The 103791-nt window shown below is 40.5% G+C and overlaps 4 protein-coding genes and 1 long non-coding RNA gene across 8 annotated transcripts; 3 read left to right on the forward strand and 2 right to left on the reverse strand.

Annotated features, from left to right (window-relative positions):
• Positions 1–567: 567 nt before the first annotated feature.
• mlec.L (malectin L homeolog) lies at positions 568–9252 on the forward strand. Of its 4 annotated transcripts, NM_001087063.1 has the most exon segments (7): positions 736–1062; positions 3768–3946; positions 4052–4228; positions 5612–5669; positions 6296–6326; positions 6329–6349; positions 6352–9252. In NM_001087063.1, coding segments are annotated over 7 exon segments (987 nt in total). In that variant the 5' UTR covers positions 736–872; the 3' UTR covers positions 6683–9252.
• A 7195-nt stretch (positions 9253–16447) lies between these two features.
• Positions 16448–17346, reverse strand: LOC121394725. The gene is made up of 2 exons (XR_005961974.1): positions 17159–17346; positions 16448–16910 (listed from the first exon to the last, which is right to left on the reverse strand). It is a non-coding gene; the product is annotated as an uncharacterized LOC121394725 (long non-coding RNA).
• Positions 17347–19749: 2403 nt separating this feature from the next.
• unc119b.L (unc-119 lipid binding chaperone B L homeolog) lies at positions 19750–31660 on the forward strand (the record flags this gene model as incomplete). Its single annotated transcript, NM_001094139.1, is given in 5 exon segments — positions 19750–20119; positions 22974–23084; positions 26395–26503; positions 29722–29894; positions 30290–31660. Coding segments are annotated over 5 exon segments (729 nt in total). The 3' UTR covers positions 30403–31660.
• Positions 31661–38791: 7131 nt separating this feature from the next.
• acads.L (acyl-CoA dehydrogenase short chain L homeolog) lies at positions 38792–56475 on the forward strand (the record flags this gene model as incomplete). Its single annotated transcript, NM_001087400.1, is given in 10 exon segments — positions 38792–38926; positions 39012–39160; positions 41114–41263; positions 43547–43658; positions 43782–43933; positions 44640–44810; positions 44885–45022; positions 52849–52944; positions 53048–53104; positions 55945–56475. Coding segments are annotated over 10 exon segments (1230 nt in total). The 3' UTR covers positions 56098–56475.
• Positions 56476–62029: 5554 nt separating this feature from the next.
• Positions 62030–92639, reverse strand: sppl3.L (signal peptide peptidase like 3 L homeolog; the record flags this gene model as incomplete). The annotated part of the gene is given in 11 exon segments (NM_001086148.1): positions 62030–63182; positions 65026–65135; positions 65227–65414; positions 65982–66145; positions 66622–66728; positions 68000–68112; positions 68394–68472; positions 68550–68669; positions 70493–70578; positions 74186–74263; positions 92378–92639. Coding segments are annotated over 11 exon segments (1140 nt in total). The 3' UTR covers positions 62030–63110.
• Between the last annotated feature and the right edge of the window lie 11152 nt (positions 92640–103791).

Below are 103791 nucleotides of genomic sequence, written 5' to 3' on the forward strand. Positions count from 1 at the left end.
TCCACCACCAGGAGCTGCTCCTCTGCTTGTTTAACACTGATGGACAACATGAAATGGCCCGAGATGAAGAGATTACAGGATTCATTGTCCGTAATTAATAGAAATAATGTATACCGTGTGTACACTATAGGACACGCATTCTCTCATTAGTAACAATAACTGTTGTTTATAGAAACTAAGAAGAATCATCACTGCCGCTAATAAGTATCGCCAGAGTCTCTACAACTTATCACTAAGGAGCTTTTACTGCAGCGCATTCATTTTCTTTTTCATTATAAATTCTCCCCTGCCGCTGTCCATAATATCCAGTGGAAGCCGATGCGCAGAAACATCCCTCGCGTTGCCATGGCCACACCCCCAATGCCCAGAGGAAGGCCGACCTGGAGCTCGCTGATTGGCTGCCATCATTAAACAGGCCATGCACAGGATTCAAGTTATTCCTACTGCCAAACTTATTCTCGGTATTGTCACCCGGAAGCCCTGAGCACTTCCGCCTCCTGCCAACCGGCCCAACCGGTTCCTTCTGCTCAACCTAGCACTGCATTCGTCCCACCCTCTGCCTAGTGTCCTTCTGGGGTTGGATAGTTTCTCTATTTGTCATTCAATAGCGCGTCCCATTTAGCCGTGATTCCGGCCAATCAGTGACCTTAATCGGCCACGATGGGGCGGGCGACAGACAGATTGGTTGTAACCCGAGCGCTTGCAGGTTTGGCTGAGGCCTCAGGGAGAGTGAATGAAATGTGCGGGCTGAGGGCTGTGGATTGCGGGGAATCCGCCCGGGGTCGGTGAAAGCAATTGACCGGAGTAAGTTGGCGGCTAGTCGCAGCTTTTAAGGCTTGTGCGTTGCCCCGATCAGGCTGTTTCTGGAGGAGATGCTCAGCATACGGACAGTACTAGGGCCATTGGCCGCTATCCTACTTACAGTGATCGGCCCGTTCGGAGCGCATGGATCTGGTCTAGCGGACAAAGTGATGTGGGCAGTGAATGCAGGAGGCGAGTCGCATGTGGATGTTCACGGTATCCATTACCGGAAGGACCCGCTGGAGGGCAGAGTGGGCAGAGGTAATGGGACAGTCCAGCTCCTCTAGAAGTCACGTCAGGAGATTGGAAGCGCTTGGGAGAAGCGGGACTCTGAAGGGAAGACCAATACAATGGGGGACAGCATGAGAGGGACAGGAGCCTGGATGGGGTGAGCAAGACAGAGGACAGCAAGTTCCTTTAGTTTCCTGGCTCTTATGTCCCCTCCTTTAGTTTTTGCCTACTGCAGCGCTTGCAGTTGCGCCCTCGGCAGGTTGTATATAGGATATACGCAGACAGGGCACGAGTTGTAACCGTAAGCCTCCCCCCACCAGCTTTTTGCACCGCAATTAAAAGATTCAACAGACAGGGGATGCTGGGAGATGTAGTTCAAGGACAGTTGGAGGGCAGCCTTACTGTAAGTGCTTTGTTAAGAGCATCCACTCCTTATGGAACAGTGTAGCCAGTCTTCACATCAGCTATGGTTAGTACAAGTACAGGCTTACTTCAAACTTGTCACATAGAACATATGTTCCCTGGAGAAGACAACAGCTGGAGCGGTTCTTACCTGAGGTGGGTTTTTAGCAGTTTGATTAAAGGGATATTTATCAAGAAAAAAATGGACCTGCCCGCCCTCATGAATGAACCAGCCGCTATGTATAGGAGTTGAGCTCATATGCATACATGGACATTGTATGTCTTTACCCAGTTATCTAAGGAGAGGGGGAAATCATGTCTTTGTACAGTGGAGGGGTTATAAGGGGCACTTTGGTCCTTTCTTTAGCTGCCACATTACAGTGATATCTGTAATCTCTTCAATGCTCTGCACAATACCCCAACACTGTGTAAATGTAGTGTAATGTGCTCTTAGGGTGTAACTACTAGTCTCCTGCAAATTTCATAGACTGATTACCCATCATTCTGCAAACATGGTGAGACAGACTAATATATCAACTGTTGTTTTCTTGAAAATTTATAGACAAGCATAAATGAGGTTTCTTCTGTCACTAGTGTTGCTTAGGCATAATCACTATCTTAGATTAAGTGTATATCCTGCACATTTTGAAACTCTCAGGAGTGCAGTATTGTTTCCCTAGACATCGCCATTTGGTCATGTGCAGAGTCACATGTTTAGCCTATAAACAATACAAAGTAAATGTGAGCACATGTGTGTTCTTGTTTTAACTGCTTAGTACATCACTGATTGTTTTCTGTAAGGTACTTCCTTTAATGTCACATTAGTTGCAGTTCGTCATTAAAGATCAGCAAGTTAAATTGTGTTTGTCCCTGTAGCCCCTTTTTTAGTATGTCTGAGAAAGCTTCTCTGACTAGACTGTAGCCAGATGTTGTATTTGGAAAATTTTCTGTAGGTAAATGATGTTTATATTTTCAGGGTTTTCCACTAGTGCATGTTATGTGTGGTGTCCAGGCAAAAGGACAGATTTGTCAATGCTACTGCAGGATTCATGTGTGTGGATTGTGGAATCTAAATAGCTAGGGCAAGTCTGAGCACCTGAATCTGATTAAGCTGATCCTTTTTTGATATTCTTTTGGTTCCTTTTGACAATGAATATTCTACTAAGGCCACAGTTCTTTAGGGCTCTTACACATGAGCGTTCTGACCTGCGCTCCCCTGCGTTCCGTTTTTTGGCGTTCAGCCGCAGGGGAGCGCAGGAATAGACGCAAGTCATTATTTGAAATGGGGCTGTACTCACTCAGGCGCGTGTAGGCGCCGAACGCAGGAAAAATGCAGCATGTTGCGTCTGAACCTGCGTTCGGCGCCTACACGCGCCTGAGTGAGTACAGCCCCATTTCAAATAATGACTTGCGTCTATTCCTGCGCTCCCCTGCGGCTGAGCGCCAAAACACGGAACGCAGGGGAGCGCAGGTCAGAACGCTCATGTGTAAGAGCCCTAAAAGGGAACTAAAATGTGGAATAAAATGTATTCAAGCCTTTAGTTCAGTTCCTCTTTAAAACCCTAATTTACTAGTGTCTTTTTGTTTTGTTTTTTTGAACTGTCGTGAACCAGCATTGCAGCAACCACAGCTACATATAAGCCTGTACCTATGAAATTAATATCTTATTACATATAAACAGATCTTTCAGTTTTTGTAACCCAACTGAGCTACACAACCATATTCCTGTTAACATATTGCATTCATTTTAACACAAATATTGTCATGTATGAGCTCAGTTGGTATAGAAAAACCAAAGGGCTATTTATATGTAACTAGATATTATTTCTAATATCAATCTTGATATTGAATATACTAAAGGAAATGCTACGTCATTGCAAAAGCCAGCGATACACAGTGTTGTGCAAGGTCAGCTTTGGTGGTTAGCCAGAAAGTTGTGGGTCTGATTTTGTTTTTGCTATTTAGTATTTAGGTGCCTTTTTTTTTTTTTGTATACTGTACTGGGTGTTGCAAAAAATAAGGTACAGCATAAACACAATAATAAAAAGAAATGTAAAGTACAACAACAAGTTATCATTTGGGGAATTAGAGGAAGCAGACCTTTTGACTGATAGGGGGCCAAGCAGATATAGGGGTTCAGTTGGAGGAGTACTGATAAGTAGTTGCAATATATGTTCAGGGAAAATCTATCGTTTTCCTTGAATGATTTTGATGTGGGGACAAGTAACTTCTAGTTATGTCTCTGATTAATGCTATGGAATGCTGTGCCAAGGTATGTATAATGGAGTCAGCATTATATAAAGAAGTGTCATGTGTTTGTCCTGTTTATACAGCATCCGATTATGGTATGAAGCTGCCTATTCTGCGTTCCAACCCAGAAGACCAAGTCTTGTACCAGACTGAACGTTACAATGAGGACAGCTTTGGGTATGATATTCCCATCAAGGAGGAAGGAGAATATGTGATAGTGCTGAAGTTTGCTGAGGTGTACTTTGCCCAGTCTCAGCAGAAGGTAAGCTTCTCACCTCTTCTACTGGCTGTGTTTGTGTTTTATGGGAACCTGGCAGATGCTATGCTGAAAGCTGTAGAGAAATAATGTCCTCCCCTTTATCATCAGGTATTTGACATCCGTGTAAATGGCCACACTGTTGTGAAGGACTTGGACATTTTTGATCGTGTGGGACACAGCACAGCCCACGATGAGATCATCCCCATCAGCATCAAGAAGGGGAAGCTAAGTGTGCAAGGGGAGGTGTCAACATTTACAGGGAAACTCAGTGTGGAATTTGTAAAGGTAATACCTAGTGTAATGTACCACAGTAAATGTTACATTTTACACAGCAAATGTGATGCAGTTTCATTTGTGCTCAAAAGGAGTAATGCATCGCCTGTTACTTGTGTGACTGTAGCTACTTCCTGCCACTCAAAACCAGAAAGCCAATAATGCTTTGTGGCGAAGGTTCAGTGATTATAACTGATCCTATCTGTAAAGAACAACTAATGACAGTAGATTTAAATGCCATTTCATTAATATTGAATGCTACAAGTATAGGAAAAACTGTAGAAAATGAATTTATTGTGCATAAAAAGGCATTTACAATGTTTAAAGGGTTTTTTCACCTTTGAGTGAACTTTTAGTAGGATATGGAGAGTGATATTCTGAGACAATTAGTAATTGGTTTTCAGTTTTTATCATTTTGTTGTTTTTGATTTATTTATCTTTTTATTCAGCAGCTCTCCTGTGTGCAATTTCAGCAATCTAGTTGCTAGGGTTCAAATTACCCTAGCAACTGATATGAACAAGAGACTAGAATATGAATAGACAAGGAACTTTATAGAAAGATGAGTAATAAAAAGTAGTAATTACAATAAATGTGTTGCTTTACAGACCATTTGTTTTTTTAGATGGGTCAGTGACCCCCATTTGAAAGCTGAAATGAGTCAGAAGATGAAGGCAAATAACTAAAAAAAAACTATAAAAATAAATAAATAAATAAATAATGGAGACCAATTGAAAAGTTGCTTAGAATTGGACATTCTATAACATACTAAAAACCACCCCTTTAAAAGAAGATCATTTTATAAACAACATCTGGCCCTCCCCATCTTGTTGGACTACACTTGCATTACTATACCAAGTATCACTGTTGGGGTAAGCACAAATGGAAACGTGTGACTGGGCCAGTAAATGAAGAGTAGAGTTTATTGCTGAAACGTATTACAATAAGCCTTACACGTCTAATGCTGTACAGCACTTAATCACGATGAGCCCATGATTATGTGTCTTACATTTACTTGCATGCTCATGGGTTTCTATGTGTGCTACCCCCTATATGGATTCCTGGTGTACTACTCCCTGTGCTGGTCTGGGGGATGGACTCCTGGACCCAGGTAAATTAATGCAAAGCAGTACTGTAATTGCAACTCGGAAACACCATCATATTTTATTATTACAAGAGACCCAGAAGCACCACCTCTTGCACTGACATTTTTATAAATATGGTAATAAAAAAGCAAGATAATAGTTACAGCTTTATATTCTGCTCTCCTAACCTTTTTTTTTTTTGTGTATGGACTTTTATTTTAACCAGTTATTTTAATAATACTAAACTAATATGTCCTATTGTAGGAAATGCTTGAATTATCCTTTCCTAAGCACCTTTTTTTCCTTCTCCAGGGATACTACGACAACCCCAAAGTATGTGCTCTGTATATTATGAAGGGAACAGCTGATGGTGAGTCCTGGTTAACATCTTGTAGAAATCATTTTACAGGAAGACAACCATGTACGATTAAATGAATGGATTTAATATATACTGTAACAAATTCATATTCACAAACTATTTTGTCTGTATTGAAAGAAATAATCGTTGTTCAGGTGGAAAAAAAGCCCATGGGCAGTACAAGCTTTCTTTCCAAATCCCTTCATTGCACTCGTGAATTGGGGGTCCACTTCCCCTTTAAGTAACAGAAATGGGGATATGAGTTGGATTATGTTACAAAGTGACAGATAATTGTCAAACAGCATATCAAAGGAAATAATATGTTGTATATTTATCAAAGAGTGAGGTTAAAGATCGTCAGTCTGCTAGAGTGAAATTCTGCCACTTTCCATTTATTTCTATGTGATTATGAAAAGGCATATTTATCAAAGGATGAACTTTCATTTTCACCAATTGATAAATACGCTTTTAAAAATCCCATTGAAATGAAGGGAGCGTGGCAAAATTTCACTGTAGAGGACTGTGGCGATCTCTAACTTCACGCTTTGATAAATATACCCCTATGTGTATTGTAATGAGCAGAATTTGTCAGATATGTATGTTATACAGCTGTTTATCCATTCATATTTCTTCATCAGATGTCCCACAGCTGCAGCCTCACCCAGGTCTGGAAAAGAAAGAAGAGGAGGAAGAAGAGGAAGAGGAAGAAGGTTCACCTAGCAAGAAGCAGAGCAACAAAAATCGTGTCCAGTCAGGTCCACGAACCCCTAACCCATATGCCTCTGACAACAGCAGCCTCATGTTTCCAATCCTGGTGGCCTTCGGAGTGTTTATCCCCACACTCTTCTGTCTGTGTCGGCTATAAGCAGCCTGCTGCCAGTTTATTTTTCATCCTAAATTTTTTTTTTTTTGGTTCTCCCAAGAATTTTTGTTTTGTAATTTATCAAAAAGGGTCCTGTACGTGGAGCAAGTCACTCCCTGAACTTGTCATGGAGTACATATGGACTTGGAGCTGCAGTGCTTGACAAACTCAGTAGCAGAACTGCACAGCCTTGAAAAGAATGTGGATCTAAAGAAGTTAACATATAGCATCCATAACCCATTCATCTGATGATTAACATGTAAAAAGAAAATAATAAACTAAAAGCTGCTGGTACGAGGCGTCCATATCACAAAGCAGGATTGGTATCCTGTGCAACTGTCACTGCCTAATATCCAGGGTATTGTTTCAGTATGTGCTGTATTTCTATTCATTTGTCCTTCAGATCTGTGGGCTTGACGTTTTTGAAACCTCCAGGGCTAGAAGTAATTGATCTCCAATCTGATGTGTTCAAAAGCGTTTTTCTATAGAGAGGGGCATATCTAGTACCAACTGGATTTTGTGCTTTCCCAGTGAAGTTAATGGTGATTAGACAGGGACAGTAATAAATGCCTTCTTGCGATGCTCATAGCAGGGTATCCCCTGCGCTGTATTAGGGATCTTATTCTGGTAGCTGCATATTTTCTTTTAGTATGTTGAATGAACACAGAGCACAGTGACCAGCTGAGTTGCCTTGTGCCACGCTTCTCAGGCTGCAGTAAGAGCACACAGCCTCATTGTTCCCATATAGCATCCAGTTGTGCTTTAGTGCAGCCAGTACAGGGAATACATTTCTAATGCTAAGCATCATACAGCCATTAAGTAAATTGTACCTTTATTTTTTGCTGTTGCAATAGCTTGAAATAGATTTGAATTTCTTTTTTAAAATATATATTTCAACAGCTTTGAAATAAACATCAGTTCAGTGCTCTGTTGTGTGGTAGGGATTGTTTCTGGAGCCGTGCCCCGCAGCTCTCAGTCCATATGACCTTTATTTTCTTATAGATTGGAAAAAGATTCAGCTGCTTTGGAGATGGTAATTTTGTTTCATGCCCACCAACATATGCTATATGCTGCTGGCTTTCTCAAGGCTAGAACTTGTATGGAGAGTGCACTTATTGTTTTTGCTTTTTTTTTTTATTTTGAATCAGTGCCTTTTTTTAGTTTGCCTTTTTTTGGGTGTATGGAGGCGGTACTGGTGTTTTTCTTTATTGAGAGCGAGCATCTGCTTAATTAAGATTATTGATGTGTTAAAGTCAGAAGTAGACATTTTATAACTTGGATATCCCTTGTGTGTGTGAAACCGTATGGAGCAATACAGATTCAACAAGCCATCTAAGCCGAGCAATAGGAAAATTAATATGGAGTGAAATAACGCTCAACAATATGGACTTAGTTTCTAGTTCTGATGCGGCTAGATCCACTTGCCAGGTTTAACCCTACATAGTGTTGGTTTGCCTGCAGTCATTTAACAGTATGATGTCTCTAGGTTTCAGTCTTCTTGACAAAACCACTGTTTTTAAGAAGATATACATAATATTGAAAGTCTAGACTTTGTCATGACAGCTTGTTTTCAAGCTGTCATGTGATTGAATGCCTCTTTTTTTCTGACTACCTTTCCTACTGAAATGTTTCATGACTTCAGCCATACATCCATGCTTGATCACAATTCCCTGCTCATAATCTTAAACCCTTTCCACCCATAGTGGGTAGGTAATATTTTAGAATGAATAGGTTGTGTATTTACTTGGTACTCCGGCACGCTTGAAATGCAGTGCTATGAATTCTGGTAATTCCAGTTTTTTTGTTTTTTTTCTTTTGCAGTATAACTTGAATGTTATGGTACCTTGTCTATTGTCTCAGCTGCAAATACTGATCCTTGCCTGACAGCCCCAAGAAACTCTGCATTTCTTTTGTAATTGCAGTGTGTGGTTTCGATCAGCATTTAGGTACCAGCTGAACCAACTGTACTGTATATATTGGCTTCAAATGATTTGTTATTTTAGCTTAGTTGTTTTTTGAAGAAGAAGGCCCCAGGCTCCGTTCTGGGCCTTTTCAATGCACTCTCCAAAAATTGTTTTGTTGCCTTTTTAAATTTCCTAGATGTATGTCAGTTGACAAAAGTACAGTTTACACTGGTCATTCACTGTATGCCTGTATCTGTGAGTGTACATTTCAGGAAGGAATGCGTGAAGAAAGTAGGGAAAAAAACTGTCTAGTTTATAAATGAAAATTGGGAAATGTAGCTCAGACATTCACCAGTATACATTTAAGTGGCTGCTACGCTACTACTATATTCCACCTCTGTACAGGCTCACTGGTGCATGCAAAAATATTTTTTGGGACATAGTCTCTCATCAGCATTTGCCTTACTCACCTTCAGTCATATCCTTTGTGTGAGGTATATTTGGGTTTGTACTGCAATCTTAATTTCATTATTTCTCTTTCTTCTGTTTGGTGTAAACTGTACATATTTGATAAGTGTCTTGAGTGTGTCTTGCTGTTTGTACTGCATACGCTCTTTTGCAAAGAGAAGGTGTAACAGGTGGCTCTAGCTTTTTTTTTTTCTTCTCCCCCTTGGTCAATAAAAGCACCAAAAGCCAAAAGATTTCTCAACCTCCACTTTGTACCTTTTTCTTTTACTTGTTTTGTGGCTTGATTTACTCATGTAATAATTGACCTGGAAATAAAATATTTCTGCCAGTTTATAAACAAAAATAAAGAGTTTATATTATACATTTCTGATGTGAGTAATTAAGTTTATATATTTTTTTTTCTTCACAGAAGTCTTTTAAGCCCCCCCCCAGCACTTTTTTTTTCTGCAGTTCTGATTATTTAAGCTGTGTATCCAAATGAACAGAAGAATGGAAGGTAATGATGCACATGTATAGCCACATGTACAATATCCATCTGTTTGGCTCATGGGACAATGCTATCAGGTTGCCATTGTCCACAGCAACAAAAACATTGACTATGAGGCTTTTATTTTTTCTTGATACTCTGTTCAGACCATTTCTTATTACCTTGCTGCTGCCTGGTTTCTAGGATAATTGAACCATGGTAACCAGATAGCTTATTCCAAGCAAGAGAGCTGCAGAAATAATAAATTCAAAAACGAATTGCACTTTTTCTAAAGGGGATGTCGTCTAAATTGATACATTTAGTTGATACATTTCTAATCTTTGTTAAAGGTGGCTGTTCGAAATGATACAATAGTTGCTAATACTCCAGAGATACTTCTGAAAAAATGTATCAATGTTGCAAAATTGTAACAGTTCAGAATCTGCACCTGAATTACTAAACCGCCAGACTCAAACACCAGAGACAGGGACGTTGAGCTTTAAACTTAGATTTTGGAAAAACTGTAGAAAATGGAAAGTAATTGAAAAAGTACATTTCTGGTGGACAATCTGAAAACAATTGAACTGAAAAAGTGTTTAGAAGCTGAACAACCCCTTTAATATGCAAATATAAAAAAACTGACCCTGTCTGATTTCCTGTTAAATTCATGTGGCATTAAGGGTTTGGTTGGATTCAGTTAATCTGAACACTGAAAATTACTTGTAGAATATGGGCTGGTGTATCAGCTGCTATTTGCTTCCTGCTGTTCCGATCATTTGGGCTATCGGCCATATGATCATTGCCAAAATCCGGCTTGTGTGCCTGCATCCAGGCCAATGCAGTGGTTGTGGGTGCAGGCATGGAAGAAGGCTGATGCCAGCATAGGGGCTGATTCTCAACCTGGTTACTAGTGAAAATAAAATCTCCATACTCTTCTTCAAAAGTTCAACTACCACCATGGCATTAAAGTGATTGCACTAGTCCTGGATTTTTTAAATAGCTAATTTCTTATTTCTTTAAATGGTAACTTGAACCTAGGCTGTGGGCACACAGTGCACTGGCTTTTATTCCCTCAGCTGGGGTTAGCCTAAAAACACAAATGCAAGCATTTTCTGGCCAACTTCCACTCCGCTTCATGTGCCTGCACACAACAGGAAGCTGTACTTTTAAATGTGGAAAACATGATTTGCTGAGAAAAATTCAGGCAGAGAGCAGTGGAGCCAACCGTGTGCTCTCAATCTAAAGCTGGCCATAGATGTAAAGATCTTTAAAATATCTTTTTGTTATCGTGAGACCAAGATTATCTCGAAACTATTGTTTAAATGTATGATTTGTCCATCAACTAAAAAGACCATTTCAGGCGATATTGCCAGGAAAACTGAGTGTAGCTGCCTGCTTGGCTCTGCAAACATAGATAGATAGATTGCACTGGGACCGATAAAACATTTTTAACCTGGCTGATCAATTTTATGACAGATGTCGGACAAAAAATCATAAGATGTATGATTGTTCGATTCCCACTAACTTCACGATAATTTGACGGATTCGTTCGGCAAAGAAAAATCTTTGCGTCTATGGGGACTTTAAGGCTAGTGCCCTACAATGCAGATCTTTACCTGCAAAGAAACACTGGCTAAGAATCCACTTCTCCACTCCTGCTCTCCCACTGCCATGTTCCAGTACAGGAAATGAAAATCTCGGTAAGTATTTATTGATTTTCTGTTTTTCTGTTACTTACACATGGCAGTGGGCACCATAAGGATGTACAAAAGCAGCCAAGACATGGGTGGGATATGCAAAAAGTTTACTTATTTAATGCACAGTTAAGAACCGCAGAACCAAAATTGGAAAGGTTTTTTGAGTAAACATCAAATTTGTAGTGTTTGATAAAGGTGTCCCACGAACGCCATACTGCTGCCTTGCAGATATCTTCTAAAGTTACCTGGGCCCGGATTGCCCAGGAATCCACTGTACCTCTGGTTAATGTGTCTTAACCTGAGAGGGTACTGTGTGGGACTGGTGTGAATATGCCATTCTGATGCATTATTTTAGCCAATTAGCCACTGTGTTTTTGGTAGGTCGATTTCCCATTCTGGTACCTTGTGTGATGATCAGTAAAGAGTTGGATTTTCTGATCTCCTCGGTTCTGTCAAGGTAGATTTTGAGACATCTGACTACGTCTAGAGAATGCCATCTATCTTCCTCTATGGAACTAGGGTTGTCGAAAAATGTAGGTAGTATGATGTCTTGAGACATGTGGAACTTGGATACCACCTTCGGGGTGAACTCATCCAGTGTCCTTAGGATCACTTTGTCATGACCAAAGGTAATTTTGTTTGTTTCAGCCGATAGAGCGTGAATTTTGCTTACTCTTCTCGCCGAAGTGATAGCAAGAAGAAACGTCAGCTTGATATTGACCATTTTGAGAGGGGTTAAAAGGAGTATCTGTTAGGGCTTTCAAAACGAGGCTTAAATCCCATGGGGGAACCTTGACTTTGGATAAGGGTCTTGTTCTTCTAAGAGCTTGAACAAATCTTTTGATTAGTGGTTTGGAGCTCCAGTTGATGCCTGAGAAGTGAGAAATGGCCGTAACCTGGCCTGTGAGGGTAGAGTTGCACAACCTCAATTCCACTCCACTTTGTAAGAATACCACTATTTGTATTTCTGAGTTCTGCATGGGAGACATATTTCTGTTAGAAAATTTTTCCCAGGATTTGTAATATTTTTCCATTGTGGAGTGTTTTTTGGCCGCTAATAGGGTAGTAATTGAACCCTCTGAAAGGCCGAAAGATTTCGATTTCTCACCTTCAAATGCCAAGCCATTATTCCGGTATTTTCTTGATAACTTTCGGGACCAGTACTAGTGGAGGAAATATGTACAACGGTCCCCAGCTCCAAGTTCCTGAAAAGGCATCCACCAAGTTTGCCCCTGGGTCTTTCTTCCAGGAGCAAAAGGCTTGCATTTTGGTGTTGAGCCTGACGCCATCAGATCCCTCTTGAAAGGACCCCATTTTCTCCAGATTGTTTTGAATACTTGATTGTTTAGTCCCCATTCTCCTTCAATTGGGGGAGACCTGCTTAGTTTGTCTGCAATCTTGTTGTTCTTCCCTGGAATATGAATTGCTTTCAGGGTCAGTAGATTCTTCTCTGCCCAAGTAAATATAATTATGGTCAATGATAAGAGATTCCAACATCTTGTACCTCCTTGTTTCATGAGGTATGTGACCGCTGTTGTATTGTCCGATTTGATTATAACTGCTTTCATTGATATGAGAGGGATGAACGCTAAAAGACTCGGGTGGATCGCTTTTAGCTCCCTCCAATTGGATGACTTCTGGCTCTCTTCTTTGAGCCACCAACCTTGGACTTTGTGTTCCCCCAGGTGACCTCCCCATCCTGTACTGCTTGCATCTGTGGTAATTGTGATCCAAGAGTCTATCATCAAGGGCACTGGAACAGACAGGTTCTCTGCTTGAGTCTACCAAGTTAGGCTCTTCAGTGTTTCTTTCCCCAAGTAGATGAGTTTGTCCTGAGACCCTTGATTCCTGTTCCATTGGGACAGGAAATCGAACTGGAGAATTCTGGAGTGTAGTTGTGACCATCTGATGCAGTCTATAGTGGAGATCATTTTCCCCAGTATGTTCTGGCAAATCTTTGCTGTTGTGATGGGGTGAAGTATGAGTTGATATGTTTGAGAAATTATATCCATCATCCTTACGTCTGGAAGACTCAATAGCATCCCTTTGGTGTCCAGAAATGTGCCTAGATATTCTGGCTGGGAATAAGCATGGATTTCTCCTTGTTTATCTTGCAACCTAATTGCTCCAAGTAATTCCTTACTACCGTCAGATGATTCATCAAAATTCCCATCAACTGGGCTTTGAGGAGAATGTCGTCTAAGTAGGCATAGACTTGAATTCCCATGAGTCTTAGATTCAGTAAGACTGGGGCTAGGACTTTCGTGAAAATCCTTGGAGCTGTTGCTAGCCCGAAAGGCATGGCTGCATATTGGTAGTGTTCTCCCAGGATTTTGAATCTCTGGAATCATCTGTGAGCCTTCCATATCGGTATGTGTAAATAGGCGTCTTTTAAATCCAGGTTTATCATCCAGTCTCCTATGGATAGAGCTGAAGAAATGGATCTTAGAGTTTCCATTCTGAATGTATGTATGTTCAGATTCTTGTTGAGATGTTTTAAGTTTAGAATAAACTGTTTAGAATAACTGTATTCTCAATTTATCTTTCTTCGCAGGAAGAGGTGGGAGTAGATTCCTGTATATCTTTGGCCTGGATGAACTTTTGAGATCACTCTGCTTTGTAGTAAATCTTTTATTATAAGCTTAAGATGTTTTGAAGCTTCTTTTGTCCTTGGCTTGTCTGAAGAGGTGAGAATTTTCGGGGTTTCTTTGAGAATTCCAGTCAATATCCTTTTCATACGGTATCCACAGCCCATTGGTCTCGTATATTTTGAGCCCAGACTGCCTTGAAGTTCTTCAATCTTCCTACTAGATAAGACAGCTGGACTCTTGCACATTCATGCTTTATTGTCAGTTTTGGGCTCTCTTTTGAATCCCTGTAGGGCTTGGAAATTCTGGCTTCTGGTTTTCCATTGCCTAGGGTTGTATTTCCCTGGTTTATATTGCCTTGTATCTCGAAAGGAGCTACGCTGGTTCTTGTAGTTAAATCTTTTGTCTCTCCTTTCCTGAGGTAGAAAAGCGATTTTCCTGCAGAGGCTTTGGAGATGATTTGATCCAGCTTGGCTCCAAACAATAAATCCCTTTTGAAGGGTATAGAGCATAAGTTATTCTTGGATTGTGAGTCTGCATTCCAGTGTCTTAGCCAAAGGGACCTCCTAGCTGCTACTGCCAGTCCCATTGCTCTGGCTGACACTTTGACGTTACTTAGTGAATCTTCAGCCGAATAGTCATTGGCTATCTTGATGTCGTGGAGCATCTCCAGAAGTTTGGATCTTTCTGTCCCTGATTTGATGGCGTTTTCCAGCTCATTAATCCAAATTTTGTTTTCTCTAGCTGTTGTGGTATTAGCTACCTCTGCCTTGCAAATGGCCCCATTAAGGAGATATGATTTCTTTAAATTTGCATCTTGGCTTCTTTCTATTGTGTCTTTGAGAGACACCCCCTCGTCTACAGGTAGCGTGGTTCTTCTGGCAACCCTGGTGATGGATGCATCTACTTTGGGTATGTTATCCCAAGTTTTTGCGTCTTCATCTGAAAAGGGGAACATTTTCTTAAATTTCCTGGAAAGAGCAACTTTCTTATCTGGCGTTTCCCACTCAGTTTCCATGGTTTTCTTAATTACCTCATGTTTTTCTTGGCTAACGATTTGAACATTTTGTCGCCTTTGTTAGCTGGTGTAGATTCATCTCTTAAATCTAGTGTCTTTCTTATAGCTTTAATGAGTGGTTCCAATAAATCTAGAGATATGTCTGATTCTGTCTCTTCTGAATCAGATTCCGAAATTTCACCTTCTGATACTGAGGAGACACTATCTCTTTGTCTGAAATTAGTGCTGTCATTAGCGCTGGTATGTTCTGAGTTCAGGTTGCTTAGGACTTTCAGCTTATTGGACTTACTTGCAGTCCGCAGGGTAATTTGCATATTGGATTTGCCTGCAGTATGCTAGATAATTAGCATCATTCCTGATTACCTTCAGTTTATTGGATTTACCTGCACGGTGCAGGGTAATTTACATCTTGTTAGAAAAGCACCTAACTAAAGAGTCGGTCTCTATTGCTTCAATTTTATTGGATTTGCCGGCAGTGTGCAAGATAATTTGCATCAAGTTGAGAAAACACCTAACCGAGGAATATGTCTATATTACCTGATTACCTTCCAGCTTTTCGGATTTGCCTGCAGTGTGTAAGGTAATTTGCATCTTGTTACAAGAGCACCTAACTGATGAATAGGTCCATACTGCCTGATTAACTTCCATCTAATTCCGCTTAATAGATTTACCTGTAATGTGCAAGATCTGTGCATCTCGTTAAGAAAGCGCCTAACTGAAGAATAGGTATATATTGCCTGATTACCTTTTAGCTCATGCAGCTTAATAGATTGACTACAGTATGCACGATAATTCACATCTCCTTAACAGAGGAGACCTTAACTGAAACACAGGTCTATATTGCCTGATCCTCTTCCAGTTGGATTTGCCTGCAGTTTGCAAGTTGTGTATAACCATAACATATGTTGTATGCAGAATATGGGTATGAATCCTTTTCTTCCAGGGCTAGCAATACCATTATCTATTCTGATATGATCACCTTTGTCTTTGGTGGGCTAACACTTGCAGGTTGTAATCCTACAGTATACCAAGGCTAAGCACCTGTGCTAAGGCAAAGGTTGGTGAGTTGGAGGCCTGTTTGCATCTCCATATTTATATTACCATATGTAAATTTCAATATGCTAATACTGTTTATATCAACAGTTAATCTGTGTGGACAGGTTAAGTCAACTCAACACAGTAACGCCTCTTGCTTACTCACTGTTGCAATCAGTGTGTTATATATTGCCTCTCTGAAGTTATTGTGCTACCAGGTTGTCACCAGTAATTTATACTGTCGGTATCTCTGTATACATGTGATAAATGTTCATTTGGCAGAAGATGAGATGGCCAGGCTCATTTATCTAAATGGAGCTGTTTAAGTAGACAAGAGTGCCCACCATGGCAACATGTAGCAACTAGTTATACTGGACTTTTCAGGTACAATCCTCAATATTTTATTGCTGCACATTTGCAGTCATCATATTACAGTGTTGCAACCTACTCAGCATATTAATACTGTGTATGCTGTAGTTCATTATACTTAATGGATGCAAGCAACTATTCAGTAAATACCATGTTATTGCTTCTTAGCAAGTTTATTCTATGCTATCTGTAGTCTGCAACGACTTAGTATATTATCTATGCAGCTACTTGGTATATGTATGCATCCAGTGATCATTATTATTTGATTCCCATTGCTACTAGATGGAGATACTCAGTGTACTAATGGACCTAAGCATGCCATGTTGACTTTCCCCATTAATTATGGTGTTCTGTAGTTCTTCATTAATACTAGGTACAATCACTCGGTGTGTATAGATATTTATATACATATGCACTGTACTTATGCAGTCATCATTTTACATATGGCAGTTACTCAACGTAATACATAACGGTGTATGTACTGCATGAGGCAAATCATGAATTATATATTATGCATATGCAGTTCTACAACATTTCTAAAGCTAATGAGTGGCACTTTTTCTAATTAGAAAAGGAGCAAACCTGATACGAAAATTATTGCCTCTGATGAAGTGACTAAGTTACAAAATGCGTTAGGCTGATTATCCTGAATTTTAATGTAAGTGTATACTATATTTGTAATAAGTGAAAATTTCCATCCTTTGAACTTTTCCTTGTTGCTCGACTGATTTCCCAGCTTGTAGCGCTAAAACACCGCATCACCAACCTCCAGCGTGACCCGGAATGAGAAGGAGGAAGCCTTTGTGAAGCGAAGAGACAGCACACGAGTGGTGGAACACGAGGAAGCTGACGGAGTTACACAAATCATGGCAGATGTAACTAATTTCAGTCATGCACTTTACTATCCATATTATTATATGTTACTACTAAACACCCAATACTTGTGCAAATCATGGCATATTAGTTCCATGCATTCATAGTTCTTGTACCATCTCATTATTATCAGGATTTATCTATCGTCCTTAATACTCTAGTTCACTATTGATGGTTTCTACAGTTCTTAAATGCATTTTCTTTGTATTAGTACTACATACTGACGTGGAAATTTCTCATATTTCGCCATATGGCCGCCACCGATGCGGGATAAGTGTCTTAACGACCGACATTTGCACAGTCGCCCGATCATTCCGATTCCCATCCGATTTGTGTTCATCAGGCATGACTGCAGCATGCCGGGTGTGGCGCCGGTTGGGATTGAGGAATACGGACCACTGAACAAGGGGGTACTTTTACAAGATCAGTACAAGCCATGCTAAGATCACTGTGTCTGTGTATATGTATATTACCGGGGGAAGTGCCTTTTGTCCTGGTGTCTTTTGTTTGCCTAGTGCTGTCTACCTTTCCCCCCCTCTTCTATGGACATGTGTCTGTGTGCTGGTTCCACCAATTGATTCATAGCATAACATGCGCATTGATTGGATATATTGTAAGACCACCTTTTGTCTTGGTGTATAATAAACCACTGGCCATTGTAGAGGGAGGCAGAATACTGGACCCCAGCTAAGAACGACTGCTGTGACGTTAATTCCGGGGGATTGCGCAACATCACCACACGATACATCAAGGTTTCCGGATCGATTGTCCATTAAGGCAAAAGATCATTTAATTCTACTACAACAATACTTCTTGCAGTCCAGCATTATCATAGGTAACTAACCTAACAGAATTATTCATGTTGCTCCTTGGTTCAGCATCTCTGCAAAGCTTCCAACGTGGTGCAGTTAACTTTTGTGCATAACAATGCCAATTATGAGCTATGGTCCTGTAAGTAACCATGCAAGGAGTTAATACTTTGGTATCTGCAATTCTTGCTCTTTGATGGTAAATACTATCCATTATAATTCAATGTATATGCTACAACTGAGTAAACCAAGACATGGTAAATTCAGCATATTATTATGCGTTCTATACAGAGCTGGGCCAACCCGGCCAGGCGCCCTAGGCAGCCTGGCGGGCCAAGGTGCCGGCTCCGTGCGCGCTCGACTGCGCATGCGCAAAAGTGCGCTCCAGTGCGCATGCGTAAAATGTGTGCGCGCATGCGCAGAAGCGCATTTTCGCGGAAGCTGCCAGTGCCAGCCGAGGAGAGACGGGACCGGACACGGGGTAGGCGACAGAGCAGGTACGTGCCTGGCGCCCCCTCAGCTTTGCGCCCTAGGCACGTGCCTACTCTGCCTACCCCTAGTTCCGGCCCTGGTTCTATATCTGCAAGTAATCTCTTTCATACAGATTGTTATACCATATAACAATTCATCAGAGATTCTGCTTGTAAGTTTAGCAGCTCGTTTCAGTAGCATATTCCAGTTTCAGCTGTTAGTGTATCAATCTTGTAGTAAGAAGGTACAAAAGTTGTAATATACAAGTTTATTGTCATACAGGGTTCCCTGCATGGATTGATGCTGCAGGTTACTACATTATTAAGGGTCATCGTAAAACTTTGTTAAAATAGCTCAGATATGCTTAGGCATTGTGACAGTTAATTTACACTAACACAGTATCAATATTGTGTATTGCTCTTCTACATTATATTAGATCTATGTTTTTTTTTTTTACAGTACCTTACTTAATATAGGGGGTTGACATTACCTTACTGATTCTGCACGTGAGCTACAACCCCGATGCTGCCCCCTCTCCTGCTCCGTGCTTAAAAGTTTAGCGGAGTTCCGGAGCGGGTCAAAGGGGGCTGCATCGCTAGCGCAGCGAACGCGTACTGCACTTTCTGCGGAAATCCGGCTCTTAAAGTTACGAGGCGGCTTTTTGCCGCCCCTTGTAACTGGCCGTTGACTGCCGTCTGAGGCAGGTACTCCCCTTGCCTCATGGCAGGAACGGCCCTGGTGGGGAGAGCTCTTTTATTACAGCAAAATAAGGATGGATTGGTGGGGCTGGGATTCAAATGTATTCTATTTCCTGCGTGTCAAGTGACCAGGGGTTAACCCATTAGTACCCACTGCCATGCTTCAGTACAGGAAATTTAAATATCGGTAAGTATGATTTGATTTTCCTTTTTCTCCCAGCACAATGTCAAATTCAACTGACATTTGCAAAAAAACAAATTCACCACCAGACTGACAATGTATTAAAACCAATATTGACAACTGTCTAACATTTCCGTCAGGTGTAATACACCAAGGAGGGGGGGTATGTAATAAAAGACACTAAGTTTGCCCAGGCGCAGTAACCCATAGCAAGTAGGTAGAATTTACTGGTCACCTGTTAAAAAAAGCAAACATCTTACTGGTTACTATGGATTACTGCTCCTGGGCCTTTGATTACATATGGGGGCATGAGTGGCATATTGGCAATACATATCTTTGCCAGGTCCAGGTTAGCAAACTACCATTATAAAGATCCAGAAGACACTTTAGCATCTCATGATCTACGTCACATCATCCATGCTAATATCCCACATGCATCATTGATTTTACCTCTTGTATACATTGGTTTTCGTAGAATGGGAAATATGTTGGAATAAACCCCGCCCCTTGCGAGCTTAGTGCACTGCGGCCATTGCTTGTGTAGAAACATGGGACGTGCTGTTCGCCTGCGCCCTCAGAGAGGGAATTACGGTTATGGGTACGCTTTAAGGCTGTGTACCCAATGGTGGCGCACATATTCTCAGAGGTTACGACACGATTTACTTTTCATCTATTAGCTGACCCATTTCCCAGCCTCTTCCGTTTGCTGGTTCTGTTGCCTGGTAACTGCTCCCTCCCCCAGCTCAACTGTCCTTAGTTACGGCGCAAGCGGAGGTGGCAACCGCCATTTTGTAAGAGAAATGAGCGGGTCTAAGCGGGAGGCGGCTCTAACTGGGCAGCCCAAAGACGAGCGAAAGAAATCGGGAGGGGGAGTGATAAACCGACTGAAGGCTCGGCGTGTGCAGGGAAAGGAATCCGGGACCTCAGACCAAAGCTCCGTCACTCCGTTTAGAGAAGAGGAGCTTCTGGGGTTGAACCAACTGAGACCGGAACATGTTCTGGGCCTGAGTCGGGTTACTGAGAGTGAGTAATAAAAATGGCACTAGATTAGTGGCAGTCTCTTGTCTTGTCACACTGCGGTTGTCAGGTTGTTGTGGGATGGTGCGAGGATGGGGAGTAGGGAACATACTGTAATCACAACAATACTCCGTAAGAACTAGCAAAGTTTGATCCACATGTTTTCCAAACTCGCCATACTTGCCTACTCCCGGTTATCCTCTGTATCTTCTGACTGGCCCATGTTTATCCCACCCCCAGGGTTGCCAGGTCTCAATTTTCAAAACCAGCCAAAATCAACTACAAAACCAGCCCAAAACTAGCCAAGCGTCACATGGGCAGTGAAATATGTCAAAATAAGCCTTTTTCAAATTTTCACTGATTTGCAAATTTTTTCATGACATGAAATGGGATGGATTCACCCTTTACCAGCAATGTAAATAGAGAGGGAGGGGGGGCCCTAATACATATACAGACATTTTGGTGGCCAGTAGATTTTTGCCCAAAAATTGTCTGAAATTGAGAAAAGTCACAGAAAACGCAAGAATGCTTAAGAGGGATGGAAGAGTGGGGTACAGAGATAAAATCTGGTAACTCCTGACTACTACACAAGTCCCATTGCATGCTGGGTATTGTAGTCTGACATTAAACTTGGCAGTCTGCAAAACCCACATTACCCAACATGCATTGGGATACAGGCTTGAAGCATTACGACAAGAAAAAACTTTGGCTGGTTTCCAAACCAACCAAAGGCCCAAAAAGTAGCCCAAATCTGAACTTTGGCTAGTTGGTACTTTCAAAACCCACCTGGCTTTAAATTAGTAGCCCAATTTGGCTGGAAACCTGCCCACCCCGACAGATTGCAATCAGGCTTGCACGGTTTATTCATACATTTATGAAGCAAAAATAGAGATTCAGTTCAATTCAAAGGTTAGTATCAATGCTGATATTGTGACAGTCATGTTCCAGTGTCCATGCGAATAGCCCATATTTGTGCACTAAAAGCTCAGTTAATGGTGTAATTGGTGTGGCAGGAAAATGAAAACAGAACATATACTGGAGAGTCTGCAAAAGGAAGATCCCATACTGATGTTTGAATATCACACGATTGAGACCGCCAAATTCAAATGGTACAGTGATTTGAGTTGGCTCTGTGATTGCCACAGCACCTTTTGACCATCATTTTCTTGTCACTTGTGTCTTAAAGGAACAGTAACACCAAAACATTAAAGTGTTTTAAAGTAATGAAATATCATGTACTGTTGCCCTGCACTGATAAAATTGATCTGTTTGCTTCCGAAACACTACTATAGTTCATATAAACAAGCTGCTGTGTAGCAGTGGCAGAAATTGAAAAAGGGCTATATGGCACAGGTTAAATAGTGGATAACAGATAACACCATTATGTTCTACAGAGCTTATCTGCTGTGTAACCTGAGCCTTTTCTCCTTTGACTAGCTGCCCCCATTGCTACACAGCAGCTTATTTATGTAAACACAACTGTTTTACCAGTGCAGGGCCACACTGCATTATATTTTTGTTACTTTAAAACAAATTAATTTTATGAGAGAAACTCAACCCCAAAATAAAAATTTGCCTAATAAAAGAAAACATAATTCTAAACTTTCCAATATACATTTATTAAAAAATGTAAGTGCTTTTAAAGTTTTGTAAAACAATCGCTATAGAAAGCCGCATTTGCCTAAATTTTGGTTGTTACTTTTTAAACAATGTTGCAGAAGTCTTAGTTCCCCAGCAAAGACAGGTCTGTAAAGGTGGGATACAAAGCACTGCTCGCACACCCTGGCCTTGTGTAATGAACGCCTTGTGCACAGGTGATAGAGGGATCGGCACCCTCCAAAGTAGATTCCAAGAAGAATTCACTGGCACTCCGAGGCAGATGCAAGCAAGGACAACCCTTGCGTGTTTATTGGGGTTGTCACTGCTTGCATCTGCCTCTGAGTGCCAGTGAATTCTTCTTAGGTCTGTAAAGGTGGCCATAGACATAACAATAAGATCTTTCTTGGAAAAGATCTTTCCAAGAAAGATCGTTAGTTTCAATACACACGCGTAGAGCTGAATCGTCCGATATACAGATAGATATACAGGTAGAAACAACAGAATTCTACCTGTATCTGACTATTCAGCACTAACAATGGCTGATGTTTGGGTGCCTTCAAAGGCACCCGATCAAAATTTTTCGACTAGCCGACTTATATTCAAGTCTTCTGCCGATATCTGTCAGCTCTTTTCCCACCATATACGCACCGAATATCGTACGAAAATTAGTTTCTTATGATATCTGTGCGTCTATGGCCACCTTTAATCAACTACCTTGTCTTACATTGATCAACAGTCTGAGCCACCAGGGCAGAGAATAGAAAGGTATAGACACTGCTTTCAATAGCAATACATAAACAAATAACTTGACAAACTAGACACATTGTAATGAATGGATAATGTGAAATTGCTTAGAATTAGGTTTACGTTTATTAGGCAAAACTTTTTTTTTTTTTGGGGTTGGCATTCCCTTTAAATGCAGTGTGTTTTTAGTACAGAGACTGTTGATCACACTGGTTTTGTATTCATGCAGAAATACAAGTGTGTTTTCACTTATCTGCTGGCTAACATGGTAAAATCTTTGTTTTTGTAACTTTTTTTGGAGAAGTGCAGAGAGAGAAAAGTAAATTTGACGTTTTATTCAGGTTAGTACTTGGCTCCATTCTGTCTACCTGATGGCAAGGGTCAAACTGGCAAGTGTCCAGAATAGGTCATTTTAAACAACAATAGGCAGGTGTATAATTTAGATGTGAACAAGAGGGAAAAAGATGACACTGTGAAATACCTAATATGGTTTTCTGTTTTTATCTCTTCTATTTAGATTACTTGTGTAAACCTGAAGATAATATCTATGGTATTGACTTTACTCGCTTCAAAATCCGAGATTTGGAGACTGGCACAGTGCTTTTTGAGATCTCTAAGCCTTGCTCAGGTATGCCTCGTGTAGCAGTACATCTTGTAATTATTATTTTTACACAACACTCCAGAAATTCAGTGTCTACAGCCATATGCTGATTTTCACCTGCAGCAATTATGTCCAACACATCCAAATCGATGGGCATGCTTTTGCAAACTGTACGTCAGTTGCAGCCAAAATTTTCAAAGTGGGAGTTCTGTAGTTTTAGTATGTGATGTTAAAAAATTACACTAGTTTATGACTGTGTTGGTGCAAATCTGTTCAGGGTGGTGGTAGATCCTGGCTTCCATAGTGACTGTAGATGCAGTTGGGCAAGGATCATCAGAACAGACTGGACGAACACGGATTAGGTAGTGTTTATGTACTTTTTTGTGTATTGAAAGTTATCTGTCTGGTACAACTGGTTGACTCCAGCATGAGTCAGCAGTTTGTAATGCACCACTGAGATGGAACAGTCATAAGCCATCTCAAAATCAATTCAAATTTAGAAATTTCAGTTCCCTTTTTATACTAATTTAAATATTAAATCTGCTTAAGAAAAATGTAATGGAAAAAACAGATAACTTAGGGGGCACCTTTGCCTACAATAGTTGCCTTTTGTACCACTTTAAATAAAAACTTCCACAGAAGCCTTGCTTGCACAAGTCGGCTGTCCCAATCCTCATTACTCCTGTCCCAGGTTGTGCAAGAGAGCTGGCAGTCCTCAGCATTTTGCTTTGTGGCATGCTGTCCAGTTAACATCTGGAGAATGGCAGCAATCGGCTTGGTGGACCTGACTGGGTTCTACAGTATATCTTTTAAGAGTTGTGATTGGCTACAAAATCCTACTGTAATTATGGGCAGTACTGAGCCAAGTAGTGTTACCACTCAGTTACTACTTCATCCTGCAAGCCCACCCACACTCCCAACACGCCACCTCTACAATGCCTCCATTACACACGGTTTTCACCAACATTTCGCTCTCCCTCCATCACTGTTGCCTTAGTTGCTGCTGACAAAGCTTCCACCATTTGCACTGTCATGCTCTTCCTTCTACATATGCTGGTCAGAACTGCGCCCTCCAGCTGATGCTGCCCTAGTTTTAGTCCTGCATCTGGGGAATGCTCATTTCTTTATTAGAAAGAAACTATGAAATACTCAAAGATGGACTTTTTAAAGGTTATCAATGTTGTTAGCCTAGTTTAAATCCGATGTCCTATTTTATTTATCACAAACTACATGGGTATGCCTGCTTTGCTACTACTGCCTATAAGTCTAGTTAAATATATACATTAAAGGAATTGTTCAGTATACAAATAAAAACTGGGTAAATAGATAGGATGTGCAAAATAAAAAATGTTTCTAACACAGTTAGTTAGGCAAAAATGTAATGTATAAAGGCTTGAGTGACTGGATGTCAGAACACTACTTCCTGCTTTTCAGGTCTCTTGGTTTCCACTGATTGGTTCCCAGGCAGTAACTAATCATTGACTTGAGGGTGGGCCACATGGGTCATATCTGTTTGCTTTTGAATCTGAGCTGAATGCTGAGGATCAATTGCAAACTCACTGAACAGTTATGTCCCAATTGGCCCACCTTATAGTCGCTGACTAACTCAGAGATAGAGAGCAGGAAGTAGTGTTCTGTACTGTTATGTTAGACATCAGCTCACTCCAGCCTTTATACATTACATTTTTGGCTAACTAACTATATTATAAACATTTTTTATTTTGCACATCCTATCTATTTAGCCAGTTTTTATTTTTACACTGAACTGTTCCTTTAAGAAACGTCTGCAACAACAAGCCTAATATTCTGATATATTCTGACAATAGGCAACAAAAGGGACTTCATTTGATGTCGTAATATAATAGAAATCCACCCTGACCTATTCTGAACTGTATAGTTTGAGTTATTAAAACTCTGACAACTGAGGTGCTTTCCAGTGTTTGCTTAATGTTATACTTGCTGCTTTCTCACCATAGACATGTTGTCGGAGAAAATGCAAATACTACTTATGCTTGTTGCTAGTGTCTTTAGCAACAGCCACCTGTTGCTGCGCACATAGAATATATTTTTTGGGGGGAGGGGGTAGAAACTACCTCCTATTTTGACAGGCAGATGCTTTTGAAGTCACTTACGACAGGCATTTTAGGTATCCGGCAATACTGGCGTTTATTCTACTATGGGGGGGGGGGTGACGGTTTTCTTTTTTTATGATACTATGGTTTGCTGTGGAAAAGCAAACATTACAATCCTATTTTAAAACAAAATATAATGCTTTCTGAAGAAGTCCCTTACAATACTTCGGGGCAGATTTACATAGGGTCGAATATCGAGGGTTAATTAACCCTCGATATTCGACTGCCGAATGTAAATACTTCGAATATCGAAGTCGAAGGATTTAGCGCATTTCCTACGATCGAAGGAATAATCGTTCGATCGAACGATTAAATCCTTTGAATCGAGCGATTCAAAGGATTTTAATCCATTGATCGAAGGATTTTCCTTCGATCAGAAAATTTTTAGGAAGCCTATGGAGACCTTCCCCATAGGCTAACATTGGCCTCGGTAGGTTTTAGGTGGCAAACTAGGGAGTCGAAGTATTTTTTAAAGAGACAGTACTTCGACTATCAAATGGTCGAATAGTCGAACGAATTTTAGTTCGAGTCGTGGTCGAAGTAGCCATATTCGACCATTCGAAATTCGAAGTATTTTTTCTATTCCTTCACTCGAGCTAAGTAAATGGGCCCCTTCATGTTGGCTATGTCAGTGAGTTCCACTCAATAACACTATAGCCAAGTAATAGATGTGTTCACAGATGTTATTTTACTAAAAGACACAGCACAAGAGAACTTTGCTTTATATTCAGGCAAATTGGAAAGTGGGACCTTTAGCAGATACCAGCCTCCCCTGTCACATCTAAGTAACCCACTTCACAGCATTTGTGAAAACAAATATGGATTCCATTATTTCGCATGATGATTTCTCATCAATTGCATTATTTTGGCTGAGAATGATAGCTTAAATATACAGTTTTCTGAGGCAGTGTTATGCAATGTTCTACTTGTGATAGGCCATGGTGCATCTTTGAGGGCTTATTCTATATAAATATAGATGTTATTCAAAGAAGTCAGTGGGACTGTTGAAAAGAGCGAGATTGATAAAAAGCCTTTGGAGGGGCCAACACAATGGCTCTGGGTGCAGGCATAGGGAAGGGCTGATTATCGCCTGACATTAGCCCTAAGGAAGCATTGAGCTACACTGTTGTTTTACATGAACAAAAAAAAACTGCCTGTGTATTTTACAATTCCTTTAAAGTTCTACATTACATTTATACTTACAGAACAGGAAGAGGAGGAGGAGGAAAGCACCCATCTAGATGCAAGTGCTGGGCGGTTTGTGCGTTATCAATTTACTCCTGCATTCCTCAGGCTTCGAAAAGTTGGAGCAACGTGAGTATTATTTTAAGAGGTGTTTGTTTTATTTATATACATATATATATATATATATATATATATATACACACCAATAGTTTCCAAACCAGCACTCCCTTTAGTGAAAAAATTACATTTTTATTGTTAAAAAAAAAAGGTCCCAATAGGGACTGAAACGGAAATAGATACTATGTAACAATAAAAATTACATTTTTTCACTAAAGGGAGTGCTGGTTTGGAAACTATTGGTGTATGCAAAAATTACCGTGCACAACTCTCTATTCTACATTGCCTTGGAGTGCGGATACTCATTGGAGAATTTTTATATATATAGATAGATAGAGATATATATATAGATAGATAGATAGATATTTTATTAATTTTAAACATTTTTTATCATACATGCATGCATTTATTTCTTTGTAGAAAGTCATGTGTGTTGTTGTATAAGTCGTAACTCCCCTCAATTCATACAGGTTTTCTCCAAATTCACAGAATTTCTTGTGAGCTTGGTACAGCAACAGAAAGTATATGTGCAACAAATTATTTTCATTAATCAAACACATTTACTGCCACCATTGGTGGTATTCCAACTTTCACATTATGCTGCATGCCTTTGGTGAGAGACCTGGTTAGAAAGGCCTAGAAATGGACTAAACCCTAAAAATGAATAGGGCTAAAAATGCCATGTTTTATTTACTGAACTTTTTGCACCAGCCTAAAGTTTCAGCTTGTCAATAGCAGCAATGATCCATGACTTCAAACTTGTCACAGGGGGTCACCATCTTGGAAAGTGTCTGACACTCACATGCTTAGTGGGTTCTGAGCAGCTGTTGAGAAGCTAAGCGTTCCAAATTTACAAGCAGAAAATTGTTGTCTGTAATATAAGCTGATGCTACAAGGCTGATTATAAAATTCTGGTGCTAATTGCACTGGTCTGAGCTGACGTAGTAATTATCTGTATTAAAGGAACAGTAACACCAAAAAAGAAAGTGTATTGAAGGAATATCAGTATAATGTACTGTCATGCTGCACAGATCAGCTCTGAGGTTAACAATGGGATTCTTCACGTACCTGTTATTTACTATACTTGAATGGCTGCCCCCATGGCTACACAGCAGCTTGTTTATATAAACTATAGTAGTCATTCTGAATCAAGCAAACCAGTTTTATAAGTGCAGGGCAACCGTACGTTATATTGTGATTTATTTAAGACCCTTTCGTGTTTTGGTGTTACTGTTCCTTTAAGCACAGAGCATGTGCATTAAATCAGCAGAAAAGTAGATGGGGAGCTACTGGGGCATCATAACTGCTAAAGGGTTGTGGTTGCCTGGGCTGGTACAGAAGCCCAAAACATAATGTGCAATATTTCTACCCTACTTCTTTAGTTAAGCTTTAGTTCTCCTTTAAAGGGAAACTGTACCCATGAGCAGTTGCAGGTGTCTCTAAAAAAAATTGCTAAAGAGAAAAAATATATCCTTGCCAAGCTACGCAAGCTCACTTGCCATGTCAAGGGCATTCATTTAACATCCTACAGTGCCAAATCTGTACTAAATATTGAAGTGCAGTAAAAGTCTAGTAGAAATATGTTCACTTACCCTTGGTACTATGGTGATAACACTATAAAAATATATTGCGTAAACCAGTCCATATGTAAATAATTCATCTTCATAAAAATATCCTTTTCAAGTAGTATCTGCCATTAAATAATCCTAAATAGCGAAATTGCTATTTTATGTCCAAAGCCGCCCCCTGTTCTCACACATACATGCTGGTTACGTCAACCAATGAATGCATAGTCTTTTACTCCTACTTTTTCATTTTACAGTTAGAGCTTTATTATTTCCTGTCGGGTAATCTTTGAGAGAACAAAAAAATTAAGGATGCACAAAATCACGAACCAAATCCAAACACTAATTCAGTGCATCCCTAATAAATACAAATATGGCAATTTGATATGATACTTAATAGGATACACATTATCTGTGCATTATAGTTAAAGAAATACTGACACCAGAAATTAAACTCTGTTTTACATCTATCATAATATTGCCTTTGAAAGCAACTTCTAACTTTGCCATAAAGTATTTGCACAATGCTTTTACATTACCTGTCTGATGCCCCATGTTTCTGTATGAGGGGGCTGCCATATTTGTGCAGCAGGAGGCCGTTAGCAGTAGAAACTCTGACAACAGTCAAAACAGACAGGTCTAGGAACTTCAACTTACAAAAACAAACCTCGGCAAAAAACGATCAACATGATCTATAGGTAACTTTTAATGTACATTCATGTTTTAAAAAGTAGTTTTTTAGTGTCATTGTCACTTTAAGTATAGTTTGTCTTAAACTAAAATATTGATCCACTTTCATGGTTGGACTGGAACTCATCGAAACAGCAGCCGCTCTAGGTTTTCCCCAAACACTGAGGTACCTTAAAATGTCACAGCATACATATTGCCCTGTACTAAACAGAGTTATGTGAGACTATTTTAAAGTATAGGTGTCTAATAAGTTAACATGAGGCGCAGTGTGCCATCCTCCTGCAGTAACTTGCACTGGTATAGTGGGGCAACAACCTGTTGAAAGCATAGGGAAAAAAAGTTTTTTCATTATTAGTGTTTAAAACCAAAATAGTACGACGGCCCTGTATTATTAACTAACAAGTTTTTCTAGTGCTTATACTTTAGTGTGTGCAAGAACTCTTTGCCCTTCATATTTCCATTTTTTCTTAGTTTTCTTTTTTCCTTTTTTTCCTTCCCCCGCAGGACTTCAGCAGAACAATGGGAAAGTAACCAGATAACCACTGCCTGACACATGCTTTGCCAAACAATGTTCCCATGCCCCACCAGGTGGTAGATATGAGAACAGCACTCAGTAGATATCCAAGTCCGGCTAACCCAAGTCGCAACTTCTTCAGTTACATTGAGTTGTAGAAACAATAGCTTGTCTGAAAGCATTTGCATTGTCAAGTGCTGGCTCTTTCTGAGAGCACATGACCAGGCAAAATTATGAGATGTCTGCCTACATACCAATATTACAACAAAAAAATACATTTATTGGTTCAAGAATAATATTTCAATGGTAGAATGAATTACATGCAATGTACACAGTGTAATTTAGTAATAAAAATAATGACCGATTCCCTTTAACTCTTAACAATGGCTAGTTAACCTGTAATGCCATTACTTTAGCTCTGTAGGTATTAATCCTTAAATTGTCTTTTTCTTACTCTATAGTGTGGAGTTTACTGTGGGGGACAAACCTGTGAAGAGTTTTCGGATGATTGAGAGGCATTATTTCCGTGATCATATACTTAAGAGTTTTGATTTCGACTTTGGCTTCTGCATCCCCAACAGCAGGAACACCTGTGAGCACATGTATGAATTTCCACAGCTGTCTGAGGAGCTAAGTATGTATTCCAGTCCCTTTCCAAATGCATTCAAATATGGGCAGAATTCCACTTCCTGATATGGATCATGCCCGCATTGGGTTACCAGTCTAAAATGACTATATATTACAAAATGTAGCTTACTATAGACTTGATATGTCAGTGGCAGGGCATTCTCTTGTGCTTTGTTTGGGGGGCAGGAGTCCACATAAGGGGGGAGAGGTTGGTTTTTTGTGTAATATTAGAGGTATCTACGCACAGTACCTCCTGGCAATCAGAGCTCATCCATACCATCCAGGCAGTGCACAAGAGTAAGTGCAAGAACATTCTGCTGCATACCTATATCCAATAGAAGAATAAATAACTAAGCAAATAACTGACAATTGGCCTGCATCTAATTTCTCTTTATTCCACAGTTCGACAAATGACTGAGAATCCATACGAGACCCGCTCTGACAGCTTCTACTTTGTTGATAACAAGCTCATCATGCATAACAAAGCAGACTATGCCTATAATGGAGGGCATTGAGGATTCGATTTCTTTAGACTGTATATGGCAAAACAGAACATTTCCTCTTGGAAGCAGAGATGAAAGATTGAAAATGATGGATGCCGTTTTGGGCTTCTGCATAATATCAGATCAGTGCCACAGACAATAGAAGTGCTGTCTTCGCATATTAATTTTAATAAGTGCTTTAGATAGAACAGGAAGATTTTGTATTTACAGATTTTTTTTTTTTTTTTTAATTTTTTTTCTTTTGTGAAACAGGTAATTTTTGTTAGATTTTGTTTTAATTTCCTTTGCTTTGCTCTTGTCTACAATAGCATTAAACCCCAACTGGTGCCTTTCTGGTATCAAGAAGGATTTGTCCTCTACCTGGTAACTGTTGTGGTCTTCAGCTGCCTTCTAAATGTGCCTACTTTTCCTTTAATCCGCCTTCTATCTTCAGGGTTAAACATTGTACATAATGTGTTTTGATGGCATTGGGGCCCTCTGGTAGAACTTTGGAGAGGAAAGCATGGAAAATACTCTGTCTGTGGCAGACTTAGCAGCTGTAGAATGAAGTTGGATAGACAATTAAAGGACAAGTAAGCCTTTTATTTTAAAATCTCAAAGACTCTTAACAGTCCCCAGAATAACATACTCTCTTGCATTCAGTTTCATGCAATTTCTAGGGGTGGAGCTTCATGCTAGACCAGGAGCAAGCTGAAATGAGCTGCTTGTGATTTAAAAATTGCATGGGACTGAATGCACTAGAAATGTATTTTATTCTGGACACTAGTCATTTTAGAGAGAGAGAAAAAAATAAGGTTTACTTGTTCTTTAAGGATGTTCAGTCACCTCTCTCCTTAACAGCACCACAGCTGTGTGTCATTGTCCTTAATTTATATAGGAAGGGATGTGAAAAACGGAACTGTTTTAAGTCAGTGAAGGATATTTCTAATAGACAGTTTGAATAGATTAGGTTATAATAGACTTTAGGGATAGCACGCCTTTATTCTGCTTTATTCTTTGGATCTTCTCGTCTGGTAAGCAATAATTCCTTTATTGAAATAAATAAATAAATAACTGTCCAATTTGGGTGAAGAGGATACATGCAAGATAACCAGTGATTAGATTACATGTACAGTGTTTTGGGCAGGCTTGTCTTCCTTTATATGTATGAATGGAATTTACGTGTGGTATGAGAGACAATGATGTTTTTATTTTTCCATGCAATACATGTGCAATACCGCTTCCGTATACAAAAGTGTATGGTAGATAAAGAGAGATTAAAACTGGGAAACAAGTGTATTGCTTATATTGGTTAAAGGGGACACATAATACACAAACAATATGCCATTTCTTTATACCCCTCTAAAAACAAAAGGAATGTACCTATAAAAGTTGATTGTACTACCTTGCTAGCAGAAGGCTCCCTGTTCACTTTTACTGCATGTTTTTTTTTTTTTTTTTTTTAAATTTCCAAGTTAGTGCATGAGAACCAGTGGTTCTCGGAACGCTATTTGCCCTTTTAACATATACAAATCACAAAGGTTGTTCCCAGTTTATAACAGCTGTTATTTTCTGGTCCTGTATGAAAGCAAATGTTAGATTGGTTTCTACAGGAGCAAAAGTTTGTGCCTGCTATTACACAATTGCTGTATTCCTTGAAGAAGACTTTTTTTGCTATGTCTGCTAATGACAATTTCCCCTTGATAGTAATTGAGTAATATCACAGTATTGTCTTAGGGAATGTCCACGTCTCTACCAAACCTTACACAACTGCACATCCCAAGCTACAATGTTTTTGTTTGCATTAAAAAAAAAAAAAAATTGGATAAATATGTTCTCCCAGAATATGCTTACATTTCTTCTCCAAGGGTTTTCCTGGTATGATCCCTGTAAGTGTATAGAGGCTGCTACATATGGGAATAAAACAAAAACATAATAATGCTGGACATTACTGGTCAAGGCTGTTTGATAGCAGATAGATAGATATATATTCGATGTATGTACCAGCACTCGTCAGGCTTCAATCAACTTCTGGGTGCTCCTCATTAAAGACATGTAGTAGAAGATATTCAGGAGCACTCACGGATGTAACAATAAGTGAATTGTACTAAAAACAAGAGAAAGCAATAAAACCTCACACTACCTTACTAAAATTAATTGAGATCTAATTATATAAGTACTTAGTGCTATTATAATCATATGTTTAGTTCTCAATCAATTTAGCACCAACATACAATTAATGGTATTTCAATCGATTGTTATATACAAATAATTAAAATGATTAAAGTGCTTAAGTGCTATAAATTAGGTGCTGTGACTTTAAATAAAATTTATCTACACACAATTGATGAATAATCTAAAAGTTCATGATTCTTGTTATATAACACAATAGATTGAATTACCATTAATTGTATGTTGGTGCTAAATTGATTGAGAACTAAGCATATGATTATAATAGCACTAAGCACTTGTATAATTAGATCTCAATTAATTTTAGTAAGGTAGTGTGGGGTTTTACTGCTTTTTCTTGTTTTAGTATTCTAATTATTTCTATTTAAAAGTCCTCTGTTTGTATATGTGACCTGCAAAAACCGTTTGTTTTTAAATTTATTCTTTCCCCTGCAAGGTTGGTTTCTCCGCTAATATAGAAGCTGATCCTCTACCTTTCACTCCCTCCGTGTGTATGTTTCGTAGGCAGGGGATCAACCTGTCAACACACACAGCGGACATTGTCGATTAAATATTGATGATTAAATGAACTTGTTAGCATCCAATCATCCTGTGCCTGTCAGCGCACATATTCAATGAGTGGATGACAATTAATGGGCATACCAACCTGTGTGCCATTAACCTTTTCTTAATATTAGGCACTTCTTTCCATTCTAGTTGTGTCTCAAGCAAACAAAGGCATTGCTCATAATACTGTCCTGCCCTGGAAGGGACAATATTAATAACCATCCTCTCCTCCCGCACTGACTTCAAAAGGTAGGAGTAAATGTAAAATGAAACTATTTGCCAATTGCTCTAATTACAATAGTATAGATTTTGTTTTGTTTTTTTAATGTTTGCTTGAGAGCATACTTTGGGGACCTCTGGGCCTTAGTAATTTATCAATTATTGGTACCAGTAATAAACTGATTATTTCAAATGTTTTTCAACCATTACCTCTTCTGTATTGTCTGGTAGGATTATCTTTTAGATGTCCTGTAGTTGGCTTTGCCTAATCTCTTCTTCAATCAATGCGTCCTAAGTGACCTTTTAGTGCCATGAATCTCAATGCTGCATACCTCTGATGCTGAAGATATTGTATCATAACATGGGAAAACTGGATACTAATCATTTACAATAAGATCATACATGCAATTAGTGTTTAATTGCTTTATTTAAAAATCTAAACTTTATGACTGAGTTGAATATTTGAATTGACCCTTGAGTTACAAATGGAAATGTATTTAAACATTATTTGATTTTTTTTCAGTTTCCTTTATGAAAACTTATGAAACAAAAACACGTTTTGCACACTTGCTACTCCTGATGGGTTTACTGTTCATACATGGGGTAGATTTGTTTGTAGCATTCTTGTACTTGTATTTTTTTTTTGAACTTGCATTGGTAATAAAACTGCATTTTCGAGCTGCTGTTTGTCGGATCTCTTATTATAAGTGCAGCCTATCACTTGGAGTGCAGCTGGGATGTTATCTTTGTTTCCAGATTCATTATGAATATAGCTTAACATATCTGTTAATTTGTTAACATTTGCAAACATGTAAGTGAAGATGAAAATAAAAAACATATAGAAATGAAAGGGTTTGTTCACTTTATACAGGTATGGGACCTATTATCCAGAATGCTTGGGACCTGGGTTTTTCAGGATAACAAATCTTTCCGTAATTTGGATCTTCATACTTTAATTCTACCAGAAAACCATGTAAACATGAAATAAACCCAATAGGCTGGTTTTGCTTCCAATAAGGATTAATTATATCTTAGTTGGTATCAAGTACAAGCTACTGTTTTATTATTGCAGAGAAAATAATTTTAAAAAATTAATTATTTAGATAAAATATATTTTATGGGGGATGCCCTTTACATAATTTGGAGTTTTCTGGATAATAGGTTTCCGGTTCACCTGAATTAACTTTAAGTATGATGTAGAGAGGGATATTCTGGGATAATTTGCAATTGGCTTTTCATTTTTTATTATTTTTGTTTAGTATTTGTTCAGCAGCACTTTCTTAATTTCAGCAGTCTGGTTTCTAGGGTCCAATTTACACTAGCAACAGTTTATTGATTTAAATAAGGGACTGGAATATGAATAGGAAAGGGCCTGAATAGAAAGATGAGTAATTAAAAGTAGCAATAACAATACATTTGTTGCCTTACAGAGCATTTTTTTAATGGGATCAGTGACCCCAATTTGAAAGCTGGAAATAGTCTGAAGAAGGCAAATAATTGAAAAGTTGCTTAGAATTGGCCATCCTATAACATACTAAAACTTGAAAGGCGAGCCTTTCAACAAAAAAAATAGATTATTCTGCTCATGCAATGTATTCACAATTACCCAATTCAGCTTTATTCTGTATTTTAAAACACTGTGTCATTTTTGAAAGACTGACAATTACCTCTAAGTCCTTGATTCCTCTGTTATCCGTATAGCTGTTCCCATAGTTGCTCTCAGGTCACAGATATCTTTGGTGGGCCCTCACAGCCTAAAATTTGTGAAAGCACTCTTCTAAAACAGGTGAATATGAATATATTATAAGGCAGGCAATTAAGAAATGCTCTGTGCTTACTGAATATATTATGCTTGATAAAGAGTCCTGTGAGACTCGAAACTTTGCATTTTTTTGTCTACTGATAATGAGCCAATAAATCACAAAAAACTTCACAGAAACAATGTGTCCGTGTGCTGCGGTCTGTTGGATATTGCATATGATTTGATACCCATGGCAGAGTGGGAAATTGACTGCTAAGCACCTGGTCCCAAAGGGAAGAGAAACGGAGATGAGCGCTTCATTCTTGTGTGGAATACTGAAAAAATTATGGCGTAAATAGTTTTGGGTGTATCCCCCTCGGAGAACTAAAGAAGCACACTCTAGCTAGCATTTAGAAAAGATTATGATCTTCTGCTCTGTGCACATTGACATTTTTTTGGCCATACCCATTTTACAAAACCTTTCTCCATGTTTGGAATGGCAGCATCCGAAGCAAAAAGTGCACCAGATGACGGGTAGTGGTCCCCGCTTTTTCAGGACATAGTGTGGTCTTAAGCATTCCACATGACACGGTGGCCCTCTGCATTACATGCCAGTACAATCACTGCAAAAATGGCAATTAACATTGTAGACAGACATCACCCCTGATGTTGCCCATAGCAACCAATCCCCAATTAGATTTGTCACCAATTTGAATTGAATTGTCACCTACTGGTTAGAAAACAAAAGCAACGATCTAATGTGCCACCCACCCCCTTCAAGCCGCTGACTAACAGATTAGAGAGCCAAAGTAGGAAGTTGTGTTTTGGTTATTACATCAGACATCCATTCACTCTAACCATTTTTTTTAACCCAGTTTTTTTTTTTTACACTTCGCAGTTCCTTTGAGTAAAAGTTATTAAAAGCTACAATTTACGCATTGCCTCTGAACCATATGTGCTCTATCTATGTTGCCAAATACTGCTTATTTTGCATTGCAGGCTTTATTTTGCACAAACAACCCTCATAGGCTGGCCATACATATGCATATCCATTTGTGTGACCCAATTGAATGTTCTATCCTGTCTGATAACAGAGGGGGCCAATAATGTGTGCTTGCCAGAGGGCTGCTGTTGGTCAAGAGTGGTTTAATCCACAATCAATATCTGACCATATAGAGAATATAAACAAAGTACTGCAACGCTGGGCTTCAGTTAAAGAAACAGTAGCGCCAAAAAATTAAAGGGTTTTAAAGTAATGAAAATATCATGTACTGTTGCCCTGCACTGGTAAAACTGATCTGTTTACTTCTATAGTTCATATAAACAAGCTGCTGTGTAGCAATGGCGGAAATTGAAAAAAAAGGCTATATGGCACAGGTTAAATAGTGGATAGCAGATAACACCATTATGTTCTACAGAGCTTATCTGTTATCTGCTGTGCAACTTGAGCCTTTTCTCTTTTGAATGGCTGCCCCCATTGCTACACAGCAGCTTATTTATATAAACAAATGTAGTGTTTCTTAAACAAACACAGCAGTTTAAGGGTGGTGGCACTTTGGGCCTGGTAACTTCAGAAGACCAAAGCGACACCATCAATCCAGCGATTCACGTTCTTGCTGGCGGGAAGGCATTTCGAGGAGATTGACTATGACAGTTTTTATAGATAAGATAAAGTCAATGGCCAGATGTGTAAGCCCAGAGGCTTTAGCTTGTGGGAATCGCAGAGCAAAATATCAATAATTCTGGCTCTCACACTCCAAGGCACTGAAGTAGGATATCACTAAAAATATAGTAATTATTTGATCCATTAAAAACAACACCGGACAGTCCATGTCAGGCAGACAATGTTTTTTTTTGTCGGCCAAATAAAGATTATATCATAAGTGTCATCCTATTTCAGTGCCTTGGATTGTGAGAGCCAGACTTGTATACAGGAGATCAGGCCCGGACTGACAATCTGTGTGTTCGGGCAATTGCCCGATGGGCCGTTCAACACACAATTAAAATGGGCCGCTCTCTTCAGTAAAGCACAAGTTCAGGTCCGAGTTCCTCTCTCTCGCGCCCTTTTGCCATGGAGATGATCGGATCAACATGGCTTCTAAACAGGTGCAGCAGGGAGGAACAGGACGGAGCAGCAGCAGCCGGGCTTGTGAGACACGGGGAGCGCAAAGTGAGCTGCTGAATGATAACCTCTATACATACAGCCTGCGTTAAAGCCGGAACTGCCTGCTCGTTGCCTTTCCTGCTCCCCCCTCCTAATGAATTTCCTGCACTACACAGCAAGGGGGGCGGGGTCACAGTGGGCCACAGCAACAAGCAGGTCAGGGGGAGAAGAAATACCGAGCAGTGACAGCTGTGCTGCCAGGTGAGGCGTTGGGACAAGAACTCAGGGTTTGCAGACAGAAGAGTTACTGCCTAGCCCCCCTCTCCCTTTATTCACTCACTGAAAAGCTGCTCCTGATGTGTAGGTATTAAAGACTTAAATATCCAACAAAATCTAATCCTACTGTAATGTAAAATCTGAGCCTGCTATATGATTTCTTGTTTTCATGCATCTACCTCATGTATTTTATATACTCTGATGAAAACACAGTATGCATCATTCTCCTCCAACAGTTGTATTATGTCCCATTGCAAATCTTTTTAATGTTGTCTACAAATCAGAACTAAAATCAGTTACAGTGTTTTTAGGGCAAGGCCAGACATGGTGTTTTTGCAGCGTTTTCTAGTTGCGTTTTTAAAAAAGAACAGCCAGGCGTAAATACGCATAAACTGCACTACCACTTAAACTAAGGGAAAACGCACTATGGCAATTCACACAGGGCACTTGCAAGCTGAAATCCGCCACAGGACACCTGTATTGGCATTTTTTAGCAGAAGCGCCAATACGTCAAGAAACTACCAAATCAATAGACTTTATGTAAATATGCAGCGTATTTTAAATATGGCGTCCAAATTCAATTAGAACAATGAGAACAATGAGAAGTGCATGTTGGGAAAAGAATCCTACATGCTGAAAAACGCATGTTGACGGTCGCGTGTGGTTTCAGTGACGTATTTACGCCTGGCTGTTTTTAAAAATGCAACGCAAAAACGCCACGTCTGGCCTTGCCCTTAGACATGTGCTACTACATATTACTTGGAGGATGCAAGCAATTGTCCAACAAAAACTTCTTTTTAGTCCCCTATCGGCTAATGTCACATGGGGCTGAAAATCAGTCTGTGGGCTGCTTCAATTTTTTTGCCCTGGCTGCTTTTTACTCCCAGTCCATCCCTGCAGGAAATTTAATTAGGTGACAACATGGGGCAGCAGCATAATGCAGAGGTGCTCAATCTGCTGTGGAACTGTGAGCAGCAGAGAAAATGGTAGTTGTTTTTTGGTTGAGCAGATAGGCAGACAGGCTGCAGAGCCTACACAGGACTGAAGAGCGTGCTGCCACTCATTGTGGTTGTTTTGTGCCACATATAACTCCTGAAATCATAGTATGTCGCAGCATTAACAAGACAGAGGCCCCAACAGCCCGCCAAAGGTCCAATAACTAGTGACTGTCTGTGGCATCTTATAGTGACGCAGAGATAGACAGTCCTGGCCTCCGATCTAGTACGTATGATATGAATACCAACTCCCTCCGGTTTCTTGTTTGCTTCCTTTTCTTCCGGAGTTAGCCACGCCTCTTCCCAATCCCACGGTAAATTTTAGCTCCGCCCACTGGCAAACCATGTGATCTGACATCAGTAGAGTAGTTGTGCAGGGATCCAGTGTAAGTTGCGGCTGAAAGTTGTGTTCTGAAGAAAGAAGCTGTGTCGGGATGCTGCGTGGATCTCTATCGCTGGGCCGGTGCTACAGGGCCGCTCGGGCGGGTGAGTATTGATCTCTATTCCGTGTTGCCCCTTTGCTTTTCCACTGACCCTTCCTGTCATTCACTAATGACCTTTCATATCCCAGCGCTCCGGCCCTTGCACACGGTCTATCAAACTGCAGAACTGCCGGAAACTCACCAAATGCTGCGCGACACCTGTCGGGAATTTGCAGAGAAGGAGCTGCAGCCGATAGCAGCCGAGTTGGACCAGAAGCACCGATTTCCCCAGGATCAGGTACCGCCGCTGTTTCCCATGTCTGGATTTAGCTTTCCGCTCCGTCAGTTCAAATGCAAAGAAAGGGCAAATATACCTGTCAAGTCTCCGCAGCAGCTGCAGCTCTCTCCCCTGTTCCTATGTGCTGCCTTCTCTTTACATGAGGCCACCGGATTGTTTGTGATATTCTTATCAACGCGCAGGACATTGCTGGTCTGGACACACTGCTAATTGTGTGTAACGTCAGTCATACTCTTAGCAGCGCACATTCCATTAGTAGAGAAATGTCCCATACCCGCCCCCGTTGTTCCTGTCACAGCTTTCTCCTAAGAAATGAACTTTTCCATCAATGGCAGGAGGTAATATTGGTGGTATCAGCATTTCCCCACTGGCTTATTGATCCAGGATAAAAATCCATAGGCGTCAGTCACACTAATGGTGTTAAATATACACGCGCAGATAAGCAGGTTTCATTCATTTGCTTTTATATATTTACTTTCTGTGGCTTCTATAAGTGCAAATAGCACATGGGACTATTCCCCAGCATTTTGTCTCAAGGTAGGAGCTTAGAGGGAGAGAGCTCACATAGACAGAGGGAGAGAGCTCACATAGACAGAGGGAGAGAGCTCACATAGACAGAGGGAGAGAGCTCACAGAGAGAGCTCACAGAGAGAGAGCGAGAGCGCTCACAGAGAGAGAGGGAGAGAGCTCACATAGACAGAGGGAGAGAGCTCACATAGACAGAGGGAGAGAGCTCACATAGACAGAGGGAGAGAGAGCGAGAGCGCTCACAGAGAGAGCGAGAGCGCTCACATAGACAGAGGGAGAGAGAGCGAGAGCGCTCACAGAGAGAGAGAGCGAGAGCGCTCACAGAGAGCGAGAGCGCTCACAGACAGAGAGCGAGATCACATAGAGAGAGTTTACATAGACAGAGAGAGAGAGATCACCTAGAGAGACAAACACATAGAGAGAGAGAGAGCGCTCACCTAGACACACACATAGAGAGCGCTCACCTAGACACACACATAGAGAGAGCTCACCTAGACACACACACAGAGAGAGCTCACCTAGACACACACACACACATAGAGAGAGAGAGGGAGAGCTCACACATCTCACATATCCCCTTCATTAATATGGCAATCACTTGCAAGCATGGGTGCAGTGGTTTGTCCAGCAGCTGTCTCTCAGTAACAAGTGCCTGCCTGCTAAGTGCACTTGTGTGAAACCAATTGATATGTCTATATGAGTGAATGGGGGCAATAATACGCAATTTGTCCCCACCCGTGTTGCTACTAATCTCTTCCTCAGTAATATAGTAAGTGAAGTTGAAAAAAGGCACACGTCCATCAAGTTCAACCTTAGGGGGCAAAAACTGGGCATTTTGCCCCATGTACCTTTGTGATAAGCAGGATCCTGCCTTAAATGGGTGGTTCACCTTAACCTTTGGTATGTCATAGAATGGCAACTTCCAAACAACTTTTTAATTGGGCTTCATTTCTTCTTTTTTATAGTTTTAGAATTAATTGTTGCCTTCTGACTCCTTCCAGTTTTCATATGGGGGTCAGTGATTCCATATGAAAAAGAAGTGCTCTGGAAGGCTGCAAAATACTTTTTGCTACTTTTTATTTCTTATACTTGCCGCTTTTTTCTGACTCTTTCCAGCTTTCATATGGGGGTCACTGGCCCTATCTGAAGACAAATGCTCCATAAGGCTACATGTGTAGTGTTATTGTTACTTTTTATTACTCATCTTTCTATTCAGGCCTCTCCTATTCATATTCCCGTCTCTTATTTAAATCAGTGCATGGTTGCTAGGTAATTTGGACCCTAGTAATGAGATTGCTGAAATTGCACACCAGAGAGCTGCTGAATAACTGAAACCACAAATAATAAAAAATGAAACCCAATTGCAAATTGTCTCAGAATATCACTGACAAGCTGAATGTATCTGCTTTGGTCAATTTTCACCAGGTTCGACAGATGGGGCAGATGGGACTGCTGGCAGTTGACGTCCCAGAGGAGCTGGGAGGGGCTGGGCTTGATTATCTGGCATATTCTATCGGAGTGGAAGAGATCAGCCGTGGGTGTGCATCTACAGGGGTCATCATGAGTGTAAATAATGTAAGTAACATTAACAGGTGAATGTTTGTTATCCTTTAGCAATCAGAGGTGTCCAACCAGCTCTAGCTGTTCTTTTTGTACAGTTCCTGGTATCCATGATAGCCAATAGGTTTTTTGATGAGTGTGGAGAAAAAGAGAAATCTTATGGTCTAAAATTGCATTGTCTAAATGGGGATTTTTAATATGAAGGCATGAAATGCATAAGGCTTTTTTATTTGCACTATGGGTGTGATAACTTTTTAATAAACCATTTAAGCAGCAGAAGTTGACTGGGGTCCAGTATGTGGCAGATTAGTCTTCTAAAATGGTCTACTCGTGGCATACCAAAGTCTGGTGCTTGTGCACCTGGACCCTACGAGTGAAGTGATCAGTTTACAAGAAAGAAACTTCATCATCATCTGGTTTCTAATGTCTTTCAATTCATGTTTAACATGTTCCTTCAAGCTGTTTCCAACTATAACACCCAGAGTTTTTTGATAGCCAAAAGCTGGCCATACACCGGCACACTATTTGGACAGCTGAATACCTGTACAATATGGCTACACCCATGGACTGCAAAATTGTATTGCTCTGATAGGTTGGATCACTATATAAAACGTGGGCCAGGCATTTCTGGGCCATCCAATGGCTTCACACACATTAAATCATTAGCCAGCCTGGTTTTGCATTTTGACATTGCAATATAATATAGAGGTCAGTGAATACAAATGTAATCAGTGCCAGGGAACATTTATGGAAACCATCAGTATTGTTCATTTAATCCCTTATCCCACTTGCTTTATGGATTGTATACTAAAATGTGAGCTTGTATGATAACAAAAAGGCTAAATGGTAGTGGTACATGGAAACCCAACCTAACATTATTTTATAAGGCACAGAATGTGACAGCAGCCACAGACCGTAATTATGGGGTGAGCAGTATCTCAGGGATACAACGGTGGTTAAAAAGTAACTTTTATTGCTGTCCTAGAGACATGAAAACTATAAATGTGTTCTACATATTAAGATGGGCGTTTGCACTTGCCTGACTTTTACTCACCTGTGTTTTATAGTTTGATTTCACCCCTGCGCTTAATTCTGTTCTATTTCTGCTCAAAGGGAAGTTCATTTGTCAAAAACTATTGGCTGCTTTCTCATCATACAATTGTCTACACAATATTATAAGTTAATTTTTACTTGCCAAAGTTGAAGACAAACATTTAGTTTTTAATGCTTATGGTGTCATCTCTGTTTCTTTTATTAATTACCTAGTTATTCCTGAGCCATGAAGAATTTGGTTTCAATCAGTTTTTTTCTCCTGCATTTCAAGCTCCTAGTGCTTCCAAAGACAGGGGCACAATTCTTTGTAGTCTTTTAGCATATATATCTCAAATGTGTCTATTGTTTCAAGATCAGCTTAGACCCAAGGACTAAAGTCTTAAGCTCCCCATAGACGCGACGATTCTTCTTGCTGAACGACCGATTTTAAGGAAGCCCGACCAATCCTTAGAAATTATCGTGCGGTTAGTGGGATTCGAACGATCGTACATCTTACGATTTTTCGGCCGACATCTGTCGGGAAATTGATCGGCCAGGTCAAAAAATCTTTGTCGGTCCCAGTGCAATGTATCTTTGTTTGCAGGGCCAAGCAGGCAGCTCCCCTTTGTTTTCCTGGCAAATTGGTCTTTTTAGTTGATTGTAAATTCGTACGATTGTTCTGAGAAGATCCTGGTCTCACGATCAGGATCTGACCTTTTAAAAATCTCAACATCTATGGCCAGCTTTAGGGGCTAATACATCTTATATTGTGTAGTTTGAGCACAGACAACTGTGTTTGTCCGTTTTCTCACGGCATGGCTATACTGCTTTGTTGCAGTATGTGGATAGAGGGATTTTTGCTCAATTACTGCCACTGCATGTAAAGTGTTTTATATGCAGCAATTCCAGTGGGTGCAGGTGTTTTTGGGCACTTTGTTGACCTACAGGTGACAGTGCCATTTCTGTCATTGCCTTAATGAATGTGTGGAAGTAAAGATCCATACTTTATCAGCTTGGCTTGCACCATAATCACGTGCACACGTGGGGGGCCAGTCGTTAACCTTGTTTTACATTGTGTCCTTACAGTGATGCAGTTGGCAAGATTGTTTGGATGCCCCGCATATCAACCATATTGTCCTTTCTGTGGGGCCAGCTTAGGTGTGATTCTTAGGCTGACAGATACTGTATGTTACACACAGACTGAGTGTCCATTTAATTTAATCAGTGATGTGAGTACTGACTCATATATTCTCATATCTTGTTCAGTCTCTTTATTTAGGTCCTATCCTTAAACATGGTTCAGAAGAACAAAAAAGGCAGTGGATTTCTCCATTTTGCAGTGGAGACAAAATTGGTTGTTTTGCTCTCAGCGAGCCAGGTATGTCACAATCAGATTGTGCAGTTGTAGGTTGTTGATTATGTGGCCCTCAAACTGTTTGCGATGGGAGTTCTGCAATTCATGTGACAAGTTTTTGTTTTGTTTTTTTTTGTGTCCCCAAAGGTAATGGTAGCGATGCTGGTGCTGCAAGCACGACTGCAAAGCTGGATGGAGAGGAGTGGGTTTTAAATGGCACAAAATCCTGGATCACAAATGCCTGGGATGCTTCTGCAGCTGTTGTGTTAGCAACCACAGATAAAAGCCTAAAACACAAGGTAGATGATGTGTTCTGACCTGGGTGCTACCTTCAATGGCTGATTGTACACTTTGTAAAAACGAAGATGCACACCATGATTTAGCAAAAAGGTTAAAATTCCATTTTTATTAATTTACATTAAAAAAGAACCGGTCAACGTTTCGGTCTAAATCTAAGACCTTTATCAAGACCCTGTTCACAGCAAGCCCTCCATGGTTAAATAACTAAAAACATGTCACTCACCAATTCATGCACGCCCACATGATCATGTGACTGTGAAGAAACCCAACACCAGAATTTAGGAACAGATAGTATCTTGTTACTAAAATGTATAAAAACAAAATGTTACATATAAACATGTTACATGAAACTCCCAGAATCTTGTACAGAGAAACATATTAATGCTGATTGGCAACATAGTACACATTAAAAAGTAACAATTAACATTGATTTAAGAAGCATAGATAAGAGCAGTATTCATTTAGACCCAGAGGAGCAATAGTATTTAATTTACGTATCCAAAAATTACTAACAATTGTGTTAGGGACCTTTGGAAGATTATTGAGGCGGACAACTCTCTGGGGAAAATTCTAAAGGGACCCCCGATGACCAATTTTTTTTTTACATTTTTTTTTTCTTTTTTGGTGCAATGCTAACAATGGATTAGCCTCAATGTTTTCTGATATTCAGTACATACTACATTGAGATATTTTTTTCCTGATTAGGGCATCAGTGCTTTCTTAGTGGAGATGCCAACTCCAGGTCTGTCGCTAGGTAAGAAGGAAGATAAACTGGGTATCAGAGCTTCTTCCACTGCAAACCTAATATTTGAAGACTGCCGCATCCCAAGGAAGAATCTTCTGGGTCAACCAGGAATGGGCTTTAAAATTGCAATGGTGAGTGTCAAAGTATTAGCTAGTTTGGCAGTGGCATGTCACAGTTTATTGAGTTAATATTTCTATCTTTACAGCAAACCTTGGATGCTGGCAGAATTGGGATTGCATCTCAGGCTCTTGGGATTGGACAGGCAGCAATAGACTGTGCCGTAGACTATGCAGAAAAACGCCTAGCATTTGGAGCCCCTATCAGTAAATTGCAAGCTATACAGGTGCGGAGTTATTGCTGACAATTTGCTTTAGAATAATGGTGCACCCTATCTGTTGCTGTATATATTTTTTAAAAAACTGTTTTGGCTGCTTCATAATTGTTTTTAATAAATAGGATCTTGGCTTTCATGTAGCTGTTTGTTAGTAGTACAATGCAAACTGGTGACTTATATTGGAATCAGCCAGTTTTCAGATTTGTAAGTGACTCACAGCATCATTTTTACTAAAAAAAGTTTGGTTGAAGAACTCACAAATTGTTAAATATATAAACAACTGAAGAATAAACAAGCAAAACATATTTTTGAAATATATTTATTAATTATCCACTTCAATTATAATAGTGACGGTTCCTACCTGAATAAATGACAGAAATCATGTGTAGAGTACAAGAGAAAGTTTTCAGTGGAGAAAAACAAAGTATGTTTTTGAGCAGTGAAATCATGGCAGGACATTATCTCATGCTTTGTAGTTTTGAAAAACGGTCCGCACACACCAATATTGCAGTCGGGGATTGTGCCCCTTTTATTAATGCCACCAACAATCAACGTTTCGGGGGGAACACAGCCTCCCTTCTTCAGGAACTCCCTTCTTCAGGAACACAGCCTCCCTTCTGAAGAAGGGAGGCTGTGTTCCCCCCGAAACGTTGATTGTTGGTGGCATTAATAAAAGGGGCACAATCCCCGACTGCAATATTGGTGTGTGCGGACCGTTTTTCAAAACTACAAAGCAGTAAGGAGACCTGGCCAGGTCAACGGAGGACCAGCACCACTACGCAGAAAAGTGGAAGGAGGTGTGCGGTAATAGAAAATCTCATAGGACATTATCTCAGCCATTAGAAGCTGCCTAAATACTCACAATAGCAATAAGAGTACCTTAGCAAACCCAAAAGTTAAAAAACCCCTACCCTACCCTACATAGACCCCCCCTCCTTCCTCCCCCAGGCTAAGTGTCACCCAGTGCAAATGCCCCTAAGTCTTTCCTTACCCCTCGGTGGAGATTCAGGCATCGGAGTTCACAGATGCCATCTTCAGCCACTTCAGTAATCTTCTGAATGAGACCGGCACCTCGGCAATTTCCGTGAGTTTCTGCGCATGCGCAGTTGTCACGACACAGAAAACTGGTCTAAGTGCGCATGCGCCACTCTGCTGGTCTCATTCCGAAGATTACAGAATAAGAAGATGGCGCCTGTGAACTCAGCTGGACAGAATATGCACAGAGGGGTAATTAAAGACTTAGGGGCATCTGCCCAGGGTAATACTTAGGTGAGAGGGTTTTTTAACTTTTGGGTTTGCTTCTCCTTTAATGCTAATTTTGCATTTTTTCTGCCAAAATGTGACGCTCATTTACCTTTGTGCTTGCAAAGCAGCAGGCTGAAATTCTAGCTATCGTTATAACATACTGACCACAGTTACCTTGAGATGCTGCTATACACAATCATTACATTATATTACAGGTCTAATCCTATCTGTGTCTCTCCATTTTAAAATCTATTGACACTAGTGACTGTAGTTCTTCCTGGTTGTTCCAGTGGGTCTGTAGGAGGATCACCGTTTATTTATTAATGCTATTGCTGTAATAATCATCCTGCTGCTTTAAAATACACTTCCTTTTTTACATGAGCTCATTCAGTTGGACAAAAAAAGGTGCATAACACTATCTGAACTTCCATGAATAATATACATCTTATTCTCAACATCCCTCTGGTTTACAGTGTAATGCGACCCGCTTCCTTACTGATGGATAAACACAGTCTGAAATCCACTCCCAAGTGAGGGTGGTGCACAGATTCTCTAAAAAGCCTGTCCCAGGGGCGTGGCCTGACTGCTGATGGGATAGCACGCACTTGGTGGAGCTCCGCAGCATACCCTGCTATTATCCTGAATAACCTGCATTATTTACTCTATTTTTGGAGCTGGAGCACTCAATACAGCCTCCTTTACCTCAGAGAGAGCTCATGGGGCAAAATAAAGCGCAGAAAAGGGCTTCGGAGGCTGCATCCCGGCTGGACAAGTATGCCAGAAACTCGTCTCAAAATGGCGGCGGTAAAGGCCTGGCTGCGCAACGATCTTCGCCTGCGAAGGAGAAGGAGACGGATGACGCTACCACTGATAATGGAATCGGTGACCCACAACCGGAGGGTGTTACTTTGGCTGAGCCAACACTCCGGGATGTCTTGGAAGAAATCAGGGCTGCTAACGATACCTGTACAACTCTTCTACAATCCAAGACTGACGAAATCAAAATAGATCTTTCCATTATCAAGCACGATCTCCAAAAGCTGAGGGAAAGAACTACAGCAGTGGAGTCGCGGGTGAGCAATCTTGAGGACTCGTGCAGCGAGTTACCCGCCCAATATCGTGCGATGCAAAAACTGATGGTGGAATGTCAGCGCAAATCGGATGATTTGGAAAATCGATTGCGCAGGAGTAACTTACGGTTCGTGGGCTTCCCCGAAAAGGCTGAGGGGGCCGCTCCCGAAACTTTTCTTGAAACCTGGCTCAAGACCACCTTTGGAGCAGACCAACTTTCCCCGACGTTTACTATTGAACGGGCGCACCGGGTACCTACCAGGCAGTCGCCTCCGGGAGCCCCTCCTAGGCCGATGATTGCTAAACTCCTTAACGCAAGGGATCGAGACAAGGTGCTTGCTCTGGCGAGAGTACAGGGTCAGCTGCAGTATCAAGATGCCACGGTCTCCATCTACGCTGACTACTCTATGGAGGTCCAGCGACAACGCGCGGGATTCCAGAGCTGCAAGATCCGACTCCGCAATGCTGGGCTCACGTATGCCATGCTCTATCCGGCCAGACTCCGGGTGCAAGCGGAGGATCGCACCCTGTTTTTCACGGCACCACAGGATCTGAACCAGTGGTTGGATGCGAGGGGAGTGAATTAACCCGTTCTACGGCTCTACCGCGCTCTCTGTGAGTACTGTTCATGTATGCCTTTTGCCAGGCCTTGCGGAAGGCCTTACTCTGTCATCTCTGCCTGGCCGGGCATTGTTGCACTGTCTGGGACTTGGCCTTCATTTCCTCACCTAAGAAGTGACTCTTTGAGTTTCCCGACAGAACATTACCGTTATTTTGGCTTGGTCTACAGTTTTCATACGGCCGAATGTGCCGCTGCTATCCTGTTTTGTCACCTGGCAGGTTATCATTTATTTTCATTTATTTACCTATTCTGAAGCTGCGGGTTCCTTGTTTTATTTTTTACTTCCCAAGGAGCGACTTTTCCTTTTTTGTTTTTATTTGACTTTAACTTTTGTTGTTGGTTGGAGCCGCTACATCCACGGTTAGTGGCGCCAACGGACCGGCACGACCCGCCCCCAACCAGGATGTGCACAGGGGTTATGTTTGGGCTCGAGTTCTGCCTTTTGTTAGATATGAGGTGGAAGGGGAGGGGGGTTTTTTTTGTGGGCGGCATAGAGTTGTTCTGTTGTTACGCATCTCTAAGCCTATTGTTAAACTTTTTTCTGCAATTTTTTTGCTTTATGCTCAAAGAACCGATTTGAAATGTACTGCAATGTTTATGGTGTTTATGCTGTTACAACTGGGTAGACAGGAAAATGGCGATTAACCTCACTAGCTGGAATGTAAGGGGTCTGAACTGCCCAATAAAACGTAGATTGGTTATGGATTTCCTGAAGCGACATGCCACCTCCATTGCATTCCTGCAGGAAACCCATCTAACTGGTTCCAAGGTGATGGCTCTGCGGAGACCCTGGGTGGGATGGGCATACCATGCTGAATTCTCGACTCATTCCTCAGGGGTATCCATCCTAATCGCTAAGTCTGTACCCTTTGTTTTTGGTAGCATTAAATCTGATCCTAAAGGCAGGTATATTTTTCTACATGGTCACATTCATTCCCGGGAGGTGCTGCTAGCGAATATTTATATCCCCCCACCATTTGACGTTCGGGTACTTCAATGCCTGGCTGACCAACTCCTTCTATACCCTCATGCCTTGGTCATAGCTGCAGGGGATTTTAATGAAGTCATGTGTCCGGAGGTTGATAGACTGTTAAAGCGTTCAGACAGGCCACCCCCGCAACATACTAGGCTAAGCAGAATGATTCAAGGGTTGGAGTTACTGGATATATGGCGTGTCACAAACCCGGCTAAAAAGTTATACTCCTGCTATACAGTCGCCCAGCAGGCGCTTTCTAGAATAGACCTGGCCTTTGTGAATGCAGCTGCTGTCCCTCATGTCGCATTTTCTTGCTATCTCCCTAGGGGTATTTCTGACCATGCCCCTCTCCAACTTAAGCTTACTGCCCTGCATAAGCCTGATAGACCTCGCCTTTCTATTCATCCAGTTTGGTTGAACATTTTGGACAACCACGAGGATGTGGAAGCTGTGATACAAGAGTTCCCTGGAACTAAATTCGGGTATCCCTAGTATTCTGCCTATCTGGGACTCCCTTAAGATGTATATCCGGAATTGTATTGCAGCGGATATTGTTGCCTTTAAGAAGCAGTCTAGGCTTGCAACCCAGGTCTTGGAAGAGGAGGTAGCTATATGTGATGCCCGTGCTGCTCTAGCCCCTACCCCTGAGAATTTTAAGCTACTACAAGTAGTCCAGGACAAGTATTCTACGAGTCTAAAAGCCAGTGCGCAAAACCGTCTTTACTTTTCTAAAGTTGGAGTATATGAGCAGGGAGAGAAGGCAGGGAGAATGCTCGCACACCTAGCCAAGGCCCACCATACACCACCCCCGATTCCTGTCTTAAAGGACAAACTGGGGACCCTCCACACTGACCCTAGTGAGGTGAAAGACATGCTAGCTGACTTCTACACTGATCTCTATTCGAGCAAATTGAGTGTGTCTTTGAATGACATTGTAGCCTTTTTGCAAAAAGGGGATCTCCCTGCTCTCACCCCTGAGTATAGGGAAACCCTAGAGGCGGATCTATCTCTCCTTGAAATTCAGGAAGCAATTGATTCCTTTCCTTTAGGTAAAGCTGCTGGGTCTGATGGCCTCCCTATAGAGATCTATAAGCGCCACTCTAAAACTTTGTCACCGCAACTCCTGAATTTGTACACTGAAGCCATTCAGATGGGACAGTTACCGCAATCTCTATATGAGGCAGCCATTGTACTTCTTCCAAAGCCAGGAAAGGATCCACAGCTATGTGAATCCTTTCGTCCCATCTCCCTTCTCACGGCAGATGTGAAAATCTATGCTAAGATTCTTGCTAGGAGGCTAAGTAGGGTCATTACTCAGATTGTTAACCCTGACCAGGTGGGATTCATCCCCCAGAAAACCACTAGTTTAAACACTAGGAGGCTTTATCTTAATATTATGATGGATAGTGGGAATGTAGGAGGTAGGGCCATTGCGGCGCTTGACATTGCCAAAGCTTTTGATACGGTGGAGTGGCCCTACCTCTGGCAGGTTATGGAGGCGATGGGCTTCGGCCCGAAATACATTACCATGGTTCAACTGCTATACAAGCTCCCTACAGCTTCCTTGAGATTAAACTCTTTGCACACCTCGAGTTTTTCCCTCACCAGAGGAACAAGGCAGGGATGCCCTCTCTCTCCTTTGCTCTTTGCCTTGGCCATTGAACCCTTTGCCCAAGCTGTACGGTTGCATCCTCAAATTAGAGGTTTTGAAAGGGAGGGGCAAGTGGAGAAGATCCAATTGTATGCAGATGACACACTGGTGTACCTGGGGGATAGAGGCCCATCTCTGCAAGCCTTGGTTGAGCTCACACAAGACTTTGGCAGAGTTTCTGGATTACAAACAAACACGCAAAAATCTGTACTGTTTTTGGTGGATGGATTGCTACCAGGTGAAACGTTGCATGACTGTCCCTTGCAGGTAGTAAATTCTTTCACTTACTTGGGTTTGCAAATAGCGTTACCAATTGGGCGGTTTCAGGAATTGAACCTGGATCGGTTAACTCAGTGGACTCAACTCAAATTCAAGACCTGGGACTCCTTGCCTTTGGGGCCCGCTGGTAGGGTACAGCTAATTAAAATGTTTATCCTCCCTAAATGGTTATATACCCTCTGGCATTCGCCAATTCTTATACCTAAGAAGTTCTTTGCTGGACTGAACAGCACTATTAGCCAATTCATATGGGGTGCCTCTAGGCCACGATTACGCCTCACTACCTTAATGAGACCTAGGGTTGAGGGGGGTTTGGCACTGCCAGATCTATATTTGTATTATGTTGCAGCACAGCTTACTCATTGCATACCGTGGGTTCAGGATGGTATATCTCCTCCACTGTCACAGCTCTGGTCGATAGCGGCGCAACATCCGATCACCCCATGGGCAGCACTGTTGGTTAAACTGCCTAAGAAACGACAAATGCCGTTGGTGTGGCTACAGAGCTATATCTTACGTTGCGCCCATAGAATGGTTGGTTACAACCAACTTGCCCCCCAAACTCCTCTTTGGGGTAATCCTGAACTAGTGGGTCTGGCGGGGTTTCCCCCCCCAAGGATATGGTGTGATCTTGGGATTGTTTCTGTGGGGGACATTTGGGAGGCTGATCAGGTGCTTTCGCTGCTCCACCTTCACCGAACTAGAAACCTTCCCCAAGCTCAATGGTTAATGTACCATAGAATTGTTACCACTTTGCAGGAATTTAGACGGCGTCCGTACACTGAAATAGCGGACTCACCCATTATCGAGACCCTATCCGCCAGCACCCTCAAGAGAAGGATCTCGCATTTGTACGCATGTTTATCCAAACCACAATATGTGGATACCGAATTGAAGGCCAGAGGGGCATGGGAGGCAGATGTAGGCATAATCACTGATGATCAGTGGGAATGGGTATTGCGCACTCCTACACTTGTAGCCCACTCATATAGGCACAACCTACTGCAGTTGTACTTGATCCATAGAGCATACTATACAGTTCAGAGGCTATATGCTATGAAGCTGTTGCCCTCTCCCATGTGCCCCAGATGTGACTTGGAACCTGCTACTTTGCTCCACACACTTTGGGCGTGCCCCAGGGTCCAGGTATACTGGAAAGAAATTATTCTTTGTCTGTCCTCAATGGTACCTGATTGGGGGGCGGGAGATGCTAGAAATTGTATGTTAAATATTGATCTCACTGAAACATTGGACTTCCATACCAGGCTTTTTCTTGTTAAAGCGCTATTTCAGGCAAGACGCTTATTAACTCTACACTGGAAAGACCTCACCCCTCCAACATTTAGAGAATGGCACCTAGCTATGGCAGACTTGGCTGCTCTTGAACGAGTGGTGTTGGAAAAGAGGGGTCAAATGCTCAAATACATTCAAATATGGAGACACTGGTCTAGCCACGTTGAGTCACTTGAAATTGGCACGGGATAATATGGAGTCATGGAGTTAGTTTCCTGAGTGGGGGACGGGTGTGTGGGAGCTCTCTCGATGTACTACCTCTGTTTTAATTGCCATTGTTGCTGTCAGTACGCATTGGTCTGTATCTTGTACATTGTTCTGATTGATGTAACCCTATAACATTGCTGTAATGACTTTGTTTCAATAAAATCTTCTTTGAGCAAAAAAAAAAAAAGCCTGTCCCAGTGAAACAAGATATTGCATTACAGTGAGAGTCTATCATAGTTTACTTTTAATCTGTGGAATCAGTTAATCTATAAATATAAAATACAATAATATTCTTATCTGGAAGTTCAAATATGGGTTGTGCAACTTTTCTATATAAACCCAATTGCATGAGCTTGTGTCAAAAAGAGGGTTCTGAGTCTGAAAAAAAGCAGATTATATGTGGAACTCTAAATAGATGCAATGCTTTAGTTTCTTTGGAACAATGTAATTCATTCAAAAATCACCTTTTCAATTAGTTTCCTTTGCTTTAGTTTAAGTTGGCAGACATGGCGTTGGCACTAGAAAGTGCTCGGCTTCTAACCTGGAGAGCGGCCATGTTAAAGGATAACAAGAAGACCTTCTCTAAAGTAAGATTACAATCTGACTTATTAAAATATCTCTGCTGCTTTTTTATGGCTGAACTCGAATGGCATTTTAAATGTCCTTAATGTCTGCCTTTTGTTTTGTCAGGAAGCAGCAATGGCAAAACTGGCAGCTTCTGAGGCAGCTACACAAATCTCTCACCAGGTAAACCTGATATTGAGCAAATATGGCACCCTAGTTGTTGCGAGCTGCGTATTGAAACCCAAAATAACAAGTTATGGCCCTGGGTTGGTGATGGGGTGAGCTGGCTACTTTCTCTGAAAAGATATGTTCCACTTCCTGGTATCCATAAGCGATGCCCAAGAGCTTTCTTTACTACTCAAACACAACGTAGGACCCCTAATGTTGAGTCCTGCAGCGGGTCGGGTACCCGCAAAAACCTTGCGGGTTGAGGGGAGAAGTTCTGGGTGCGGGTAAAGACGCGGTTCTGCGGGTCGGGCCGTGGGTCTTCTCAATAGCGATATTTACTCCCTTTTTTCTGGCCACGACAACTTCCGATGATGTCACTTCCGGTTTACAATGACCACGTCCTATTTACTCCTTTTTTTTCTCCTGGTCACGGCAACTTCCGCTGACGTCACTTCCAGTTTACAATGACAGCACTTCCTGTTTACTCCTTTTTTTTTTTGATTGTCTACTTCCGATGATGTCGCTTCCGGTTTACAATGACGGCACTTCATGATTCTTGATGATCAGCGGGTCTGGGTTGCGAATAAGGTACTTGCGGGTAGGGGCGGGTCAGAATGCGGGTTGCGGATGGACCCGCGCAGGACTCTACCCTAATGTAGGACCTTGGTCTGACCAAAGTGTAATGGTGTACCTCTAACCCTCAGTTATTAGTTTCAATAATAAATACAATGAAACCTCAAATTTTACATACCCTGACTTGACGGTTCCCCTCATTTTATACAGATTTTTTTTGTTGTGGTCCCATGCATAATGCATTTCCCTGACTTTACATTTTTACACAATTTTTTTCTGGTCCCCTTAAAAACATAAAACAGATGTACTGTATACTGATTAAACCTAGGGCCTTGCTGCTGGGACAGGGATCTTATCTTCTTATGCTTTTCTATGGTAGTTTCTGATAACATTGGTGCTCTTCAAAGGGGATCATCCCTTCCTCTGGTAAACCCTTTGAGATCTTTAGGCAAAGATGAGCCCTAAACTTTGGAGCTAGTGGTAAGAGGGTTGTGCCAATTCAATTTCTGTTACCATATTGAATATTCTACTTTGGTATTTAAATGAAACAGTACAAAACCAGTGTTTCTGAAATGATGTGGGGATTGCACTCTCCTGAGTCATGACTGGGCCCAGGTCCTATAAAATAAAGATAATGAAGTCCAAAAATTGTAGGTGGTCTGTACAATATGATGAATAAAGTGTTGTGTTCGACTTCCATGTAGTTGCTCTGTGCTTGCAACTCTGCTGAACCAGAAAATCAAAACTCTTGATAAAGGGTTTTGACGTGAAACATGCCGTGTGACCACAACCTGGAATAAATGTTTTGCAGTTACAAAGCTGGGTTTCTTCTCCCGTTTGTTGTTCTGATTTACTATAAAATACAGGGCAGTGTTAAAGATGATCTCCCTGTGTATACACATATATTGATGCATATTTTGGCATATCCCTTAAAGAGGACTTGTCACTCAGACATAAAAAGCTGTATAATAAGTAATTTTCAAATTAAATATGAAACCCAAATTCTTTTCTTTTTTTAAACACCCAGAACTGTTTCACAATTGGGCACATCATGTATTGCTTGCCCCGCCTGTATGCCTTAGGCAAAGAGGCAGGGCAAGCAATTCCTTTGACTTTCCTAGATGTCACTGCCCTCCTCACATTCTCCCTCCCGCCTTACAGTCAGTGTAGCCGTTGTTTGGGCATTGGCATCACGTGCCCAATTCTGGCACATAAACAAGATTTTGGCGCGATGCAAAGCTTGCCTTAATAACAGCGTCCACAAAATGGTGCCTCCTGCTTGATTTGATTGTAAAGTCAAAGACTATACAACAAACCATATTTAAATAATTTATAAAGTGTAAGTGAAGTTTATTTTGCTTGACTGACATTATAAAATAGGTTTTCTTGGGGTGACAGGTCCCTTTTAACGCTGCATGCTCAGTAAAGTAAAAGTTCTGATTCAACTACATTGCGCATGTGCCAATTTCCAGTTTTAAAGGAATAGTTCAGTGTAAAAATAAAAAAAACTGGGTAAATAAATAGGCTGTGTTTTATATAAAAAAATGTTTCTAATATAGTTAGTTAGTCAAAAATGTAATGTATAAAGGCTGGAGTGACTGGATGTCTAACATAATGGTTAAAACACTACTTCCTGCTTTTCAGCTCTCTAACTCTGAGTGAGTCAGCGACTTAATGGGGGGCCACATGGGACATAACTGTTCAGTGAGTTTGCAATTGATGCTCCGCATTCAGCTCAGATTCAAAAGCAACAGTTATGGCCCCTGTGCCCCCCCCCCCCTCAAGTCTAGATTAGTTACTGCCTGGTAACCAGTCAGTGGAAGCTAAGAGAGCGGAAAAACAGGAAGTGGTGTTCTGGCTATTATGTTAGACATCCAGTCACTCCAGCCTTTATACATTACATTTTTGGCTAACTAACTATATTAGAAACATTTTTTCTTTTGCACAGCCTATTTACCCAGTTTTTATACTTAACAATTCCTTTAGTCTTTAAATGAATGGTCTCAAACAGCAAGGGACACCCTGAACATGGCAGTAAGTGCCAACATACCTGTGCACAAAGAATCACACGTGTTTTACTGCCCTGTAATCCCTTTGGGTTCAGTCCTCTACAGGAACAATCTTCATTGATGCAATCGCTGGTCAGTCTGTCTCTTTACCCCATGAGCTGTCTAAACATAAGGTGTAGTTAACAGAATGTATAAAAATGTGTGATGTCCTTTATTTAATACTTATCTTGAAGTAGGGCAGCAGAATTCAGTTTGTTTATATATTTCTTACAGGCCATTCAGATACTAGGAGGAATGGGCTACGTAACGGATATGCCTGCCGAGCGCCATTACCGAGACGCAAGAATTACAGAAATCTACGAGGGCACGAGTGAGATCCAGAGGCTGGTGATAGCCAATCAACTTCTGAAAGAATACCGAAGTTGATTTCCTGCAGTATAATGTGCTTGATGGCCTGAAATTCAAGCCCTGAGCTAAACTCTTTCAGGGAAATCAGCAGCTGCAGGACTTTATTATACCACTGTGCCTAAGTGATATTGGCCACACAAGCTCCAACTATCTATACAAAACGTTTTGTTATACAGCTCCTGCTTGCCCAGATAACATCACTTTGGTGCCTACATCAGCACCATATGTAGAAAATGGATTCTCTCTGCAGTATAGCTGCCAGGTTCTGGCTAAAGATGGTGTGAAAATAGAGAAATGTAAAGCCGATAATTAAGTGATCTTTGGTCAATAATCAAGGCACCCCAAACTTATTCTTATGTACAATCTAGGGAATAAAAGGATTCCTTTTGTACTAATGCTCCGTTTCACTGACTGCTATTATAAACTGAACTATGGAATGCTGAAGGTAAGCTGTTTTTTGTAAATGCCAACAAACTATAGATAAGAAACATATAGGGAAATGTATAAAGTGATGACTGGAGTGATTTCACCAGTTAAATGTCTTCTTTTACTGCTTAGAATTTTGACAGTGTATAAAACAATATATTGCTTTATATACAGGTCTGTGATTGCTGCTTCCAACTGCCGAAAGTTCTAAAAACACTAAAGCAATCGGACTTGTGTGGCCCTAGAGTCCCATAACATATACACGGTATTGCTGTAGCAGGGCTATTGCTGTAGGAGGGCTTTAGATATATGGGATATCTGGTGTAGAGAGGATCTAAGGATAAGATACTGGACTTTATAGCAAATCATAATACTATGAGTGTGTGCCAGCATGGTTTTATGCGTAATAGATCTTGCCAGACTAACTTAATTTCTTTTTATGAGAAGGTAAGTAGAGACCTCGATTCTGGGATGGCAGTGGATGTGATTTACTTAGACTTTGCTAAAGCTTTTGATACAGTGCCACACAAAAGGTTACTGGTTAAATTAGGGAATGTTGGCCTGGAACATAGTATTTGTACCTGGATAGAGAACTGGCTAAAAGATAGACTACAAAGAGTGGTGGTAAATGGAACATTTTCTTATTGGACCAGTGTTGTTAGTGGAGTATCACAGGGCTCTGTACTAGGTCCCTTGCTTTTCAACTTGTTTATTAATGACCTGGAGGTGGGCATTGAAAGTACTGTTTCTATTTTTGCAGATGATACTAAATTGTGCAGAACTGTAGGTTCCATGCAGGATGCTGCCACTTTGCAGAGTGATTTGTCTAAGTTGGGAAACTGGGCAGCAAACTGGAAAATGAGGTTCAATGTTGATAAATGCAAGGTTATGCACTTTGGCAAAAATAATATAAATGCAAGCTATACACTAAATGGCAGTGTGTTGGGAGTTTCCTTAAATGAGAAGGATCTAGGGGTCTTTGTAGATAACACGTTGTCTAATTCTGGGCAGTGTCATTCTGTGGCTACTAAAGCAAATAAAGTTCTGTCTTGCATAAAAAAGGGCATTAAAGTGGACCTGTCCACAAAATGGCTCCCGCCTGTTTGCTGTAATTATGAATTCTCAGACTGGAGGAAACAAGATTCAAATAATTTTATATAGAGTAATTAAAATTCATTTTGCTTGACTGATGTGATACCAGGGGCAGCTGGGAAATTGACAAAATGTCTAGCCCCATGTCAGATTTCAAAATTGAATATAAAAAAATCTGTTTGATCTTTTGAGTAATTGATTTCAGTGTAGAATTCTGCTGGAGTAGCACTATTAACTGATCCCTTTAAAGGAATTGTTCAGTGTAAAAATAAAAACTGGGTAAATAGGCTGTGCAAAATATTTTTTTTTTCTAATTTAGTTAGGCAAAAATGTAATGTATAAAGGCTGGAGTGACTGGATATGTAACATAATAGCCAGAATACTACTTCCTGCTTTTCAGCTCTCTTGGTTTCCACTGACTGGTTACCAGGCAGTAACCAGAGACTTGAGGGGGGGGGCACTCGGTCATATCTGTTGCTTTTGAATCTGAGCTGAATGCGGAGGATCAATTGCAAACTCACTGAACAGCTATGTCCCACGTGGCCCCCCTTCAAGTCACTGACTACTTCCTGCTTTTCAGCTCCTAACTCTGAGTTAGTCAGTGACTTGAAGGGGGGCCACGTGGGACATAGCTGTTCATTGAGTTCGCAATTGATCCTCCGCATTCAGCTCAGATTCAAAAGCAACAGATATGACCGAGTGCCCCCCCCCCTCAAGTCTCTGGTTACTGCCTGGTAACCAGTCAGTGGAAACCAAGAGAGCTGAAAAGCAGGAAGTAGTATTCTGGCTATTATGTTACATATCCAGTCACTCCAGCCTTTATTTTATACATTAAAGCCTATTTACCTAGTTTTTATTTTCACACTGAACTGTTCCTTTAAGAAGGATATAAATGAGCTGGAGAGAGTGCAGAGATGTGCAACTAAATTGGTTAGAGGGACGGAAGACTTAAATTATGAGGGTAGACTGTCAAGATTGGGGTTGTTTTCTCTGGAAAAAAGGTGCTTGCGAGGGGACATGATTACACTTTACAAGTACATTAGAGAACATTATAGACAAATAGCAGGGGACCTTTTTACCCATAAAGTGGATCACCGTACCAGAGGCCAACCCTTTAGACTAGAAAAGAACTTTCATTTGAAGCAACGTAGGGGGTTCTTCACAGTCAGGACAGTGAGGTTGTGGAATGCACTGCCGGGTGATGTTGTGATGGCTGATTCAGTTAATGCCTTTAAGAATGGCTTGGATGATTTTTTGGACAGACAGAATATCAAAGGCTATTGTGATACTAAATTCTATAGTTAGTATAGGTATGGGTATATAGAATTTATTCCAAAACGACTGTCGGATGCAGACGCTGCACGCTGTGTCTGCATCCGACAGTCATGTCGCGTTGAATCAATGCTGCGATTCATCAGACATTTCAGTTACCTTATTTACGTTGCATGCGTTTTGTCACAGCGCGCCGAAAGCGTCCGTGTAGTCCTACCCTTACTGATGTGTCAGAGGCCGCTGGGTGAAAGCTGCTATTTGTTTTAGGAGAATGTGATGGTGCTGGCAAATGGAGGGGGTATATGCAGAACAAATAATGTGGCTTGGTTGGGGAAGATATGTCCAACTTATATACATGGTAGGAAAATATAGGCTTTATATGTCCTTTGACATGATGTCCTTGTTATATATATTTTTTTTGTGTGTGTGTGTATTATTAGGGTAGATATATGCCATATAAATTGTGCCTCACACTTTTTTTTTTCTTTCGGTGCTAATGCAGCAAATGGGGAGACACAATAACAGACAGTCGTGTCCCTTTGCTTTACATTACCAAAGCACATGATTCACAGATAGGGATGGGCAAATTTTTTCACCTTGTTCCGCCGCAGAAATGACCATACACTTGTTTGGCGTTGTGAGTAAAAAAATAAACAAAAAAATGTCAACGCCCATAGACTTTAATGGGCATCGGCGACATTTTGCCAGAGGCTAATTTTTGCCGAAACTAAGCGGGTCAAATTCACCCATCCCTATTCCCAGATGCAATCAGTGTCACTGAAAGAGAGCTGTGATATCATAAAAATAAACCAATCAACCACACCTTTAAAACCAGAAATGGCAGGAGGTTAAGATTGCTGTATAAACCACATACTCATTTAATCATTTAACATCATTGGTTGGTTTTCAAAGGCATTGTGTCCCACCCACCTCCAGCATTGGTAACAGTGTAGTAGCTGTTGGGAAGCAGCATTAAACAGATTTGCTGGTTAGGTTACAGAATTAGTCAGCAAAATTCACCCCCATGAGTTGCTGTTCCTATAACAGCCTTCAAGTGAAAAAGATGACGGTCCTGGAATGTGGCCACATATGGGCCTGTTTCAGCTCATAGTCCCAAGAGTAGCATCTGCCGACCTCCAATTAACTGGAGTACACCACACGGGAGCTGCAAATCATCAGCATATTTCTTATGCTGGGCTACGAGTAGATGCTTCTTCCTTGCACAACCACCTTTCAGGCCATGGCAAAGAAGGACTCCCAAGGGGCATGTTGATAATTTGGTACCTAATAACTCCAATCTCCTTCCCATATTCCTTTGTTGTCGTCCTGGGGTTCAGTTGAATCTTTTGGAGCAAAGTTGCTCATCCCTGGGAATTAATATAACGATGCAGTCTGTGTTTTATTTGGGTAATATTGTTGTATGGTTATAATAAAACACATGCTACACAGCAGCTCTACATAGAAACACAGTACAGGTATGGCATCCAGTGTGTGGAAACCAGTTATCCAGAAAGTTCTGAATAACGGGAATGCCGTAGACTCCATTTTATCCAAATTATTATTTTTTTTTAAATACATTTTCCCTTTTCTCTGTAATAATAAAACAGTACCTTGTACTTAATCTAAATTAACACATAATTCATCCTCACTGGAAGCAAAACCATCCTATTGGGTTATTAAATATTTACATGATTTTCTAGTAGACAAGGTTATGAAGATCCAAATTACAGAAAGATCTGTTTTCTGGAAAACCCCAGGGTCCCATACCTGTAAATTCATATTTGGCCACTGAATAAAATGGAACAAAGTCTTTATATTTTGGTATTTCTGGCCCTCTAGTCATGTTAAATACACACTGCTTACATAAGACACAAATTCTGAATTAGCTGCTGCTATCAATTAATTAGGGTTTTCTAACTATTTTGGATTCGGCCAACCCCCAAATCCTTTGTGAAAGATTCGGCGGGAAGGGGGGAAAACATCTTTTACTTCCTTGTTTTGTGACAAAAAGTCATTCTATTTCCCTCCCGCCCCTAATTTGCATATGCAAATTAGGATTCAGTTCAGCCAGGCAGAAGGATTCGGCCAAATCAGAATCCTGGTGAAAAAGGCTGAATCCTGGATTCGGTGCATCCCTAGTATAAACTGCTGCTTTGGGTGGTGAAGTTCACATTTTTATTATACTCTGCACATGGGATCTTTAACAGCTTAACTGTTAAATAAAAAAAATCTATGGAGCCAACAACCAGGGACCTGACACTGTAGAACGTAATAATTTATTACTTTTAACTCAATCACCTTTACATTAATTAACTTTTGGTATGATGTAAAGTGATATTCTCAGAGAATATGCAGCAGTTTCCATTTTATATAATTTGTGGCTTTTAAATGATTTAGCTTTTTATTCAGCAGCTCTCCAGTTTTCAATTTCAGCAATCTAGTTGCTATGGTCCAAATTACTCTAGCAAACATACGCTGATGTGGTTGGGATTGGAATATGAATAGGAAAGGGCCTGAATAGAAAGATAAGTAATAAAAGAAGCAATAAATAACAAGAAATGTGTAGCCTTACAGAACATTTGTTTTTCATATAGGGTCAATTCAAAAGCTATAAAGAATAAAATGAAGGCCAGTTGCAAAGAATTATCCCTATAACCATTATAGAACATAAAGTTAACAACCCCTTTTAAAAAATGAAAATTTACTTTGGAATGAAAAGTGCTTCAATTATACAAACTCTGTTTTCAAAATGCCCAAACCTTAACCCTGTGCCTGTACACACAGGTAGTTCTGCCTACAATCCCCCTAAGGAACCTCAATCTTAAAACTCCTTAGGAAATATACAAGCAAAATGTTTAAAAAAACAACAACACAGAAACAGGCCATAGGGACCACACAAATTAATTTTAAATTAGTGTCAGTATTTCTATGAAAGGGGATGAGTCTTAAAATACACAATAAGACTAATTTTAGGGGGGAAGGTCGATCCATGGGACAAAAACGTAGTCCTGTTTGCACAGAAAACACCCACAAAGTAGCCATTGTCAGCGGTTGGGCAGGGACAGACTTCACAGAACCCAAAGGAAAAGATTTGCAGAGAATATAAAGCAGCAGAGGCAAGACCACAGCTCCATATTTAGAGAGATATTTTTTGTTTTTCTTTTTTTGTGGAAGGCAGGTCACATGAGAGGTTCAGAAATACAGCAGACAAATGAAAATACTAAAAATACAAAAAAAAAAAAAAAATAGAAAAAGAAAAAAATGTATTTACAAGAAGTTAACATTATTATTATTATTATTAATATGGAGGGAGCAATGAGCGCAGCAACTTAGACATGCAAGAGTCCAGAAGGAACTGCTAAAAATTCTGCGCACAGATTGGAGAGACAAGGGTTGGGAACATTTCATATGCCCTAGGTCACTACATTGATCAGAACCAAATACAGTCACTAAACAGCCCATGAATACATCAGAACGAGCACACGTTACACTGGGTTGGAACTGAGGCTTGGCTTTCGCTGGGATGGATTAGTCATAGAATGCCAAAGATGAAAGTGCAGGACATGCGACAGATCACAGCAGGCCTGACCTGAAAAGGCCACTTCTGTGAATAACTATACCACCCATAGAAAATATATTTATATATAATCTCAGTCTTACCCTCAGTAACATGACATGAAGGTGAAATGGAATTAAATACGACAGACTATGTATATACAGAGAGTAACTCACACACTGGCTGAGATCTAAAAGTCACTTCACACCACAGAAGAAATTTAATTAAAAAAAAAATGGGGGGGGGCAAGGAAGGGGAGCTAGTGAGAGGGAGACTCCCCTCTCATTAGAGTCTGGTCCCAACAGGCTTGTCAGTGTTCTAGATGTCTTTACAGAAACATGCTCCATAAAGTTCCAGGAAGGCCAAACCTTTAAAGGTTCCAAGGGTTATCCTTAACAGCAGTAAGGTGGTTCACCTAGTGCCTTTAATACTCTAGTTTATTCTCCACTCTTTCCATAGCTTCAGTAGCCACTGCTGGGGAAGTTGGATGGGGTGTTTACACAAAATTGTCAATCTCAGGGTTCCCAAATAGAGACACCAAGAAATTCTCTTCCAGAAATGTTTGTTATTTTACACAATAGCCTTTCTGAAGGTCCATCAGCTTTTGCGGTGTCCAGTATAAAGTGTTATGGGGAAAGAAAGCCGAAGGGATTCTGCCTGGTTGGCCATGTCGTCTCTGCTCCCATCATACCTCAAGGAAGCGGGGGCTGCTAGCCTTAGCATGGAATGGTTCTGACCACATGCGACGAAGATCCCCCTAAAACACAAAAACAGTAATTGCAATGCTCTACTATTGTTACGTTTAGGCATTTTGGTATACAGGGAGCCCTCGACTTACATACACCCGACATACATAAAACTCACACTTACAGACAGAAGCTATTACAGTAATGTACAGTGGTTTGCTTTGGCCTTTATTAGCATTTAGATTTACAGAGGAACTATCGCAAAAATGAAAATGTAATATACGATTCCTTGTACTGAAGTGAGAAACTTTCTAAATAAATTAAATTCTGCATAGTTTCTGAAATAATCAAGTTTATATTCACTGTTCCTCTCAGCATCTGTTTCTCTTCATTCAGTCTTCATTTAGGTGTCAGATGAATGACCCAATATATCTTATAGGGGGGCTCCTTTTGCCTAGAAGATGTATTAGAGCTCACTCTAAGATCTATTGGATCATTCATCTGACACCCAACACCTAAATGAAGACAGAATGAAGAGAAACAGATGCTGGGAGAGGAATAGTGAAGATAAACTTTATTATTTCAGAAATAGTGCAGAATATTTAATTGATTGTATTTAGAAAGCTTGTTATTTCAGTATGGTGGAGAGAATATAAAATTTTCATTTTCGCAATAGTTCCCCTTTAATAAACCACCTGACCCATGTCATGTGTTGTCTACTGCGGAGCACAGAAAGATAAAAAGAAATACTATATTAAGACAAACATATGTCTAAGTTGCATTTAATAAGTAAATGTATATGTTTCAACTTACATACAAATTCAACTTAAGAACAAACCTACAGACCCTATTTCGTACGTAACCCAGGGACTGCCTGTATTTACTTGCCCTCCATTCTGCCATGCATTTACATAATGTTTGGAGGCCGCTTTTATGAGCCGGGCTCTTTAAATATACAAGAGTTCTCAGTCCTGCAGTATTTGCAGATATTTATTTGTATTTGCCTAGATGGCAAACTGGAGGCTGAAGAAAGCGTGGTTCATATTTAATTGGTGTTCAATTAAAGAAATTCAACCCTAAACTTAAAAAAAAACGCTACCCTATATAGACCAGAAATAACTATTGCACTTTAATAAATGGGGAGCAGATGCTTAACAAGCTAAACTGTGATTAAAATCTGCATTTTTTTTGGGGCCTAGTGGAAGATGCCTATTAGCTTTTGTTCGGATATGTTTTGAGTTCGGGATAACATGCACTTTATATGTTGTATACATGGATTTGTTTCAAGTTAAGCACTTAATGGGTTGAATTGATCTAGCAGGGATATTTTTGCACCAAAAAATTAATACCTACTTTTAAGTAAAACAGTAAAATCTAATAAGCTGATAGGAAGTCTCTCTCTCTCATACTCTCTATAGTATGCTGCACACAGACAAGCTTTTCAGCACAATGCAAACACTTGTATCTGTAATTATTGTATGAAACTGTATTGTGTTATATATGGCTGCCTCCACGACACCTGGAAATCCCTGAACCAAAAAGAAAGCACTTTCCCTTATAAGGCCAAATACTGGCTTACAAATCGCGGTTTTTTTTTTGACCGATTGGCACGCAGGGCAACGTACACCCTATCAGGGGCTATACATGTGTATGGCCACGTTTGGGACGTTGGCTAGAACCAATAAAACAATACAGACAGTGAAGATGAGCCACAGAGTTGCAGCTCCCCTGCATTTCCTTTTGGCCAAGCAACTGAACTTTTCAGGCAAATACCAGGATGGGATATAGAGGAAATATGTCATGGAGGGGAACAGAAAGTAAAATCTGACTGCTTTCTATTGTTATTTACACAAAGGATAATTCAGTCATGACACAAGATAGCATCTATGTATCAATATGCCTTTGTGCACTAACCTTTAAATAGGCCATAGTGAGGAGAGGTAATAAAGTAAAGGGGACCAAATAGAGCAAGGCAGGCTGAGCAGCTCTGTGAATGCGTGAAGCCACTGTTGCAGTCAGAAGTCCTGCAAAAGAATAAATGTCATTAAATAAGCATATCTGAAATAACGTTCAACGTTCACTTATATTAATTATACTTGGTATTACTGTACCCACCTACAAAGTATCCAATTAGTGTGCAATGGAAGTAGGAGACTTTCTGCATGCGCCCAGAGATAGGAGCTCCCTGGGAGTCACTGGTTGCCTGCTTCTTGTAGTTATCATAACGTAGGACAAAGCACAGGAGCAGACCAGGCATCACTATGTCCCCAATACCCAGCATAGAGAAATGACTACCTGTGGAACTGCACAAGAACAAGTGTGTTATAACCAGTGCACTTTCTTCACTAAAGGCATCATGTAGCAACACTGCAGACATCCAACACAAGGTATTCTTTACAATAGACAAAAGCTATGAATATCCTGTAAATAATAGCCATATAAACTGTGCTTAGTGATGTAACCGTTTATAATTGGAGCTTAGTGATATCATTTCTGTCACATGACTCACTAACTTGTGAATTATAATAAGGTCCCCCCTGTTGACAAATATAAATATATTATAAGTTACCTTCGGCCTTGTGCTTTTATATGGTCATGGAACTCCTCGGTAACATAATATCCTTATATGTTACAGCAAGGGGTACTTTATTCACTATATAATCTCAGCTTGTGTTACAAGAGGCAAATATCTTCTATACAATCCTGTATATACATTTTATTAAGTTGCGAGCACACTCAAAAAATGGTATTAAAAAAAAGCTCCAATGTGTAGAGTAAAGAATTACATATTAAAGCCAACATGCAGTGCTTTAAACCTATAAAACACTATTCTTGTGTAAGAAACCAATGCTGATTATGTAAATACTCACCTGGGAAACACCAGCTTCCCTGGCAGGGATAACCTGGGGACATCTCTACCAACATTTGGCCCCAAATGGAGCTTTCTGGATAAAACATCCAAAGGATTGTCTGCGGGTTGGGTGGCCACTTTAACCATCACATTGCTACTGAATATGTAGGCAGAAAAGAAAACCTAAGGAAAGAGAGTCCCAAAACTTAAGACAATCTTGACGCATGCTACTTTACATGTTACAAATTGTAGTCGGATTCCCACTGATCTATTATACATACAAACACACACGTAGGTGCGTATTTATCTACATCAAAGAGGCGGAATTCATTAGCCATAAAGCAGGACCCATAAAAGGTTAAATAAGGCCAATCAAACTTTGGGTCAGCTCGCAATTTATAAATGCATGTGCAATATAGCAACGCCAATACGCCCCATGTCACAGGTCACAATGTACTACTGAACTCTGCACAAATGAAAATGTTAATAAAAACAATTGAAATTTTTATATTTTGCACATCCTATTCACACTTATTTTTGAAGTTCCAGTATTGAAGATTTTATTGTAGATTTAGTGTCTAACTGAATACAGGGGCATGCATACTGACATATCCAGGTGAAATCAATTACTCAACTTGATCAGAATGTGAAATACGTACCCAGAACACATCGTAAATCAGCAGCCCTGAAAGCAGCAGACAGGATACTTTCAGACTGGGGAGTCGCACAAAGGCAATCATTGCAACACACAGTCCCATGGCTAGAGCTGCAAAGGACAAATGAATAATTCCTTATACAATAAAACTTATCAATTTGCCAAAAAACACTTATAAAATAAGAATCAAAACTGAACTCTGCAAGAACCTAATGCCATATGCAGTTAGGCAACTGGCTCTTCAGAGACCAATAAAAATGTTATTGCAATTTATAACGGCTCAAGAATGACAATAGGCTGGCTGGGAAAAGAATGCACTGCCTGGTGTAATGTTAATCAAAAATATCTAGTTAGTTCTGGGAGGCTGAAGGGCTGGAGATATTGGGGGAATGTCACCACTAACAATTGCAGATTAAACCAGTACTACAATACTTTTTAAAATTACATAATATTTTTTTAATTAAAAATGCCTTAACTTCAAGACATTTTAGCCATGATCATTTAGAGCAGTGGACCCCAACCAGTAGCTACCGAGCAACCTGTTGCTCACCAACCCCTTGGATGTTGCTCTCAGTGGCCTCAAAGCAGGTGCTTATTTTTGTATTCCAGGCATGGAGGCAAGTTTTGGTGCATAAGAACTAGGTGGGCTGTCAAACAGTCAGTCCATATAAAGGCTACCAAACAGCCAATAACAGCCCTTATTTGACATTTCCATGGACTTTTTCATGCTTGTGTTGCTCCAAAACTCTTTTTTTACATTTAAATGTGGCTCACTACTAAAAAAGGTTGGGGACCCCTGATTTAAAGGGCTGCTGTAATCAATGACGAAACAGAAATTCAAATAACCCCTTTACACCCGTCATGGCTTCCCAAAGTCTGGTAACATATACTGGTACACAAAAGCAAAGAAATAAGTTTGATCCTTCAGAGGCAGTGGTTCTTTAAAAAAAATGCTTCTGGATACTTTGGGGTTATATTTGGAAGTGTCTATAACTGCCAAAACACAGGTAGTAAAAGAAAAGAAGCAATAATGTAAATTACATGGTCTTCATACAGATGTTTAATACAAACTGCAAAAAAAGGGCTTCTTTGCATAGTTTTATTGTTTCCATGTTCATGGTCACGTGACCAGTTGGGTCAGGATTCAGTTTTAATCTAAGGCTAATATATACTTTTCCTTTAGCAGAGAAAGCAGCATGTCAACGATCACATATATTAAGATGCTCAAAGATGCAAACATAATAAGACTGTTTGAGCAGCACAGCCGGTGCTAATAAGTTTAACTGAATAAACAGGGAAACAGCTGGGGTAAATTTCACTTGCCACTGTGAATGTGTTGGCTTGATGAATGATTTCCCCATACAATTCAAATATGAACTTACCATCCATAAGCAGCCAGTGACCTGTGAGCACCCAAACAAGGACAAGCATCAAAGACAGAGAAAAAGAGAGCAGCTCTGCAACTGTAAAACGGCCACAGCAGCCAAAGGATATTCTGCAAAGAAACACAGTTTATGGTCAATAAAATGTCAAGATAAAATATTATTTTGGTAAAGAGGAGCAACAAACAACAATTTCTATATGAGAAAACAAATGGAAAATTTGCCCTAATAACGAACTGATCAAAATGAGGTTATCTGTGGTTAATCTGTCCAAACAGAAACATTGGCTGGCTACAATTACAGCAAGCAAAATGTAAAACCTATCCATAGTATTATAATGCAATAAGCCGTCATACTTTGTAAAAAAAAAGTGCACAAAGTAGCGCATACTCACTTATTCTGAGTAGAACAAGGCCGGGTTAAATACTGGCACATAGGGAGCAAAAGGAATGCAAACGCTATAGTTGCAAGAACTGAAAAATAAATGAAACATCATTTTAATATCAGAACATGATCTTTGCATTCACTATCACAGTAGAACTATACTCACCAGCAGTGCAAATAGTGAAGACAACTTGAACTGAGTCAAAGAAGAAAAACATGACCAAGAGAGAAACAGATGCTCCAATGGGGAGGAACAAAGCCTGAGTGGAGTCAATAGTCTGGATACCTGCACAAGAAAGATTTGGTTAGGATTACTGCTTAACTACAGTGCCTAGCACAAACCCTACTGAGAGATCCTTTTTTTTATCAACACATGCCTTCTTCACTATTGTGGGTCACAGCTTGGAAACAAATTCAGAAGGAAGAGAGATTGACACCTCATTAAATCAAAGTGAAGGAGCTTTGTTGTAAACACCAACGTTTCAGATGGACCACCAGCCTCTTTCAAGAAAACCCACAGACAGGAACACACTTTTACACAAGACCAGATGTCGCCCACCACCTACATAGTATCCCTCATTCATTAATGGAATGGGAATTTTCCTCCAAATGGGGAGCGGTGTTTTCTGGTCACGTCTTTTCCACCCTAGAGAGGCTGTTGGAACAGCAAACAATGGTCCTTGCAACATAGCCCTTTTGATGAAGAATGGTATAGTATGTCCCCTTGTTCAACATTAGTTGACTAAACAGGAAAAAGTATGTTCAGCACAAGCACTATTGTTTTAAACATGAAAAAAAACTTTTTGTCATTTCTTGAGCTACACAGGACAAACAAGAAGATTGTTAAAGTTAAAGGGGTTGTTCACCTTTAAATGAACTTTTAGTATGTTGTAGAGTGATATTCTGAGAATTTGTAACTGGTTTTCATTTTTTATTATTTGTAGTTTGAGCTTTTTTAGCTTTTTATTCAGCAGCTCCCCAGCTTTGCAATTTCAGCAATTTGGTAGCTAGGGTCAAAATTTCCCTAGCAACCATGCATTGATTTGAATAAGTGACAGGAATATGAATAGGAGTGGGACCTGAATAGAAACAATAATAAAAAGTAGCAATAACAAAATGCTTAGCCTTAAAGAGCATGTTTATTGGATGGGGTCAGTGACCCCCATTTGAAAGCTGGGAAGCGTCAGAAGTGGTAAATAATTTAAAAAGTGTAAAAAATAAATAATGACAACCAAGTTGCTTAGAATTGGCCGTTTTATAACATACTAAAAGTTAAAGGACCAGTAACATCAATTAGCGATTAGACTTAGCGATTTAAAAGTTTAATATGTCTGTGGTTTTTTTTTCATTCTACACTAACAATTTAAAAAAAAAAAAAAAAAAATTGAGGTTACTGATCCTTTAACTTAAAAGTGTACTACCCCTTTAAGGCGGCCATACATAACGAGCCGCTCCTCTGCAAGGTTGCAAAATGAGCAGACCTATGTCCTGATTTGGCCACTTAAGTGCAAGGCCTTAGCAGGCCCATTGGGAAAGAACAACATCAACATGCCAATGTGGTCCATTGCCTGAAGGAATTTTCAAATAGGCCAGTTAATGGTCAGGGAGCCCTATTCATTCAATAATGCTGAAAATGGGTATAATGCCCATTAAATAATTCAGAAGGGTTAAAAAGCCCAGTACCACTTAAAATAAAAGCACCAAAAAGAATGGCACTTAATCAGCACAAATAATCAATGTACACTCACTATACAGCTAAAGTAGGATGTCCCCTATACAAGCCATGGAAACACTTAAGAGTAAATTATGATGTTACAAATGAGGAATGGATAAATCAACAGGGGTTATCTCACTGCCAATAGTCACCATAAAATAATCAAAAACAAAGGTGATTGTGGTTGACTATTGTCTCAGTGGAGTAAGAATTTACTTGAAATGCCTATACCACATGGAAACACACGGTAACCATTCATAATATTGCTGAGCACATATGTTGTTCTTTCCCAAGAGAAAAACATTCCCACCCACTGCTATCCTACACAAGCTTTTCCCACTGCATTTCACGTATGAAAATACGCCTAGAAGACAGTTTTGCAAATCCTTCCTCACTGTTAGAGCCGTTTCCACTAAAAGCACCAGGAGAACCACTGCCGTCCTTCTCCTTGTCTTGATTTTCAAAGTCCATATTGAGGGACCTGGATAGGAGAGAGAGGGTTAAAATCAGAGTGGTAGAACTAATAACAATAGGTCACATTAATTGGAACAAGTCAAGCAGCAAACTCCTTGTGAAAAAAAATTAGGGCTTGATTTTTATTTCCTGTAGACAATAAAGCAAGGTTATATATATATGCACAAAATAGTTTACCATTCAAAATAAATGGTTCTGTGATTCAACCGACTTTGGAGCAAAACGCCTTTATACCGGTAGCTCTTGTGCCTATTATTTGTACTTTGGTTAAGTACGTCAGGCACAAGATTATAGTTAGATCTTCAAGGCCACTAGATTTTTCCAGGTACATTGTGCGAACCTTTAGTAATACTAAACAACATCCATTGTGAAGTGATGGATTCTGAAACTTGAAGTCAATTTGCTTTCCATAGTAGGTGGTTCACAGATTTCAAAATCTATCACTTAAAGCAGGGGTCCCCAACCTTTTCTAACCATGAGCCACATTTAAATGTAAAATAAGTTGGAGAGCAACACAATAATGCAAGAACTTCCTACAGCTGTAAAGTAGGGAATGTTATTGGCAATTGGTAGCCTCTTAGTGGACTGGCAGCCTACAGGAGACTTAGTTTGGCAGTACAATTGTTTTTTGTGCTACTAAAAATTGCCTCCAAGCCTGGAATTCAAAAATAAGCACCTGCTTTGAGGCCTCTGGGAGCAACATCCAAGAGGTTGAAGAACACCATGTTGCTCACGAGACACTGGGGATCACTGAATTAAAGGAGCAGTAACAGCAAACAAGATTTAAAGTAATGAAAATATCACGTAATATTGCCCTGCACCGGTAAAACTGATGTGTTTGCTTCAGAAACACTACTATAGTTCATATAAACGCTGCTGTGTAACCATGGCGTAAGAAATTGAAAAAAGGCTATATGGCACAGGTTAAATAGTGGATAACAGATAACACCATTATGTTCTACAGAGCTTGTCAGCTGTGTAACCTGAGCCTTTTCTCCTTTGAATGGCTGCCCCCATTGCTACACAGCAGCTTGTTTATACAAACAATAGTAGTGTTTCTGAAGCAAAAACATCAGTTCTACCAGTGCAGGGCAACACTGCATTATTTTTTAATTACTTTAAAACACTTACATTCTTTGAGGTTACTGTCCCTTTAACAATGGAACTGGGGAGGGGCTTAAGGCTGAGGGCACACATTGGCTCCACTGCTCTCAGCCTACATTGTTTTGTTTTGTAGCCAAGAGGAGGAGGAAGCTGTATCTCAATACAGTTTTACTAAAGTCTGTAAGGGAGCAGATACACTTTTCTCAGCCTGCAAAAAGTTGATCCTTTGGATCTAGGGTGTTGAAGCTGATTTCACAGATTCAATGTGAAAACCTGACCCAATCAACATATGGCCAATTTTTTTACAGACACTCGGGTAGTCCAATAGGACGGTCCCATACATAGAAAGATAAGATACCGACTTGGTCTAAAGGACTCGAATAGAATGTTCAATTAATTACAAAAATTACCAACTGTAAATGACAGTATCCATGGAAAGATAGGGACAAGTCAACTACCAAAAGAGCAAGGACTTTCCTAAAAGATAACCGTTTAATGTAGTTCTAGTTAATGGTATGGATTTTTTTTCATGCCAGTAAATACTACCAGTTAAGTTATGTATCGGTGAATAATACCATATTTTACACAGAAATAAGCTTAATTTTTACAGCAATTGTGTGTGTTTGGGGTCAAACAATCTGAAAATAGATTTGACATTTTTAGGCTTTCAAAATAAAGTGATAATTTTCTTCTAGATTTAAAAAAACAAAGCCCCTACTTCGAGTGTGAAAACCCACATATATTGCAGTTAAACGCATTTTGTTTTTTTACACAATTAAGTACTCTAAATAGAACCCTCTGTATCAATAGCTGACCCTATGTCAAGCACAAGATGATGCAACATGCTGTGTCTAAACAAACCGCAACACTCAAGAGTACAACCAGGTAGAATATAAAATAATCCATCAGCGAATGCGTATATTGGGGCTCAAACCTACACTTAAACGCAGAAAAAAACACCTGTGTGTAAGAGCCCTAACAGAGGCATTGGTGATGTCTCTGATTCAATTCTGCATAATTCCATCAAGTAGCATCCAGTTTTACCTGCACATTGTCATTATGCAGGAACGTGGGAAATATATACACACACACACACACACTCAAAACACAAAGTCGCAACAGGCAAAATAATGCCCAGTTGCAATTGTACTTTGCTCCATTTGCTATCTTTACAGACCTTTACTTTATATAATTGTAAACAAACCGCCTGAACAAGTTATATTTGCGGAGATTCCAGAGAATCACAAGCAAAGAATAACCTACACTATAAATTTGTTTAATTTACTTTAGCATTAAACCATATAATCATTTATTGTACCTATTCTTTAAAGAATCCTTGAAACACAGATATTAACAAATGCTGCGCACTTAAGACTATGGCTATGCTTAGGGAAAGAGCAATCAGTCATAATTTTTCACGATTAACATGAGCACGATTCCTACCGGAGGTTACAGGTAAATGCAGTGGGGGAAAGCTCAAAGAATTAAGGACAACTATTTATGTGTGGTCTTTGTGTTGATTTGATCTATAAAGGAAGCCTATTGAACTTGCATTTTTTTTCTTATTTTTTTAAGTTGGAAGCCTTGAGTTACAAACTTGTACGATATCCAAAAAACTGCTATTTAGAGTGCACTGGCTCTTGGCTACATAAGGGTTAGTTAACACGAGCAGATTCGGGGAGATTTAGTCACCTGGCGACCAATCGCCTCTTCTACTGGGCGACTGCCTCACGAGGAAACTTCAGGCAACTTCGGAAAATGGAAGGGTCTCATCTGCTTTAGCACAGGTGACTTTTCATGATAGCGGATGGGAAAACACGTGAAGGCAGTTTGGGGAGATTGTCGCCCAGAAAAAGAGGCGATTAGTCGCCAGGCAACTAAATCTCCCCTAAAAAAAGCTGGGAAATTGACAAAATGTCTAATCCCATGTCAGATTTCAAAATTGAATATAAAAAAAATCTGTTTGTTCTTTTGAGAAATGGATTTCAGTGCAGAATTCTGCTGGAGCAGCACTATTAACTGATTCATTTTTAAAAATATAAAAAAAATTCCCATGACAGTATCCCTTTAAGGGAAGCAGCAAAAAGATTAAATATCTCAAAAGCTTTTAACTAAACCAAAAGTATTTTTTTTTTTTTAATCAAGCAGTTTGTTTTGGATGTTTTAATAGGTGTACACTGTACTACTAAAAGTCTCAAACATTTAATTTCTAAGTCAAGTGTATTAGTATGAAGTTGGACCTGTCTTTGCTGCTCTAGCAGCCACTAATACACTGGGAAGGATTTCCACTACATTTTGAAACATTGTTGGTGGTATTTGCTTCTATTCAGCCACAAGTGCGCTTGGTTTGAAAATGAATTTTAATAGTAAAACAATCAAATCAACTAACAAAAGTAGATCTCTGGTAATGTAATAGTGGCAAGATTGAGGCAGAATATTGATCTGATTTAGAAATGTTGAGAAGTGAAAATCAGAGGACAACCAGGGATAACAGATTTATGATACTATACCTGAAGCTGCCATATACGATGAGAAGAATTGAAATCAAGAATGTGGAAACTTGACTGGAATCCACCAAAGAATAAGCCCTGTAAAAAGAAAACATATAAGATTTCAGTTACATTTAAGAAAAACATAAAGCAATGGAGACAGGGGTGCCAAAAAAGCTGACCTTACCCAGTAGATATGAAACTGGTAAACAGTAACCGTATGTTGAAATGATATATAGTGGCAGATCCCCACATCCCACAAAAAGCTACTTGCCGTTATTTTTAGATCACTGAGACTACATTACTCTATTTGATTATTCTTCTCTTTATTCTGAGAGCTCAGGAAATGGCTGCTTGTTTTTCATTTAAATAACACTGTACCTTAGTGAAATGCAATTACAGGAGATGGAGACCCAAATTCAGTGGGAAGATGGGGGTCAATTTGTTAGGGACAAATAAAACTTAATTTCCTTCCTCATATCCTTTTATAAAATATGCGCCAGCCATGGGTAATGTTATGCAATGCGCTGGGGCATTTTGCCTGCCCCTAGGCATCCCCAGTGCAGATTCAAGCTGAGCACATGGCAAGTACAGTAAAATCCGGAGAAGCTCTGTTCAACTACGAGCAGGTGCAGGGGATGGCTAGGAGCAGGTTAGAAGATGGCCACTCTGTACAAAAGTAGGTTGGTTATAGAATTCACAGGGGGGTGCCTAACAAATTTACACTCCAGCAGTGATTTTAGGTTTCCTTTAAATTATATTTATGACAACGTAGCACTCGAGGAAGCAGAGCCTAACGTTATTTAAAATCCGCAGTAAATATGCATTACCATGGCCAACATAACATCCCCTAGTTACTTTCCCACTGGCTGGTGGGAAAACATATACTTGAAAGCTGCCTTGCAATGAAGCTTTAGGCTACTTAGTGACATGCATGCTTTCCAATCGGCAATTTACACTTCTGAGATTGGGAAGGAAACTAGGGACCTCCTACCCACAGTATAGCTGTTGCATTTACACTTGCTGCTAAAATTAATGTAAACTACAAAAGTACTCCGAAGCATCAATACTTTTTTGGGGTTTAAATCCTCTTTTAAGCAATCCTGGGTATTAAACTTTTAAATAAAGTTAACAGAAATATTATGATAACCACGTTTCTGGTCACCTTCAAATAAAGAATTTGGCTGGAGGTGTATTTGTAACCCTGTTGTGGCATAAATAACTTCTACAATTCAGGTATCAATGTGACCTCTGCAAGTGTCATCCTCACCTGTGCACCCTGTTGTAGTGACCTCACTGTAAACAACTACAAGTTCCTGCATACTATGCAAGACACATTAAACGTGTATTATTTTATGGTTAATAGTAAATATAATGTAATTGCTATTGGCCACTTACCATTGTCTCCAATGTCTGCCCTGACTACTTGAACTACTGAAGTTTTATAACAATGGTCAACTCTCCTCCAGCCAACACTCCAATTCCAACAATGCTTTGCATGATCTGTGATTAACATAGCTGCAAACGGACATCACAGAAGTATGTCTATAGTGGCAAAGGGAGGCTTGATTTGAGAAAACTATTTCGGCTATACTGTTCTGTATTCCGGAAAGCCGTGAAGAGAATAGCATAGGACAACAGCAGTTACAACTTTAAAACCAAAGTTGTTGAGAACTGCATCCTTTGATTAGGACTCTCGTAGAGCAATAGATTAAATTGCTTCATCTTGGAAACAAAATGGATGCATTGATTCAACTCTGAAATGCAGTTTGCACACTTGTCCAAGCATACAAATATACAATGAAAATGCTTGTGTTTGCATCACAAGTGATATTTTGCAGACCTCTCCCTGTAAACACATTCAGTGGATCACTGCTTAAAGGAATTTGAAGTGTACACTACAAAAGGTATAAACACTGAAATCTCTCTGATTCACAGCGGGGTTGCTAAATCTGTGCTAGATGTGCAAACGCCAGTCTTTTAAAAAACTATAACCTGTTCAACCAGGTCTGCCGGTGTTTTACGACAGAAATTGTAAAGGTCTATTTCTTTCTAAAAGCTGCAAACGCCACCCTTTCTTTTAATTTACTTTTTCCTCAAGGACAGTGACAGAAGTCACTATAAGTCCTTATTTAATTTGCATGACATCACAGCCAAGTCTGAGTGTAATACATCGGATGTTTATTGTAACTGGAGTTCAATGCCTTGAATGACACAGGGTGCAGCTATCAAGCCACTGTTAGGGCAACGCCTGCCATTCAGACAAAGGAACTGCCCATGCCTGTCTCTAACCTCCCAGTTTTCAGGGCAAGAGTATTTAATAACCACACTGCAGTCTCACAGCTATTTGTGTCTGCTTCGTAGGGAAGGGATTCCAGCATGGAGCTCCTGTTAAATTGCCAGGCCCAAGACACATAAAGCTCTGTCCCAGATGTACAATGAGTCCATTCTTCTCTGTTCACCACAACAGCCCATCCTCCTCCGCTCCACTACTACCACATTCAAGTGACTGGCACACTCACACTGGCGCCGGCTGCTAACCCAAAGGTGCACACAAAGCACATCACACAATACAGGTGCTGCTTTTTACTGCTACCTGGCTCTTTAGGTGTTTAAAGAGATTCGGTCATGATTTTTATGATATTTTTATTTCTAAATTAAACTTTTTAAACTGAAAATAATTCATTCTACAATATAAAATTTAATTTCTGAACCAGCAAGTGTATTTTTTATTTATTTATAATATTGGTGTGTAGGCAGCCATTTCATCTCATTTTACCTGGTCATGTGCTTTTCAGAAAGAGCCAGTGCTGCATTATAGAACTGCTTTTTGACAGGCTGCTGTTCCTCCTGCTCAATGTAACTGAATGTGTCTCATTGGGACCTGAATTTTACTATTGAGTGCTGTTCTTAGATCTACCAGACAGCTGTTATCCTGTGCAAGGAGCTGCTGTTTACCTTCCCATTGTTCTGTTGTTAGGCTGCTGGGGGGGGGGATATCACTCCAACTTGCAGTAAAGGGTGACGGAAACTGACAATATGACTAGCCCCATGCCAAATTTCAAAATTGAATATAAAAACTGATGCATTTAAAAAAAAAAAAAAACTGTCCCATGATGACAGTATCCCTTTAAAAAAAATGCAAGCACTAAAAAGCATGTATCCACAACATTCTAATTTGTGCTGGGGATGCAATATAAGTGAAGGTACCCATAGCCATATCTGGATAATATACTCAGTTTTGAAAGAATACTGGTCCCAGGTGCTGGAAAGTATCTATGAAGTGACATCAAATAGAATAAGGGTAGAAGATTATGCTTTACTTTTATTGAATGATAATTGGGAGAATCTTAAGATGCTGGAGGACTCCCAGAATTTTCAGTTTCTCCAAACAGCTAAAACACTCATCCACAGGAATTGGAAATCTAAGGTGCCACCTTCCTTTATTAATTGGTTGAGGTTGGTAGAAGAAATCAGACAGAAGAATTAACATATCTATATCATAATAAAAGTGCATTATATTGGAAGATAAGGTCCCCATGGCATAGATTTGTAGAAAAACTAGATCAGATTGTAAGCAAATAAGGAACGGTGTGTAGATAAATATTCTGGGAGAAAGACAAGAGGTTATAGCTATTAATGTGTAGTAATTAACAATGAAATGCTGACTGAATAAAAATAATGTATTATATGATATGTTCATTGGAGCCATCTTTTGGCTTTACCCGATCCCTTCCCCTGCTCTTTTTCTTTTTTCTGTATCCCTCCCTTATGATTTGGAAACTTCTTTTCAGAAATAAAGAATTAAAAAAAAAAAAATTAAAGATTTTGGACAAAGATGTACAGGTTTCACTGGCAAAGAATTTCAACTTCAACCAAAGCTTTCATCGTGGTACCAAACATTATAAATTAAGCCTGAAGTGAAGCAGTGGTACCTGCCCAAGGCTTTACATATCACACATTCACTTTTGCTGTTTGCTGTTTATAAATGAGGGCAACAAAATCATTTAAGGAGCGGATAGTGGTAGTAACACGAGGAGTTACAGAATTAAAATTGGATTTGGGAGCCTGCTGACCATATGGCAGCCTGGTTAGGTTGAGACGGGCTAAAAGGAGCTACTCCAGTCAGGGTGGATGACTTTGAATTCAATATAAATATGAATATCCTGTAAATAATATCCTTATAAACGGTGCTTAGTGAGGTCATCGGTTATAATCTGAGTTTAGTGATGTCATTTCTGTCACATGATTCACTGAAACTTGTGTATTATAATAAAGTTCCCCCTGTTGCAAAATATGAGGATATTAAAAGTCACCACAGAGTTCCATGACCTGTAAAAAACAGGTCTCATGTTTTTAGATGGTCATGGAACTCCTTGGCAACTTATAATATCCTTATATTTTACAAGAGGGGTACTTTATTCACTAAATAATAATAGTTGCACAGCTATTGTAAGTGGACTTAAAGCCATCGCGAAGTACTGAAAATGTTCACTGTGCAGGCTTTCTGAACATCAAAATTTAGTTATCTAGTTGTTGAGAATATAGCAAGGCATGACTATATAATGGGTTTCTACTGCCTGAATGATTTGTAACTTTAAAGGGGTTGTTTACTTTTAAATTAACTTTTAGTATGATATAAAGTGTGGTTTTTAAATTATTTAGCTTTTTGTTTAGCAGCTATCCAGTTTGGGATTTCAGCAGCTATATGGTTACTAGGGTTCAATTTAACCTAGTAACCAGGCAGTGGTAATAGGATTGGAGCTTCACAGAGCAATATTTTTTTTCGGCAGCTGGGGTCAGTGGAAGAAGAGGATCCAAAGATACCGAAGACGACGCCTGTGAGCTCTGCTGCGGTACTCTGCATGCCGAGTTCTGTGCAACATGCAGCAACACTTTTTAAGTATCACCCTATGCAGGGAGGAAGCAGGGAGGGGGGGGCGCAATGGGAGCTAGTGGATGGGACTCACTTTAGGAGGGGGGTTTCGTTCTCCTTTAAAGGTAATGTTAACCCAAAAATTATGTTTTGCCTAATAAAAGAAAAGCAACTTTGCAATATACATTCATGGCAATTTTTCTATGGTTTTATTTGTATATATATTGCTATTGAAAGCAGTGTTTGTCTGTCCCTTTCTATTCTCTGTCCTGATGGCTCAGACTGTTGATACAATGGAAGACAAGGCAGCTGATTAACAGACCTGACTTTGCTGGGAAACTAAAGGTGGCCATACACGGGCAGATAAAGCTGCCGATATCGGTCGTTTGGACCGATTTGACAGCTTATCTGCCCGTGTATGGGGGGCTTCCGACGGGTCTTCCCGATCGATATCTGGCCACGATATCGATCGGGAAGGTTGGATTTTTACCCGACCGACCCGTCTGAGCCACTTGGCGCATCGTAATTCGATCGTTCAGCCATACGGCCGAACGTTCGAATTACCCCCGATATAGCCACGCAGTTTAGTGGCATATCGGGGAAAGATCCGCTCGTTTGGCGATGTCGCCAAACGAGCGGATCTTGGAGTCTATGGCCACCTTAAGACTTTTGCAACATTGTTTAAAAAACAGGTTTTAAGCAAAGACTGCTTCAATAGCAATTATCTTTACAAATAAAGTACTGAAATTTTTTAAATAAAATGTTTTAAGGAATGTTTTAATTTATCAGGTCAATTTTTATTCTGGGGTTGACTTGCCCTTTAACACTACTAAAAATATTACATATTACAAAACCTAATAGGATTGTTTTTAAAATACATTTACGCTATAATTAACAAGCACCATGATATGCATGACAGTATAGGATCCGGTTTAGCCTGATTCTTGGGCTGCGTATAAATGCAATGCGAAGGCATTGTGTCAGACTGGGTGCAGACTCAAGGAGCAGATTTGCAGTGCTGAAACATGCAAGTATGTATTTTTACACCAAAATCGGTGTGTGTTTGCACCCAGTCCAACATAGTGTCTGAGTGCAGACACAGGAGCCAGTGAATAAGTCCCATGTGGCAGTAGCCTTAAGACCTATGTAAACTTTGGAATATAAAAACTTAAACACCATATTGGAAGAGGACTTTGACAAATATATTTAAACAATCGGAATAAAATAGAGACTGCATAAACAGGAAGCATCACTGGAAGTAGTCTGAAGTAATAAGTCAGACTGAAGTCTAAACAGATTTGTATGCCCCTAAACATAAATCTAAAGCTGGCCAAACATATGGAGATCTGCTCGTTGGCGAGGTCTCTCCCCAATATGGCATATACGACTGATCCAATCATGGGTCCTAGGGCCCAACAATAGGGTCACAACAAGGAGAATATGGGTGGTCAGATCAAGGACCGCATCAACAAACCGATGCAGTCCTCAACCCGATGGGATTTTTAAACCCACCCAATCGACATCTGCCCCGAAAGGATTGGGGAAGCCCATCTATCTATTTTATATCTGCTCATGAATGGGGGCCTGGTACTAATTGCTATGTGCACAGAGTGCAGGCATTCTATCTGTACAGGTATAGGATCTGTTATCCGGAAACCAGTTATCCAGAAAGTTACAAAGTATGGCAAGGCTGTCTCCCACAAACTCAATTTTATCCAAATAATTCAACTTTTTAAAAATTATTTTCTTTTTCTCTGTAATCATAAAACAGTACCTTGTACTTGATCCAAACTAAAGGTGGCCATACATGGAGAGATCCGCTCGTTTGGCAATGTTGCCAAACGAGCGAATCTTTCCCGATATGCCCACCAATATCAGCCTGATTCGAGGGACCAACGATTGGATCCTAACGATGGCTAACGGGCGGTCTGATCGCGGGACCACATCAATGAACAGATGTGGCTGCGATCAGATGGGATTTTTAGTCAGTCCGATTGACATTGATCGGGGAAACCCGTCGGAGGGCCCCATACACGGGCCAATAAGCTGCCGACTCGGTTTGTCGGCAGCTTTTATCGGCCCGTGTATGGCCACCTTAAACTATAATAAATCCTTACTGGAGGCAAAAGAAGGATATTGGGTTTAATTATTTAAATGATATATTTAGTACACAAGGTATGAAGATCTAAATTACGGAAAGATAGAAAATCCCAGGTCCTGAGCATTCTCAATAACAGGTTCCAGCTTCCATTAATTACCGATTGCCAACAGGGAAAAAAAGACAAAAGATAGAACAAAACAAAAAGATAGCAGCCACAAACATCAGTGTGCAGCTTTGCAAACTGAACCAGTAACAGGGCTCCCCTCGACATTTGTGCATTCCCATAGTTGAATTTGGTAAGGATCAGTCAGAGTGGTGTAGATAAGCACATTAAAAGGGTTGTTCACCTTTGAGATAACTTTTAGTACAATGTAGAGAGTGATCTTCTATGACAGTTTGCAAATGGTATTCATTTTTTATTATTAAAGGTTCTTGCGTTATTTAGCTTTTTATTCAGCGGCTCTTCAATTAACATTTTAAGCAATCTGGTTGCTAGGGTCCAAATTACCGTAGCAACCGTTCACAGATTTAAATAAGAGACTGGAATATGAGAGGTCTGAATAGAAAGAGGAGTAATAAAAAGTAGGTATAACAATACATGTGTAGCCTCACAGAGCATTTGTTTTTTTATAAGGGGTCAGCGATGCCCATTCGAAAACTGCAAAAAGTCAACACAAAAAGCCAAATAACTATAAAAAAAATCATGAAAATCAATTGAATAGTTGCTTAGAATTGGCCATTTTATAACACACTAAGTTACCTTAAAGGTGAACCACCCCTTTAATCAGCTCTACCATAATAGTGCTGCTTCACTCTGTGACTAAGCTTTTTCTTTGTGTACGTGAGGAAGGAGTGACAAAAAATTGAATTTTATCATAATTAGTGGGTGCAGTGTGTGTACATTATCCCACAGAGAAGCATTTTGTAAGTACTTGCTTGCCCTCCCCTTTGCGTGTTTCCGCCTATGTTCTCTCCCATGTTGTGGAGTTGAGACATAGGGTTGGTGTGCATGCTGATGTGCTGCACTGCACTACCCAGGAATCAAAAACAACTATTTGGACAATAGGCAAATATTACGAGATCATAGGGACTGAAATGATCAGGAAGCAACCTGCAGCAATATGCATCATCCCTTTCATTCAAACGACATTAATTATTGCCCACATTCGATACCCTGACTCCATGGCACCGATAGTTGACACTGGAAGAAAGGACAAGATCAGTTTACAGTGTGCATGCATACAGCTAAAAAACTAATCTTCTAGCCAATACCAGATTATGGCTTTACAACTTCTACACCAATCTCACTTGACCCCTTTGCAGAGGTTTAAAATGGGCCTACTGAACAATTCAGCATGCCTAAAATGCCCCGAAACAGAAGCCTCCTTGACTCACTGCATCTGGCCCTGTCCAATTATTAGGCTGGATAGAAGTCTACAGGTATTGGCATTGCCTAACCAAACAAACAGTTAAACCCAATACAGAATGGGGACTCTTTAGCAAAATAAGAGGGGCCAAACAAATATCTAAAGCCAACAAAAGCCCTAGCAGAAAGATTAGCCACCGCAACTAGAAAAGCTATATCACAGGAATGGCTCTCCTCCACCCAATCATCTATAAATCTAGTGAAAAACAAACTGCACTTCCTGTTACACATGGACTGGTTGGCGGGATCCCTAAAAAAATCTTACACCAGTAGTTTTTTTGATATATGGACCACTTACAGTCTCCACATTTCGATACACCTCATGGTACAACCTGGAAAGCCTGCAATGCACTAACCCCCTGGTCTAAACCACAGCAACAACGAAGTTGGCTGCCTCCCAGAGTCCATCATCCAAACAGACACACTTGAGTTTAGCTGGTTTGTTTCATTGTTCTATGTTCTTTGTTAACAAAAAATAACTAAATATGTTCACCACAACTACATTATTCTGGTGTAGCAGTGTACCTGGAACTGTTAACACTGCTACTCCATCCCAAGTGACTTTTGACTTCAACCATCATGTATCGTCATATTTGATTGCATATCATTCAAGCTGGAAAATGCACACCTAAGCTTTTTGTAATTGTTAGAATGCCTTAAGGGTAAGATCACACTGGGCGTTTCGGGGAGATTTACAAACAAAACAAATATTTTGATCCATCTTATAATGTCTTAACAGCAAGGTATGACCGCACACGTGGCACAACGTGGTCCTCCTTTAACTGTACTTAGTTAAGTGCAGTTAAAAGTCAAACCTGCCGGGTTGGCAGACAACAGCCTGTAATGGCCAAATTTAAGTTCTTCTGTAAACATTTGTACATTTATTCAATGGTACACGTAGTGAAGGACAGACATAAATAACTACTGTTAAAAGAAATGGAATTTAGAGAACAAAAACATTTAAAGTTTGTCATTAATATTTAAAAAATGCTTAAAAGGGATTCAGTTATGATTTTTAGTGTAGTTTTTTTTTTTATTACTAAATTACATTGTGCACATTGCAAGTACTTAATTCAACCATTTAAAATGTTATTCTTGAACCATTAAATACATTTTTTTTAGTTGTAATATTGGTGGGTACTTGATAAAGAGCTGTTAAGCTCGAAACATGTCGTTTTGCTAATAAAGGCACCTTGCAGCAGAATCATTGTGCCTAGTGGTATCATTCATTACCCATCTACTGAATTATTGACTACCTTGCCCTGAATGGAGGCAAGGGTTCTAGATACCTGAACAATACAAGAAAGGGTAAATATACTGGTGCACATTGACATTGAATATTGGTGGGTAGGCAGACATCTCCGGTAATTGTGCCCGATGCTGTGCTTTCAGAAAGAACTAGCAACCTACACTTATTTCATTTTCTTTTCTGTTACTTTATCAATCCAGATTTCAAAATTTTAAATCTGATGTGAACTGAAAATATGCATAATACTGTAACTTTAGTAAAATGGGTGAAAATGAATTCTATGTCACTTGCTCTCGTGGACTTTTAAATAACAGAGATTGAAACCATTGCTCACGGGGCCCCAATATAAAGTCCTATTGGCTTTTGCAAAAACTGCTCTCTTAGGGAGAATCGGTTGGTGAGGAACGCAATTATTTTTCCCCTACCGGCTTAAATGCCCTGAATATTACTGCTGCCCCAGAAGTCTAAATGCAATATAAGATACAAGTATAGGATCTGTTATCTGTACTCCCTAAACATACCAACAAAGCTCCAGATAAGTGCAAAGACTACAGAGCCTTGTTCTGCTGCTGGAATGTTACACATTTTTCCTCAGCAGTCCTTGTATGATCTACCCAAAGGGCCAAATAAATGTGTCACTGTTGCAATTCATGCAGTAAGGGTGACATTTGCTACTTTACAGTGACCCACTAAGGTATCTGCAGACAAACCAGATCAAAATTGTTAATAAAAATAAATTATATGAGCAGCTGGAAAAAACTAAATGTCACATTTTGCCCATGTTGTTGTTTTGGGGACATTTTTATACAGATTTATAAAGCGCTTTTAATTCTAGGAAAGCTGAAAATCTGGGTTATATCGGTACCACTTTCAAATATTTTGGTCAACCCCCTAGGACGAAGATGCACAAATTACAGGGTACAGTACAAGAGATAGAAATCTAAAAATAGGTGAAAAAGACCCACTGATAAATAAATGAATGAATGAATGCAAGTCCAATGAAAGAATCAGCATGTTGATAGTACAACACAATTTCATCATGAATGTAGAACCATCTGTCTAAGTATGTGTGATCTCCTTTAGCTAATTAATATACAGCAAGCAGGGTTTAATCTGATAATAGTTTTTATCTAATTAAAGTATCAAGGTTCCCTCAAATTTTGCACTTAACCAACCTTCAATTTAGGTTTTCCCGTATTATATTTTTTTGGTATTCCCACCAATATACTGTATAACGCATAATGTAGTTTGCCGATTTTACACCATTTTTTTCTGGTCCCCTCAAACATAAAACGGGGGTTCTTCTGTATATACTGAAGGAGGAGATACCCAGCCCGGCTACAGTACAGTAAAACATGGTGTTAGGCACCCATCATACCTCTGCCTTCACACAGAGAAAGATACCTGCAGTTTAATCAGGTCTGTCAAGGTGCTAATTGGCTGGCGTCCTAGGAGCCTCAGACTCTCCTGTCGAGCCTTGGAAAGTAACAAGCAGGAAGTGCAATAGCTTTGAGGTTCTATGAAGGATTATGAGGAAATGTTCAGTAAAGCAGCATAAATGGAGAAGCAAGTTACTTTTACTTGGGTATATAATGCCATGGCAAATACCTGACGAGATATGTGCCCTTTGAGGTTTCACAGTGTACAAATTATTTTATAAGCAAATGTATCAACATACAATCAAGTCCCATAGCAGATAGGTGAAGCTCCTTTAAATCTGGAACATTGTGACATTATGAGAGGGCTAACAGCAATGGCACACAGGCATTTTGTATTATATATAAGTGGGCAAGATGCTTCCAAAAATAGCTCTCCATAGACAAATCTTGTAATGGCGTTTGAAAATTCTCACTGCTACAGTGTTCTCTTCAGGAGAAAAAAAAGGACCCTACCATCTCTTCTGGCCTTAAACTTTTATTATGTTATAGAATGGTCAATTCTAAGAACCTTTTCAATTGGTCTTCATTATTTTGTACAGGATTTTAATTATTTGCCGCCCTCTTCTGACTCTCTCCTTCTGACTGACCCCATCTAAAAAAATAAATGCTCTGCAAGACTTAAAATGAATTGGTATTGCTACTTTTTATTATTCATCTTTATATTCAGGCCTCTCCTATTCCAGTCTCCTAATATTCAAATCAATGCATGGTTGCTAGGATAATATTAGCAACCAGACTGTTGAACTTGCAAACCAACGAGCTGCTGAATAAAAGATAAATAGCTGGAAAGAACTAACTACAAACAATAATACTTGTTTAAATAATAATAATATTATATGATAAATGTATATATATTTTTTTAAAGGTAAAACCTTCAGATAAAATGCCTAACAAACAAACTGGCTCTGTTTTTAACACTCATTAATTTGACTAGTTACTACACAAAGTTTCCTCCCATGTGGGTCCATATCTCTATAACACTATACTGGAACAGCAGTACTGCAATAGTAATTATTGGTCTATGAGCTCAATATTATAAATTTGTTTATCTCAATTTTGAAGCATGCTTCCTCACTGGTTATGAATATGTAACAATCAATAAGGACAAGGCTCTTACATGAGTTACCAATCAAACTAGAATTAAAAAGGAGGATTTTTTTAATTACTATAAAACTACTGTTTTTTTCACGGTTTACTTCACATCTTAAAACATAATACTGGCTTCACGTATTTTCAAAATGGGGGTCACTGACCCATCTAAAAAACAAATGCTCTTAAGGCTACAAATGTATTGTTTTTGCTACTTTTTACTACTCACGTCGACGCAATAGATTCAGGTGCAGCCAAGAAAGTAAGGAGATGACAGCCTAGGGGCCAAATTAGCCCCTGCCTGTCATTAGCCTAAGGGCAGAGACACACGCTGCGATTCGGGGAGATTAGTCGACTGACAACAAATCTCCTCTTCTTCATGGTGACTAATCTCCACAAATTGTATTTTGCCTTCCTGCCGGGTAGAATGAAAATCGCAGGCGGGATGGCACTCGGAGCACTTCATTTTCCAAAGTTACGAGGAACATTGCATTTTTATACCTGGACATAAAGGTCACATGCTGCATGCATTTATAGTACTCAGGCTAGCTGCATACAAATATATTTTTCATTTTTGTTAAGTATTCGACTTAATGGAACATTAAGAGCCTAATGTAACATTTACCTCTTATTTATATTTCCCATAACTTCTAGAAAGATACTACTGGTTCAGCTTGCCATTTTAGCATTGCCTAAGTTGCCATTTTCTCTAAGGTGGGTTACTCTCCTAGGGTGAGTAGCCTAGCATTCTTTTCAGTTGCAGCATTGGTCACGCAGAACATGTTGAGAAATGGCAATTTGCAAAGAACAATTACTAATACTAAATATGAATACAAACACTAAAATGTGCCTAAATTACCACTGGGCTAATGTGGAGAGAAGGGAGGATTTAAATAAAAGAAAATATGCCCATTGATTTTGGTGACAATGACCTGACTCTTGGTTAAAAAATTGTTGGCTTTTAGCACTTAAAGGGGTGGTTCACCTTCAAACAACTAGTTTTTTTCAGATAGATCACCAGAAATAACGACTTTTCCAATGACTTTCTATTTTCTATGTGTGACCGTTTTTCTAATATTGAAGTGTAAAGTGTCATTTTTCCCTTTCTGAAGCAGCTCTGGAAGGGGGGGATTGCCGACCCTGTAAACTGTTCTAAATGGATAAATTTAGTCGATACATTTCTTATCTTTGTCCCTGCTGAGTAGAATCTCTGGGTTTCATTAAAGGCAGCTGTTAGAATTGATACAATATTTGCTAATACTCCAGAGATGCTGCTGAGAAATGTAACAACTAAATGTTGCAAAATTCTAAGAGTCTGCACCTGAATTACTGAGCTGCCAGACTCAAACACTAGAGACAGGTACATTCAACTTTACACTTAGATTTTGGAAAAATGGTAAAGAATAAATAATGGAAAGTAATTGAAAAAAGTCTTTATTTCAAGGGTACAATCTGAAAACAACTGAACTAAAAAAAAAACTGTTTGGAAGGTGAACGACCCCTTTTAAGTCTTTGAGCCTGAAATATATACTACATGCCTTCAGTAAGTTCCTCATACATTTTGATAGGTCTCCAGTAGGGATACACCCAACAACAGATTTCGGCAAATTCAAACCATTAAAAAAAATATAAGATCATAGCATTAGATGTTGCACATGAAAATTAGGATTCAGATGTTATACAAGATTCAGCTAAACAATATAATAAAAAGTGGATTTGGTGCGACCCTTGTTTCCAGTGTGTGTTTTCCCTTCACATTCAAAGAGACTGGGGACAATGTACATGACAGAGGTGCTCTTTGCACCTACCTAGCCATTACTGCAGCACTTTACACCTCTACTACATTAGAAGAGAGGAGATTTCTCTGGCAACTTACAGCTGCATGGCACCAAATGCAACATTTTCGATTTGTCTCCTATATTTGAATCATAGCACAGTCAAGCCCAGAAGGAGGAAATGGCAGCAAGTAAAATGTTGGCCTTACAAACAATGTATCAATAAGCAATCACTCCCAACAAGTCTTTTAAAGGGATTCTGACATGATTTTTATGGTGTAGTTTTTATTTCTAGATTACACTGTTTCTAGATTACACTGTTTACACTGCAAATAATTCACTCTACTATAAAATATGTAATGTTTAACCCAACAAGTGTATTTTTTTAGTTGTAATATTGGTGTGTAAGCAGACATCTCAGGTCATTTTGTTTGGTCATGTGCTTTCAGAGCCAGTGCTGCACTTTGGAACTGCTTTAAGGCAGGCTATTGTTTCTCCTACTCAGTGTAACTGAATGGGGTTGTGGTGGGACAAGGGTTTTTACTATTGAGTGCTGTTGTTACATCTACCAGGGAGCAGTTATCTGGTTGTCAGGGAGCTGCTATCTGGTTACCATCCCATTGTTTTTTTTGGCTGCTGGGGGGGTGATATCACGACAACTTGCAGTGCAGCAGCACAAGTCACATGACTGGGGGCACCTGGGAAACTGACAATATGTCTAGCCCCATGTCAGACTTAAAAATAAAATATAAAAAAAAGTCAGTTTGCTCTTTTGAAAAACAGATTTCTGTGCAAAAGTCTGCTGGAGCAGCACTATTAACGGAGGCATTTTGATAAAAACACGTTATCCCATCCCAGAAGGATTAAATTACAGGTATGGTATCAATTATCCGGAAACCCATTATCCAGAAATCTCTGAATTACGGCAAGGTCATCTCCCATAGACTCCATTATAATCAAATAATTTTTTTTATTTTTAAAAATGTTTTCCTTTTTTTCTATAATAATAAAATAGTACCTTGTACTTGTTTCAAACTAAGATATACTGAATCCTTATTGGAGGCAAAACCAGCCTATTGGGTTTATTCAACGTTTACATGATTTTCTAGTAGACAAGGTATAAAGAGCCACATTAAGAAAAGATCCAACATCCAGAAAAACCCAGATCCCAAGCATTCTGGATAACAGGTCCAATACCTGAAAATAACTACCATGGAAACGGTAGATCAAAATGATTTACATTTTTTTCATTAGTTAGGAATGTGGCAAATAAGAAGCTAAATAAACTTTTTATTTCTAAGTAGCAACTTTTAAGATAGCTAGCAAGTATCTTTTCATGGGTGCTGGCTTAAACAAGCTAAATGGAATTGTCCACACATTGTAATTAGACATGTTAGCAGATCAATTTAACTACATTACATTTTTAACACCTACATATAATCGTTGGCCAAAATGTTAATGGGACATCTGTTTGATTTGACAGCTGCTTGAATTGTATCGAGGCACTGTATCAAGCAATGTATATTTTATTTATTTATAAATATTGAAAAAAATATCAACAGTGATACAAAAATATGAGAACAACATTCAAATAACTGCACCAGTTACTTTTCAGCCCATTCTCTGATCACACCTTAGCTAGGCCCAGTCATTTTGGAAAACCCGAGCAGGAAATAGCTTGACAAGCAAAATGCTCAGATTTACTTCTGGCCCTAGGACTGAAATGATGATCACTCAGATCAACTGACCAAGCTGTTAAATTTCTGGATCTTCTATGCAGATCATACCACACACAGGTGCATTTGCACAACAAACAGGAACACTTATGCGAGGTGTGACCATCTTAACTGTGATTACCTTGATCCTTAGGGTAAATTCACACTGTGAGATTCGGAGAGATTTAGTCACCCGGCAAATAATTGCCTCTTCTTTGGGGCAACTAATCTCCCCAAACTGCTTCCCCATCTTCCACCTCCTAGAATGACTAATCGCCCCAAAGAAGAGGTGATTAGTCGCCGGGCGACTAAATCTTCCCTAATCTCCCAGTGTGACCTTACCCATAACTGAAAGGAAAATTGAAGGAAAAAAAAAATTGTTCCCAAGCCTGATAGAATCACACTACCTGATTTACAGTGTATGGGACCTGTTATCCAGAACGCTCGAGACCTAGGGTTTTCCGAATAATGGCTCTTTGAGTAATTTGGATCTTCCTACCTTAAAGGGGTGGTTCACCTTTGAGAACTTTTAGTATGATGTAGAGAGCGATGTTCTGAGACAATTTGAAATTGGTTTTTCATGTTTTATTATTTAAGGTTTTTGAGTTATTTAGCTTTTTATTCGACATCTCTTTAATTTGCATTTTAAGCAATCTGGTTGCTAGGGTGCAAATTCCCCTAGCAACCATGCATTGATTTGAATAAGACACTAGAATATGAATAGGAGAGGGACTGAATAGAAAGATGAGTAATAAAAAGTAGCAAACACATTTGTAGCATTACAGAGCATTTGTTTTTCAGAAGGGGGTCAGCGACGCCCATTTGAAAACTGCAAAGAATCAGAAGAAAGACAAATAAACTATAAAAAATAATGAAAACCAATTGAAAAGTTGTTTAGAATTGGTCATTCTATCATACTAACATTTGTCTTAAAGGTGAACCACCCCTTTAAGTCTACTAGAAATTTATTTAAACATTGAATAAACCCAATTGGCTGGTTTTGCTTCCAATAAGGATTAATTATATTTTAGCTGGGATCAAGTACATGGTACAGTTTTATTATTACAAAGAAAAAAGAAATTTTAAAAAATTTGGATTATTTGGATAAAATGGAGTCTATGGGTTTCTGGATAATGGATCCCATACCTGTACCATCACGTAATTCTACATAGATCATTTTTCTATAGAAGTCCAGTGAAATACCTCAGAAGAGACAATTAATACGGCAGCTTCTACTGACCTGTAAAAGCAAAAATAATCTTTCCAGTTATTAAGGGTTTGCCATTGGTTGTGTGACAAATGACAGAACTATGTAGGTTGCAAATAAATTTGCTCAGCATGGGAAATCTGAAATCACCCCCAACTGGTAATAGTCAAGTACAGTCTAACATCAGCACTTGCTGCCATAAAGCAATCTTGAATTATTTTTTTTTAATTGTAACCATTCATCAGCTGTTTTTTTTCAGGCAGAGAATGTATTATCCTGGGATAGAAAGCAAATGGATACAGCTCTCTGTTGAAATGTCAGCAACCTTAGAAGTTGACAATGAGAATAGCAAACGAAAATCTGCACCGGGACATCTACAAATTGACGAAAAGGGAAAAGACCTCCCATAATGGCAGTGGTAGTAGTGGTGATGGTAGTGGCTAGCCAGAATTACTTATCATAGAGAACCTCATCAGCCACACAAACAATGGCAATGAAGCTCCCCTGCTACTACTCTCACCACAAGGCAGAAAGTCTCCATGCATATTAGTTCATGTTCTGAGTCAGACAGTGACTTGTACATTTTATACAAATAAAAACTACAAAAGAAATCGATAAAGGAAGAATGTGGCCAATCAAAAAGGACAGTCTCCTGACCATTGGGCTAATTGTAAGCCTTTATTTATATCAGCCGCTTCCAACAATTACTGGATTAAAACTCCCACTTTTCTCTAAAATGACAATGAAATGCTGTTTAACAAGCGAAGGCAGAGTGGATGGGGAATTGTGGGTTAGATCATAGAAGAAATACAATTATACTCGGTCATTTAATGTAACAAAAAGACAAATGTATCCCTGCAAGGATTTCATTCTCCAGCACTGAATGGGTCTATATAAATAAAGGATAAGAATAGGAAACAATATGGGTCAGAGCGAGGGCCGCACGATGTACTGAAGGTTTGTCCTATAGCCGAACTGCAAGTCTCGACGTCGGCCGTTGTTTTGGTTGAATAACTACTGGAGATCCGCAGGTTGAAAATGCGCGACACACAATGAACGAGCTCCCCCGAGCATCTCTATGAGCTAAACATCACCGCGGTGCCATTTTAATAGACATCTCTATGCCCATTTATTCCCCACACAGTGACCCTGTAACAAGCCGATGCCTCACTACAACATGCAGGAGCCGTGAATGCGCTGGTGAAAGTCATAGCTGGACAACAGATGGAGGGCCGCAAACATGGCATCCCTGCAAGTGCGGCCCATAACAAACACAGCGCGTCTCAACTGGCCTGTTCCCTCCCCCCTCATCCTCCTCACCCGCAGCCTCGCTTACCAGGAGTACGTCTGCTCAGCCATGGCTCCTCCGGGGGAAGGTGTTAGGGCTTTGGCCCAGGAGGATCACTCAACGGCGGCTCTGTGATTCGCTGCTCAACATGATGGTCGCTGCTTAAGGCGCTGGGAAACCTGGATTCCGGCTGCCCTGACCCATGGCGGGGAAACTGGAAGGCCAAAAGGAGACGTCGAGAACCGTAGCTCACACTGAAACAGAGAAAGCACGGTTGCGCGCACGGGACTGGAGAAGACGGTGCGCGCACTCGCAAATCACGGAATGGAGGAGGAGACGCGCAGGCGCAGCTCAACAAAGCTGTCACGTGGGGCAGGTCTAGGCGGGGTTTGCCTTATTACGCCTAGATGCCTGGCAGTCCTGTCGTCACTTGCTGCGGCGCCTTCCCAAACGGGTTCCTTGGAAGTTTCTGTTTCCACTGCTAGTCGGGAGCGACCCCGTTCGATACAAGGGATAACGGATGTGCGCGCAAAGCTAGGGGGGTCCGAGGGATGTTGAAAGTGGAAACATTGCCGTAAAACTGGCTATAGAAGCAGCAGTTGCGCATGTCGCACATTAGGGGCAATTCATTAATTAATTACATCTGAGGTCATTCTTATTTTGAAAGGAATAGTAATTGGAGGAAATGAACGTAATTAAAAATGAACAGTTTATACAATTATATTAGTGTAATGCATTGTCCCCCTTTCTTTACAGTGTATGTTAAAATATCTGGTGAGGCAAGTTGTTATTCCAAAGCTGTCACCCCCCCCATTTCTTGGCGGCATTACCGTCACTCAAGTGAAATGACGTCAGATGCGTCTTTGCTGCCACACTAGACCACCAGGTATCCTTACACCTAGCATGGCAGCTCTTTTTATAGACCTACACCCAACCCACCCATCTGTGACATCACAAATAAGGCAGACATGCCAGAGACAGAAGCCGCCATAGTAAGGTCGCAGATGGGGAGAACGGAAGGAAGAGCTTAACCTGAATTCCCCCGTGATCTGGATGGAAGTAGGGTTGCCAACTTTTCCTGAAAAAAATACCAGCCTTCCTATATATTTATCTTTTTTCCCTATTAATAACATTGGCAAGGGTGCTTCGCCAATGAGGCAAGTTGAGTCTGTCGCCTCAGGCGGCAGCGCCCCACTAAGTACCAGGGGCAGCAAAAATGCTGCTCCTTGTACTTTAAGAGCGAATTTCTGGGTGAGGGGGGGCAGCAGCAACTGCTGCTGCCTCAGGCGGCGGAGGGGCCAGGATCACCACAGAACATTGGGATCAACCATCGTAAAATACCGGCCAGATGGCAACCCTATCTGGAAACACTGTGCAAATATCGTCCTGAACCTACAGGTTTCAGTCCAGCCTGCACATACTGGTCAGCCATAGCATAGTTTCCCTCCTTGTGAGAACAGGAAGTAGGAAACAAGTGAATTCAGCCTGTACAACTACACCTTTTTTATCATACTATTGGGTGAGAAGCAGAGGCGTGGACGGGGGGCTGCTGCCATGAGGCAAGTTGAGAAACTTTCCTCAGGTGGCAGCAGCCCACACATTACCAGGGGTAAAAGCTGCTCCTGGTAACTTTAACAGCCGACTTTCCAGTTATTAAACTGGAAATTCAACTCTACTAGTGGAGAGAGTGCAATCAGGCCAGGATTTGTGGAAAGGCCCCCAAGGGCAGATGGATTTTAGAAGCCGGCATGAAGTCCAACCACAGCCACACAGTTTTTTTACATATCCCATGTGCCAATACCTAGTGCTGCCAACCTGATGATGAAAATTTGTGCATATGCACAAATGAAGGGGACAGCCTAGGGCAGGGGTGCCCAAAAGGTAGATTGGGATCTACCAGTAGACCTTTAGCTGGTGATCAGTAGTTCTCAAGACACTGTCAACAAACAGCTTGTCTAAATCACCCTCCTGTTTCATGCTTTTTCTTTCTGATATGTATTATGTTAAGGCTATGTAAGAAATAGTTGTTTGTTAAATAAAGCAATATAAATTTAAACATAAATCAGTATTTAAGTAATATTTTCCATGGAACAGAATTCTAACAATGCTTTTATGGATGTAGATCATAATGGGACAACATCACTAAAAGAAGCAAAGTATGGGCACTCCTGACCTAGGGGCACTTGCTATGTAAATCCGGCCCTGAGTTCAATTGCTCTCTCTGCATTAGTGATGCGCCCCCCCCCCCCCGGACTTGCTCCATTGCAAGAACAAAACAAAAAAATTCCAATCACTGTGGCTCCTCTTAACTTTCTGCTGTTCTGATTGGGCAGTCAAGACAAATGTTGGAACATTACAAAGGTGATACATGTGTACTGTGTAGGTTGGCCCATGTCCACCTTTAATTCCTTTGTAGGCTTAAGAGCATTACTGCAGAATACAGAATACAATTTATTGTTTGTTCTGCAATTAGGTATTCATATATTTGCTTCTTCTTTCATGGGTTCTTACAGACATTACTTTCATTGGGGGTGCATTTCCATGAAAGTAGTTTATTAGATTTGTATCTTTAGGATACTTAAGGTGGCCATACACGGGCCGATAAAAGCTGCCGACAGACCGTGTCGGCAGCTTATTGGCCCGTGTATGGGGGCCCCCGACGGGCTTCCCCGATCGAGATCTGGCCGAAAGTCGGCCAGATCTCGATCGGATGGGATTAAAAATCCCGTCGGATCGCGGCCGCATCTGTTCGTTGATGCGGTCCCGCGATCCGACCGCCCGTTTGGCGAACGCTAGGATCCGATCGTTGGGCCCTAGGGCCCACGATCGGATCAGCCCGATATTGCCCACCTCAAGGTGGGCATATCGGAGGGAGATCCGCTCGTTTGGCGACATCGCCAAACGAGCGGATCTATCCGTGTATGGCCACCTTTACTGAAGTGATTTTATGAGATTCCATAAGCAGAAATTATAAGGAAAAGCAAAGAATTAAACATGCATGGAGAAGTTGTGCATTGTATGATAGTTATGCTCAAATGATTATGCCAAAATTGTTTAAATTTACTTTCCAATAGAAAACATCTGATCAACGCTCCCAAACTATGGAGTGGATGCATATGTTGGTAGTGGAATTTATGGCATCCTCCCAAAAAAACACAAAATGAATGTCAGTTAGCAGCACCACGACCTAAAATGGATTGTCCTTGTTCAGTCATCAATAACTTAGATCAGTGCTGTCCAACTTCTGTGGTACAGAGGGCGGGAATTTTTCTGGCCTACATGGTGGAGGGTAGAAATGGAATGGAAGCCAGTGTTGACCACTCCCTGTTTTTAAACCACGCCCACTTTTAACCACACCAGTGTTACCACAAGACCATGTCCACATTAATGGTAGCACACCAAAAACACAAATGGTTGGTGCTCACTGCAGGGATATGACTCAAATGTGAAAAAAATTACGTCATATTAAGACATACTCTTAAATCCATATGCCTTCTCCACCCCTGTGGATAACACAACACCCCCAGCACATGATTAAACACCTTAGGGGCCCATAATAATAATTTTCAAATGCTAACAAAAGCCCCCAGAACAAATACCAGGCTTATGTTCCACAGGCAGAGTATGCCACACAGAGGGAGCAAAGGGAAGGCAGAGTATGGCACACACAGGGAGCATAGGACAGGCAGAGTATGGCACACACGGGGCATAGAGCAGACAGAGTATGGCGCACACACAGGGAGTATAGGACAGGCAGACTATGGCACACACAGGGAGCACATGGCAGTCAGAGTATGACACACACAGGCAGAGTATGGCACAGCCAAGGACCATATGACAGGCAGAGTATGGCACACCCAAGGAGAATAGGGCAGTCATAGTATAGCACACACAGGGAGCATATAGTAGACAGAGTATGGCGCACACACAGGGAGCATAGGGCAGGCAGAGTATGGCACACCCAAGGACCATAGGGCAGGCATAATATTGCACACCCAATGAGAATAGGGCAGTCATAGTATGGCACACCCAGGGAGCATAGGGCAGGCAGAATATTGCACACCCAAGGAGAATATGTCAGTCATAGTATGGCACACACAGGGAGCATAGGACTGGCAGAGTATGGCACACACAGGGAGCACATGGCAGTCAGAGTATGACACACACAGGCAGAGTATGGCACAGCCAAGGACCATATGACAGGCAGAGTATGGCACACCCAAGGAGAATAGGGCAGTCATAGTATAGCACACACAGGGAGCATATAGTAGACAGAGTATGGCGCACACACAGGGAGCATAGGGCAGGCAGAGTATGGCACACCCAAGGACCATAGGGCAGGCATAATATTGCACACCCAATGAGAATAGGGCAGTTATAGTATGGCACACCCAGGGAGCATAGGGCAGGCAGAATATTGCACACCCAAGGAGAATATGTCAGTCATAGTATGCACACCCAGGGAGCATAGAGCAGGCAGAATATTGCACACCCAAGGAAAATAGTGCAGTCATAATATGGCACACCCAGGAGCATAGGGCAGGCAGAGAGAGCCAGGATGCTAGTGCAGAGAGCATAATTGTGCCCTCTACGCTATAAGAATCGTAAATTCATCTCTTAAAGTACCAGGAGCTGCAAATTTGCCACCCCTGTTACCTAGTGAGGAGCTGCTGTCTGAAGCGGGTTTCTCAACTCGTCTCATTGGCGCAGCACCCTGGGCACACAGGGCATTCAGCTTTCCCCTATTGGTAAAAGAGTAGTAGTAGTAGGCTGCCATTAACATTTGCCAATGTCTGTGCTGAAATTGCAGTCAAGTCCCTTCATGGAAGCCTCTCATTTTTAGCCACTTTCCAAGAGTTTAAATGTAAAAAAAGTGTTCATCTGACCCTAATATGAACAATTTTGTTACAAGAAGAGTAAAACTGTTTTGCATCTAATACAGGAACACGTGTTTTTTTTATTTAGATTATGAAATATCGTATCCATATTTTGTTTATGTACTTGTTAGTAGTATTGAGCCACAAACTGTGGCTTAGATGGCATAGCAGTATCAGCTCAAACACAAGAATGCAATATTTGCTTAAGCTGGCCATAGACGCAAAGATCTCATCGCACGAATCGAGGATTTGTACGATTTTCGGAACGTGTGTGGAGAGTCCCGACATTTTTCGTCCGGCGGAGATCGGTCGTTTGGTCGATCGGACAGGTTAGAAAATTTCTGTCGGCTGCGGGTAATATCTCTGCGTGTATTGCTGATCGTACGGTTTTCAGTGGGAGACTGCCACTAGATTTGTCTATTGTACGATTGCTGTCAGGGGCAGAACATCGGCTGATCTGTTCCTTAACTACTTTATTTGGTCGAAATGATCTGAATGGTTAGTGGCAGGTCAGGAGATGGGAAAGTCTGATCGTACATTGACTCGTACAATCGGATCTTTGCGTCTGTGGCCAGCTTTAGTGTTACACCCAGTGGCTTGTTACAATATCTAGTTCTGTTCTAGATTTTTGTTTTGTAGGCTGAAAATGTGCAAAAAAAATTGCATTCTAAAGAAGGTTGAAAAGTAAAGGCACGTAGGAAATTCTGGAGAACACTCTTGCTACAAAACATGCAAAAGTTGGTTAGTGAAATTGTGTTCCATGCATCAGTCAATTAAGTGTACTGTATTTTGATGGCAACACATTTTCAGATAGAGGGATACTATACAACAATTTATAATATAATTTTATAGTGTTATCGTAAGCATTCTAACCTACCTGGTCAGAGATCCTTTCAATATCACCACAAATTCTGGACCTATTAACATGATTAATAGGCAAAGTGATAAGGAAGCTTAGCAAGGCACATTAGGTATAAATTACGTCATTTGTATTAAAACTGCAAATATTTACAGTGCCATTCACAGAGCCGCCCAAGAAAATACTGGTTGGCCCAGTGCTCCTTCTTCCAGGACCTGGCCTTGCACAAGTATTCACCTCCACTTGATGTACACACTTTGTCCTGTTATAGGATTAATATAAAATTAATTCAGTTAGAATTTTATGTCACTGAGTAGTGTTGAATTGAAAAAACAGTGCAGTTAATCATCTCAAAATGAATAATGTGCACATATTTTTGGAACACCCCAGAGTTTGTTAGATATCATAACAAAACGCATCATTAAGACGCTGGAGGAGCAAGCTAAACAAGTCCAGGACAAAGTTCTGAACAAGCACCAATTAGGGTTGGGTTATAAGAAAATATCCCAAACATCCCCTGGAGCATTCGTAAATCCATTATTAATACATCAAAAGAATATGGCACAACCATATAATCTGAATAGAACTTTCTACCTAAATCAACCAACCATGAAACAACAATAGCCTGGACACTGCACATATCTGAGCTTATGGAAAAGTGGTGGTAAGATTATGATTCCTGAATAAAACTCATATCAAAGCTTGTATTGGAGTTTGTCAAAAGGCATCAGTCTCTGGTCCGATGACGCTTAATCTGAACTTTTTGGCCTTAATGCAAACATCCTATGTGTGGCAGAAGGCCAAAACTGCTTATCATGCTGAGAACACCATCCTGATATTTAAACATAGTAGTGGTGGAAACATTTTGTGGCAATGCTTTTCTTTGGCAGGAATTTATTAGGACTGAGGGTTAAGGTCCCAATACATTGGCCAATAAAAGCTGCAAATTGACTGAGTTGGCAACTTATTGGCACGTATGTGGTGCTCTCCGTCAGGCTTCCCCCGATCGATATCTGTTCGAATGTTGGCCAGATGTCGATCGGGCAGGGTTAAAGATCCTGTTGGATCGCGGTCGCATCTGTTCGTTGATGTGGTCCAGCGATCTGACTGCCTGTATTGACTGATCTATGATCTAATTGTTGGGCCCTAGGGCCCACCATTAGATCATCCCGATATCACCCACCTCAATGTGGGCATATCGAGGAGAGATCCGCTAGTTTGTCGACATCGCCAAACAACCGGATCTCTACGTGTATGCCCACCTTAAGATGGATGGGATCAAATACAGGGCAATTGTAGGGGCAAGAGACCTGAGACTGAGGCAAAGGTTTAACTTATGACACGACAGTGACCCTAAACAAACAGCCAAAACTAAGACCTAAGTGGTCTAAAACTAAGATCCTGAATTTCACAGAATGGCCCAGTCAACACCCAGACTGTGGCAAGACTTGAACATTAGTTAGCAATGGTTAAACCAACCAGGACCCACTCCAGCATCAAAAAGGTGACCATGGGAGGGGGCGGGAGTGGCAGTAGCAAACATCAGGCCCAAGATCGCTTCTGTAACCCAGCAACCAATTCTGTACCCACAACTTGGGTGATACTCACTGCAAGTTTCTAGAAACATATATAGGAGCGAATATAATCAATACTGCTTCCATTCTATCGCTTTGCACTTGCAGTAGCCACTAGTGACCTAAACAAAGTGTGACTGGGAGAGCAGGAGAAATCGTTTCAGGGCAGCAGTGATGGAGTGGGTCTGGGCCTGCGGGACCAACAAGCGGCAGGGTCCCACTGGGTTTTTTCCCGGTGTCCCACTAACCCAGTAGTAGGTTCTACGAAGAAGAAGACATGATTTGACCAATTGTAATGAAAAAGAAAGGAGAAAGAAAAGAACCTTGTTTTGTAACTGTATCAAATACTACACCTCTGTAGTTCAACCACTTCTCTCCAAATATAGTTTCAATTCGTTGTATAGTTTAGAAGGGATATCCTTAATTGTTACAGTAGTCTGAATTTAAACTGTGTTGGTAATCTTTAAAATAAACTGAAAACACCAGATTAACAAGTTACAATGTTGCTTATTGTTACAGTCTAGTGAATCTGTCTCCTCTCTACTGGATATGACAAATCATGTAGCAACATTGTAACTTGTTAATCTGGTGTTTTCAGTTTTTTTTAAAGATTACCAACACAGTTTCAATTCAGACTACTGTAACAATTAAGGGTATCCCTTCTAAACTATACAACGAATTGAAACTATATTTGGAGAGAAGTGGTTGAACTACAGAGGTGTAGTATTTGATACAGTTACAAAACAAGGTTCTTTTCTTTCTCCTTTCTTTTTCATTACAATTAACTGATACCTTGTGTGACTGTAGAGTCTGAGTACCCATTTATTATTGTAAGAGTTAATTTTTCCTTCTAATAAAATATGATTTGACCAATATGATTTGACCGATAGCATGCCTATGATCACGTGTGGTAACACACGAAACGCGTTAGGACGATAGATGTTTGTGCAATAAAGTAAAGAGAAATTTGACCGCTGTCTGAAGTCCTGTTGAGTGCGTGCCAAACTGCCGATTTCCAAGTCTTGATGTCTCCCCCATGCTGAGGGTTCGGGGCGCAGCACCCGGGCCACCGAACAGGAGCGGTGAGTGACCCACAACTTATTGTATTGGAAAGTTTAAAGAGGAGGGTTTGGGGCAAGTGCACCCGAACCACTTTAGAATAGCGGTGAGCAAGTCTTTATAAACGTAAAAATAACCGCTAAAAAGAAAAGGATTCTAATATATTGAATTAAACATACGGCGGGGGGTTGGAGCGCTCCTGTCTTTTTTTCCCTAATTTAATGATTTGAGCCATATCATATAATGAGTAAATGTTATACTTCCCAAACTGTACCAACCTATAGATTTGTTTTGTATTCCCTTCTGGTTAATACGAAAAAGAAACAGAAAAATGGAAGTTAATCACTCACCCATAAATAGATGCTACCCAATGACTCAATACATTAAAAACAAACAACATTTCGGGAAGCAGAAATGTACTCATTCCTTTACATCCTATAGGGCAGAAACCTAGAGAGGTAGCAAGAAACTAGGGCAGGTTTTTCAGTCTACCTCCTTCTAGATAATTTCTCTGCCAAAGGAAGCTTCCTGAGATGCTACAATATCCACCTTATAATGCCATACCACTAAGGTCGGACTGAGCCGGTGGGACAAGGGAAAAAACCCAGTTGGCCCCGGTGCTCATGGCCCCCAGCCTAGACTGCTCTGTGTCATTGCTGCCCCAAAACAACTTATCCTACTCTCCCGGTTGCACTTTGTTTAGGTCACAAGCGGCTACAAGCGGGGTGTTTACGAGTGCACGTGCAGGGCCCAGAGGGGGCTTTGTAGTATGGGTGGGTGTCGGAGGGTGGCCCCTGAGTTAGCAGCCACGGTGAGCCCCGAGCCCCCAGTCCGACCCTGCACGCCACCCTATAATGCCATATAAAGTTACTTTACTTTCTCTGCCAAAGGAAGATTTGCAAGAGGCTAGCAAGAAACTAGGACAGTTTTTTCAGTCTACTTCCTTCTAGATAATTTCTCTGCCAAAGGAGGCTTCCTGAGAGGCTACAATATCCACCGTATAATGCCATAGCACCAGGGTCGGACTGGGCCGGTGGGACACAGGAAAAAACCCAGTTGGCCCCGGCGCTTGTGGGCCCCGCCGGCCCAGACCCGCTCCATGTCATTGCTGCCCCAAAACGACTTCTCCTGCTCTCCCGGTCGCACTTTGTTTAGGTCACAAGGGGGGGGCGGGTACGAGTGCACGTGCAGGGCCAGGAGGGGGCTTTGTTGTATGGGCGGGGGTCGGAGGGTGGCCCCTGAGATAGCAGCCCCGGTGGGCCCCGGCCCCCCAGTCCGACCCTGCATGCCACCCTATAATGCCATATAAAGTTACTAGGAGTACTCCAATTTGCGATTCTACAGATCTTTGTCTCCAGGGAGGAATTTTGCAATCCCATTTCAACAAAACCTTCCATTGTTGAGGTTTGAAATAAAATCTTGCCCAGGGTACTGCCTCTATGGTTGAAGTTATTGGACACAAGGCTCTCATCATTTCTTAGAGGGAAGAAACTGTAGATAAGATTAATATGTTGACTGTCTGTATCACCTTGTCTATGATATCTGGGGGAATCTAGATTCTCATCTGCAACAAATCTGTTAACCCCAGGAACTGGAACCTGGTTGGATCAGGGAAGACATCTCCCAGTTATCATCCCACCTAATTGTAGAAATAGTAATATGGCCCCATCTAGATGTTTCTTTAGCATATATGCTGAGACTGTTGAGATGAGCCAATTGTTGAGATATGGAACTACTGTGATCCCGTCAATCTTCAGAACTGCTACCATTGATGATACAAAAAGAAAAGGGCTGTAGTAATTCTGAAAAGTAGCACCCTGAAATATATGTGATGTGGAGTTCCTTTGAGGTAAACAGCAATGAGAAAAAAACCTTCTGTGAGGATGGAGAGATGGGAATGTGAAGATCCAAAGAAACCATATAATCGCCCTTGTCTAGGACATTCATTACAGACCGGATGTTCTCATTGTAAAGGTTCATTCCTGATAAACTGGTTGACAACCTTAAAGCGATACTGACACGTTCCTATAACAATCATAGGAACATGTCAGTATCAAGTAAATGCTGCACCCGTAATTGTTCCCCTCAAAGCCCCCTGCAAAGCCACCCCCAAGCCCCACAAACCGGCATTCACCCGACCCTCCGACACTGCTAAAAGACCTTCTGAGCTGTTTCAGGGATGGGGGCTGCACGATCCCTCCATAGGGTGATTATGAATGAAAACAGGAATCGCACTGCCCCCAGCACAGCGTCACTGAGGCAATACGGAAGATCTGTTAGTGTCAGCGTGTTGGCAGCACACAGGTTTACAGGGGCGGCTTTGCGGGGGGCTTTGCAGGGAACGATTATGGGTGCAGCATGTACTTTATACTGACATGTTCCTATGATTTTTATAGGAACGTGTCAGTATCGCTTTAAATCAATAATAGTTCCAAAACTTCAGTTGGGCTTGGGTAGTTATGGATTCGATTTTGTAAGGGATCCCAGTCCACCATCCTTCTTGTTTTAATAATCCGCCCTTCTTACCAGGTAAAGACATTTTGGCAAATTTGCTAGTGTTCTGATGTGCTGCCCAGAATTCTGCACACTTGCATCAACCCAGAGGACAAAGTAATAAACGAAGACTACAGGCATTTCTGTGCTATACAAAGAACCCAGTTTCTATTTGCTAAGGTCAGTGAACCTAGCAAACAGGTGTCACTTTTTATGCTTGCATGACGGAATCAATTTCCTGATATTCCTGCCAATTTCTATTTATTTTTTAGCAAACTGCAGAAGTCCTGTCTTGCTTTATGGTGGGCTTTTTTACTACATACTCAGAACTGCTGTTCCACAAGACAAATATGCTAAATCCAAATATTCACCCACACTTACCAAGTAAAACTACTCAATCCTTTCCTGCTCACTTCTATCACTTTTTTTTGTTTTTATGATAACAGAAGTTGTTATACTGCTAGTATCATGAATGTGTTTCAAGAGTAAGTACTAGTACCCTAATCATATTGCCTATAGTTTATCAAAGTAAAAAAATGCAAAAGTTGCCAGAAAAAACTGTGAAGTAAAGCCTCTGAGGTTCTGCAGAAGTCAGTGGGA

Source organism: Xenopus laevis, chromosome 1L (assembly GCF_017654675.1).
Source record: "Xenopus laevis strain J_2021 chromosome 1L, Xenopus_laevis_v10.1, whole genome shotgun sequence".
Taxonomy (NCBI): Eukaryota; Metazoa; Chordata; class Amphibia; order Anura; family Pipidae; genus Xenopus; species Xenopus laevis.

Coding starts and splice junctions, on each gene's coding strand:
- mlec.L (XM_041562953.1), top strand. CDS start 873: ATGCTCAGCATACGGACAGTACTAGGGCCATTGGCCGCTATCCTACTT. Junction 1,063..3,767: donor GGAGGGCAGAGTGGGCAGAG/GTAATGGGACAG, acceptor CTGTTTATACAG/CATCCGATTATGGTATGAAG. Junction 3,947..4,051: donor TTGCCCAGTCTCAGCAGAAG/GTAAGCTTCTCA, acceptor CTTTATCATCAG/GTATTTGACATCCGTGTAAA.